At 34.0% G+C, this 117,113-nt stretch overlaps 10 protein-coding genes, 3 long non-coding RNA genes and 4 pseudogenes across 18 annotated transcripts; 14 read left to right on the top strand and 3 right to left on the bottom strand.

Annotated features, from left to right (window-relative positions):
• The first annotated feature begins 10,878 nt into the window (after positions 1 to 10,878).
• On the top strand, positions 10,879 to 12,120 carry LOC146913383 ((-)-isopiperitenol/(-)-carveol dehydrogenase, mitochondrial-like). The gene is made up of 2 exons (XM_085716552.1): positions 10,879 to 11,158; positions 11,410 to 12,120. Exons 1-2 carry the CDS (start codon positions 10,886 to 10,888, stop codon positions 11,947 to 11,949), a joined length of 813 nt encoding a protein of 270 aa, XP_085572678.1. The 5' UTR covers positions 10,879 to 10,885; the 3' UTR covers positions 11,950 to 12,120.
• A 4,762-nt stretch (positions 12,121 to 16,882) lies between these two features.
• LOC146913382 ((-)-isopiperitenol/(-)-carveol dehydrogenase, mitochondrial-like) lies at positions 16,883 to 18,497 on the top strand (annotated as a pseudogene). The gene is made up of 3 exons (XR_015013449.1): positions 16,883 to 17,162; positions 17,441 to 17,798; positions 18,210 to 18,497. The product of XR_015013449.1 is annotated as a (-)-isopiperitenol/(-)-carveol dehydrogenase, mitochondrial-like (transcript).
• Positions 18,498 to 23,578: 5,081 nt separating this feature from the next.
• On the top strand, positions 23,579 to 24,866 carry LOC146913381 ((-)-isopiperitenol/(-)-carveol dehydrogenase, mitochondrial-like; annotated as a pseudogene). Its single transcript, XR_015013448.1, has 2 exons — positions 23,579 to 23,884; positions 24,163 to 24,866. The product of XR_015013448.1 is annotated as a (-)-isopiperitenol/(-)-carveol dehydrogenase, mitochondrial-like (transcript).
• A 2,492-nt stretch (positions 24,867 to 27,358) lies between these two features.
• On the bottom strand, positions 27,359 to 30,680 carry LOC146913380 (uncharacterized). The gene is made up of 3 exons (XR_015013447.1): positions 29,741 to 30,680; positions 29,156 to 29,239; positions 27,359 to 28,930 (listed from the first exon to the last, which is right to left on the bottom strand). It is a non-coding gene; the product is annotated as an uncharacterized LOC146913380 (long non-coding RNA).
• A 263-nt stretch (positions 30,681 to 30,943) lies between these two features.
• On the top strand, positions 30,944 to 32,494 carry LOC146913379 ((+)-cis,trans-nepetalactol synthase NEPS2-like). Its single transcript, XM_085716551.1, has 2 exons — positions 30,944 to 31,476; positions 31,824 to 32,494. Exons 1-2 carry the CDS (start codon positions 31,204 to 31,206, stop codon positions 32,343 to 32,345), a joined length of 795 nt encoding a protein of 264 aa, XP_085572677.1. The 5' UTR covers positions 30,944 to 31,203; the 3' UTR covers positions 32,346 to 32,494.
• Positions 32,495 to 47,174: 14,680 nt separating this feature from the next.
• On the top strand, positions 47,175 to 50,053 carry LOC146913377 (hydroquinone glucosyltransferase pseudogene; annotated as a pseudogene). Its single transcript, XR_015013446.1, has one exon. The product of XR_015013446.1 is annotated as a hydroquinone glucosyltransferase pseudogene (transcript).
• Positions 49,353 to 50,053, top strand: LOC146913378 (uncharacterized; annotated as a pseudogene).
• A 2,831-nt stretch (positions 50,054 to 52,884) lies between these two features.
• Positions 52,885 to 53,951, top strand: LOC146913376 ((+)-cis,trans-nepetalactol synthase NEPS2-like). Its single transcript, XM_085716545.1, has 2 exons — positions 52,885 to 53,247; positions 53,372 to 53,951. Exons 1-2 carry the CDS (start codon positions 52,975 to 52,977, stop codon positions 53,894 to 53,896), a joined length of 798 nt encoding a protein of 265 aa, XP_085572671.1. The 5' UTR covers positions 52,885 to 52,974; the 3' UTR covers positions 53,897 to 53,951.
• A 3,020-nt stretch (positions 53,952 to 56,971) lies between these two features.
• Positions 56,972 to 57,950, bottom strand: LOC146913375 (uncharacterized). The gene is made up of 2 exons (XR_015013445.1): positions 57,657 to 57,950; positions 56,972 to 57,551 (listed from the first exon to the last, which is right to left on the bottom strand). It is a non-coding gene; the product is annotated as an uncharacterized LOC146913375 (long non-coding RNA).
• Positions 57,951 to 64,451: 6,501 nt separating this feature from the next.
• Positions 64,452 to 66,138, top strand: LOC146913374 ((-)-isopiperitenol/(-)-carveol dehydrogenase, mitochondrial-like). The gene is made up of 2 exons (XM_085716541.1): positions 64,452 to 64,746; positions 65,403 to 66,138. The coding sequence occupies exons 1-2, from the start codon at positions 64,474 to 64,476 to the stop codon at positions 65,937 to 65,939; spliced, it is 810 nt and encodes a 269-aa protein (XP_085572667.1). The 5' UTR covers positions 64,452 to 64,473; the 3' UTR covers positions 65,940 to 66,138.
• Positions 66,139 to 68,010: 1,872 nt separating this feature from the next.
• On the top strand, positions 68,011 to 80,105 carry LOC146913373 ((+)-cis,trans-nepetalactol synthase NEPS2-like). 2 transcript variants are annotated; one of them, XM_085716547.1, is made up of 3 exons: positions 68,019 to 68,341; positions 74,757 to 75,037; positions 79,816 to 80,105. In XM_085716547.1, exons 1-3 carry the CDS (start codon positions 68,069 to 68,071, stop codon positions 80,069 to 80,071), a joined length of 810 nt encoding a protein of 269 aa, XP_085572673.1. In that variant the 5' UTR covers positions 68,019 to 68,068; the 3' UTR covers positions 80,072 to 80,105. The 2 variants fall into 2 exon arrangements, with proteins under 2 accessions (XP_085572672.1, XP_085572673.1); XM_085716546.1 differs by lacking the exon at positions 79,816 to 80,105 and having other exon boundaries at positions 68,011 to 68,341; positions 74,757 to 75,608.
• LOC146913370 (uncharacterized protein At3g27210-like) lies at positions 78,480 to 90,776 on the bottom strand. 2 transcript variants are annotated; one of them, XM_085716549.1, is made up of 3 exons: positions 90,338 to 90,776; positions 88,901 to 88,981; positions 78,480 to 79,108 (listed from the first exon to the last, which is right to left on the bottom strand). In XM_085716549.1, exons 1-3 carry the CDS (start codon positions 90,525 to 90,527, stop codon positions 78,687 to 78,689), a joined length of 693 nt encoding a protein of 230 aa, XP_085572675.1. In that variant the 5' UTR covers positions 90,528 to 90,776; the 3' UTR covers positions 78,480 to 78,686. The 2 variants fall into 2 exon arrangements, with proteins under 2 accessions (XP_085572675.1, XP_085572676.1); XM_085716550.1 differs by lacking the exon at positions 78,480 to 79,108 and adding an exon at positions 87,643 to 88,271.
• LOC146913372 ((+)-cis,trans-nepetalactol synthase NEPS2-like) lies at positions 82,784 to 84,269 on the top strand. The gene is made up of 2 exons (XM_085716540.1): positions 82,784 to 83,183; positions 83,422 to 84,269. Exons 1-2 carry the CDS (start codon positions 82,911 to 82,913, stop codon positions 83,944 to 83,946), a joined length of 798 nt encoding a protein of 265 aa, XP_085572666.1. The 5' UTR covers positions 82,784 to 82,910; the 3' UTR covers positions 83,947 to 84,269.
• LOC146913371 ((-)-isopiperitenol/(-)-carveol dehydrogenase, mitochondrial-like) lies at positions 85,327 to 86,626 on the top strand. Its single transcript, XM_085719452.1, has 2 exons — positions 85,327 to 85,666; positions 85,935 to 86,626. Exons 1-2 carry the CDS (start codon positions 85,394 to 85,396, stop codon positions 86,457 to 86,459), a joined length of 798 nt encoding a protein of 265 aa, XP_085575578.1. The 5' UTR covers positions 85,327 to 85,393; the 3' UTR covers positions 86,460 to 86,626.
• A 1,617-nt stretch (positions 90,777 to 92,393) lies between the features above and the next one.
• On the top strand, positions 92,394 to 93,176 carry LOC146913369 (uncharacterized). The gene is made up of 2 exons (XR_015013444.1): positions 92,394 to 92,435; positions 92,853 to 93,176. It is a non-coding gene; the product is annotated as an uncharacterized LOC146913369 (long non-coding RNA).
• A 17,700-nt stretch (positions 93,177 to 110,876) lies between these two features.
• On the top strand, positions 110,877 to 112,316 carry LOC146913368 (uncharacterized). The gene has a single exon (XM_085720921.1). It carries the CDS (start codon positions 110,904 to 110,906, stop codon positions 112,314 to 112,316), a length of 1,413 nt encoding a protein of 470 aa, XP_085577047.1. The 5' UTR covers positions 110,877 to 110,903.
• Positions 112,317 to 113,744: 1,428 nt separating this feature from the next.
• Positions 113,745 to 116,877, top strand: LOC146913367 (uncharacterized). The gene is made up of 3 exons (XM_085720920.1): positions 113,745 to 116,110; positions 116,390 to 116,810; positions 116,869 to 116,877. The coding sequence occupies exons 1-3, from the start codon at positions 113,745 to 113,747 to the stop codon at positions 116,875 to 116,877; spliced, it is 2,796 nt and encodes a 931-aa protein (XP_085577046.1).
• The last annotated feature ends 236 nt before the right edge of the window (positions 116,878 to 117,113 follow it).

Here is a 117,113-nt window from a genome sequence, read left to right as displayed (position 1 = left end):
AGTTTTTCAAAGTCTTTCATTTCTGCTGTAAATGTATATGTACTACTACTATATGCAATAACCATAAAAATACTTACAAAACTGGGTGTGCCTCCCAGCAAGAGCTTGTTTTACGTCCTTAGCTTGACGCATTTTGAAGAAATCATGGCTCGATTAGTGAAATTGTCGTCAAACACCGATCAATTTCACCACCGAAGTAGGGCTTAAGCCTTTGCCCATTAACAATCCAGTTGGCTTTGGTGACTGGGTCCTCAAGTTCCACAGCTCCGTATGGTTTGACCTCTTTAACCATGAAAGGTCCGGACCACTTAGACTTCAATTTGCCCGGAAACAACCTCAGTCTTGAATTGAAAAGTAATACCATTTGTCCCGGCATGAATTGTCTCAGAGTGATCTTCTTGTCATGATACTTCTTGGTCCTTTCTTTGTAGAGCTTTGAAGATTCATAAGCTTGATTTCTCAATTCTTCAAGCTCATGCATTTGAACTTTTCTTCTTTCACCGGCTTTCTCTTGATCGAAGTTTAGGAACTTCAATGCCCAAAAGGCTTTATGTTCGAGCTCGACCGGTAAATGACAAGATTTGCCATAAACCATTTGGAAAGGAGTGAGGCCTATAGGAGACTTGTATGCAGTCCTATATGCCCACAAAGCTTCATCAAGTTTAGCCGACCAATCCTTCCGAGATGTAGAGACCGTCTTCTCAAGTATGCGTTTGACCTCCCGGTTAGAAACTTCGGCTTGTCCATTCGTTTGCGGATGATACGGTGATGCTACTTTGTGCTTGACTCCATAATGATCTAGGGCCTTGGCAAGTTGTGCGTTGCAAAAGTGTGATCCTCCATCACTAATAAGCACTCTTGGTGTACCAAACCGGGTGAAAATATTCTTCTTTAGGAACTTCACCACCGTCTTGCTATCGGCTTTAGGCGATGCTACGGCTTCCACCCACTTTGACACATAATCAACAGCGACCAAGATGTACTCATTTGAATATGATGAAGGGAAAGGGCCAACAAAATCTATACCCCAACAATCGAACACTTCCACTTCAAGGATGAGTTGTAGAGGCATCTCATTTCTTTTTGACATTGATCCGGTTCTTTGGCATTCATCACAATGCTTGCAATGTAAGTTGGCATCTTTGAATAAAGTTGGCCAATAGAACCCGGATTGAAGTACCTTTGCGGCTGTTCTCTCCCCGTTGAAGTGACCTCCATAGGGCGAATTATGACATTGCCATAGGATCTTCTTTGCCTCTTCATCATCCACACACCTACGCAAGAGATTGTCCGCTCCAATTTTGAACAAATAGGGCTCATCCCACACAAAGTGGTTAGCATCATGGAGGAACTTCTTGCGTTGTTGCCATTCAAAATCTTCCGGAATGAACCCGGTTGCTTTGTAGTTCACCATGTCGGCAAACCACGGTCTCACATTGATTGCTAGCAACCGTTCATCTGGAAATTCTTCACGAACCTCCGGTTCATTCTTGGTTACCTCATTGTTTGTCAACCTTGAAAGGTGATCAGCTACAAGATTCTCCGTGCCTTTCTTATCCTTGATCTCTAAGTCAAACTCTTGAAGCAACAACATCCACCGGATGAGTCTAGGCTTTGAGTCGGACTTAGTAAGGAGATACTTGATAGCTGCATGGTCAGTATAAACAACAATTTTGGAACCTACAAAGTAAGAACGAAATTTCTCCATTGCATAAACTATTGCAAGTAACTCTTTTTCAGTTGTGGCATAATTGATTTGTGCCTCATTTAAAACCTTACTTGCATAGTGAATAGCATGAAAAATTTTATCCTTACGTTGACCCAAGACCGCACCAACAGCATAATCACTTGCATCACACATTAATTCAAAATTTAAATCCCAATTAGGAGCAATGATTATTGGTGCGGTGGTCAACTTTTCTTTTAAAGATTCAAATGCATCAAGACATTCATTATCAAAAACAAAAGACTTATCTTTGTTGAGCAAGTTGCTCATAGGCTTTGCAATCTTTGAGAAGTCTTTGATGAATCTCCGGTAGAAACCGGCATGACCAAGAAAACTCCGAACACCTTTGACATTCACCGGTGGTGGAAGCTTTCCTATGACATCGACCTTTGCTTGGTCTACCTCAATACCCTTAGCAGAAATCTTATGACCAAGGACAATACCCTCGGTAACCATGAAGTGACATTTCTCCCAATTGAGCACCAAGCTAGTTTCAATACACCGCTTCAGCACGGTATCCAAGCTATTCAAACACGTATCAAATGACGAACCGAAAACTGAGAAATCATCCATGAACACCTCCATGCATTTTCCAATAAGTTTGGAGAAGATTGCTTGAACACACCGTTGAAAAGTTGCGGGTGCATTACACAAGCCAAATGGCATTCTTCGATAAGCAAAAATACCAAAGGGGCAAGTGAAAGCCGTCTTCTCGTGATCATCTGGGTTCATGGCGATTTGATTGTAACCGGAGTAACCATCTAGGAAGCAATAAAAGGATTGACCGGAGAGTCTTTCAAGCATTTGGTCCATGAAGGGCAAGGGAAAGTGATCCTTCCTTGTTGCTTGATTGAGTCTTCTATAATCTATACACATCCTCCATCCGGTGACGGTTCTAGTTGGGATCAACTCATCTTTATCATTAGTGATCACCGTCATTCCTCCTTTCTTGGGAACTACTTGAACCGGGCTTACCCAAGCACTATCCGAGATAGGATAGATCATGCCGGCTTCAAGCAACTTCACTACTTCCTTTCGCACCACCTCTTTCATGTTTGGATTCAAGCGGCGTTGCGGTTGTGCTACCGGTTTAAAGTTTTCTTCCATCATGATCTTGTGCATACAATAAGATGGACTTATCCCTTTCAAGTCGGATAGCTTCCACCCTATTGCTTCCTTGTTGGCCTTGAGAACCTCTACCAACTTTGTTTCTTCATCGATGGACAAGGAGCTACTAATGATCACCGGTTTTGTACCATCTTTCTCAAGAAAAACAAATTTCAAATTAGATGGTAAAACTTTTAATTCTACCTTGGTGTCATCAACTTTGGCTTCTTCCTTGGATTCTTCTTTCAAATCTTCAAGTATGGCTTGATTAGGAAGAACCTCCTTCAAGGAATCTAGCTCCTTCAAACACTCTTCAATGGCATTTGCTTCGTCTTCATCAATAGCATTGAGTGCGTCCACCAAAGCACTCTCAAGGGGTGTTCTATTGTGCATTTGCTTCCGAGTAGTCAAGATGACTTCTTCGGTTGCATCCATTTTGAAACATGCACCCTTGTCTTTCGAGTACTTCAAAGCTTCTCGGATGTTGAAGGTAACCTCTTCATCATTTACCTTGACCTTCATGATATTATCATCAAGATCAATCATCATCCGAGCCGTTTGCATGAAATTCCTTCCCATTAAGATAGGCACATCCTCATCTTCTTCGACATCCATAACCACAAAATCAGCCGGAAAAATAAATTTGTCCACTTTTACAAGAACATCTTCGGCCATACCTAGTGGTTTTGCAAAGGATTTGTCGGCCAATTGCAACATCATCCTAGTCCGCTTTATACAAAGGTCACCAACTCTTTTGGCAACGGACAAAGGCATGAGATTGATGCTTGATCCAAGATCAAGTAGTGCTTTACCTACATGTGTTGTGCCAATAGCTACCGGTAGAGTGACTCTTCCCGGATCTTGCTCTTTCTTTGGCAATGTTCTTTGAATAATAGCACTACAATTGGCATCGATTTGGATCGTCTCTTCATCGTTGATTCTTCTTTTCTTGGAAAGGATATCTTTCATGAACTTTGCATAGACCGGCATTTGCTCCAAGGCTTCCGAGAATGGTATATCAATTTGCAACTTCTTGAAGAGTTCAAGAAACCTTGCGTATTGCCGCTCTTTGTCTTTCTTCGATGGAGCATGTGGGTATGGTAAGCGTTGAGCCACCTCTTGCTTCTCAACTACTTGTTTCTTCCCTTTATCTCTCCCCACATCTTTATTCTTCCTCTCCATCTCCTCTTGTAACTCTAGATCTCTTTTTTGATTTTTTTCTTTTTCAACTAATGCTTCTTTATTCTTTATATACACTTCCTCCTCTATCTCTACACTATCCTCCTCGAACTCCTCTTTATTGACAACCTCATCATCCTTTTCCTCAACAACAATATCATCACCTACCCCTATACCTACTACTCTCCCACTTCTTGTAGCTATAGCTTTTGACTGCTATGCCTTGTTGTGCTCCTTAGGATTTGGTTGAGTGTTAGCGGTGAAAGCTCCACCTTGCGGAGGACCTTGAGCCATTTGTTGAGCTAACTGACCAACTTGCGTTTCAAGGCCTTTGATGGACGCGTCGGTGTTTTTCTGGTTAGCCATGGACACTTGCATGAATTGTTTCAAGACCTCCTCGGTGCTTTGGGAATTATTTGGTTGTTGGGGGTTATTTGGTGGTGGATTTTGGTATTGATTATTGAATGGTTGTTGGTAAGGTTGTTGGTAGTAGTTTGATGGTGGATATTGATAGTTATTATTGTACGGTGTTCTCCAAGGTCTTTGTTGGTTCTGGTTGGCCGGATACCTTCCTTGGAAGTTGGAAGTACCCGGATTTTGTTGTGAGGTTCCGGCTTGTTGTGATTGGTTAGGCCTTTGTTGGTTTCCCACATAGTTGACCTCTTCCCCTTCAAAAGAACCGGGCTCGGGACAATAGCCGGTGGGATGATCCCCCGTACATAGTCCACAAGTATAGACTTGAGCGGTTCCTCCTTCTTGCTTGAGAGATTCAAGAATTTGTTTAGGCATAGCTTTCATCTCCTTTTGCATAGCTTCTAATTGTTGAGTGAGAAGCTTATTTTGAGCTAAGACCGCATCATTTGCTTCAAGCTCAAGAATACCGGCTTTCCTTTGATTAGGATTCCGATTGTGAGAAGATTTTCTTGTGTTGAGCGCCATTTGGTTAATGATTCTGACAGCTTCAGCTGGGTTTTTCAAAGCAATAGAACCTCCAGCACTTGCATCTAGCATCGTCTTGGACATGTCTTGAAGCCCTTGACGAAAAAGATATAGTTGCATTTGGCTATCAAAACCATGCTTTGGACAATTCCTTAGCAATGATTTATAGCGCTCCCAAGCTTCACAAAGAGTCTCACTTTGGCCTTGAGCAAAAGTTGTAATTGAAGTTTTAGCCTCAAGATGCCTATCCTCCGGAAAGAACCGTTCTTGAAATGCTTTCTCTAGCTCACCCCAATTTTCCATCAAAGAAGTTGGTTGATCAAGATACCACTCCTTAGCCTTCCCGATCAAAGAATGAGGGAACAATTGCACAAACACACCCTCTTCCTCATCTTCTTTCATACCAAGTGTACCGGCGGTAACATAGAAGTTGGTAAGATGTCTATATGGATCCTCATGATCCATACCGGTAAACTGGTTATGAGTTATCAAGTTTATCAACCCAGACTTAAGCTCAAAAGATTTGGCATTACGGTTGCCAAGATTAGCTAGCCTCCTCGGACTAACCCACATAGGTAGAGCATTCTCATCTTCATTAGCCATGACTACTTCTGGATCACTCCTCGGAGATGAATGTGCAGAAGAATGTGATGAAGAATCACCTAGTGATATAGTATGCACCGAACCTGACGGAGAAGGAATAAAAAGTAAAGATTCCGGCTGAGCCAGCCTGGCTAATCTCCTAGCTTCCTTTGCTTGCTTTCTAAGTAACCTAGCAGTTTTCTCAATTTCAGGATCAAATTGTAGGTCTTCCTTATCAACGGTACCTCGCATAAACAAAGTTCACCAAGACTATACCAGGTGGTTAGCATAAAAAATAATGAATGACATAAGTGTATAAGTATATGCATGAAAGAATTTTGTGCAAAATTGACTTAACATGACAAAATTGTTTCAATACTTATGATAAAAATTTCCGTTACTCCCCGGCAACGGCGCCATTTTGATGTAAGATTTTTCCTACACGTCATATAACTATGTACACGTGAGTATATATAGGATCGTTTCCACAGGGAGTTACGTTAATCATAAGCATTTACACAATCGTTCACATTAAGGGTTTGGATATAAATTGTTTGTTTGTAACACTATATCCATATTTGACATTTAAGTAAAAACGAGAGGGGATCGAACTATTTCGCTTGCGGTATAAGATAACGAGCAAGCATAACAGCAGCAATCTCTCGATCGATTAACAGACTCTAGCTTTATAACCAATATTATTACAATCATTTCTACAATATCCTTCGTGTCCAAAGTGACATCGTTATTTCTAGGTTATCGTTTAAACATTCGTGTCCAAATTCCTTAAACGATAACAAAGTCGATCGGATGACTTAATCGACCGTGTCCAGCCTGATTAAGTATCCGAAAGCATTAAAAGCTTGATTAAAAGTAATTATCAAAGGTTTACAAACTTGTCAAGAATGATATAACATAAGATAGATTGTTATTCTAGGTCTAGATTCAAGGGTTTGTGTCCAAATCATCTTGAATCTCTTTGAAAGCATTAAAAGCAAGAATAACAACAATATTGAATCATTAAGCTAGAACCTTATATATTAAAAGATCAAAAGATTACATAATAGCTTGATAGTTACCTCAATACTACAAAGAAGGTTAGTTACATATAGACATGTAAACTAATGCAAGGAATGAAGGAAAGATGAAGATTCCATGCCAAGATCCTTGATGTCTCAATGAATCTAGGGTTGAATCTACTCCTTAATCACTTGCTTTGTGTTTCTCTCTATGAAATAGCTCTAACCTCTCTCTAGAAATGTGTCAAATGTTTTAATGGAATAGTGAATACCTAAAAGAGAGGTAAAAATGCTATTTAAATGGCCTGTGTTTTTGCACCTGCGCTAATAGCGCATCTCACGCTAATAGCGTGGTAAGGCGGCCTATAATTTGGCCAATGGGAGCCTGCCACGTTGTTCTTGCCCTGCTGCTACGCTCCAGCCACGCTAATAGCGTGGCTCTCTGGAGCATTTACGCTAATAGCGTGAAATACGCTAATAGCGTAGCTCTTCAAACCCAGCTTCTGCTTCCACGCTCCAGGTACGCATATAGCGTAGCTCTCTGGACATTGTACGCTAATAGCGCAGAATACGCTATTAGCGTACTCTTCAAGAGAGCTCCAGATCCACGCCCCAGGTGCGCTAATGGCGTATCCCTCTGGCCTTGGGTATTTCTTCATCACGCCAATAGCGTAGGACACGCTAATGGCGTAGCTTCATGAACTTTGACATTTCTTGCTCCTTGCTTGTAATTTCCTGCACAAAAAGGGTAGACTAAGGCTCAAAAGCATAAATGACATATTAACACAATATTTGGAGTTTTCCATAGAGAATCTTGCAAAACAAGTCACTAAAACGACTAAACTCCTATGCGAAATATATCACTTTTAAACACTTATCACGTATCTGGTACGACTGGCGGGACAGAAGATATATGAGTGGACTCAACATAATCAAAATAGGGAATAGGCAAAACCTGATCCAACTCAACCGAAGGAGCATTTGAATTGGCAAAGTATGGTATATCCTCAAAGAATGTAACATCTGCAGATGTGTAGAAGCGGTGTGTAGAAGGAGAGTAACATCGATAACCTTTTTGGACACGAGAGTAACCAAGGAAGACGCATTTGATAGCACGAGGAGACATTTTATCACGACCTGGAGATAAATTGTGAACAAAACAAGTACAACCGAAGATACGAGGGGAAACAACATACAAGGGATCTGTAGGGTACAACAAAGAATATGGAACCTGATTATTCAAAACAGAGGATTTCTAACTAGCTTTGGCCTGTTCAAGTATCATTCTATTGATTTTGCAACATTTACATCACTTTGTCCACTTGGGGATGGTACCCTTAACCTGTTTGGTATTTGATGAAGTTTTCTCCTACTTTGTTAGTGTTGAATGTCATTCTAACACAGTACAATGCTTCTTATTATTATTGCATATGATTCATTGTGTCAGATTGGTATTGTGCTACTTAGTGGAATTGATTGATTGTGAGGAAGATTTGTTTGTGGCTTTCTGGTTTTTGCTATTTGGACAATTGCATCCTCACATCTACCTAGCAATGTTTTGGTTATTCATGTTATATTTGCCTTGTTTTTGAATTCTGCCTCCTTACTGCAATTGAACAACCATTTGTTGTTCATGGAAATCTAATCGTATCTGCGTTGTAAGACAATGGATTGGTTGGGCTGTTAAATATGGTTGGATTTGGTTTGTTTTTCTTGGAGGATCTTATAAGCTTGCAGTTTATTTGTGAAAGGATCAAGTACAGAGGCTGAGTATCGAGCCATGGCTCATGCCACATGTGAACTTTTATGGTTGAAACATTTACTTCAGGAACTTCATTTTTGTGAGATTGGTCCAATGGAACTTGTGTGTGATAACCAATCAGCGTTGCACCTCTCGTCCAACCCAGTTTTTCACGAGAGGACAAAGCATATTGAAGTTGACTGTCACTTTCTTAGAGAGAAGATTATCACCGGAATCATCAGAACCTCCTTTATCAATTCCAAGGATCAACTCGCTGATATCTTTACTAAATCTCTACGAGGTCCTCGGATAACTTACATATGTGACAAGATGGATGCATATGATGTGTATGCACCACCTTGAGGGGGAGTGTTGAGATATTGAATAGTTGTGACTGTTTAGTTTTATCTTCCTTATTTATTGTATTGATTAATCTTCCCTATTGATTAATCTTCCCTATTGATTGGGGATTAACTAGGAGGCTCCTGCCTATATATAACTGTATATTCTGCCCACATAATATAATGAACATATTTTCAGTCTCAATAGAAACCATGCAAAAAAAAACCCAGTATGATCACAAATAAGATCACCAAAACCTCCCAAGTTAGACTCGAGTAACACACTAGCATCAACATTAAAAGCTACTAAATTCATACTAGATCGTTTCCAACTGACAATACGTGGAGGCTGCTGAACTATGTGAGAGGTAAGATAAGCAAAGGTTTTCAAGACATGATGCATAAATGATAACACTTGAGTACCAATTTCTTGAGCAGAATGCTTGATATCCTCAAAGATACATTTGTTGTGAGAACACTAAATCTTCCACATGATAATGGGTCCAATAGGTCAATATTTGATTTTTTTTTTCATCCAAGTACTCAAATTATCTCGATTCGAAGGAGTGACTGACTGGTGGAGACAGAAGGACCACACATCCTTGGCACGCAGGCAGGAAAACAAAGCATGTAACATATCTTCACTACCTTGATGACAAATAGGACATAAGTTAGAAGATATAAGATTATGAGACAATAAAATGGACCTGAAAGGAACAGAGTCGTGTCACAATTACCATGAGAAGAACTGAATATTTGAAGGAACACAAAGGCACAAAATTCAATTCCAACTTTATTCCCCGAGCAACGAAGTATGGGCTCCCATTAACCACCGATAGCCTTCTGAAACAGAGTATATGCCAGATGTGCAGTTGGTTGACATCCACACATCAAGAATGTCACACACAAGAAAAGGAAGAGCCAACTTAATCTTATTAATAATGTTGGTGCCAAGTATGGAATATAGGCGAGAAACTTTCCGATCTTTTCCATCAACAAGATCCTCGATACTCAAGTTCATATCATGGTATTAAGCATAGTGGTTTCTTATCTAGCCAAGGGCTTTACTAAAAACTGGAGTTACCTTCTCCCAATTTGAATTGAACCCCATCTTTAAAGAGCTCAATAATTTTGACAATAGAGTTCTAAGTAGAAGATCCCTTACGGATAGTAGCATTTAAGACCAATAATATCTTTAAACATCTTGACCAATAATTTATCTTCAGAGTTAAGAATATCCCATACCAACTTATCAAGGAGAGCCACATTATGAAATCTAGCAATGCTAATACCAAAGCCACCCAATTTTTTATGATATGAGTCACTTTATCCCAACTACCAAAATGAATCCCTTTGTCCTCTAATCCCTTCCTCACAAATCTACATGCAAATTTATCAAAATAATAACAAATAGATAGATTGAGGATGCCATTGGATTTGCATCCTATAAAAAAGATATTGAGTTAGTATCAACAGTATAAAGAATGAATTATACTCGGACTGATACATAATTTATAATTTATTGAATGATGTTAAATTTTTTTTTTTTTTTTTTTTTTATAATTGAGCCGAATGTAGTACTAATTTTTTATTTTTCTTTCTAAAGAGGAAGTAGTAATATTTTTTTTTTTTGAAGGAAAGAGGAAGTAGTAATATTGAAAACTATGAACATTTTAATGACATGTGACAGGTGTAATACCCACATAGACGGTCCTATTCTTTTCGACAACTCATTTCTAGTTACCTAAAAAAGAAAAAAAAAAACACAAAAAACTCTTCAATAGAAATTTGACACGTAATTTTGCACGTTTGTTTTTGGTTGGACGTCCTTTTGCACATTAAATCCAAGTTTATCCAAAATTAGTTTTCATACTTAAATGATCCAACCAACAATAATAGATTATTTGGTAAATTTTTTTGATAAAATTTACTAACAATTTTTCAAAATCAAGTTTTTTTTTTTTTGTGTACATAAGGAGTACATTTTATTTTTGTTTACTAGTATGTACCTACTACATTTAAATCATATATTGCGATTATGATTTTTGTTTCAATAAAAAATAAGATTTATAATTGAACATGTGATTCTTTAATTACACTTCCGTGATCAAACGGAAGTTTTGATTGATGAACCTAACCCTATCTACAATGATCAAGGAGTCTTATTCTAGACCACACGTCACCGGTAAAATCTAGTGCACCCCATTGATATAAAAGGCTAGCATGGTTCCACTTTTTACAGATAACAAAAATGGCAGAATCTTCACTCACTAACAGCAGTCTTAGGTTAGCAGGCAAAATAGCCATTGTCACCGGAGGTGCCAGCGGCATCGGCAAAGCGACGGCGCATGTCTTTGCCGAACAAGGTGCACGTATGGTGGTAATCGCCGACATCCAAGATGAGTTGGGCAATGAAGTGGCTGCATCTATTGGTGGCCATAGGTGCACCTATGTTCACTGTGACGTAGCAAATGAAGATCAAGTCAAAAATCTCGTTCAATCAACGGTCAAAACTTATGGACAGGTAAATTAATAACTAAGGTTAAATATGTTTTTTTTTTTTGTTACAACTTGTATTTTGAAATTTTCTTTTTTATCTTTATAAAAAAATAGTACTTTTAATTCTTTGAAATATCTTTGTTTAGACAAATGATTCATGGTATTTTTTAATAGTTATATATGTTTAAAACATTATAAAAAAGTTCATCCAAAGATAGATAATATGTTATGTGATTTTTTATTTAAAAGCAATCACTTATTTTTTTTCCACAACAGGTAGATATTATGTTTAGCAATGCTGGGATTGCAAGTCCATCTGATCAGACTGTGTTGGAATTCGACATTTCTCAAGCTGACCAGTTGTTCTCAGTTAACGTTCGAGGAATGGCATTGTGCGTAAAACATGCGGCACGTGCGATGGTGGACGGGTGCGTGAGGGGTAGCATTGTGTGCACTGCTAGCGTTGCCGGTAGCAACGGTAGCATGAAGTTAACAGATTACGTAATGTCGAAGCATGCAATAATAGGGTTGATGCGTTCAGCTAGTAAGCAACTTGCAAAGCATGGAATAAGGGTGAATTGTGTATCACCAAATGGATTAGCAACACCATTGACTATGAAATTGCTAGATGCAGGTGAAGAGACTGTTGATTTGATTTTTGGAGAATACAAGAGGTTGGAAGGAGTGGTTCTCAGCACTAAACATGTGGCAGATGCTGTGTTGTTCTTGGTATCCAATGAATCTGACTTTGTCACTGGCCTTGATCTTCGTGTGGATGGTAGCTTTCTTGATGGCAAATCTGAACTAGTATTTTAATTAAGAGTATCGAAAAGAAAGTGTCCCAAACATTCTTCTTTAATTAAAATTTGTATTGAATTTATTTGGAGGGTGAAAAATTCCTAACACTTCTTAGAGGTGTAAAGAGTGAGGTGCATGAAATAAATGTAATGATTAAATATAATAAATGCAATCTGTGCTTTCTTTGAAGAGTCATCCATGTTTGATTATTTTAAATATAAAAGTTCAGATTTGAAATCATTATAAATGTTAGATGTAATTTTTTATGTTAGGTCTCAATAACTGATAGTAAATTGAAATAAAAGTAAATTGTTTCTTCTAGTGCAGGTCAATTAAAACACAACCATATAAGCCATCATCATTGGCAACCATATATTATTACATGACCTCTTTTGTCATAATTGTAATTTTCTTTAGAGATTCCAAAATTAGAGGCTCTAAATCTGGAATTCTGAAATCAAGAAATAGCTTACATGAGATTGAGAACTCTAATTTAGGAGGCTTTAAATTAATGGACAATATCATACATATTTGGTAGAATTGTATTGAAGTGAGAAATATAATATTTAAAGTGGTGTTTATATAACTATTGAGTCTTGATTCGCTTCCTAGATGTAAGCAACGTGTTCTTAGTTTTACGTTATACTACCAAGATGTTAAAGAAAAAAACTATGTTAAAGAATTTGGTTTTTGGTTTTTGGATTTACAAAACTGTTGTATTTGAGTTTCTAAAATCTATTTTGAAAAAGAATTTTCATCTGTCGAAGTTATTACTGGTTGAGTCACGATCAGGTCACTCTCCGTTTTGTGACACTGTCCAAAACTATGCAAGACAAAATACCAACCACGCCGGAGCAATTTGATCAGTTCAATAACTCTTCTGAATAACATCAAAGTGAAACTAGCCTACAAAACTGAAGGAACAAAATAATTGGATAGGTGTGGAGGGCTTAGCCACCTTCAATCACACTTCCTTCCATTGTCGACCGCGTCTTTCGTGGCGGCGCTCCAAGAATCCAGGAGTAGGTTGCACGCGATTGGGGGGGGGGGGGTGGGGTGGGTGGGGGAGGCTAAGCGAGAGGCAATCGTGGCACCCTACATGGTTGTGCGTGATGCTCATGTTGAACATACAAGAACTAGGGTGAAGGAAGGGTCTGATGACATGAGCGATGATTATGACAGGAACACACTTAATGAAGTAGCAATTAACGTCGCAAGAAAGAAGGGGTTTGAATTGTGACCCTTTTTAAATTTAATCTTGAAACTTTAACAAGTTTATATACTCAAGAAATTTATTGGTAAAGGTTAAACAAATGCAAGATTATATATTTTTGATATAAATCAATTGTTATATCAATGACCAGAATATTATGGATTAAACAAAGTTTATAAGCGTCTTTTAACTAGGATCAGAGTGTTTTGGATTAAACAAATGTCAAGTATTTAAGCTGTTATAATAAGGACCAGAATGTTCTGGAGAATAATTATATAATATGAGCAGAATGATAAAACAATATTATAGATTAATTGGGTTTGAGATGTCTTGTATATTAAGCATTTGTTATATCAAGGACCATAATGTTATGGATGCAGTTATATGTTAAACTTAAATTAATTTAGAACCAAAGAATTCTGGATTAATTTGGTTGTGTTTAATTAAGACCAAAATGTTCTGGATAGATTAATAATAATAATTATTATTATCGTGATAGTGTGTGTGTGTGTGTGTGTGTGTGGTGTCATGCAAATAATAAGAGAAAGGGAAGAGAGAATAACACAAGAGATTTATCCTAGTTCACCAAAGGCGGCTACTTCTAGTTCCCACACTTCGTGTGAGATTGTCCACCATAGTATCCAGCTATCAGAAACTTCTGAATAACACTATATGTTCTTGATCACACCATATCAGTGTGTAACATTCTGTATTATCAACTTCAGCAGACTTCTACAATTCTTTGATGTTGAGTACCTTGAGATGGGTGATATGCTTATGAAGGTTGGAGTGCGTTGTTGCCTATGTATGAGAAATTTGGATGATCTGCCCAACCAAGATTATAAGTGTTGGAATAAAGATTTCTCTGCTGCCTAGTAAAGGTTCACATGTACTTTACTTGTTCTTTTGCCGAATGTTGAGCCACCTCCTTTGCATCCAACCTTTTTGCTAGAGTTTTTAGTTGAATGATAAGTGTTTAACATGTTTTTCATTATTTGTTGTCTCAGGTCAGCGGCGTAGCTAGCGATAATTCTATGAGGTGGCCACATATAATTTTTTTTTTAAACTAATCTAATGCAGTAGGCAAAAAAATTCACAATAACTATTACTTATATAAAATGTTCTTAATAAAATATACAATTGATTCAACAAGAACGGATTATACCAAAAAATGCGGCAATAAACTATTTTGTACCAAAAAAGCCACATTAGAATAGCGTATTGTACCAAAAAAGCTACAACAAAAGAAATAAAGACTAATAGTAGCTATTTATGAATATTGAACTCGACGGCCCTTCAAAGACTCAAATTCATCCATAATTGTATCATTTGTATCAATTCTTTTAAAGAAGTTGTCAATAGTTTTCATTTTACTCATACCTAAAATAATAGATCAAATAAACATAAGAATTTTTGTTGTTTAAATCAAATATCACAACAACAAAAAAAAAACATAAGAACCGGAAGTAAAATTATACAGTATAACACAAATTGTTTTAACCTAATTTGTTTTTCCTAACCTAAAACTAATTTTTTTTTTATAAATTTGCTAAACTAAAACATAAAAAGTTATAAAAAACTAACTATAGAAACATAGTAACCATAAAAACTAACTAAATTTTAGCGGTTTGTGTTGCTATCGCTAAATTCCAAAGCAAAACATAAAAAATTGATTTCAAACTAAATGAGATTATTGTGAAATGTGAATTGAGATCATACCTGGTAACCTGGGTGAATTGAGAATCTAATTAATGTTGCTTGTTGTTAACCTGTTACTTTTAGGTCACCATGGCACCGCACAGATTGTTTGTTTGTCTCTCTCGTGTGTACTGTGTAATTGTGTTGCGTGGGGATCCCGTGTTGTGTGTTGTGTTGTGATATGAAGAGTTAAAAAGCCACTTTACCTTGTTTTTTTTATTAATAATAATTGTGTGGTGGACTATGGGTACGTGTCCACTTTTGTATTATTTTACTGTTAGATAAACTATAAAGATTATTATTATTTATCTCTTTTGGGTGTTAATCTTCCGGTTCCTATACGACACGATTAAATAATTTGAAGTTCAACCGAAAGTTAAATAAAGATAGAAAAAAATTAGTTCACTTAAAATAAAACTTGGGGTAGCTAAATATATATTATTAGGGGTAGCTAAATATAAAAATATACCTACTCACTCAAAAAAAAAAAAAAAAATTGGGGTAGCAAGGGCTACCCCTCCCTTATACTACCATTCGCCCCTGTCTCAGGTTAATGTGTTATGTTCTCCATCGTTTGGTTTTCATTGTTAACATGTTTCTCGTTGATTTAATCAAGTGGTTGGATGTCCAAGTATGGTTTTAGTCGGTTATTTGTTCTTTTAAAGATGTTTAATTAATTTAGTTTTGACAAAAGAAACCTATCTCAACTAATAAATTATCATAATATTAAATGGAACACCTAATGAATTTGAACCTAAAATCTTAGGGTTATATATGTGTAAATTTCATCAACTGATTATCACTAAATATTGGCACCATTAAGAAACAAGGTCGAAGAATACATGAATCTACTACTACAAAGAAAAGAAGAAAAGCAAATGATACGTAATTGGCCATTTCTAGTAATAATAATACCAAAACAAGAGAAAAATGTCTGACATATCTTTGCCACGTAATTTTGCACGTTTGTTTTTTACTTTTGGACATGAAATCAGTGCACCCACGTAATGATTCAACCGACAATGATTAATGGTATCTTTGGTTTGGCTGTGGTCCTGTGGATGTGCCAGGCTGACATCTCAGTGAGGAACAGCCGTGAAAAAAACATAAGCTTTGTCGTTGTTACCGTATTTTGCTGTGATTTTTTTTTTACCAAAGGTTTAAACCTTATACCTTTAATATATTATGCATTATTCTTATCAACTGAGCTAATCTTACGAGAATTGTTGTGATTTTGTTAAACTCAATGTAATATCAAACATATATTAAATGTATGTTTGATTTCATTTTTGTAGGATTGAAAATCGATTCTGAAAATATTGAATCGATATTCTGGTTCGTTAGAGTATAATTGATTTTTTTCTCGAATTAATTTATTTGAAGTTATAAATGTTGAATTAATATTTCGGTTTCTCTAAAGTAGCTTTAACTTTAGAATCAATTTCCACATTTAATTTTTTTCTTGATACAAAAAATTATCGTTTAATTCACATTTATATGAAAGTATTCAAAATTTAAACATAAATAATTTTACCTTCAACTAAATTTTTATTATAATCAATTTTTTCGATGCAGAATCAAACATACTTTAAATATTTGATAATTTCGTCGTAAAATAATATTCTATAACTTCTTTTGACAGGTTCATAAGAATAAAATTTCTTATTTTCGGGGTATATACATGCATTTTGTTTTTGTTTGTACCTACATTTAAATCATATATTGCGATTATGATTTTTGTTTCAATCAAAAATAAGATTTCTATAAGGGAAAAATCAATTTTTATTTAAAAAACTCGATATCTAACTTAATGACCGGCTAAATTATTGTTTAATCCCAATAACGTGCTAGTTCCATTAATAAAATTTATAATATAAACATGTACTACTATTTTTTGCTTACATTTCCGTGTTCAAATCGAAGTTTTGATTGATGAACATAACCCTATCTACAATGATCAAGGAGTCTTATTTTAGACCACACGTCACCTATTAAATCTAGTGCACTTCATGAATAAAAAACGCTAGCATGGTTCCACTTTTTATACATTAACAAAAATGGCAGAAGCTTCATTCACTAACAACAATCTTAGGTTAGCAGGCAAAATAGCCATCGTCACAGGAGGTGCCAGCGGCATTGGCAAAGAGACGGTGCATGTCTTTGCTGAACAAGGTGCACGCATGGTAGTGATCGCCGACATCCAAGACGAGTTGGCAAATCAAGTTGCTGCATCAATAGGTGCACCTACATTCACTATGACGTAGCAAACGAAGATCAAGTCAAAAATCTCGTTCAATCGACGGTCAATACTTATGGACAAGTAAATATTAACTAATTTTAAATATTAGGTTAACGATGTTTTAAGATTTAATTTTTTCTTTTCATCTCTATACAAAAACAGAACTTTTTAATTTTTCGAAATATCTTTGTTTGCACAAATGATTCATGATATTAGGTCAACGATGTTTCAAGATTTAAATTTTTCAATGAATTTTTATAGTTATATATTATTTAAAACAAATCAAAAAGTTCACCAGATATAGATATGTTGTGTGATATTTTATTTAAAAACAATAACTTATTTCTTTTCCGCAACAGGTAGATATTATGTTTAGCAATGCTGGGATTGCAAGTCCATCTGATCAAACCGTGTTGGAATTCGACATTTCTCAAGCTGACCATTTGTTCTCAGTTAACGTTCGAGGAATGGCATTGTGCGTGAAACATGCGGCACGTGCGATGGTGGACAGGTGCGTGAGGGGTAGCATTGTGTGCACTGCTAGCGTCGCCGGTAGCAATGGTAGCATGAAGTTAACAGACTACGTAATGTCGAAGCACGCAATAATAGGGTTGATGCGTTCAGCTAGTAAACAACTTGCAAAGCATGGAATAAGGGTGAATTGTGTCTCACCAAATGGATTAGCAACACCATTGACTATGAAATTGCTAGATGCGGGTGAAGAGACAGTTGATTTGATTTTTGGAGAATACAAGAGGTTGGAAGGAGTGGTTCTCAACACTAAACATGTAGCAGATGTTGTGTTGTTCTTGGTATCTAATGAATCTGACTGTCACTGACATCGATCTTCGTGTGGATGGCAGCTATGTTTATAGTAAATATGAACTTTTATAAATAAATAAATAAATAAAAATGTTTGTACTTATATTGAATTTATTTGAAGGATAAAAAAATTCCTCACACTTCTAGGTGGACTGTTAGAGGTGTATGGAGTGAGGTATATAAAATAAATGTAATAAATAAATAAAAATTCAGCTAGTGTGCAACTTGCAAAGCATGGGATAAGGGTGAATTGTGTATCACCAAATGGATTAGCGACACCATTGACATGTAAATTGCTAGATGCAGGTGCAAAGACAGTTGATTTGATTTTTGGAGAATACAAGAGGTTGGAAGGAGTGGTTCTCAACACTAAACATGTGGCAGATGCTGTGTTGTTCTTGGTATCTAATGAATCTGACTTTGTCACTGGCCTTGATCTTCGTGTGGATGGTAGCCATCTTGATGGCAAATCTGAACTAGTATTTTAATTAAGAGTATTAAAAAGAAAATGTCGCTAACATTCCTCTTTAATTAAAATTTGTATTGAATTTATTTGAAGGGTGAAAAATTCCTAACACTTCTTAGAAGTGTAAACAGTGAGGTACATGGAATAAATGTAATAATTAAATATAATAAATGCAATCTGTGTTTTCTATGGAGAGTCATCATGTTTGATTATTTTAAATAGTAGTAGTATGGAAGTTCAGATTTGAGTTAATGTAATTTTTTATGTTAGGTTTCAATAACCGATAGTAAATTGAAATAAAAGTAAATTGAGGTCAATTAAAACACAACCATACAAGCAATCATTGGCAACCATATACCTATAAAACTCTATAAATTAATAATGTCAGGACCGGAGAAATTTATTAATTTTGAGAGTAATTAATTAATCGATAAATTAATAATTATTAATATAAAGAGTTTTTAAGTAATTATACTGTACATACCAAACAAAAAGGCAAATTATTCTATGCCTCTTAGAATTACGTTGCAGCGAACCTTGAGACTCAACGTAAATTAGTAACTACTGTGTTCATATGCATTGGAAATCAATAATGACTTTTGAAGTACAGTAAATGTAAACAAGAGGAACAAATGTGTTCAATGTATTCTTAATATATTTTTTTTTCAGTTTCTATGAATTATTAATTTATGATTTTCTTGGGACCGAAAATTATAAAGGGATCTCCAGAAAAATTATTATCTTATTATTTTATCGAGTTTTTCAATTTTTTACATTGGCCCAAGTCGGGACCGGAAAAATTTATTATTTTAGAGAGTTTATTAATTTACTGAGTATTAAATTAAAGAGTTTCTACTGTATTATTACATGACCTCTTTATCATAATTGTATTTTTCCTTAGAGATTCCAAAAGTAGAGGCTCTAAATCTGGAATTCTGAAATCAAGAAATAGCTTACATAGAGTGAGAACTCTAATTCCGGAGGCTCTAAATTAATGGACAATATCATACATATTTGGAACATAAAGTTCGCGGAACTATTTTGATAGACTTTGATTTCATGGTAGAATTGTATTGAAGTGAGAAGTATTAAGACAACTCAACAAAAGACTTGAATTAAAAAATTCAAAAAACAATTAGAGATTCACCTTAGAATTCTACCCAATTAAGGTTTAGTTACGGATAACTAAAGACAAATTACAAAAGAAATAAAATAAACTCCAAAGAGAAGAAGGTCGAGGAAAGATTCCTCCTTTCACGCTTCTACACTTGCCTTCCTCTTAAACCACTTTGTTTGGAATGAATCATTGTAAATGAGAGAGTTGTATTTATAGGGAATTCCCAATGGGTTTGGGCTGAAAAGTTGGGCTTTTCTCCCAAACCTGCAACTGACAAAAAAAAAAATGTTTCCCACACTTACGTTCGCATGCACACTGCGTGTGGAGGCATGCGCCTTGCGCATCAGTGCAAAAACAATGTTTTTCATCACTATTTTGCACACTACGATCATGCCAGGCAGCTTCTTCCAATGCCTTTTTTGCCTTTTTTTTCCGTGTTTTTTAGTGTTTTTTTCCTTGAAACTTGTCTTGGGACTTGAAATAGAATTTCTCCACTTTCTAATGTCTTGAGAGGCCTCTCGAATCTTCATCCATTGATTTCCCAATTTTTCATGAGGTTGTTTGTTTTGTCGTATTATATGATTTTATAGTGAATTACATCAAAAACACCTAAGAATTGTTTGGTTTCGGGGAAACTTGAATTACATGACTCAGTATGAAAACATTACAAAATATCTCATAAACCATAGATAATTGTTCGAGAACTCCTCCAGTTTGGGTCACATAACTAAAATGATTGAAAAGTATGCTGAAAATAATGTACGAGAACTTGTCATCACAACCCAAAAACTTAAATTGTTGCTTGTCCTCAACCTAAGAATTGTTTGGTTTCGGGGAAACTTGAATTACATGACTCAGTATGAAAACATTACAAAATATCTCATAAACCATAGATAATTGTTCGAGAACTCCTCCAGTTTGGGTCACATAACTAAAATGATTGAAAAGTATGCTGAAAATAATGTACGAGAACTTGTCATCACAACCCAAAAACTTAAATTGTTGCTTGTCCTCAAGTAAGAAAAAAAAAGCAAATTTTAAATTATGCATATTTTTCAAAGAAAACCCACCTTTCCGAAGAGGTTGCTTGGATCATCGCTTCGTCTCATTTCCAGACTTGACTAACTTACCACTTCCATGCATGCGGGACATGCTTAAAGAAGATAGTTCATGCTTTCAGCCACACTCTTTTCCAATATACACGTATGTGCCTCCTAAAGTCAGTAGGGCTGGTCACGACATTTTCTCACTCCAGTCGTCACGTGAATGTACATTGCTATGAATTTGAAACAATTCTAAACAGACATTCAAAATCACAACATTTACACGTTATTGAGGTCTTTCAGGGTTATAATGTGGCTTAGGTTAAGATGATTTTTTTTTTTTGAGAAAGTAGGCTATAAATTTATTTGGAGTTAGTGCAGACCTACAGATTCCAATTGAACATTGAAGTATTATCCATCTTCCTTCCTTAAACCAAAACAAAAGGAGTACTAGTAGAACTGTTTATTTAATTTTTTCTACTTATTTTTGAAGACCAATTTTTGTGGCTCTTTTTTTTTTTTTGCGTCGACCCATATTTTTCTAGTTCACCTATATTTTTTCAATTTTTTCGTTAAACAAGTTCTACTGACACCTCACCCCAAACTTGAAATGTTACTAATTCCAAAGAGCAACCCTAAACTTAATTTCAAATAATACTAAGTTATTAAAAAATTCTACCTAGCTCCAAGAGAAATCAAATAAATGACATTAAAATTCAAAACTTATGACATGACTCGTCACTTATCAACAACAAAAGAAATTATTGCATGGATGCTTGGGGGGGGGGGGGGGGGGGGGGGTGTTAGCTAATAATAATAATAATAATAATAATAATAATAATAAGTGTGGCTTGAAAAGCCTCAAGGTACCAACAAAAATAAATTGCCTCGTGCGAAATATAATATGACTGATAGTCTATAATGAGCAACTGCAAATTCGAGAAACAATAACATTCACATGGAACACTCAAAATAGAAATAGTTATAGTAGAAGAGTGGAATATATTTGGCTCAAAGTCTCACCAGTTATGCTATATAGAAAAGAGGTGGTGATTATGATGAGTATCTTCCATAACAAGCATCAATAGTTATCGTGCTCTTGAACTTCGGGGGTAAGCTAACCTCTACCGTAAATTTTCTGAAACAATTTTCTGATACTAAAACAATTTGATATCTTGAATGGAAAGGTTATATAGAATATGCAAACTTTAAAACTAAAAATAATAACGAGGAACAGCAACAATTTAAACAAGTATTTGTTTTTGAAGAAGTAAAGCAACAATTTAAACAAGTATTTGTTCCGATGTACTTTACTTGATTTTTTGCGGAATTTGCATCCAATCTTTTTGCTAGAGTTTCTAGTTGAATGCTAAGAGTATTTAACATGTTTTTAATCATTTGTTGTCTCATGTTAATGTGTTATGTTCTCTATCGTTTGGTTTTTATTGTCCACATGTTTCTCGATGATTTAATCAAGTGGTTGGCTATCCAAGTATGGTTCTAGTCGGTTATTTATTCTTTTAAAGATGTTTAATTTAGTTTTAAATTTCTTGTCTTTACTCATCTTGGTGGATTAAGCTTTGTATTTCTTTTTTAAAATGTTTCTAATTTGCTTTGAACATTTGTCTTCTTTTGTTCACAAAAGAAAAGTAGAAAATTAAGTGTTTATGACTCAATATATTAAGTAAAAAGAGTCACAATATTTTTTTTTTTTACAAAAAAAACCTATCTCAACTAATAAATTCTCATCTCATAATATTAAATGGAACACCTAATGAATTAGAACCTAAAATCTTAGGGTTGTATGTGTAAATTTCATCAACTGATTATCACTGAATATTGGCACCATTAAGAAACAAGGTCGAAGAATACATGAATCTACTACAAAGAGAAGAAGAAAAGCAAATGATACGTAATTGGCCATTTCTAGTAATAATACCAAAACAAGAGAAAAATGTCTGACATATCTTTGCCACGTAATTTTGCATGTTTGTTTTTTACTTTTGGACATGAAATCAGTGCACCCACGTAATGATTCAACCGACAATGATATGGTATCTTTGGTTTGGCTGTGGTCCTGTGGATGTGCCAGGCTGACATCTCAGTGAGGAACAGCCGTGAAAAAAACATAAGCTTTGTCGTTGTTACCGTATTTTGCTGTGATTTTTTTTTTTTACCAAAGGTTTAAACCTTATACCTTTAATACATTATGCATTGTTCTTATCAACTGAGCTAATCTCACGACAATTGTTGTGATTTTGTTAAACTCAATGTAATATCAAACATATATTAAATGTATGTTTGATTTCATTTTTGTAGGATTGAAAATCGATTCTAAAAATATTGAATCGATATTCTGGTTCGTTAGAGTATAATTGATTTTTTTTCTCGAATTAATTTATTTGAAGTTATAAATGTTGAATTAATATTTCGGTTTCTCTAAAGTAGCTTTAACTTTAGAATCAATTTTCACATTTAATTTTTTTCTTGATACAAAAAATTATCGTTTAATTCACATTTATATGAAAGTATTCAAAATTTAAACATAAATAATTTTACCTTCAACTAAATTTTAATTATAATCAATTTTTTCGATGCAGATTCAAACATACTTTAAATATTTGATAATTTCGTCGTAAAATAATATTCTATAACTTCTTTTGATAGGTTCATAAGAATAAAATTTCTTATTTTCGGGGTATATACATGCATTTTGTTTTTGTTTGTACCTACATTTAAATCATATATTGCGATTATGATTTTTGTTTCAATCAAAAATAAGATTTCTATAAGGGAAAAATCAATTTTTATTTAAAAAACTTGATATCTAACTTAAGGACCGGCTAAATTATTGTTTAATCCCAATAACGTGCTAGTTCCATTAATAAAATTTATAATATTAACATGTACTACTATTTTTTGCTTACATTTCCGTGTTCAAATCGAAGTTTTGATTGATGAACATAACCCTATCTACAATGATCAAGGAGTCTTATTTTAGACCACACGTCACCTATTAAATCTAGTGCACTTCATGAATATAAAAGGCTAGCATGGTACCACTTTTTATACATTAACAAAAATGGCAGAAGCTTCATTCACTAACAACAATCTTGGGTTAGCAGGCAAAATAGCCATCGTCACCGGAGGTGCCAGCGGCATTGGCAAAGAGACGGTGCATGTCTTTGCCGAACAAGGTGAACGCATGGTAGTGATCGCCGACATCCAAGACGAGTTGGGAAATCAAGTTGCTGCATCCATTGGAGGCCATAGATGCACCTACATTCACTGTGACGTAGCAAACGAAGATCAAATCAAAAATCTCGTTCAATCGACAGTCAATACTTATGGACAAGTAAATATTAACTAATTTTAAATATTAGGTTAACGATGTTTCAAGATTTAATTTTTTCTTTTCATCTCTATACAAAATTAGAACTTTTTAATTTTTCGAAATATCTTTGTTTGCACAAATGATTCATGATATTAGGTCAACGATGTTTCAAGATTTAAATTTTTCAATGAATTTTTATAGTTATATATTATTTAAAACAAATCAAAAAGTTCACCAGAGATAGATATGTTGTGCGATATTTTATTTAAAAACATTAAGTTATTTCTTTTCCGCAACAGGTAGATATTATGTTTAGCAATGCTGGGATTGCAAGTCCATCTGATCAAACTGTGTTGGAAACTCGACATTTCTCAAGCTGACCATTTGTTCTCAGTTAACATTCGAGGAATGGCATTGTGCGTGAAACATGTGGCACGTGCAATGGTGGACGGGTGCGTGAGGGGTAGCATTGTGTGCACGGCTAGCGTCGCCGGTAGCCATGGTGGCTTGAAGTTAACCGATTACATAATGTCGAAGCACGCAATAATAGGGTTGATGCGTTCGGCTAGTGTGCAACTTGCAAAGCATGGGATAAGGGTGAATTGTGTATCACCAAATGGATTAGCAACACCATTGACATGTAAATTGCTAGATGCAGGTTCAAAGACAGTTGATTTGATTTTTGGAGAATACAAGAGGTTGGAAGGAGTGGTTCTCAACACTAAACATGTGGCAGATGCTGTGTTGTTCTTGGTATCTAATGAATCTGACTCTGTCACTGGCCTTGATCTTCGTGTGGATGGTAGCTATGTTTCTGGGAAATCTGAATTAATATTTTAATTAAAATTTGTATTGCTTTAATAAATAATGTTTTGCTATTGAATTTATTTGTAGCATGAAAAATTCCTAACACTTCTAGTTGAAGTATTAGAGATGTACGGAGTGACATACAAGAAATAAATATAATTGGTAATAAATAGAATGAATACAATCTGTGCTTCCATGTTTGATTATTTTTTTATATTCTAAATTTGGAAGTTCAGATTTGAGTTCATTATGAATATCATATGTAATTTTTTATATAATAAATTTCAATAACAGATAGTAAATTGAAAATTTGAAATAAAAGTAAATCATTTTTTCTAGTGTAAGTCAAAACTCAGAATAAAACATAACCATATATGCAAAAATTTGTGAGGGGGCTAAATGTATAAAATATGCATATAATAATATATTGTAAATCATTTCAAAAATTAGTCTTCTGGTCCAGTGCTTTGCTGTAATTTTAACCTACATAAATTGAGTTCGAACCTGATCTTCACAATTTTTGTTTAAGAAAATGTAAAAATTTGTTTAAGAAAATGTAAAAAAAAAGGGATTTATGCCAAAGAAAGTATTAAAGTATTTATCTGGCTTTAAACCCTAAACTTCTAGGCAACAAAACAAAACTTACTGCTGCACCAATACGATTATATGGTAATGTATCGACGCCTTATGTTTATAAAATTTCATTTATACTACAATGTCAATATGTACATATATCTAGTAAGAATAAGAAAAAATTTAGGGTGGTCAAAGTCTAAATCTAAGATCCACCATTGTTTGATGTGCAGCACCGGCCTAAGGGTCAAGCAACCAAAGCAAGGGCTTTAGGCCTCAAAATTTTAGGCGAAAAAAAAAGCCACTAAAAAATTAATTTGGTTATAAATATATTATATGACATATAAATTACAAACATTTGCATAGTTTAACTTATTGCCAAAAAGGTATCGATTACTCTTGGTCATGAATTCAAATTTTGGTCTCCACAAAATTGATTTTATATAAATATTCTATTAAAAAAAATAATTTTAAAGGCCACATAATTTGTTTTGCTTTAGGTCTCTTCATCTGTTGGGCCGGTCCTGTGTATATGTTTGTTCCGTTAGTTTTATTCTTTGGAACCCTTCTCACTTCAAATAGTCATAAGATGACGATACTCTTGAGGATTACTCTTTAAACAAAAATATGTCTGAACTACAATTAATTACCGTTTAATAACGTCAAACGACAAATTATTAATTTTCGTTCAACGTATATGTTTTATGAGCATGTGAACAATTGTTATATGTCTAAAGATCAATCTTCAATACTCTTTACTTGAGCCTTTGAAGTTTGAAGTCTACCTCATCAAAACCCGATTGTTTTTCATCCATTTTAAAGAGGATTTGATAGAGTAATACACATTTTAAATATAATTTGAAATGAAATACCATATAATAAGGCTTCTGAGTTTTAAATTGTTTTATTTCACTTCTCGATGTTTGTTCTCTCTTCTTAAGTTCCATACCCACACTCAATGAGGGAAAATATTTACATGAACACAAACTTTTTGACATAATATTTAAAAACACGCATGCAAAAATATATATAATTTAATTATCTAAATATTATATAATAATTAATTCTATTTTCTTTCTATGTTTATTCTTTTTTTGAAAATACAAAAATCTTGTGTTTAAAGGTTGTGGCCACACCTTGTTCAAAAAAGAAAAGGTTGTGTTCGCACAACAACTTCTCCTCAATGAGATATATAGCCATTTTAGTCTTTGACTGTACGTGTTGCTTCCGATTAGTCTATGACCGAAGAAAATACACAAAAATCCTTGATTTCAAATAGTCATTGTCACTACAAGAAATGTTGCATTTTGCCAGGGGCAGAAGCCCTGGCAAAATGCTAAAAGCCTTGGCAACTGGACGTTTGCCAGAAGTTTTTCCAGGAGCAGAATCACCAGCAAATCTGCTCATCGCAAATGAACCTGCCAGGGCTTTAGCTCCTGGCAAATGCGCTCCTGGCACAGGCCCTGGCTCAACCCCTGGCAAATTGTGTCTGCAGGATTACAGACTTTTCTGACGCATTCTGGTCAATGCAAGCTTTTTACAGACATGCCAGGAACTTTGCCAGGGGTTAACCCCTGGCAAAACGTTGTACGAATTTTTTTAAAAAAAACGTTTTTAAATTGTTTAAAAAATCAAAATATTAAAATTTAATAATTAAAATAATTTTAAAAAATGTTTTAAAATTGTTTTTTAATTAGATAGATATTTCTTTTAGGGAATGATTATTAGATAGATAGTAGGCATTTTTATGGCCCAAGATTAATACAATACATTGATAAAAATTGATAAGAAACATATACATTCTCAACAATGAGATAATCTAGCCGTTCTCTTACACAACAATGAACTAGTTGCTAGCTTTATGACAATATGAAACTGAATTTACATTGTATACATGCAGTATAATTGTTCTAGAAAAATAACATGCATATATACCGAGTCAATTTATGCAACATCTCTGCAACAAATCTTAATGTATGTGCAAACAAAGAATTGAAGGAGTCTACAGCATACATGTCCAACTTCACGTTTTATGATTTAAGCTCTCAAATGGGGAAAGTGACATTTGTATAAGAAAATGATAACTTAACAATGACAAATGATACTGATCATATATTAGTTAGAACCAAATCAAATTTACTATTTCTCAATATTACACTAGAACATGACTATTAGCTTCAGGACCATATCCCAGCTTGGCTACTGAAAAACAATCATAATTGATGGCAAGAGAACAATCATAATCTTTATTTTGCAGATATTACAAACATCAATCTAATGAGTAATGTCATGAGCACATATAGCCATGCATCTGATAAATAACAACAAGTAGTTGTTACCTTTTACTCAGGGTTGACTATCTTGTGGAGAAGTTTCATCCCAACAGCCTTTGAAATTAACAAAGTCAAGAAAAACATTTAGTCACTTGTGTGTGCTTGCATCTAAGCAAGCTGAAGGAACTACCATAATAATTACATTAAATATATACACTCACTTTTTCATATAAGGCTATGACACGATCAAGGTCACCTGCTTGAAGCATCACTTCACATAAGGGTTCACGAGTAGGTCTTCTTCCCAAAAGCTCAAACCTATAACCATTAGGATCTTCAATAAAAGCTGTTACTGTAGAACCATCTTTGACAGGCTCCAGTTCTCTCATAACCTTTCCCCCTTTTCCTTTACAAGATTTACCATCTTGGCAACCTGAAAAATCACAGTATAAGAGCACAATAAACTTAATTGGATAGTCTTTCCTTTTTCAATCACAGTCATATGGAACAATTATGACAAATATGAAAATGGCTTAGTATTTGTGGGCTTTCCTTCATGTACTACTAATGAATTTCAAGTTCATTATATTATAATGAATTTTAGAAGAAACACTAGTAAGTCTCAAAATAATCAACAAATTATACAAAATAATCTTGAGTATTAGATGTCCGTATCAGTCCAAGCTTGAGAAGTTAAAGATGTGAAGATACCTAAATCATTCCATTAAAGACATAATGAATATCAAAGTATTCTAAGAATTCTACTACAAACTCACTTAGAAATTAACAAATTTAAAATACAAGTTGCAAGTAATCAAGTATCCAACACAAGCATCCTAACCTGAACAAAAAATCTAGCTTCATAAAGAAGTGTCGTGTATTTTCTGTCAATTGCATCAATGCCATATATTAAAGAGAGTTAGAGATATGAAAAACACTAAGCTCTTACTCTAGAATATTACCCCTATGCCTTCTGACATTAAACCTCAATATGCTATATAATTCAAAAATGTTACTAGTGAAAAAATAACTACATCTTTTACAACTATTCTAGAAGAACCAGAGTGCAGTAAACCATAAACACTGCAGATAGATAAAGAAATAGCAGATAGATAAACAATGCAGTGAAAAAATAACTACATCTTTTACAACTATTCTTCTACAATAGATCCACAACAAAGTGATTTCAAGATAGAAAATGATTCATTTTCAGTCCCCAAAAACACACACACAAGAAAAATATAGCTCCATTATGAAATGTCAAGGGCAAGATAAATGAAGGAAAATTAAAAAGAAAGAAACCAAGGAAAACAATTATGTATGTCGTTGAATCTTACTTGTATAGTAGCAAGTCTTCTCTTAAATCCTTTCCTCGACGCTTTTTCAATTCATTTTTCCTTATGTAGTTTCCCATCTGAAGATAAACATATCACGTATAAGAGTTTGAAAATTTAAGAGTTACAACTTTGCAGTTCTTCTAACAATACGATGATACTTGAATTTTCGTGACTCTGTTACTAACTACACCAAAGTTCCTCTCAACTCTGATGGTTCACGGATCCTTAGCTAAGTTCACAAATGACTAGACTAGCATCTAAATGTTCCAAGTGTTTGAAGAAAAGATATGAAACACAATTACCTATAACAAGTTTTGTTCTAAATTCACATTTCTCTACAATAGATGTCTTTCTTCTGGAAGTGATAACACCAATAATGCATCAACCTGGAAAACAATTAATTTTGTTCTTCATAAACAATTAAGAGATAAAGAAGCAATATGCAATAGCCAATCCAGAACTTAATTTGAAACTACTATTTATTTCCTTTCTTTTGATCAATATTGTGTCCAAAGTAAAATTAAGTCAGAGACTATTTTCAAAGAAAAACATGACATGTCCTGTTTCAAAACAACAGCTATCAGATTACACTGATCTAACACTAAACCACACTCTTAGAAGACTCATTCAAGCTTGGTGTACATTCGAGAGACTATAGTTTCAACATTACATCACTATAAACCTTGATTTCTAACATAAAATGAGACCAAATAAGATTCTAACAACAACTAAGTCTAATATATCCATTGAGACTTTATTAAAAAGATCAAAACCATCATTTCAACAAAAATAACATGTCTAGTTTAGTGCCTTTCACCAAAATCCGAAAATGAATATTAAAAACTTCTAAAAATTAATTTGGATACAAAGTAGAAAGTGGAACTCACCAAGAGGAAGGAAAAGAAATGAAATGGTTGCAGGTTGCATTTTCCAGCGCGGTGGACACGATTTCCGACACGGTTGCAGCGGTTTCCGGCACAGTGGTTGCCGTCGAAAGTTCTCCGATCCCAAAATAAATATAGGGGTTTAGTTGTAGACGTCATGGGGAAGAAGAAAATCATATTAGTTTTTCAAATGGAGATTTGTGGTGGTCGGAAAGTAAGAGACAAGGTGAAAATTGAGATTTTTAAATTTTATCAATCTAGAAAACAAATGGGTGCTTTTTGAAGAGTAAGAAGAGAGGGTCGTACTGGTGGTAATTTCGTCACCAATGGAGGTCGGAGCATGACGGCGGGTGGCCGTGAAGAAGAGTGACGGTGGGTGTTTTGGGAGAGGAGTTGGCTGGAGTTTGAACGTACAGAGAGAAAGAGAGTTCCAAGGTCTGTTAAGTTACTAGAGAAAAATAATAGGGAAAAGGGTAAAAAGTAAGTGGGCTCTTTCAATTTGCCAGGGGTTATGGTAGGTTGCTCCCGTCAAATGTAAACCAGGAGTAGTGTGGGCCCTGTTTGCAATTTGCCAGGGGTCTCCCTGGCAAGACTCCTGGTAAATTTGCTAGGGGTTCATGCTCCTGGCATAATTCCCTGGCTAATCGCAACATTTCTTGTAGTGTGTGGACTCTGACGTTAGTTTTGGACGTTAGGTCAATAGAAAAACTGAGTTAGCATTTCTTTAGGTGTCAAACCTATACAAATTGAGTCCGAACCCGATTAAGCAAACACAAAGATACCAGCTCAGCTTTTTTGTAGACTTAACGCCCAAAACTCACGTCATAAACCACAACGACAACTAAATTTTGAAGTCAATGTTTTTTTTTTTTGGTGTGTTTTCTTCCAAGACAAGGAACAGTCTCACAGCGAGGTAAACATCCATGATCAAAATTGTTGTTTTCCCTATGATAATGAGATATTGTGTCATATATAAGCACCTTAGTTAGCATTTTTCTTTTCGATTCACTTTTGACAACACGGCGTGCTATATTATATTCCACGCGTAGCACATGGAGAGCAAGAAAGCAACAAGAGATGTAATGTCCAAACACAAATTTCCAATGTTTTTAAATTCTTATGGCCCACTTTCCACCAACATTATTCATCACCATTCAGATATTAAAAGTTGGGCATATAGATACAACTTTTATTTTTTCAATGGGTATAAATTTTAGGATTTTGTTAACCAGTGCCTTCATGAATAAAAATATTGTCTTTGAAATATAAAATGTTACTTTTGATCAAACAATGATTACACAACTTTTTCACAAAAACTTGCATGTTTTATATGCTTAACCAATGCCCTTGGGACACTAGTTAGCATTCTCCTAAATTTTATAAACAGCACAAGCTTAAAATCCATAGTACGCACTCTCTCCACCTTCTAATAATATTTAGTTTCAACTATATATTTGCATCCAAACATGGCAGAAGCTCCATCTACAAACACCACTCTAAGATTATCCGGCAAAGTAGCCATAGTAACAGGAGGTGCTAGTGGCATAGGTGAAGCCACGGCGCGTGTCTTCGCCAACGAATGCACGCGTGTGGTTGTGATCGCCGACATCCAAGATGAACTTGGAAATCAAGTAGCTGCGTCCATAGGAAACCAAAGGTGCACCTACATCCATTGTGATGTGACCGACGAGGATCAAGTTAAAAATCTCGTTCAATCAACGGTCAAAACTTATGGACAGGTTCGTAATATTTTCAAAACTATTTATCACTCTCTCTTAACTTCAAAATAATCAATTGCACACTAATCACCGAGAATAATTAGTTAATTCATTTAATTGTTTTGGCGTAATATAAAAAATAATTACACTTTAAGTCAATTATCATTTTTTATTAAATATGGGAATCTCTACCAAATGAGAATATTAATCAAATGAAATTTTTAAAATGTTATTAAATTATCTACTATTGTTAATTGTGATCTCTACCAACCATGATGGTCTTTTTTGTTTCTATTGGAGTATATAGAGTAAGTAAATGAGAAAATAAATAGTATTTGAGAAATGAAATTTTGTTATTCTCACAACAGCTAGATATCATGTTCAGCAATGCTGGAATCATTAGTTCCAAAGCTCAAACAATAATGGAACTTGATATGTCCCAATTTGAACGTTTATTTGCGGTCAATGTTCGTGGAATGGCGTTGTGTGTGAAACACGCGGCACGTGCAATGGTGGAGGGTCGCGTAAGGGGGAGCATTGTGTGTACAGGGAGTGTTGGCGGTAGCCGAGGAGGCTCAAGGTCAACAGATTACACAATGTCAAAGCATACAGTATTGGGGCTAATGCGTGCAGCCAGCATACAACTGGCCGCACACGGGATAAGAGTGAACTCTATCTCGCCGAATGGGTTGGCAACACCTTTGACATGTAAGTTGTTGAGAATGAGCAATGAGGAAGCACAAGAGAATTATAAAAACTATGCAAGGCTTGAGGGAGTGGTGCTCACACCTAAACATGTGGCAGATGCTGTATTGTTTTTAGTTTCTAATGACGCTGAGTTTGTAACTGGTCTTGATCTTATTGTCGATGGTGGATTTGCCAAGGTATAAATAAATGTCTAAAAAAAAAAAACAACAACATTTAAAGAGAATACAATAGTTGTTGGTTTTATTTTAAGTATTAGGATTCTTTTCTATTAAGCACACAAAAAAAAAAGATCATTTTTCATATTTTGAATATCATCAATTATGTTTTTAAATATTGTGAGGGTACTCTGAATCAAATTGGCAAAACTATGGGTACCATGAATCAAATAATTTATCCTAGAGCAATATTCATTTAAACACTTGTACGTAGTATTAATTTTAAAACAAAATTTCGACATTTCTTGTATAAAAACTAGGATATCCTACTACCAACTCAAAGATTAGTCATATAAATTACCTTAGCGAAATGATCAATACTTTAGTTTTCAAATCATAAACATACTCAAGCTTTTTCCACTTCCTGTAAAGTCTTTTCCATTTCTTAAATGTACTTTTGATGCAATTTATGTTTTCCATCAATCTTTCAATTCAAACATATTATTTTTACAATCATTTACTTCTTCACAATTTAACTTCCAGGTCATTTACATTTCTGTTATTTCAAGTTATATATATTATCTTTTACATTCAAGTCATTTAATTTTAGAAGTTCCTGACCTTAAAACCTTTTTAGCCAATTTCGTCAAAATCAAATTCAATTAACTTGTACAGACACCCGCATGTACACTGATTAGATATTAATAATGTTTTGTCATCGTGAGCTTAGCTCAGTTGATTGGGACAATGCATAAAATATGCAAGGTCCGTGGTTCAAACCCCGGCCACTACCAAAAAAAGATATTAATAATGTTTTAATCTAATCTACTTTTTTGGTTTAATTACAATTTTAGTCACCCTATATTACCTTATTTTGCAATATTAGTCTCCCTATTTTTAAAGTCACTCAATTTTGGTCCATTTCTTAAATTTATGTACAACAAATTGATGATTTGTCATTTTTTTTTAATTGTATGGCACATCATATTTAATAACAAATTAATTACACTAAAATGTTTGATAATATTTTTTTTTGGGTGATAAAATATTGTTTGATAATATTTTTTTTTGGGTGATAAAATATTGTTAATTTTATGTTTCTTGTTAATTTTGTTTGTACAAACGCATGAATTTTTATCAATTTTTTTTCATTGAAATTTTTTGTTAAATTTTATAGTTATGAAATTTAAGCCAATTTTGAATTATATATATATATATATATATATATATATATATATATATATATATATATATATATATATATATATATATATATAGATTGGGTTAACAGTCATGCGATCTGACCATTAATACACTGGTCTAACCAGTGACCCAATACCTTGATTGGGTCTACCACATGTCTGAGTTTTATTTTTAATTACAAAGAGGGCTAAAAAGCAAAAAGCCCTCCGGTATGAGTTTTAAAACATTGGTTTTAGGATTTTTATGACCTTGGAATTATTTTAGATTGCATTACAATTTGTCACTTCTAATCAAACATTTATTGAGTTTAATTCTTGATTTAACTCTGTCATAGTGGTTGATCTATATAATCATTCTCACTAAGTTAGATGATGCTTGGTTGTGGCTGTTTATTGAAGTAAAGAATTTGCAAGCACATTTGTATACTTGTTTCCAGGTATCTTATTGACCAAGAAGCAGTCCATTATGCTTCATGATCACATTGGAAAAATTGACAATGCAGTGAAAGAGGAAACATTGGAAAATGTACATCAAGTTGCATTAGTAGTCTCTTTAGTTTTTTTTTATCATTAGAAGCACTAGACATTGGTCATATGATGTAGTAGTAAACTATTAGTTAAAAATGAAAATCTTTGGATCTTAGTGCATGTTTATTTTCCATTGGATGAATCTTGAACGTGTGATAAGGTCTAAACTTTAATTTGTTGCTTCCTTCCGTGAACTTTAATGTGTGTCCAAGATTTGAGATTTCAACATATGGTATCAAAACATGCAAACAAAAGGTCGATCAGTTAGTGTATGCTCTAAAGTTTTGTATGCTGGGTTTAGGTGTGTGTTGAAAGTTTTGTAGCTTCATGAAAGGTCAAGACACAAATATGCTTTGAAGCAGGAGGCTGATGAGATCATAAAGGTAATTTGACATGCAAATGTTGATCTTATTTTTTTAGTATATGTCAATATCGAAATTATACATTGAAGTTTCTATTAGAGATTTTTTGTTTGTAAGTTTCCGCCATGAAGTTACTTAGATTGCTATCAAATTGTCAAGCGTAAATTCATGGCAAAACCTAACAAACAAAAAAATATCTAAAAGGAACTTCAATGTTTTAATGTATAAATTCGATATTGACATATACTAAAAAAAAACAATATCAACATTTACATTGTCAAATTACCTTTATGATCTCATCAACATCCTGTTTCAAAGTTTCTATGTGTCTTAGACCTTTAATGATGCTACAAAAATTTCAACACACAAATAAACCCAACATACAAAACTTTCAAACATACACTAGCTAATCAACATTTTATTTACATGTATTGATAACAACATGTTGAAATATCAGATCATTGACACAGTTTACAGAAGGAAATTACAAATGAAAACTTTAGACCTTAACATACATTCAAGATTCATCCAATGTATAATAAACATGCACTAAGATCCAAAGATTTTCATGCTTAACTAATAGGTTAATACTACAACATATAACCATGTTTAATGCTTCTGATGATACAAAATAACTATAAGACTAGTAATTTTAGTGGGTGCACAATTTCCTAAGTTTCCTCTTTGTTTGCATTGACAATTTCTCCAATGTGATCACAAAGCATAATTGACTGCTTCTAAGTCGATAAGATACTGGACAACAAGAATAGAAATGTCCTTTCAAATTCTTTAATTCAATTAAACAACCACAACCAAGCATCATCCGACTTAGTGGGAATAAGTAATATATATCAATCAATGTCAACAAACTATATCAAGAACTAAAACTCAGTAAATAAATAGAAGAAAACAAAATCTATGTAGATACTCTATTTGATCAAAATAGACAAATTTTCATGCAATCTAAAATAATTCTAAGGTCATCCCAAAACCAAGAGGTTTGCCTAGAACACCTAAGGAAACAAATAAACGTAAATTGGGTGAAAAAAAGACAAACAAACATACTTGGTTGTCATTCTACGATGAAGTACTTGATTAGGAGATCAATAGTATTATGCAACCGCATGGTTGAAAGGACAATTCACCATATCATGTTGGTCTTATCATCTCTGATAGGCCGGAGAGGGGAAATGACATGGTGGTCTTATCATTATTGATAAACTTGGGAAAAAAAGTGGTGGTCGTATCATTATTTTGGTAAGACCGTGGAAACTTGAACTCATAGACACCTCCTTAATTCAAGACACTCAACAACAACAAGAATATCAAGAATTAAAAAAATATCAATTACTCAACCAAAATCACAATATCAATTTAGAAATAAAATAGCACACATTTCAACATATATTAAATCAATCAAGAACTTAATGAAGTTTATAATTCATTTTTTAATCTCACACTTCCAAATTTTCACATTAATTTAATTGTCTCTCGATGGGCTATTTCCGTCACAGCAAGCTCAAATGAAATGTGAAAAATACGGTTTTTCCATTCATTGCACTTGTTTTACACATAATTGAACTCTCTCACACCCCATACCTGGATAAAAGCTTTCACACAATAACACAAACTCAATGACAATAATGACTCCAAATGATTTTACATGCCCACTTCTCCTTTTCGTCCGCCTATCGATAATAACACAAAAAGGCTAAATAAAATTACATCAACCAAGCAATATAAATAAATAAATTATTAACATTTAGTGATATAGATAAAACATAAGTTAAGTTATATTTAAAATGAAATTAAACTTTTGAATATAATAATCCATATATGAAAGTATAATTTATTTATAATCACAAAACCAAATTTTAATAACAATCGGGAACATATTTCCAACTTGTAAAAGAATTTAATTCTCTTCATATATCGATGAATATTTCTACCTACAATAGATTTGTTATAACTAAATATAATCATGATACTATTGGGCTAAAAGCATGCATATTCAATATTATTTTCTCAAACGGAATATAATTTTATAAAACAGTTCTATTTTTTTTTACTCCTCTTCTAACTACTCACAACCAAAATATGATATTAAAAACTATAAAAGAAAAGACCCAGCATTATTACATATTTTTTTATGATTAAATGAAAATCAAGATAAAATACGGAAAATACTATAAAAGACAGGGTTAATATATGTTTGCCTCTGTAATATTAACGATTTCCGATTAATCTCTGATAAAATTTATTTAGATTCCAACTTTGTAATTTGAAGATTCTTTGATATCAAATTACAAAATTTAAGGAACATTAGCCCCTGTGATGTGAGAGGTTTACCCTCCTGTCATGTCATCGATTTTGTACATATCCAAATTCACGAAGGTCCAAAACCAAATCATCTTCAAGATTACAGGGTTAAAATCTAAACAATTTTTTTATAGGGAAAACCAAAAATCACTAATAATACATGAGTTAACATATATTAACCCTAAAATATATGACAGAAAACTCAAACAACGGTGACAAATGCGGTAGGTGTTTAAGAAGAACGAGAACTAACCGATAAAAATTAAAGATCTTGTAGAGAAGTAGAAAAATGTGTGATCAATTTACCAATCTGATGACATTAGCTCTTCAAATCAAGTGTGAGAGACGATCACACACAAAACGATGCTGCAAAATTTTAAGATCTGGTAGGGCTCTCTCTTTGACTGAATGGTATTTATATATACAAATGGGCTCTGGGCTATATTAGGTTAAATGTTGACTAAATGCTAATATTAAGTTAATAATAAGAATTAATAATTTTGATTAATATAAAGATCTTGGATTTATATAAAGATCATTTGTTACAACAGAGAGTATGAATTTCGTTACAAAACAACAACTTTGAATTCATACTTATTGTCAAACGGTTTTTCACAATTTAAACAAAATCAAGTTCAATTGTTTACTGCATTTCCTGGTTTCAACGTTTCAGCAAGTTTGTTTTTGGTATTATATTAATGGACAATACTACGCATTAATATGGTGACATAATTAGGGAACATAACGTTTTTTTTAATTCAATTTTGTTTAGTGTAATTGATGCATTAAACTGAGGGTTGATTTCTTTTTCTCATAGAAAAAAAATCGAATTAAATGGTATTAAAGGATATAGCAGAAGACATGTATAAAGTATGATACAAGCCTGCCCTAGTTTTTTAATAGTATCTGTAATGAAAAGGCCAGTTGTATTTTATTTCTTTAAAATTTATTTTAAGACAAAAACTACACAAGCAAAGGACAAGTTGTAATTTGACATCCTAGGACCGTTCCACAAGGGAGCCGGCCAGGTGAGATTTCTGATCGTAACTCTTGATTACTTTACTAAGTGGATCGCTTCTTTCGTTAGGAGTCTTAAGAAAGGAAGGGCGTGTTGGGTGGACCTGGAGATGAATCTGCTAAGTGTTGTTAGCATTCCATTTAACTTCATGATCCGCTCTTTGGTGGAGGGAGTCTCCTAAATCCAAAGACATTGGTACATTTGAAGCTTGTCCTAGGTTACAACTAGAGATTGTATCTCTAAAAATTAAGATAGAACGTCCAGAGACTAGAGTCTGAAACCTTGAGTACATAGTCTCAATGTCTTCATTCTCTTTCATCCTAAATAATTTATACTGATGAACCAGCATAGTAACTTTAGCTTCTTTGACTTTCTTGAGTTTTCTTTCTCTTTCACTCGTCGAGGAGGGGGTGGTTTTCGGTCATTTTTTGACCTAGAATCACCCCATCTGCATCTTTTTTCCCCTTTCTTTCAATTAAAATAAGTGATTTACACATATATCAAGTGTTTTCTTTTGTATATTTTTTTCATGATTTCATCGTCTTAGTGCGACGTTGTATTGTCCGTTGTCTTGTGCGGTGTTGTTTGATTTTGCGTCTTGTTGTGGTGTTCATTTGGTTCATACTGAAAGATCAGCTTTAGTCAATCACAAATTCAATCACTGCTTTGGACGTCAATGTTGCAGATCCCAGAAGCATGGGTATCCTGGTGATTTATATTTTATCATATTGTTTGTAGGCATTTTGCCGTTGTATACTATTAACTTGAGTGTTGTGAGTTTGTTTACAGTTTCACCCTTTACATTTTTAGCGATGTTGATTCTGATGTATTCTATCAATTTGAATGAATGAATATCGTTTTGTTTTTGTCAAAAAAAATGTATAAAGTATGATAATATGTTACAGGTTATGGGGTTGGTTTTTACGAAAGAAAGAAAGAAAAGAAACATTGTCAATTTCTTTCATTTTTCCGAGCAGTATCATAAGTAACTTCTGAAGGAAAATCGAATAGAAGAAAGGAGTAGAAGCAGCGGAAAAATTTTGATTTTCATTCCTTGGATCATTACGAAATTCAAACATGAATCAGTGATTCGATTGTTACCTCGAAGTGTGGAATCTGAAAACTGGAAACCGGAAACTGGAATCTCGATCACAGCCAAGCAAGCAGCAAGCAGCAAAGCCTCTAGCAAGTCCACACGAACAGTGCTCCTCCAAAACTCGGTGCTAGCCAAGGAATCAGAAGTGCAGAGAAGAAGGGTTGCTCCAAAACGTGTAACCAAAAACTTCAGCACTAGAGTTCTATTTATAGAACTTCTAGTGTGCTCTGTAAGTCAGAAGTCACTATTGGGCTTCAGTAAGCCCAACAACGAGTTTAGTAATTTTGCTAACTAATTAGCGTTATTTACTAAACGCACCCCTTATATAAGTCATACTTATATATTTCTCTTTTGACTGTTCTTTGTGTGTGACCCTATAGGTTCTAGTCACGTTGGCAATAATATTAAATCTAATATTTAATATTATAAACAATGAGCCGTATCTAGCAACACATCATTGCTACGTACCCAACTGACAAGAATGTCAAGTGATCTGACGAAACCTTTCCATGATAATACTCATGTGTACAATTACTTCTTTGTCTCGATATCTTTATTGATCCCAAGGCATAGATATTGTCACCCTTGTATGGATCAATCTTTATATTTCTTGATTCCAAAATATACTGAATAACGAATAAGTCCAATATCTTATATTAACTTAGTTCGGCATGGCCATGCAGTTTTACAGTCATATTTCATCAAGAGGCCTAAAGATATATCTCCCGTTTATGAGGAGGGACAAATCCCATCTAGGACACTCATGTTCCTCAGCATGCTTCATCAAGTACCCATCAACCAACGTTATGGTTATCCTTTTACAGACAACGTTAGATTGGCAACAAAGTACTTGAGTCCACATCTAGGGATCATAGTGGTTTCAGGTCTAAGAGCGATATACACTATTATCATTTTGAGAATATCTTATGACAATTGCATAACTTACTATGTAGTATTCTCACGGTGAGTCAATCCAGTATAAATATTACTCCTAATATTTATACATATGTATAGACTTAATATCTCATATCTATGACCCATGAGATGCGGTCATCAGTCAACATACATAATAGTCTCGACGCTTTATTATTATCCTTTATTCATATTAAAGCTTTGACTACGGATACATTTAAGAATAGCGTTCTTTATGATAATGTAATCTCATGATTAAGTCACACTTAATATATTATTACACGAACTGTCTATTCTAAGGACTTTATTAACATTACACAAATATAATAAAGAGTATCATATATTATTCAATAATAAAAGTCATGATACATAAGATAAAGTTTAACATAAACTATTGGCCTCTAGGGCTTACACCAACAACTTATAGGGTGTTGTTTTGGTGAGTTTTCTTTGTGAAAGAGAGTACTCATAGTTAAGATTTGGAGGGTTGTTTTATCACGGGGACGTCGAGGTTGGAAATAATGTTGCATCATTGAGACAAAGCCGCGAAACGTTTTAAATAAAGCGACTAGTCCGCGACTCAGTCCACGTATTTTATCTAACAAAGTTATTTTTTGTGTGTTCTTGTTTAATTTTTTGAAGAAATAATTTCAAGTGTTCTACAAATGAAGTAACAATTTAAAGTGTTGATGAAATATTGAGGGATTTTATGTTGAGGGGTTTTATTATTATTATTATTATTATTATTATTATTATTATTATTATTATTATTATTATTATTATTATTATTATTATTATTATTACACTCATTGTCGTTTGCGTCAATCAGCTCTCTAACCATCATGCCCTCCATCCCTATCGGTATGTTGCTTGTCGCATATGCACTCCCTTCATTACTAATCCAAGGACCACGCCATGCTTATGATTTGTGAACCGTCTCCCAATCTCCATCTAAGGCCTCCTATGACTATTACATGTGAAACATGGATACTAGCCCATACAGAACTCGGGTTGTGACCCCATGTTAAAATATATATTATTTCCTTTATTGTTTTTCTATTTTAATAGTTGTTTATTTTTCATTATGTCACTCGAGAGATTAAAAAGTTGATTAGTTGTATTCTCTGTTATAAAAGGAGCACCATTATCATTGAAATAAACTACTCTCAAGAAATAGAGTAATTTCTACACCCTAGTTTTGAATCCACAAAATTCCCTCTTGAAAAATATCTAGCTTTAAAAACTCTTGCAACTATAGTATCATGGTTGGTTTCTAACCTCCAACCTTGCTTCCCAAGCATTGCCAAATTGAACCCATACCTCTATATTTTATCCTCAACGTTAGCTTCTCCCACCTTAACAGTTGATACCTTTCCCGTTTTGTCTATTTGATCCCCACCAAAACAAATTCAACAATATTTGCATCTCCTCCCCTAAAGTTGTCGGAACTAGAAAGGAACTCATATAATAAGTTGGAATCAATTGAGTACCTCTCTTCCTGCAATGGATAAATGTTTTCTTGACCAACTTTGTATTCTCTCTTCCAAATGCGGTCTCGATGGTAAACCCAAATATTTTCCTGAGCCTATACTCTCTTAAACTTGTAAAATTCTCTTCACCATCTCCCTAGTCGTGTGATTCGAGTTCTTGGTAAAAAAATATTTCTGATTTCTGTAAATTTATTGTCTTCCCTGAGGCCCCTTCATATTTTATAACAACTTCTAATATAGTTTGTGCAAAATAGGAAACAGTTGTTTGCAAATTATAAGTGTGTCAGGAGTGGAGCTTCTCGAGACACTATGATACCGTGGATCCACCCCCCCCCCCCCCCCAAACCCAAAATTCTAATTTTTTTAGCATGACTGATTTGCCCTCAGCTCAATTAATTAAAAGATAAGGGGACAGCGGGTCCCCCTGTCGTAAGCCTCTACCAGGATCCATGTAAAGCAATACCATCACCATTTACAAGCACTTGATATTTCACATTAGTCATACAAATTCCCATTCATTTCACCCACTTCTCATCAAAAGCCATCTTTCTCATCGTACCTTGGACAAAACTCCAGTTTACTCGGTCATATGTTTCACTAATATCTATGTTCAGTGCTACTTCCCCTTTCTTCCCTTTGGGTTTGCATTTAATGTGATGTAAAATCTCGGATGCCACCAAAACATTATCCATAATTGATCTATTTTTTCTTCATATTTTTTAAACGATACACTTAGAGCACTTGTCACGTGACCCAACCAAAAAAATATAGATCCTGATCTATATCGTAATGGAGAGATTATTAGGGACTCCACTTTGGTGTCATAGCTTGTGTGCCATTGGTGCCATAGCTTGCATCTCCACCACACACACACATCCCCACACACATCCACACACATCAATGGCCAGGATTTCCCCAATGGCACCAATGGCACACAAGCTATGTCATGGAAGTATTTTCCGATTATTAGCAAGGACTCTAAATTTTCCTATAATTTTCAATAGATCCCTATACATAGATCCTGATTTATTTATTTTTTTGAGGGAATAGATCCCGACTTTTTTGGGTACAATATAGATCCTGATTTATATAAATGTTCCTATGTTTTATATGATTTTGTTATTAAATTATCTTTTATATGTTTTACTTACCACAAGCATCAAACCTTAAGCATTAGCCTTGTGTAATTATGTGAATTTTAGATGAGTTCTCGTCTGAATGGGTTTATGCTATTAAGATTATACTACAGTAATGGTTTTGATGGATATACCTGTTAGGAGACTATGCAGCTAAAACTGAAGCAACTTATTGTATCATTTCATTCTATAGTTATGTTATGTTCACTTATGGTCTATGTGTTTTGGGTATTGGAGAACCAAGTTCTACATAGATTAAAATAAGGTCTAACTAAAATTTATAAAGAGTGACACTCTTAATCAGCAGCGGCCAATGAGTCCCTGTATTCACGAAGTCGAATTTTTTTCTTTCGAAAAAACTATAAAACTGAGATTTGAAATGTGCATGGTCCAATATCGATCAAATGATCACCGATATAACCTATTGTATGAACGTTGGGACTTTGTGACTGAATGAAATCCATTCTCAAGTTCAAAGGGGCTTTTCTCTTTATCTTTCTCTCTATCACATCAGCAACATATCACATCGATCAGACTCTATATCTCTAGCTCAATGTGCAAATGGGTTTTGGGTGTCTACCAATTTTTTCTCTCTAAATTTTAGTAGTCCAAAGACAGACTAAATGAATAAATGTCAATATACATCAATGTCACGATATAATTTTTAACTTTTACATTACATTAAGTTCATATGACCGAACATTAGATAGTGTTTTTTCCTTCTAGAAAGAATAACATACGCAAGAGCTTACATCACTTGTCACAAAGTTCTTAAAATAATAGTACATTATAGTGCAGCTCAATTGTGTTCCATAAAATATTCATGAAAGGCATTGCATTGCTATGCTTTTAAACATTCTTGTCTTGTATAATTACTAGTGTAATGCCCCGTGCCAAGCACGGGATTCATTTTATTTTAAAAAATTTAATGGGTTTACACATAAATAGGTTTTTTAGATATTATTTGATTTTTTGAGTTTGACTTTATTTTATAATTTTGACATTATGTGGTATTTTATTCTCATTTAAAATTGAAACAATAAATCACCGTTTATTGGACCAAAAATGTTAAATTCTATAAAGATATACCTATTTTTGTGAGAATGATAAAATAGTGGACAATAGTACTACTATGCTTAAAATGTAAAAACACTATGAATAATTAATATATTCTTAAAAATATATCGAATTAATAAGAGTTCAAATTAACTTTGGTTTTTCAGTCATTCAATATATTAAACAGGTATGATTACCTCTGTTTTAACCTACCACTATGAATAAAATTATTATTTTTTATTTATTTAATCACAATACTATCTCGGATTTCAATTATAAAAAAATATCTAACTTCAAAAATTTACTTATATGCAATTAGTTTTCTTGATTTGATAAAAAAATAAAAAAATTATGAAAAGTAACATATATTGGAACTTGTTTCATGTGAATAAAAAATATTGAAAATAAAACTTACATGAATTAAAATATACTATATTAGGATAAATATCATTAAATAGAGTCAAAGTAAGTTATATTTGTTTAATTTAAGATAAAAAAAATGTAATTATTTATTTTTTATATTTAAGATTGGAGAGTCCCTAAAAAAAATATTGGAGAGAGAATTTCTCTCGAAAGCAAATTATCTCTAGTGAGAAAAAATTGAGAAAATAATTTTCTTTAATCTCCACCCTCATTTTTTTTAAAAATTGAGAAAACAATTTTTTTAATCTCCTCCATTTTTTTTAATTAGAGATATAGGGTAAAAAATTAAAACACTCCAACCTAATTTCGTTATACTTTACTATAATACTGATTGAAATTCATTGTTTCGTTATACTTTTCTTGCCTAACATCGTTTTCCAATCACTAAAGAAACAAATACAATGGTTCAAATAAATGAATAGATATGTACTTTACAATGATATTGAATAATCAAGTTGATAGTTATAAATACTTACCTAGGAACAACTTAACTTTTGCCAACAAAATTGTCAGAGTCGCCTTTTTAAATTCACCGAAAGATATAAAAAAGAGTACATTCAAATTGATATCTCTTCAAAATAAATTGAAAATAATTAAAATAATAATTAAATACCATAATGTATTATAGATTAAAAATAAAAAAATCAAAACAAATCAAGTTCACCCATTCAAATTCAATTCAATGTTTTTGTAATGTATCTTTGTATTCTCTTTCAATATTCACCATAGTTGGTTTAATTTCTTTCATTCTTCAAGGCTCACATAAGTATAATTTATTTTATTGAATCCTTATTATTTTTGGTGTGGAGGGAGTGTGGAAGTTAGAAAAGTCAATTGGGTTAAGTTGGATAGAGTGTGTCTTGGTCGATATAGTTGTTACTTGGGGGGTTCGTATAGTGCAAAATTTTGACTTATCTTTGTTAAGTGAATGGTTTTGGAGGCTAATATGGATCAATGAGTTTGCATTTTAAAGTTTTAGCTTCTTAGAATAGATTGGAGGGAGTTCATGTGAAGAGTGGGAACAGTTAGGCGTATGTGTGGTAGAAATACTTCCATGGTGTTAAAATAGGGGCTAAGATGGGGGTTAGAAATTGGTTTGATGACAACTTGATGATAATGGAGAGTAATGAGAAAAATACACTTTTTTGCCATGATTTATGGTTGTAAAGTGGTCCTTTGTGTAACATATTTAGAAGACTTTTTGAGTTATCTCAAAATAACTCTAGGACATTTAAGGAGATGCATAAGTTAGGGTTGGATGGATGGAGACGATGTTATAGATTTTTTTTGGAAAGAGAGGCCTATTACACTAATAATTATTAAAATGTAACCGATTTAGTATTTTATGAAAAAAAAAATATTCAATTGTAATTTATCCACATTATTCTTCTTTTTAAAGCTCTTGTAGAACTATTATAATCTAGCAATGTCATCGTGTCTTCTATTCGGGGCTCCAACTTCCCTTTTAGCCACCTTTTGCTAAAAATATAAACAAACCAAAAAAAAATACACATGATGATTTTACAGGTTTGATATTTCATAGTAAAACAATAACTCTATATGCCTAGGTGTTAAATAAATATTGTAAAGCACGTGAACCAAAAATATGAAGTGTGAAGCAAGAAATTAGTTTGCACATATTTAAAAATTAAATAATAATGATAATTAATTGTGTTTTGGTCTCTCTTTTATATCAATTTCACGACAATAGTATTTCGTTTTAAAAATAACGTCTAAAAATAAACTGTAACATTGTAAAATAAAACTATTTTCACAAAAAAATAATTAAATTATTGTGTTATTTTTGTAAACAAACAATAATATTTCTTCCAATTTACAGGAAGAAAATTATAGTCACATACCAACCAAGTAGCTGTTGTCGTAAGATTCATTGAAAACATCAAGTGCAGGTGTAAACGAATACACGTTTGTTGGGACCAAAACAACTTTAGATGGTTTAACTTTTGTGTTGATGTGTTGATTGTGAAATTCAGTTTGTATTTGTTGTGTGGTGGTCGATACGAACCACTATTGCAAGCAACATCAAATGAGGAAATCGTGAACACCATTCCCTCTTGGAGTTGCTCCTTGAACTTGTAGATCAATGTTCTTCATATAGACGCACCAATTCGATCACCCTAAATAACAAAGATTAAAACACTATACTTTAAACAAAAAAGTACAAAAAAACAAAACAGATATGAAAAAAGTACATTTCGATCCATTAGAACCAACTCCATGGAAAACGGTAGTTTTTTTTATTATTGTAGTCTTGAACAAACCAAGCACGAACAACCCTCACAACCAATGTCCACAATTGTTTTCTTGGCGAAACATCATAGATGAAGTCGTGTTTCGTAGACATTTTTCTTTCCAATAGAAAAAATTACATAAATAACTTAGAATATAGATATCAGAGAACCAAAGAATAAAAAAGAAGAATTATATTTTGTGATTGTTGTGTACTCGTACCCAAAAGCGCTACTATTTATATGGAAAAATAGTACCATAACGGTTAGTATCTATTAATTATTAATTTGACCGTTTTAAAATTAATATTATCAACGTCTATAATATTATAAAATGTGCATTAAACGATTAGATTATATTTCATGTAACCTACAAAAAATTAACTTCATAACATTTAAAATTTAATAATATCTTATTAATATTAAGTAATATAATTTTGTAACGAATAAAAATTAATTATATAACCTTAAAAAATAATTACTACAATTAAATTTTTAATTAGTAGGTTACTGTCATAGTGTAACGGACCAAAATTCAAAATATAATTTATTATAATTTTGTAACCTACCAAATTTTTAATGTACCGTATAAATGTTAATCGAATACTAATTATATTAATAATTATTTGATTGTAACGTACAAATTTTTAATGTGACATATAAATTTTAATCGAAACAATAATTATATTAATTAATAATTATTTGATTGTAACGTAGCAATTTTTTAATGTAACATATAAATTTTAATCAAAACAATAACTATACTAATAATTATTTGATTGTAATGTACCAATTTTTTATTGTAACATATAAATTTTAATCGAAACAATAATTATATTAATAATTATTTGATTGTAACCAACTATGTATTTTATGTATAATTTAATGTTAAATAAAAACGGTTTTTTAATAATAATTATAATTAATAAGCTTGTATTAAAAATTAGGAGGAACTTTTGGAACAAATGCCAAGTAGGATTATGATGATGTGGACATCTTTAGAGGAGAGGATTTTAGAATAGGCTAATTCTAAAAACTCTAAATTGTTAGTATAAAGATTACACTCCAATAGTTAATGAAAATCATTTAAAAACAAATTGTTTGGAAGTATTCGAGAGTTTGAATTCTGCTTGAAACAATTTTTAATCAGACTTCACTTATCTTTCAATCGAATTCCAAATCACCAGAATATCTTCCCCTACAAATAGAAGAGTTAAAAACAAAACAAAAATGTTATAAAAGCATCCTTAGGAGATATCCATCTTACAAAAATACCTTGTTTTTCATCATCCATCTCAAATTCAATTACATGCATGGAGAAAAAAACATGCATTGCTATGGTTCCTTCACCTGGACTGAGCCATTTGATTCCACTAGTTGAGTTTGCTAAACTATTACTCCAAAATCACAATGAATACCATATCGCATTCCTCATTCCCACACTTGGTCCACTAACTCCTTCCATGCAATCCATCTTGAACACTCTTCCACAAAACATGAACTTCACTGTTCTTCCCCAAGTCAACATTGAAGACCTTCCACATAATCTTGAACCTGCAACACAGATGAAACTCATAGTGAAACACTCTATTCCATTTCTTCATGAAGAAGTAAAATCACTTCTTTCAAAAACTCCCCTAGTTGCTTTAGTTTTCAGCATGTTTTCAACCGATGCACATGATGTTGCGAAACATTTCAACCTTTTATCATACCTTTTCTTTTCCTCAGGAGCTGTTTTATTCTCTTTATTTCTCACTATTCCAAACCTTGATGAAGCTGCATCAACTCAGTTCTTAGAATCAAGTTATGAAACAGTAAATGTTCCTGGTTTTTCTATTCCTCTCCATATCAAAGAGCTTCCCGACCCGTTTATCTGTGAAAGATCAAGTGATACCTACAAATCTATTCTTGATGTGTGTCAAAAATTATCATTGTTTGATGGTGTTATTATGAATACTTTCACTGATTTGGAACCGGAAGCCATAAGGGTTCTTCAAGATAGAGAGAAACCTAGTGTTTATCCGGTTGGACCTATCATTAGGAATGAGTCAAATAATGAAGCAAACATGTCAATGTGTTTAAGGTGGTTGGAAAATCAGCCACCATGTTCTGTTATTTTTGTCTCTTTTGGAAGTGGTGGAACACTCTCTCAAGATCAACTCAACGAGTTAGCTTTTGGTCTAGAATTGAGTGGTCACAAATTCTTGTGGGTTGTGAGAGCTCCAAGTAAACATTCTAGTTCTGCCTATTTTAGTGGACAAAACAATGATCCATTAGAGTATTTACCAAATGGTTTTTTGGAAAGAACAAAAGAAAATGGACTAGTGGTTGCATCATGGGCACCACAAGTTGAGATTCTTGGTCATGGATCAATTGGTGGGTTTTTAAGTCATTGTGGTTGGAGTTCAACTTTGGAGAGTGTGGTTAACGGCGTGCCGTTGATTGCATGGCCATTGTTTGCAGAGCAAAGGATGAATGCAAAATTACTCACTGATGTGCTCAAAGTGGCAGTGAGACCAAAAGTTGATGATGAAACTGGGATTATAAAACAAGAGGAAGTTGCAAAAGCTATAAAGAGAATCATGGAAGGAGATGAAAGCTTTGAAATTAGAAAGAAAATCAAAGAATTGAGTGTTGGTGCTGCTACTGTGGTAAGTGAGCATGGTTCTTCTAGGAAAGCACTTTCTTCTCTAGCATTGAAGTGGCAATAATATACATGTTGAGTGGCTTTAAGAAATTATTAATAATGTACTCATCTAAATTACATTTTTCTTATTGTTTCTTTTATCATTTAAATATATTATTTAAGGTATTTTGGCTCATAGTTAGGGAACAAACTATTTTGGCTCAAATTCAAAATCTAGTTCATTGGATAATGGTTGCCTCACTTATAACCATTATAATTTATATTGATCATCTCACCAGTCAATGTGAAATTTCCAACAAACCCCACACGTAATATTGGACATCTACGAGTGACCTAAAAACATCTACGACAGATTTGGATACCATCTTAAAATTTGAACTTGATTGGACGTAATATATTCAAGCTAAAAAGCTTGTTTTTTTAGGAGGATTCTCCCTACTTATAAGCACCGGACCATTTGACTAGTCACATCACCTATTTCAAGAGCAAATGAAAATGGAATAAGGCAAAAGAATCAAACTTTATCATATTTAAAGGGGAGTAAAGAGAAATAAACAAAGTGGTAAAAAACGATTTGGTAATAGAAATATGAATAAAGTAAAAAGAGGGTATTGAAGAATTTATTGAAGAATCAATGGGGAGGGGTTACGAAAACATTTGTTGCATACCACGGGGGCGATAATGAGGGGAGTCTTGTTGTTGTGGAGCAAAAGATAAAGAGGGGAGTTGAAAACCCTTGTGTAGTTACTGTGACACACTATTATGCTTATACTAAAAAAAGCTCTACTCGACGTCAAATAAAATATGATGTTGGGCTTTCGATAGTAGTAGATATTACAGTGGTAAACAATGATTTGGTAATTTCATGGAAGGGTGTCCTTCTGAACACCCTTCTTTGGCATTGCTTCAAATGTTTCAACAAGTATCAAGAACATGGACTTGGGCGTGGACGGCGTGTCCTCATTGTGCTGCTCAATCTCATATGGAACAATTTGAGACTGAATTTGACGATGAAGAAAGAAACTATCTTCAACGGCCTAGGCAAATTGGAGGAAATATTCTTGCCAATCAGGGCACAATTATGGGTAATAATAATGGTAATTTCTTTGTGAATAAACTTATCCTAAGAGGAAGATAACTATCTCTAAGGGACGAGGGGTACCTTTAATTTTTATGCCAATAATCTTGTTCAAAAAAAAAATTATGCCAATAATTTTTTATATTGATGTTTGCCAACTTCCTAAGATCTCCATAGTTTATGATTTTATAATATACAAATTAATATTTTCTGTTTTAAGTCTTCTATTTGTAACATATTATAAATTATAAAATATTTGATATAGACGAGTGTGAGTATGGCATATATTGGGAGAAATATTTCTACATTGTGATGATTCACTCATTATTTTTTTTATGACAAAAGCATAGACTAAAATTATTAAGATAGCTTAAATTTAAAAGATCTGCTTAGAGATAGCTGCCTCCTCTAAAGAAAAGTTTCTTCACATCTAAATTACCATTATGATTTCCTATAGTCACACCTTGATTTGAAAAACTATTTCCTCTGATTTGCTTAGACCGTTCCATTTCCTCTTGATTTGTTTTCAGCTTTATTTATATTGAAGAATGTTAATTCGGATCCAGCAGGTCCGTTGAAAACGAAATCTAAGCCCTTAATGAGACCATCTTCGTGATATGTTATCCATAAGTAGAGTATAACAACTGATTTACCATCTACGTAGTGTGACACTGTATATGCCTTCCCCTCTACTGAAACTGTGTGTTCAAGTTTGATGCTTACATTCGTTCCCACGCTCTTCTCTAGAGCTGGAAATGAGTCGAGCTGAGTCAAACTTGCTTCAGCTCGGCTCGACTTGATAAAATTTAGTTCGGCTCGAAACTCGACTTGAATTCGTTACGAACGAATTTTTCAGTTCAAACTCGACTCGATTAAAGCTTACGAACAACTCGGTTCAGCTCAATAGATTCAATTAAAAAATCAAATGAACAAAAAAAAAAAAACTATACTAGCAAGGTGTTTGCTAAAACCAAAGACCCTTGTATTGGGAAAACAAAATGACACAACTTTCTTGGTTGTTATTAAATATACTTCTCTCTGGTTTGCAAGGTTAGATTTATAAGGTAAAATTTTAATTAGAGTTAAAACTATTTGCACTGTCTCCTAAAAAATATATTTGCAAGTGTCATTCTTATTTTTCACCAAGATTATTTAATTATAATTATAAGAGCGTATCTAATTCTATTCATAAAAAAAATATGGCATCTAGTATTCTCGTTCGTATCTTTCTTATGTATGTTGTCTTTTTCTTTGGCTTCACCTCTTCATGTCTAATGTTTCTTGCTCTTTCAACTAAAATATGGCATCTTTATTATTTAAAAATTAAAACTAATTACTTCAGGGTTAATTTAGTAAATTTTATTATAAAATATTTGTTAATTTGTATCAATTTGTTAACTTAGACTCACTTTTATTATGAACATATTTATGTCACAGTTACAAACATTAAACAACCTAAAAAAAGGACAAAACGGTTTTGACAACCTTAAAAAAAAAAAAGAGACAAAACAGTTTTGACAAACAAACAGTTACAATTTTTTAAAATTACATAATTACCCTTCATTTAATAGTGCTTTATAACAGTAGTTGGTGGATACTTTTGTCCATATCCGCTAACTTGGACCTTCATGTTTTTTGTTGGTCTAAGTTAGCAAACTATATACAAGGTCCGGGGTTCGAATCCCGGCCACCACCTAAAAAAAAAGATTTTTAGACCAAATTTTTTTTTTAGCAAACTATATATATATATATATATATATATATATATATATATATATATATATATATTTCATTTTTGAAAACATAAATTATCACTCTACAATTAATTAAACATTCATTTAATTATTCATCTCTCTCATGATTTCGCGTTTGATTCTTTAGAATATTCGTATTCGAGAAAATTCTTTCAACAATTGTGTTGCCACATATAATATAAAAATATATCTAAAAGCAAATATATCAACGAATACACAATGAGTTTTTTCTCATCTCCACTAACTTTATAGATAGATTACTATGTATATATAGTAATATATTACTATGTATATGAAATATTATTCAAAATATCTATATTACTACGTTATATTATATTACAAAGATCATTTATTTGTCCTCGTGAACTTAACTCGGTTGGTATGGACAATACATAAGATATGCAAGGTCCGAGGTTCAAACTCCGGCCACCACAAAAAAAAAAAGATCATTTATTTATTTTTTCAAAGAAGCTAAATTAACTCACCTAAATTAGCATCGTGGAGAATTGAACCTAAGACATTGAGAAGGAGATCATTTATTTTTTAGTTAACAAATATTACAAATGGTATCAAATGTTTCCCTTACAAGATACTAAGGGCCTTGGCCCGCAGTGTCTATAACGTAGGGCCGTGCCTGGGACCAAGGCGCATCGTCTAAAGGAATGCACCAACATTAATGCACCTTACCTTACTTAAGCACGCCTCTGTGCTTCAGACATCATACCCGTGTACTTTAACTGCCTCCTGATCATGCGTCACATCTCACGGAAGCGGTTATTCTCACACACACACCTATATAAGGTTGACTTAACTTCACCCCCAAGGTACGATACACTTTTCCCACACTTTTTACACACTCCTTCTCATTTTCAATACTGACTTTGAGCATTGGAATGTTAACGTGCCTACAGACACCTTTCATTCCACTACGAAGACACGTCGCCACTGTATTGGAACACTTTTTGCCCTTGTCGTTTTTTCACCGGACAGATCAGTATCATATTATCAGCTGATCATGATGTTAAATAGGTTATGATTATCGACGTACATGAATAATTTTCCTTTTAAATACATGCACGCAGGTACTAGGAAGTTTCTCCTTCGACAACATGACATCGACAACATGACATGTCATATATGGAAAGAATCAAAGCCACACTAGGTCCAAACAAAAGTCTCCTAAGTTTTCAATCAAAGTTAGTAAACAAACAATATGGGACCACTATCCAATATCTTCAACAACCCACCAAAAATATTGATATAACAAATCAAATATAAGAAGACAAATTTTGCTTGTAACTTGGTACTTTATTTCATTTTTATAATAGATAAGATAAGATATCCCACAATAAAAAGTTGTGCACTAAACTATATTTGGATCCAAACATGGCAGAAGCTATGACCAGAAACTCTAGTCTAAGATTATCAGGCAAAATAGCCATCATCACGGGTGGTGCTAGTGGCATCGGTGAAGCCACGGCGCGTGTCTTTGCTAACGAAGGCGTCGGCCATGTTGTGATTGCTGACATCCAAGATGAACTTGGCATTCAAGTAGCTGCGTCCATCGGCAACCAAAGGTGCACCTACATCCACTGTGATGTGGCAGACGAAGATCAAGTCAAAAATCTCGTTCAATCAACGGTTAATACTTATGGACAGGTGCAAACATTTCCTATCTTAGCTTTCAAGGGTGTCTAACTTTTTCTATTTTCAAACATTTTTGCATCATTATGAAAAAATAAATACTATTAAGAGAAATGAGATTATGTTATTCTCACACCAGGTAGATATAATGTTCACCAATGCCGGAATCTTTAGTCCAACCGATCAAACTGTGTTGGAACTCGACATGTCCAACCTAGACCGTTTATTCACAATCAATGTTCGAGGAATGGCATTGTGTGTGAAACATGCAGCCCGTGCAATGGTGGAGGGGCGCGTTAGGGGGAGTATTGTGTGCACGGGGAGTGTTCACGGTAGTCATGGATTCTTGAGGTCAACGGATTACACGATGTCAAAGCACGCAGTATTGGGGCTAATGCGTGCAGCCAGCGTGCAACTGGCCGCACACGGAATAAGAGTGAACTGTGTCTCGCCGAATGGACTCGCGACACCTTTGACTTGTAAATTTTTAGGGGTGAGTGAGGAGAAGGCACAAGAGACTTATAAAGGATATGCAAGACTTGAAGGAGTGGTGCTCACACCTAAGCATGTGGCAGATGCTGTGTTATTTTTAGCTTCGAATGATGCTGAGTTTGTCACTGGCCTTGATCTTAGTGTCGACGGTGGATTTGTTTATGGAAAATAGTGTTTTATGCAACAAAAAAAACGAAGGAATTATGCAATTTTATTTCATCTGTTCATTTTTATGTCTAAAATTTTATTTATTTGTCGTTTTTTAATTTCAATGTTTAAAAGGAAAAAGCTTGATAGGGCCACAACACTACCAAGAAAAACAACAAATAAATAGGTATCTTGGATGTTTCATTGGATTACAATCTATTTTGTGTATTTTGAAAATATAATACCACTACCCCATGATTAGTGTGCTCGTTGTGCTATTATTTCTCGCACCATATAGCAATCCTCTTATTTAAACGAGTTTTTGTAAATTTTACCCTCATCATATCAATTATTTTTTCATTTACATTAATAAAATAAGAAAGATGCAGTAAACATGTGAATGATATAGAACAATAATAAATTTATTTTTTTATATTTTTTTTTTAAAAAGTTTGATGACAAATAATTTTTTTAGGGATAACTAATAATAGTTATAAATTTATTTATTCACCAAAAATAAAAGTTTTGTGTGAGATTGCGAGTGATGTCGATACACCACTCATCGTTGATCGTGCCACTCAACATTGACGCTTATTTTTGTGAAATTATAGAGTATTGTAAGGGAGAATTTGTGGTATAAAGTGTTGAACGCGAGGTAAGGAGAAAAAGGTGGGAGGTTATGTTTTGGAGGAAGTAACGGATCAACTTGGTGGCAGAATTTGAATCATATTAGAACAGGGATAGGTATGGTTGATGAGCGGTGGCTGTTAGATAATATCCTAAGAGTGGTGTGAGACAAGAGGACTACATTGTTTTGGATGGATCTGTGGTTTGATGGAACCTCTCTAGATCTTCGATTTAGCAGACTTTTTGATTTAGCTGAAAATAAATTAGTCACTGTGGCAGAGATGTATGGTTTAGGTTGGGGGTGGGGGGGTAGATGGTGATGCATGGAATTGGAGAAGGAGGTTGTTTGCGTGGGAGGAGGGATTGGTGAGGGAGTGTGTGGATTATTTATCTAACGTAATTTTGCAGGATGAGATGGTGGACCGGTGGGTTTGGAAGCTTCATTCCTCCCAACAATACACGGTCAAAAGTGCTTACAATTATTTGACGGCGGTTGAAGTTGTTGATAATTGGTAGTTAAAATCATGTTTTGTGGCTTAAAGTGGTCCCGCTGAAAGTCAATATTTTTGTGTGGAGGTTGATTCTGAATCGACTTGCAACTAAAGACAACATGCGCATAGTCGTCACATCATGGCAAATAGGGATATGCATCTGTTCGGTTCGGGCCTAAACCTCCAAACTGAGTCAACCCACGGGTTGAGAACAACAACCCTATTACACCTGAGTTTCAAATCGGGTATTTCGGATTTGAGTTGGTTCGATTCAGATCAATGGGTTAGAACACCATAAAAAAATCTAAAGTCCAAATTCAATTCCTTTCAAAACCATCAGAGATTCACGGAAAAAAACGTGAATGGAGAAGGGAGCTTCACAGATTCCTTTAAATGCTAGATCTAACCAATTTTATCACAAATTAAAAATAGGAATTTGCAGAGAAGCTATATCTAAATCATTTTATCACAAAACTCTCAGATCTGGAAAAAAAAAGAAGGGAGCTTCTGCAAGTTTATTCGTGAGCCAAGGAGAAAACAAAAGAATGGTTCGAGAAAAGAGATTATATGAGAAGAGATTGAGCTATGAAATCGGAGTTGAGCAGCTGATTGAGAAAAGTATGAATGGGTTATGATTCAATTTGTTATTAGTGTTATTAGTAGATGCATATGAGTTCTACTTCTCGGGAAAAGCAAAGCATATGGACAGACTTGTATCTGTGGTTATTAATGTGTATTGTTTTTGTTTCAAAAAAAAAAAAGAAACTCTTTGGAGTTTGGGCTGGATTTTTAGAGGCTTTTTTTATTGATATATTGGGTTGTATTAAAAAAAGCATATTAATAGGGTCGGTCGGGTTAGTTAGGGTTCCAACGGGCCTAAAACAACAAGCCGAACCGAATCGAATATACTCATATTAACTCGTAAAGTTTACCCAAACAACTTGTTACCCGTTTTAACCCGAACCGAATGTGCAAATTTGCATCGGGTTGGTCGGGTAATTTCGGGTTGACACGTATTTTCCCACCCCTAATGGCAAATACAGATCTTTTATGTTCAGTCGGGTGTGATAATGTGGAAGATCGGGATCACTTATTTTTTCTATGTAATTTCTATGGTCAACTTTGGTATTTAACTTTTGGATGGCTAGGTATCACTTTTTGTGTCGGCGGATGAATTAGAGGCTCATTTTATTCAGTTTGGTGGCTTAGGGGGATTCTCTAAAAAATCCCGTTCAACTTTTAATATTGTTTGAATTTCGGTACTCTTCATTATTTAGAAGGATCACAATGAGATGATTTTTTGCAACAAAACATCTTCTCTTTTAGCTTTATTAGAAAAGGTAAAAATCCAAGATTTCCGGTGGTTAAAATCAAACTTCATTTTGTTTGATTTTGATTACCCTATTTGGAGGTCGACACCTTTGACTTGTTTATAAACGGTGTCTTAAGTTTCTTCTAGCTACTTATACTTTGGAATATTTTTTATGCAATTCCTCGACTTTTAAGTCTCCTTTACTGCAACTTGTATTAGAGGGGCTTATTTTGTGTTTATAATAATTTACTTAGCCTTTTCAAAAAAAAAAAAAAAAGAGCACCACAAAAAAAAAACTTGTAATGAAATCCAAAAACATTGGCACGATTAATAAACAACGTCAAATAATACATGGTTGTATTTTTTTCTTAATAAAAACAACACAAAATATTGACAAAAAAACCCAAAATATAAATTATGAACCCACTAGTTGATTTGGTGGTGTTGACTTTCAAGGTTTCAAGTTCGATTCTCCTCGGTGTCAATTTCGATGAGTTAGTTTAGCTTCTTAAAAAACAAAATATAAATTCTGAGTGGTTGAGTTAGAATCAAGATGAACTTTTTTTCATAAATCAAAACAAAGGTATGCTGAAACCTCAAGAAAGGAATCAATGAAAATTTTCTTATGAAAATAACGGAATAATTATGAGAGAATTGAAAAATCATTGAGTACATAGAACAGCGAAATGGAAAATAATATTGAGTATGAAAGAATTGTTACATCAATTAAATGAGTACATTAAGGCTTATATAGCCAATTAGACCAACTAAACTCCTAACTAATGTAACTAACTTTTACAACTCTAAAATACTTCGCTCCATTCTTTCTCTTCTAAATTCCATCTTGGGCGCCGTTACTGGCATCTAGAGTCGTTGTCACCAGCTCCAAAACATGGTGATTTTGTGAGGAGACCGAACCAAACCAAAGTTTGTTTGACATGGATTTTGGTGAGTGATTGTGTTTGTTTTGAACCAAAAGCTTTGACTGTGATAATTTGAACATATTTTGCGAGTGTACAATTTTGAACCAATAAAAGGTTTTTAGGACTAAATAGCGATCCAAGTGGCGGAGTTGCTGCATTGGCCCTTACTTGTTCAATGGGTAAACGATCAAACCGGCAAAATCTAAGCAAAAGAGTAAATGCAGTAGAAAACACCTCATGAGGAGAGAGTTTTCCTCCGGTTGCGACAGTCCATGAAACATCACGAAAGCACATATGAATGAAAAGAAAATGGTGCTTTGTGTGTTCCTACAAACAAAGATAACAACATAAACTAAAAGAAAATTACAGACAAATTAAAGATGGTTTCCGGAGACTCCAAAAAAGCTAAAAAAAAAAAGTGTAGAAATGTACCTCCTCGATGTTTTACCGAATCCACCCATCCCTAAGGCTGTTCATCCACATAGTTGTGGCTGATCTTCGACTGTCATTGCATGCATATGAGACCCAAATAAACAAAAGTCCCTAAATGTCTTGAATCAGAGTTGTGGCTAGCTACTTGGAGCACGTTATGCAATCTTGTGTTCACATGGGAAATGTATAAATATAAGAGAATGAAGAAATTGGTTACAGCTCACCAAAGGACTAATGCTAGATGCATTAGAGTGTAGATAAACTATACTTTAATATTCTACCACAATTTTATTTGATTCCATGGCATCTAATTCTTTTTTTTTTTAAAAGGAATCTTTCTTTGCATGTGTGGTCCTGGCGGGTTGCTTTCATACATGTCTAGTGCCAGTCTTTTTCCATTAAGACAGCATAAATACAAGAATTTTTCTTTGAAGGAGATGTGGAAATGTAACACTAATTATCTTTGAGTGAAGTGTGAAAACTTTGAGAGAACACTTACCATATAAAATAGGTTTAATAGCAGTTTTAACCCCCTAACTTTTCCCAAAGTTGTGATTTTGGCCCGCTAAGGAAAAAAACAACAAAAGTGCCCCCTAAGTTTTGCACCTGAGGCAGTTTTGGCCCCCAAAGCCAATTTTGACTTGGTTTACGTTGTCGTGGCACCCTAAGTGAGGTGCCACGTGTTATGTTTTTTATTTTTATTTTTGGCCTTGGGGGGCCAAAACTGCTACAGTTGCAAAATTTAGAGGGCGGTTTTGTATTTTTTTTAGGGGCCAAAATCGCAACTTCGTGAAAGTTAGGGGGCGAAAACTGCTATTAAGCCTATAAACTAATAAAGAGTAAGGAGTATATATATAATATATCTACTCTTACTTATGTTATACTGTTGGATCTACAATTTAAACATAAGTTCTATTAAAACATTAAAACCAAACATACTAATACATCATCTAAGGGTCTGAAATTCAAATTCAACATATTCATGTTTGTTAGGTTGTCAAAATCGCGACTTTACTTCAGGTCGAAAGGGAATAGCAGAATCGGGACTCGTAAAATCGAAATCAAAATCGAAGGATTTTACTCTAGGACTTTTGTAGAATTGACATAGGAAATTGTAAAATCGCAATCAAAATCGATGGATTTTACTAAAAAAAATATAATACTAAATATATGTTATAAATGGTATATAATCATAAATGACTTAGTTTATAAGAAATCGTGAAATCGCAATCAAAATCCATGAATTTTGCTTATTTTAGGATTCTACTATGGATTTGAGACGTTGAAGGTGAAGAAAGTCGCAAAATCCTGGATTTTAGGATTTAAGTCGGGATTTTGACAACAATATTTGTTATAGACGTTAACTAGAGTTCTGTTTTGCATCTAAGGAACATGATTTAAAGACTCTTGCATCATTTTTACTGATTAAAAAACCATAACAAACAATACTCAAAATCAGAAGCCAATAAATCAGTGGAAGTTCATATGTAGTGTTAAAAAAGAATGTCACTACGGAGTCATGCAATTTTAATTTATAAGCTTTCAAATGAAAAGTTCACATCTCTTATAATACAATATAGATCACAAATATGAATCTGTCTTGTTATAGTTAAAGGACTATGAGCCACTATTCTATGCTTTTAATATTACATACACTAAAGAGAAGCAAACTTTGGTAGCTACAAAAATCGCGACTTAAGTCCCAAAATCCAAAATCCAGGATTTTGCGAATTTACCTAGCTTCAACGACTCAAATCCATAGCAAAATCCCAAAACATGGCAAAATCGCATAGAAGCATGAAATCCGTTCAAAATCGGAGGATTTTAAAGGATTTTGACGGATTTTGTCTATTTTTTTATACATGTCAATTTTTTACCCGGTTCGTCAAATGGTCCGATTTGTACCCATGACCCGCTTCTATAAATAACAAAAAGGCCAAGTTTTTTCATTCTTTCACTTCACACCACACTTCGTCATCACGGTTCATGTAGTTTGATTACTTGGCATCCAGGCTCTGAGCTATTTTTATATGTATTTTGTGGACTTTAAACATTGAGTCATTTATGATTACATGCAATTTATAACATATATTAGTATTATTTTTGTTTGGGTATAATCCTTGATTTTGATTACGATTTTATGATTTGTGATTTTACTATCCTATATCGATTTTACAAAAAGTCCTTGAGTAAAATCCTTCGATTTTGATTGCAATTTTACGATTTGCGATTTTGCTATTCCCTTTCAACCAGAAGCAAAATCCCGATTTTAACAACCTTGATAGCTAGCTTCGATATGCTACATTTTGCATTATAGAGATCCGAAGTTGAGACCTACTTTTGATGACATCATAGCGTCGTTGAAACAGAAGTCAAGAAGTGGTTCTCAAGCGCATAAAGCAGGTGCTCATGCTCATGCTCAATCATCACGACCCGGTGTAGCATATATGTTTAATGTAATAAGTGAAAACTGACATTTACCAAGTGAAAACAGAAGAACAAAATGTGTAGAAATGTACCTGCTCGATGTTTTACCAGCATTATGATTATTGATATTGTTACACATACATCAATGTGCTTTATATAGACTTTGTATGCTAGCTTGTTGGTCACCAGCATCGCCGTCTTGACATTCCAGATAATGCTCACTGTTTTACCGAATCCGCCCATCCCCAAGGATGTTGTTCCACATAGGTATGGCCGATCTTCAACTGTCATTGCACGCATTTGGGAGCCAAAGTCAATAACAGTTCTTAAATGTCTTGAATCCCACATCATCTATATTAACATAGAAGGAAGTCAAGGATATGAACATATGGGAAATCAAGAAATAAACAAGAAATCAAAATAGGGTTTTGTTTGTGAGGAAGTGATTTTGACAGAGGGACTAGAGCACTAATTAGTGATGGTGAATTGGTGATGATGCACATGAATGGGGAGGGAAGGAATCAGATTCTGGAAAGAAAAAAAAAAGACATTGCGGAACAATTGAATTTTACGGTTACTAGCTTTGTAAACTGGAATTAGATTTGAGAAAAATATTTTTCTGTGTCTGTGTGTGTTTCCTTCTAGTTGGTAGTGGTTGTTATCTTCTCACTAAGTCTTTATGACTTACCCCTTCATCTTACATTTTTTTTTTCCAGATTTACAGTCAGAGAGTGTAAGTTTCTAGAATATTAAAGATCCAGCAATGTCACTCTTGGGTAGACTGTTCCACATTGTAAAACTTTTTTTTTAAGAAGATAAATTAGTCCACCTAATGTGTGTTTCCTTCTAGTTGGTAGTGGTTGTTATCTTCTCACTAAGTCTTTATGACTTTTATGACTTACCCCTTCATCTTACTTATGACTTACCCCTTCATCTTACATTTTTTTTTCCAGATTTACAGTCAGAGAGTGTAAGTTTCTAGAATATTAAAGATCCAGCAATGTCACTCTTGGGTAGACTGTTCCACATTGTAAAACTTTTTTTAAGAAGATAAATTAGTCCACCTAAATTGACACCGATAGAATCGAACCTGAGACCTTGAGGAGGAGCACACTCCAGATCTCAAGCCAATACCACCAGGCCAATCCAATTGGGTTACATTGTATAACTCTTATCATTAGTACTTATTTGGACGACATCAAATAGTCATACTTTTTTTTTACTTTCAAAACCATGCTTTCGTAAACTTTTAATCAAAAAAAGCTATTCACCCACCCCCACCCCACCCCACCACACCTTCCTCTTGTTAAAATCATATCGGCAAAAAATGTTGGTTTGGAAAGCATGGAATAATGGTTTTATTATGTATGAAGTGCGTACATGTTATGTGTTATGGATTTGGTTTATACGACCAATTTGAAGCGTCTGGGGTTCTCGTCAGACTTGTGGCGGTTAAAAGTTCCTCCCAAGGTGAAGAACCTTATTTTGCGAATGTGAAGAAGCTTTTTCCAACACGTGTTTGTATTCATGACAAAGGAGTTTAGTGTCAAACGAACCGTGTTAGTTGTAATTCTAATTATGAAGATCTTGCTAATATTATTTTTGAGTGCCCTTTTGCAATGTGAGTGTCGCAAATGGCAGTTATTTATAGTGAGGTAAACTATGTTTTTCTTGTCACTAACTCAGCCATAGATGCTATTTTTTATTTGTTACAAAATCTGTCTCAGGAACATGTTCAATGTTTGGCAGCCATTTGTTGGAGTTTATGGAAGCACAATAACCTTAAACTATGGAAGAACGAGAATGAACTTTGTGCCAACGTAGTTGACAGAGCGTGTCACCACATTGAAGACTCGTAGGATGCTAATATCATTCATGATGCGAGTGACAACTACAGGTCATGATGTACATTGGCAATGTTGGCCCCTGGTCGTCTAAAATATTGATGCTTCCTTTTTCGCGGTTTATGAATCATACATGCATTGATATATGTGTGCGTGACCATGATAGAGTTTTTGTTCTAGCCAAAACCATGTGCGTCTCTCCTTTATGTTTTGTTCCCGTTGGTGAAGCTTTAGGTTTGTTTAATGCTATAGAGTGGTTACGTGAAATGCAGATGGACATTGTCGAATTTTTGGTGGATTCTAAAACAACCAATGCTTTTTCATTTACGGTTCACAAACTCTCGGGTGGAGTTCAACAAACGACAAGCAAATACGGTAGCTCATGCTTTAGCTTCTTAAAAAAAATATAAATTCTGACAAAAATTCACCACGTAATTTCTCACATTTGTTTGAGTTTTTTTTTTCTTCTTTAGATATAAGAGGGTCAATGCTTGGAAAGAGAGAAACTAACGATAAATAAAATTAACCTCAACAACATTAGCTAAATAAATAAAATTAACTTGAACAAGACATTACTCAATTAAAATCATAGTAAAACCATTATCACACTGCAAAATCGCGAAAGGATATACACAAACATTACTCGATATAACTGACAGATTTTAACCTCCCAATCCAACTTCAAAAATCTTCTAATATTTTGAACTCCACCAGGTAGATGACGCACATTTTGCAAAAGTAATTGTGTTAACCACCACTTGAGAATCAACATGAAGCTCTACCCTTATCTCCACTTCGCAATCCTCAACATCTTGAAGTATCATCTTCCTTAGATGCTCTATCCGTATTTAGCCAAATCCAGCCTAAGCTAGGTGGCTGCCACTGGATATTTTCAATCACCTTATTAACATGATGCACGACAGCATTTTCGGTTGTTGTTACATCATAAATTTCTACCCTATGCAACACTTTCAGCCATGGTCTTGTAAGCAACACACTACCACTATCATCATGACTCATATAATGTAAGAGTAAGATTGAGATAAAGTATATAATTTTCTCCTACCGTAAAAAACTCGTATAGCCAAAATGTATACGTGCCTCTTTATAATTAAAAAGTTGGCTCAAATTTTAATTGCATTCAAATTGAAAACTAACGTATACCAAACGTACGTCCCTGTAACTTAGTGTTGTGGGCTAATATTTAAGATCATTATGTCACAATAAGATGGATTAATAGGTATTTGATTTGATACTAAATAAATAAAATGTGGTAATATTATTGATTTGGTTCTATAAAATGTGGTAATATAGGCATATGTGTGTGTTTTACGATTTTTATTTTGAACAATGTTATTTTAAAAAAAAAAAAAAAAACAATATGATATTCATTCAATCAAGTTGATAGAGTACATCATTCAACATCGATAAGAACATAAATGATCAATCTGCGAACAAAATCACAACATTCAAGTTAATAACGTACAACGAAAAAATGTCCACAAATAATATGATAAAATTAAGTGATTAGAATACTCATGTCTCCGAATCTGCAATGTTGACGTCCAAATCATTGATTGAATAGCTGATCTTTCAATAGAAAATAAATGAACACTGCAACAAGACGAGAAATTAAACGTCGTACAAGACGACGAACAATGCAGAGCCGCACTCAGACGACGAAATCACGAAGAGTAAAAACCTAAATCTACGAGAAAATCACTTATTTAGATTAAAGTAGAGATAAAAAGATGAGTGATTTCAGATAAAAAAATTGAACCAAAGTCATCCCTCAATGAAGATAATGGAAGAGAGAACCTAGAACGAGAAAACTAAGCCGTCTTACTTAGACGGAGGAACATGACTCAATGTTATTTTAACATATGAAAATCAACAATATATTTAACATCGTATAAAAAATACCATTTAGCCTACAAATTCTGACTCAACCTGTTAAAATTGCTGAATTTGTTAAAATCAATATTGTGACCATGATTTGAACCCCAATTTCTCCATTTACATGTGTGAGACTTCAATAATTACCGTCACTTTATCCATCTAAAAAAGATACATTATTTATAACCAATAATATGTGTGTCAGAGAGAATCAATCAATAAAATCAAATAATACGTAATCCTTATAGTTATACAGTGTCGGACAACATTTTAGTCGTCACGCCAACTATTCATTACTCTTTTATTTATTGACAAAATTTACGATTTTATTTTGAAAAACTAATTTTGAATCTACAATTTTTTTTGTTGTGGTAAATTTATTTCAACCTACAACTTAAAGTTACAATGAAATGTTTATATTTATGTACTTGTAATCTATAATGAACATAATTTATCATCTAATTAATCTTCCGTGATGCAAACGAATGGTTGATTCATGAACCCTATCTCCTATTAAAAGGAACAAAACGTACACCCTATCAAAAATGTTAAAGTGGCCTTATTCTAAACCATCACGTCTCGTAGAAAATTTAATGCATCCCATGATTATAAAAGGCTAGCTATGGTTCCATTTTTTATACATTACGAAAATGGCAGAAGCTTCATCTACTAACAACGGTCTTAGGTTAGCCGGCAAAGTAGCCATCGTCACCGGAGGTGCCAGTGGCATTGGCAAAGAGACGGCGCATCTCTTTGCCGATCAAGGTGCACGCATGGTGGTGATTGCTGACATTCAAGACGAGTTGGGCAATCGAGTGGCTGCATCCATTGGCGGCAACAGGAGCACCTTCATCCATTGTGACATAGCAAATGAAGATCAAGTAAAAAATCTCATTCAATCAACGGTCAATGCTTATGGACAGGTAAAATAAAAATTAACTAGGGTTAAATATATGTTTTGTTCCTACGTGTATTATGAAATTTTGTCTTTAGTCTCTGTGAAAAAAATAGCACTTATGTTTGTGTTTATACAAATGTCTTGCGTTGTTATGTTAATGTTGTTTTAACATGTTTAAATTTTTCATTTCCCAAAAAACTTCAAATTCTTCAATGATTTTTTACCAACTATGTATATTTAGCCCATTATAACAAGTTCATTCACAAAAATTTACATTTTTTAACATGAGATGAATCAAATATAAATTATTTCAACTTCAAAAGTTTAAGATAAAAGTAACCATAATTTCTACATTATAATGTGCTAAACACAGATACAAATAAGCACTAAAAAATTTAAATAGACTTACCAGCAGAGACTGATTAAAGTTACTGATAGCATAATTTTGTATGAACTAAAAGTTGAAGAAAAAAATATAGAGAAAATAAAAAATTAAATTAATTTTTTTTTATAGGGTGTAAAAACACATCTAACCCCATTTACTATATAAGACTTTATTTATAGTTTACATTATCAAGATTTTTCTAATGTAAAACAATGTAAAGATAAATATATGATTAAAATCAATAACTTTTTCTTTCTTTCCCTAAAAAACAACTTTTTCTTTCTTTTCCACAACAGGTAGATATTATGTTTAGCAATGCTGGGATTGCAAGTCCATCTGATCAGACTATTTTGGAACTCGACATTTCTCAAGCCGACCATTTGTTTTCAGTTAACATTCGAGGAACGACATTGTGCGTGAAATACGCAGCGCGTGCAATGGTGGAGGGGCACGTGAGGGGTAGCATTGTGTGCACAGCGAGCGTCCTGGGTAGCGAAGGTGTCTTGAGGTTAACAGATTACACAATATCGAAGCATGCAATAATAGGGTTGATGCGCTCTGCGAGTGTGCAACTTGCAAAATACGGGATAAGGGTGAATTGTGTCTCGCCAAATGGATTAGCAACACCATTGACTATGAGATTGTTAGGGGCGAGTGCTAAGACAGTCGAGCTGATTTATGAACAAAACAAGAGGTTGGAAGGAGTGGTTCTTAACACTAAACATGTGGCAGATGCTGTGTTGTTCTTGGTATCTAGTGAATCTGACTTTGTCACTGGCCTTGATCTTCGTGTGGATGGCAGCTATGTTTATGGCAAATATGAACTATTATAAATAAATAAATAAAAATGTTTGTACTTATATTGAATTTATTTGAAGGATAAAAAAATTCCTCACACTTCTAGGTGGAGTGTTAGAGGTGTATGGAGTGAGGTATATAAAATAAATGTAATAAATAAATAAAAATTAAACTATATCATGGGCTTTGGACCCATTTATTTAATATAATTTTTTAAGTGGAGTTTGAGACTAAGTGAAAAGATATTGTTCTTTCATAGCTACTTTTTCTATAATCACCTGTATTTTTCACTCTACAATGAAGGTGTTTATATTACTTGATAGTACTAAGTAGAAGAAACAACCATCATCTAGATAGTTTTAAGACTGAATTAAAATTAAAATGTGTCGTGCATGTTGCCTTTGGTTCATTATAAGTATGAATTGATTTCAAATACAATAATTTATCTAAAATTGAATTGAATTTAAAGTTATTTATGTGATTTATGTATGTCATTTAAATTCACTCAATGTGAGTTTAATTGTTTATTTTTTAATTAAAAAAGTGAGATAAATGTACCAAAAAAAAAAGTGAGATAAATCTTGCATTATGCACACGGTTGTTTCTACTATTTGATAAATAAATATCATTTAAATTAAATAAATGTCAATTATGTTATGTGATGCACAAACGAGATAAATATTACATCTTACACAAACTAGTTTTCACCATTCGATCAATAAATCTCACGATTAAATTAATATGATGTGAGTTATTGATCTAGCGGTAAACAAGACACTTATGTATGGTGTGAGACCATTTTGTTTATGCATGTTAGACAAAGTCTTAAATGAAACAAGAAGATACTCGTTGATCTAATGGTGAAAAATTAATTTATGCATTCTGAAAAATTAAAAGATATAGTTTTTTTTAACATCAAATTTATTATTAAGAAGAGAAGTACAAATAGTATTAAACTCATAACTCAGAAAAAGTACAAGTAGTACTCGGCCTACTTTAAATAAACAAACACCATACACCAAGAAGTAAGACATATAAGAGGGTTCAAATATCATTCAAAATACAAACAAGACCCTCCTTTTTCTTAACAAGAAATCATCTCCATGAGATTTATTTTGACAATTTCCACAATCTCTTCCACCCAACCTCAACCCCACCCCCCCCCCCCCCCCCCCCCCCCCCCCCCCCAATAGATTTCGAAGAAAAAAATGACCTTACTTCACATTTCCTAAATTTTTTAGATTGTTGCATGTCAAATAAATATTAAGCTTTTCTGATACTTCTTGGTCAGAGAAGAGGGATAAAAAAATAATCTATGAGAGAAACCACATTTTTAGATATGATTAGCCTTGTTCAAACACACTTACAAATCCAATACTAAATCTTACCGACAAAACTACATCTACAATACAAGTGGTCCTCCTCTTTTATGGTCCCTAAACGTGAAACACATTCAAACTAGATCCAACCAACAACACTCCTCTTCTAAATAAAAGTCCCCCCAGATAGAAAGTCTACCAAGAATTAATGCCAAAAGAAAATTTGAACCCTTTGTAGAATCAAACTATTTCATTTTCCCTTTAGACCCCTTCTAGACGTCGTGTTCAAATCAAAGATAAGAATTAAAAGATATAGTAATGAAATTCAAAGAAAAAAATCACTTATTTAAAGAAAATAAGTTAAAGATAAATATAAAATGATGCAAAAATTATACAAACATGAAAATTCAAACTCATTTTGATAATTATGCAACCAAAAACAATCATGTTAAAATCACTTTTAATCCCAGTGATCATTAGTCTTCTTAATCTATATACTAACAGCAAAGACATGTCGTATTCGACATGTACCACGTGGAGAGAAACATAGCAACACGAGACAATAACTTGAAAAATAAATATCCAAACACAAATATCCAAAGTTTTCAAATTAAAATATGTCCCACTTTCCACTATCATCACATCACCTACCATAAATATTATCTTGGTCAACTAAAAAATATACTAAAACAATTGGTACTACATCAACCTCAAAAACATGTACGATTTATAAAGAAATTCGATATAAGAAGACAAATTTTGCTACATATTACATCTTTATAAACTAATCACATTTTAATAGGTTGTTGTACATTTAGATTCAACTATATTATTTGCACCAAAAAATGGCAGAAGCTCCATCCTCAAACACCAATCTAAGATTATCCGGCAAAATAGCCATTGTGACGGGAGGTGCTAGTGGCATCGGTGAAGCCACGGCACGTGTCTTTGCAAACGAAGGCGTGCGCGTGGTTGTGATCGCGGACATCCAAGATGAGCTTGGAAATCAAGTAGCTGCATCCATTGGCAGCCAAAGGTGCACTTACATCCATTGTGATGTGACCGAAGAAGATCAAGTCAAAAACCTCGTTCAATCAACGGTTGATACTTATGGACAGGTTCATAATATTCGCAATCATATTTATTACTCTCTCTTTTTTCTCTAATTATTTATTTATCTCTCTTGACTTCAAAATAATCAATTGAACACTAATTTACGAATTTTTTGATAAGTAATGTTAGTATATATGTTGGTATTTTTTGTTGGAACACTAGTTAATTCTAGTGAAGAAAATTGGAAAGAAAAACACTATGAAAAAACTAGTGTGTGGGTGTGACTTAAAAATGTCCCACATTGAAGGGTCACCCCAACTAGTAAGTGTTTATATATGGGAAAAGTGACCTCCAAGGGTGTGCCCTTGGGGTACCCAATTTTGTGAACGGGTGAACGCTTAAAAAAAAAATTTGATATATATTTTTTTTTTGTCACTTGAAAATGTTAAATTAATTAATTAATTAATTTAATCATTATCCGTAAGCGATACGCGTAACAAATAAATTTGTTACGATCCGACCCTATCCAAAAGCATATCCAGAAACTTCCGGATATATCCAATTAAGAAACAAAACGCGTTTGCTTAAGGATTAAGCAGACTTAATCCCCAAGTCACTCGTTTTTTGTTACAAACTCTCCCTATAAAAGGAGAGCTCGCCCCATTTGATTCTTTGCACCGAAAATTCACAGTCGATGCTTCCTGTGTTTTTTCCTCTCTTCTCCCTCCGACTTGTTTTTAACAAGTTTCTTCTGCTTCTACTCCTTTCTGTCCCTTCGGTATTAAGAGTGTTCTTAAGACCATAGTCCCTTGGTCTTAAGTTCATATTCCCTTCGATAATATATGATTCTTCGGAATATAGAGTACTATTAAGATCATATTAAAGAATGATCTTAACAGTATATATATTATTTTAATAATTTTAAGGAGAAATGGTGGTATCACCATATTTGAGTGGTCGTAGTGCCATATTCATGTTTTGGAGAAGTTAGAATGGTGGTAACACCATATTTGAGTGGTCTCAGCACCATAATAGAATGGTAATAATACCATATTAATTTGAACGGTTTCGAATAGAGCGGTTACGTACCGTATCGAGTGGCTTCGATCAAACGATTGAGCCATATTTTGAGGGTGTAATTCTCGAACGATTTTTCTACAGTGCAGTAGTTAATCGAACAGTTGTAGCTGGGCTTGTTTTATCCTGGAGGCGGCGTGGTTGATAGTCTACCTTGCACAACTTTGGGTAGTGCCACGAAACGTCTTAAAGAGAGCGACCTGGTCGTGACTCAACCTAGTAACAACTTCGGTAGATGATAGAATTTGGAAATTCAAATTTAACAATTTGGAAATCCAAAAACAACAATTTTAAGACGTTTCGATCTGCTATGTCTACCGAAGAAGTTACATATTGAGGTTGAGTTGTCCCTAAAAACATTAAGGATAAATCAAGCTATAGAAATACATCTTTTGACTGAAACGATGAAGTGTTTGTTTGTTATAACAACAACACTAAGAAATTCACTTATGCAACTTTGAATTTGTTTGAAATTTATTTTCAAAATCAAAACTGCACCGTGAATAAATAATTTTAATTTTTAAGAGAATAGAACCATCATGTGTTGTTGTAGCGTCCTTAATTTTCTACGTGACCCTTGACAATTGACAAAGATAAATAGCAAAGGATCAATCGAGTAGGATAATTGTCAAGTATTGGAAAAATTTTGTAGAATGTGACCCTTGAACGATGACAACCGTAAATGATGCAATGGTTCTAAATTTTAAGGATGAGTTTACCACTGAGATGGATCTTGTGCTTGCTTCGCTGTACCAACTTCCGTTCAAGCACAGGGACTAGTTTCTTTTGGTAAATTAAAGCACATGTATATCTTTGTGAATTTGAGCTCCAGTACCATTTTTTGGACTTATATAAACTTGAGCACTCAAATTATTTTAAGATTTTGATCTTATAAGAACAGGTCTATTGACTTGTACTTGTATTTTCATTGGAAAAGACTACCTTTTTTATGGTATATTAAGAATTAAAATTCTCCTTCTATTTTATTAGTTGTGTGATTTTAATATTTGACTCATGAACAAGCGATTAATTTTAAACTTGAGTAACTTGGACTTAATTCCAAGTTATATGGTTAGACAATTTTATTTATTGCAGTCAAGATATATGAACCAAAAGTTCATATAAATCAGAATTAGAGAATATGAATCTCTAAACATAATGATATGTGTTAATTTGATGACACATAAATTAGAAATGATAAAATGATATTTTTATCATATTTATTGATGACTGTGAACTTTGGAAAAATAAAATTGATATGCTTGAATGTTCATTTTTTTATAACGAAATTGAAATTTATAGAGTACCCAAGTCTAAGAACAAAAATTCCAATTAAGAAATTTTTGAAGAAAAGACAATCCAACTTGTCTTATTTTGAACTTGGGATTGTCTGGACTATATTTAGATCCTGGACCCCAAGAGAGTTGAACTCACTAGTAGAGCCTATGAATATGTATTCATCGGGTATGCGATAAATAACGAAGCATATAGGTTTTATGACCTAAATGTTAAAGTGATCATAGAATTTAAAAGATGTCGAATTCTATGTAAATATATACCCCTTTAACTAAAGAATAGTGGGGCCACTAGTGGGGGCTCTAATGGGAGCACGACATTAGTGGGGGTAAATTAAATTTCCCTTTTAAAAAATTAAGAACTAGTGGGGGCACTAAATCTGATCACATTCATGTTATCAGAAATAGTTATGAAACAATTATGAAAACATCGTACGAGATGTTATAGAACCTCAAGGAGGTAAGAAAGCTAAAATTGCTAAAGAGTATGAACTTGGTTTATACTTTGGAAGAAGATTCATTAAGCCTTAAAGAAGTTATATCCTCATTGGATGCTGAATTATGGCAAAAGCAATAAACGATGAAATGAATTTTCTAGAGTCTAACAAAACATGAAACTTGGTTGACTTGTCTCATAGTTGCAAAACCAATCGGTTGTATTTGGTTTTTTGGGAAAAAAAGAACTAAAACCTGATGGTACGGTTGATGAATACAAGGCTTTCCTTGTAGTCAAAGGTTTTAAACAAAGCGGAAAAAAAAAATAGACTTCTTCGACATTCATTCACCAGTCACGAAAATCATATCCATAAGAGTACTAGTCCCTTTAGCCGCCATTTATAACTCGATAGTACTCCAAATGGATGTGAAAGTTGCCTTTTTATGGTGAACTAGAAGAACAAGTCTATATGGAACAACCTGAAAATTTTTGCAATTCATGGACAAGAAAACAAGGTCTGTAAGTTAGATAATTATTTGAATGGTCTAAAATAAACTCCTGAGGAATGGCATGAAAAATTTGACATTCTAATGTTATCGAATGAGTATAAAGTGAATGAAAGTGACAAATAATATTTGCACGATCATATGTCTCTATGAAGACGACTTGCTCATATTTGATTTAAAGATTCATGTTATGAATTATGTGAAATCATTGTTTATCAACAACATTGATAAGAAAGACCTAAACAAAAAAAAATTGAAGTAATTCTTGGTTTCAAGATTACTAGATCAGAAAAGATAACTTTTTTGATAAATCTCACAAAGTTGAGAAGATCTTAAAGAAATGTAATTATTTCACCGTAAACTTGCAATCACATATTATAATCCAAGTGTAAGAACACTTGAGATGGAATTAGAAAAACAGAATATACGAGCATCATTGGCAGCACTTAGGTATGCCACTGAATGTATTAGATCCGACATTGTCGATGTCGTGAAACTCTTGTGCAAGTTTACTAGTAGACGGATGGAAAGCATTGCCATGCTATAGAAAGAGTCATGAGAAGACTATGACTCTAAGATTACTTCACTAGGAGTAACATATTGTACTTAAATGGTACAAGATATAAAATAGAACATCTTTAAGATGAATATTTAGCGACTATTGTTTGCACATTGAGCATCACTAGAGGAGTTGTTTGTTAAAACAAATGATATTGACTCAGTCCACTATGGAATGAATCTGAGAAGAGAACACTAGAGAAAACTAGTGAAGAAGCAAGTTGGCTAAGATTCTTGCTAGCTGAAATCCCTTCATGGGAAAAACCGTTACCTGCTGTGTTAATTCATTGTGATAGTACCGCGGCTATTGCAAAGATTAAGAATCGTTATTACAATGGTAAGAGAGGACAGATAAGGCGAAAACATAGCACGATTAGAGAGTGTATCTCTAAATGGAGCGGTTAGAGTTGATTTTGTACGTACGAATGAAAACTTAGCTGATCCTTTGACGAAAGGACTTAATAGAGAGAAAGTCCAAGAAACATCCAGTAGGATGGGACTAATGCCTATAGCCCACAAGTGATGGTAACCCGACCTAGATGACTGGAGATCCCAAGAAATAGGTTCAATGGGTAAAAACAAGTCATGAAGTGGTAGAACATGCTATGAGAGAAAGAATATAGAAAGCATGATCCTGCAGCGAAAGAAGGATGAGGTAATAGTAACTCTTAATGAGATCTATACTCTATGTTGAGTGGGGTACACAGCTACAGGAGTACCCTTGATAGACTCACCTATACGAATGTGGAACTTAGGCCAGTCCTATGGAATTTCAAGGCAGAATTCCTAGAGCACTCGTTAAAACCGGGATACACGTGCAGGGCCTTAAAACGCACGGGCTTTTAGAATACACCTATGAAAAGGTTTGTGTGTGGATTCTATGTCTGAGATAGAGTTCAATGCTGTAAGCAACTCTTGTTAAATCAGAATACCTTCCACTATGCTAAGGTTCAAGTTGTTGGCGACACCTTTGTATATTAGCAAATCTTATGGAAACGTTTTACGTTATTTCTCGAAACCATTTTGAAGTCAAGTGGGGGATTGTTGGAACACTAGTTAATTCTAGTGAAGAAAATTGGAAAGAAAAACACTATGAAAAAACTAGTGTGTGGGTGTGACTTAAAAATGTCCCACATTGAAGGGTCACCCCAACTAGTAAGTGTTTATATATGGGAAAAGTGACCTCCAAGGGTGTGCCCTTGGGGTACCCAATTTTGTGAACGGGTGAACGCTTAAAAAAAAAATTTGATATATATTTTTTTTTTGTCACTTGAAAATGTTAAATTAATTAATTAATTAATTTAATCATTATCCGTAAGCGCTACGCGTAACAAATAAATTTGTTACGATCCGACCCTATCCAAAAGCATATCCAGAAACTTCCGGATATATCCAATTAAGAAACAAAACGCGTTTGCTTAAGGATTAAGCAGACTTAATCCCCAAGTCACTCGTTTTTTGTTACAAACTCTCCCTATAAAAGGAGAGCTCGCCCCATTTGATTCTTTGCACCGAAAATTCACAGTCGATGCTTCCTGTGTTTTTTCCTCTCTTCTCCCTCCGACTTGTTTTTAACAAGTTTCTTCTGCTTCTACTCCTTTCTGTCCCTTCGGTATTAAGAGTGTTCTTAAGACCATAGTCCCTTGGTCTTAAGTTCATATTCCCTTCGATAATATATGATTCTTCGGAATATAGAGTACTATTAAGATCATATTAAAGAATGATCTTAACAGTATATATATTATTTTAATAATTTTAAGGAGAAATGGTGGTATCACCATATTTGAGTGGTCGTAGTGCCATATTCATGTTTTGGAGAAGTTAGAATGGTGGTAACACCATATTTGAGTGGTCTCAGCACCATAATAGAATGGTAATAATACCATATTAATTTGAACGGTTTCGAATAGAGCGGTTACGTACCGTATCGAGTGGCTTCGATCAAACGATTGAGCCATATTTTGAGGGTGTAATTCTCGAACGATTTTTCTACAGTGCAGTAGTTAATCGAACAGTTGTAGCTGGGCTTGTTTTATCCTGGAGGCGGCGTGGTTGATAGTCTACCTTGCACAACTTTGGGTAGTGCCACGAAACGTCTTAAAGAGAGCGACCTGGTCGTGACTCAACCTAGTAACAACTTCGGTAGATGATAGAATTTGGAAATTCAAATTTAACAATTTGGAAATCCAAAAACAACATTTTTTCTTCATCAGAGTTGAATCTAGATCTTAATTTAACTTGTTCATGAGAACGTTCTCATGAACAAGTTAAATTAAGATCTAGATTCAACTCTGATGAAGAAAAAATACCAACATATATACTAACATTACTTATCAAAAAATTCGTAAATTAGTGTTCAATTGATTATTTTGAAGTCAAGAGAGATAAATAAATAATTAGAGAAAAAAGAGAGAGTAATAAATATTAACATTCAAAATGTTAACATTTTGAATGTTAATATTAAAAACGGTCAAGTTGGTCAAATTTACTTATACTTTAGTTTATATTATCAAACATGACTGGTTTTTGTTTATATTTGAGTATAGGAAAAGTATGTGAGAAAATAAATATCATATGAAAAATGAAATTTTGTTATCATATGCAACAGGTAGATATAATGTTCAGCAATGCTGGTATCCTTAGTCCCACAGCTCAAACAGTAATGGAACTTGATATGTCCCAACTTGACCGTCTATTTGCCGTCAATGTTCGTGGGATGGCATTGTGTATGAAACACGCGGCGCGTGCAATGGTGGAGGGTCACGTGAGGGGGAGTATTGTGTGCACGGGAAGTGTTGGTGGTAGCGTGGGAAGCTCGAGGTCAACGGATTATACAATGTCAAAACATGCAGTGTTAGGGCTAATGCGTGCGGCCAGTGTACAACTGGCCGCACACGGAATAAGAGTGAACTCTGTCTCACCGAATGGACTGGCAACACCGTTGACTTGTAAGTTGTTGGGAATGTGCGAAGAGAAAGCAAAAGAGACTTACCAAAAATATGCAAGGCTTGAGGGAGTGGTGCTCACACCCAAACATGTGGCAGATGCTGTATTGTTTTTAGTTTCTGATCAAGCTGAGTTTATTACAGGCCTTGATCTTAGGGTTGATGGTGGATTTGCATATGGGAAATAGTGATTTGTGCACTAAGGTATAACAAACCAAATAACATTTCATTTCAAATATATCAAAATAACATAAAAGGGAATCAAATTTGTTATTGGATTGATTTTGAGAATGAAGTGTTTTTCATATTTATCAACATCATCAGTTGAGAATTTAAATTCTGCAAGTATGAGAAGTATGAATAAGAAGAGATTATAAAAGTATAGGTGTTTCAACTTGGCTGAGTTTAGCAGAAGACGTTAGACTCTCACATTACGATGAATCAATGTTTGAATTATGTTTTGGAATCTAGATTTATTGTCTGATATGTCTCGAATACGATTGTTTGAAACTCAACTTGACAATTAATTTGTTGAATTTTGTTTCATGAACCAAGTGAGTTGAGTTTCAGTTATGTATAGTTCGTACATTTTTCTTTCCAAAAGAAAAATCAAACATTTTTAATAATCTGACGTTATGATCGATTAGCAATGTAATAATCGGATCGGACAAAACCATCATATGTTGTATAACCATGGAATAGGACTCACCCATGAAGGGATGGAATAGAGGAGCAAACAATAGGTACAAGCTGTTATGCATATGTTGTATAACCATGTAATAGGACTCACCCATGAAGGGAAGGAATAGAGGAGCAAACAATAGGTACAAGCTGTTATGCTTGCTCAGTTTCTGGCTGTGGGGGGGTGTGCGTGAAGCATATGTGAGTGAGGAACCAAGGGTGATTATGAAAGGAAATAATTGATACAGAAATCTCAATTTTTTTTTTGTGGTGGCCAGGGTTCGAACTTCAAACCTTACATATTTTATGTTTTTATACATTATCCATACCAACTGAGCTAAGCTCACGAGGACATAGAAATCTCAATTATCACAACTTGATGGGTGAGCACTCCCACATTAATTTAACACCTTAACTAAATTACCCTATCATTCAAATCACAACTGTATAAAAATATTAAGCAACTAAAGCAATAATAAATCATGACAATACTATGTCTCTATACTAATGTTTTTCTTCAAATATTATTATCTATAAAGTCTCTCTTACTCATTATAATTTCAGTATAGAAAATTGACAATTGAACAAATTAAAATCCCCTGCTAAAAAAAAGCATAAAAAGAGAAATGCTAGAAATGCTTACCATACCACCATTGACACTATAGAAATCATCAAATTAAGTATGGACCAACAAATTAATCAGAATTAAGGGCTATCAGTTCAATTAAGTAGGAAGTTACATTTCAATCACTTTCATTTTAATGTCAACAGTAACATATGAACTGTAATCATTTAATAGACCCTCTGCATCTGGATATAAATCAATCTTCATTTTCATTTTCATGTATACAATAAAAGAAAAGAAAAAAAGTAGAATACAACATAAATTAAATTAGGGTAAAATATGCTTTTCGTCCCTGTAATTATAGGTCATTTGAATTTTCGTCCCTGAGCTTACTAATCCTCCCATTTCGTCCCTGTAAAAGTTAATCACTTGAAATTTCGTCCCTCGCCCCTTTTAATCACTGCCACGTCAGCAAATTACCAAAATGACATGGGAAATGACGAAAATACCCCTGACTTATTTTTTTTCCTTAAAAAAAAAATTCAAAATTTTGAAAATTCTTTTTTTAAATTAAAAAATTCTGAAAAAATAATTAAAAATCATAAAAAATTTCGGAAAAAAAATGTTAAAATTAAAACTGAAAAAACTGAAATTTTTTGGAGAAAAAATCGTAAAGCATGCAATGGAATAAGAGGCCCCAGGTCAACGGACTACACAATGTCAAAGCATGCAGTGTTGGGGCTAATGCGTGCGGCCAGTGTACAACTGGCAGCACATGGAATAAGAGTCAACTGTGTTTTGCGTAATGGACTGTCGACACCTTTGACTTGTAAGTTTTTGGGGATGAGCGAGGAGAAAACACAAGAGACTTACCAAAAATATGCAAGGCTTGAGGGAGTGGTGCTCACACCCAAACATGTTGCAGATGCTGTATTGTTTTTAGTTTCTGATCAGGCTGAGTTTATCACAGGCCTTGATCTTAGGGTTGATGGTGGATTTGCATATGGAAAATAGTGATTTCTGCACTAAGGTATAATAAACCAAATAACATATCATTCAAATATATCAAAACAACAACAACAATAAAGAGAATGAAATTTGTTATTGGATTGATTTTAAGAATCAAGTGTTTTTCATATTTATTAACATCATCAATTAAGAATTTAAGTTCTGCAAATGTGATAAGTATAAATAAAAAGAGATATAAAAGTATAAGTGTTCCAACTGGACTGAGTTTAGCAGAAGACGTTAGACTCTCACATTATGACGAATATGATTGTTTTCATCTTTAGCTGTCAATTAACTGGGTCAATTGGAAACATAGTTTGTCAAATATGTCTCATTGAATTTTGTTTCATGAACCAAGCAAGTTGAGCTTCAGTTATATATAGTTCGAATATTTTTTTTTTTCCAACAAGAAAAATCAAACATTTTTAATAATCTGACGTTATGATCGATTAGCAGTGTAATAATCAATCAGACAAAACCATCATATGTGGCAGAACCATGGAAAGACTGGAAGAAAAAAATTTGATCAAATCCAGTGGTTGAGGCAATTATACATGTTGGACCAAAACTGGGAAAAATTGATCAAATCCAATGGTTGAGCATGTGTGAGTGAGGAACTAAGGATGATATGCAAGGAAATAATTGATACAGAAATCTCAATTATCACAAATTGATGGGTGAGCACTCCCACATTAGTTTAACACCTTAACCAAATTGCCCTATCATTCAAATCACAACTGTATGAGAATATTAAGCAATGAAAGCAATAATAGGCCAAGTTCCATGAATGTGTACACAACATGTAACATGGATACTTCAAATTAAAAACATGTTATGTGTTTGACACGTGCTAGTATCTAACACCAACAGGAATCAACATATGCTACGTTCTGTCTCCTAAATTCGTATTTGTATTAGTGTTTCATAGCACAATAAAAACTAATGTAAAAATAAAAAACAAAATGCATTAGATATTATAAGGTATAAGCTATGCTGCACATACACTTCAAATTAAAAGTGTCTTGTCCGACATGCATGTGTCTATGTGCTACTATTGTGTCCATGTGTCTATGTGCTAGTATTGTGTCCGGTGTCTGTATCATTGATGCACTTATCCTTGAAGTTGGACTGCTGACAGAAAAAAATCTCACAACATTTATCATATTGATGATATAAAACATCTCTTCCGTTTATGTTTACATACTTTTCAAATTCATATAGCTTATGGTTCTTTACATAGGGATATTGATGTACACTATCATATTCATTTCAACCACTGAGTCTTTGTTCAAGGAAAAAACCAAACAAACAACATTGTTTCAACACATTGCAGTAGAACTCAAAGGTTTCCATCTACTGCAATTGCAGGACTTGTCTTCCTCCTCCTTTCTCTAAAGCTACGACACGAAGTCAAACTCGGAATGCAAAACAGCGACGATTTAGGCTCTCTAACAGATGTGTGATCCTCACTTGTGATTCTTTCACTGCTGCAAGCAGAGTTAGCGCCCGAGCGATAAGGAGTTGAGTTTGAGGATTTAGGTAAAACATCTTGGATGGTTGGTTTCACTTGTTTCTTTTCTTTACCATCATCATCTTGGTTGTCTTTTACACTGTCTTTGAAAAGCTCTAACAGTTTCTTTTTCTTATCTGGTGATGATTCGGATCGAGAAGGTGAAGTTCTGTTCTGAGAAGAGGCTTTGTTCAGACCAGGTGTCCCAAAAGCATGGTGAACTGGGGTGTTACCACGAGATGGTGTAAAGTCTGCAATACAAGAAATAAACAATATGATTAGAGTTTAATGCACATTCGGTGTATATCAGTTTTACAGTGTGATATTCAATAAGAGTCCTTCATTTCTTTCATTTCAGAACATCAATTTGAAAAAGCAGAGTTGCAAAAGAAATGTGTTGTGGCAAAACAGTAGATTTTCAATCAATGTCAGTGCGTTTAGCCGTTTATGCTGATTGTGTATATCCTTTAAATCCATATAATTAGAGTTTAATAAGCATATACTGACATTGTAAATTAGTTTTACACTGATACTCGATAGGATTCTTCCATTTTTCTATGTCATAATATCGATTTTCAAAGAGATTTTCATTGGAAGCCAGGGTAAACTTACTTTATACTGTCAAGTTATATCCTTTAAAAATAAAATAAAAAATTATAAACATACCGTGTCAAGTTTTGCACCTGCGCACGGTTATGTTTCCAACGTAGGGTGTTTTGTGAAGGTGTTTCACGAAACAATGTTATAATGTGTAAATACAGTAAAATATGATTGAACATCTGTGTAAAATACTTTACACTATCATTGTATAGTTATTATACTCGAAAAAATATATCTAATTTTTTTGAAAACGAGTACTGCCTTCTTCATAAATTGACGTTATGAAGAGGCTTGAGAATGATACAATGTCGGTACAGAAAACGGACAATATTATCTTTCCTGTACTATTGTTTTTCTTCAAATATGGGATAAGGGTGAATTGTGTCTCGCCAAATGGATTAGCAACACCATTGACTATGAGATTGTTAGGGGCGAGTGCTAAGACAGTGGAGCTGATTTATGAACAAAACAAAAGGTTGGAAGGAGTGGTTCTTAACACTAAACATGTGGCTGATGCTGTGTTGTTCTTGGTATCTAATGAATCTGACTTTGTCACTGGCATTGATCTTCGTGTGGATGGCAGCTATGTTTATGGCAAATATGAACTATTATAAATAAATAAATAAAAATGTTTGTACTGATATTAAATTTATTTGAAGGATAAAAAAATTCCTCACACTTCTAGGGCGAGTGTTAGAGGTGTATGGAGTGAAGTATATGAAATAAATGTAATAAATAAATAAAAATTAAACTATAGCATGGGCTTTGGACCCATTTATTTAATATAATTTTTTAAGTGGAGTTTGACACAAGTGAAAAGATATTGTGCTTTCATAGCTACTTTTTCTATAATCACCTGTATTTTTCACTCTACAATGAAGGTGTTTTTTTTCACTCTACAATGAAGGTGTTTATATTAGTTGATAGTACTAAGTAGAAGAAACAACCATCATCTAAATAGTTTTAAGACTGAATTAAAATTAAAATGTGTCGTGCATGTTGCCTTTGGTTCATTATAAGTATAAATTGATTTCAAATAAAATAATTTATCTAAAATTGAATTGAATTTAAAGTTATTTATGTGATTTATGTATGACATTTAAATTCACTCAATGTGAGTTTAATTGTTTACTTTTTAATTCAAAAGGTGAGATAAATCTTGCATTATGCACAAGGTTGTTTCTACTATTTGATAAATAAATATAACCATTAAATTAAATAAGGCTAAAATGCACTTTTGGCCCCCTATGTTTGCCATGGTAGCAATTTTGGCCCCCTATTAAAAAAAAACCACTTTCCAGCCCCCTAACTTCACCCCCTTTTGCAACTCATAGGCCCCCTTTGATTTTGACCGGGTCAAAGTTCAAGTGGCCACTCAATGGACGCCACGTGGCAATTTTTTGAATTAAAAATAAAAAAAATCCACATATTTTTTATTGAAATTAAATAATTAAAATAAATTAAAAAAATCCAAAAATTAAAAGAAAATAATAAGAAGAAAATTTCCACATGGCGTCCATTGAGTGGCTACTTGAACTTTGACCAGGTCAAAATCAAAGGGGGCCTATGAGTTGCAAAAGGGGGTGAAGTTAGGGGGCTGGAAAGTTTTTTTTTTTTTAATAGGGGGCCAAAATTGCTACCATGGCAAACATAGGGGACCAAAAGTGCATTTTAGTCAATTAAATAAATGTCAATTATGTTATGTGATGCACAAACGAGACAAATATTACATCTTACACAAACTAGTTTTCACCATTGGATCAATAAATCTCACGATTAAATTAATATGATGTGAGTTATTGATCTAGTGGTAAACAAGACACTTCTGTATGGTGTGAGACCATTTTTGTTTGCACATGTTAGACAAAGTCTTAAACGAAACAGGAAGATACTCATTGATCGAATGGTGAAAATTTAATTTATGCATTCTGAAAAATTAAAAGATATAGTTTTTTTTAACATCAAATTTATTATTAAGAAGAGAAGTACAAATAGTATTAAACTCATAACTCAGAAAAAGTACAAGTAGTACTCGGCCTAATTTAAATAAACAAACACCGTACACCAAGAAGTAAGACATATAAGAGGGTTCAAATATCATTCAAAATACAAACAAGACCCTCCTTTTTCTTAACAAGAAACCATCTCCATGAGGTTTATTTTGACAATTTCCACAGTCTCTTCTACCCAACCCCAACCCCACCCCCCCCCCCCCCCCCAATAGATTTCGAAGAAAAAAAATGACCTTACTTCACATTTCCTAAATTTTTTAGATTGTTGCATGTCAAATAAATGTTAAGCTTTTCTGATACTTCTTGGTCAGAGAAGAGGGATTAGCCTTGTTCAAACACACTTACAAATCGAATACTAAATCTTACCGACAAAACTACATCTACAATACAAGTGGTCCTCCTCCTTTATGGTCCCTAAACGTGAAACACATTCAAACTAGATCCAACCAACAACACTCCTCTTCTAAATAAAAGTCCCCCCAGATAGAAAGTCTACCAAGAATTAATGCCAAAAGAAAATTTGAACCCTTTGTAGAATCAAACTATTTCATTTTCCCTTTAGACCCCTTCTAGACGCCGTGATCAAATCAAAGATAAGAATTAAAAGATATAGTAATGAAATTCAAAGAAAAAAATCACTTATTTAAAGAAAATAAGTTAAAGATAAATATAAAATGATGCAAAAATTATACAAACATGAAAATTCAAACTCATTTTGATAATTATGTAACCAAAAACAATCATGTTAAAATCACTTTTAATCCCAGTGATCATTATGATTTGCTAAAAAATGAAGGACAGGACATAACAACTCTAGTTGTCCAGTGTTTGATTTGTAAAACAGTTTCAGGTACAGGACAAACTGGAGGCAAGGGACAGGACAAAAACTCATATTTTTGTCCCTCACCAAACCACAGCACAACTTTTTGTCCCACGTACAAGTTGTATAAAATACCAAAATAGCATTTTGTCCCCCAAAAATCGTATAAAACATAAAATTACTCATTGCCGTAAAAAATTTGTCCTGTGCTGTTCTGCCTTGTGTTGTGCTGTTCTGTCTTGTACTGTTATGTCCAGTACTTACTGTTTTGCAAACCAAACACACCCTTAATCTATATACTAACAGCAAAGACATGTCATATTCGACATGTACCACACGAGACAATAATTTGAAAAACAAATATCCAAACACAAATATCCAAAGTTTTCAAATTAAAATATGTCCCACTTTCCACTATCATCACATCACCTACCATAAATATTATCTTGGTCAACTAAAAAATATACTAAAACAATTGGTACTACATCAACCTCAAAAACATGTACGATTTATAAAGAAATTCGATATAAGAAGACAAATTTTGCTACATATTACATCTTTATAAACTAATCACATTTTAATCGGTAGTACATTTAGATTCAACTATATTTTCACCAAAAAATGGCAGAGGCTCCATCCTCAAATACCAATCTCAGATTATCCGGCAAAGTAGCCATAGTGACAGGAGGTGCTAGTGGCATCGGCGAAGCCACGGCACGTGTCTTTGCTAGCGAAGGCACGCGCGTGGTTGTGATCGCCGACATCCAAGATGAGCTTGGAAATCAAGTAGCTGCATCCATTGGCAGCCAAAGGTGCACTTACATCCATTGTGATGTGGCAGATGAAGATCAAGTCAAGAACCTCGTTCAATCAACGGTTGATACTTATGGACAGGTTGATAATATTTGCAATCCTATTTATTACTCTCTCTTGCATTAACTTCAAAATAACCAATTGAACGCTAATTTAAGAATTTTTTGATAAGAAATGTTAGTATATGTTATATATGTCGCTATTTTTTCTTCATCAGAGTTTGAATCTAGATCTTAATTTAACTACTTCAACTTTGTTAATCGTTAGCTCAAACCAATTGCTTTGTAATGTTGGTTAATTCTGTTATCGTATGCAACAGGTAGATCTAATGTTCAGCAATGCTGGTATCCTTAGTCCCACGGCTCAAACAGTAATGGAACTTGATATGTCCCAACTTGACCGTTTATTTGGCGTCAATGTTCGTGGGATGGCATTGTGTGTGAAACACGCGGCGCGTGCAATGGTTGAGGGTCACGTGAGGGGGAGTATAGTGTGCACGGGAAGTGTTGGTGGTAGCGTGGGAAGCTCGAGGTCAACGGATTATACAATGTCAAAACATGCAGTGTTAGGGCTAATGCGTGCGGCCAGTGTGCAACTGGCCGCACATGGAATAAGGGTCAACTGTGTTTCGCCGAATGGACTGGCGACACCTTTGACTTGTAAGTTGTTGGGGATGAGCGAGGAGAAAGCACAAGAGACTTACCAAAAATATGCAAGGCTTGAGGGAGTGGTGCTCACACCCAAACATGTTGCAGATGCTGTATTGTTTTTAGTTTCTGATCAAGCTGAGTTTATCACAGGCCTTGATCTTAGGGTTGATGGTGGATTTGCATATGGGAAATAGTGATTTGTGCACTAAGGTATAACAAACCAAATAACATTTCATTTCAAATATATCAAAACAACATAAAAGGGAATCAAATTTGTTATTGGATTGATTTTGAGAATGAAGTGTTTTTCATATCAACATCATCAGTTGAGAATTTAAATTCTGCAAGTATGAGAAGTATGAATAAAAAGAGATTATAAAAGTATAGGTGTTTCAACTGGGCTGTGTTTAGCAGAAGACGTTAGACTCTCACATTACGATGAATCAATGTTTGAATTATGTTTTGGAATCTAGATTTATTGTCTGATATGTCTCGAATACGATTGTTTGAAACTCAACTTGACAATTAATTTGTTGAATTTTGTTTCATGAACCAAGTGAGTTGAGTTTCAGTTATATATAGTTCGTACATTTTTCTTTCCAAAAGAAAAATCAAACATTTTTAATAATCTGACGTTATGATCGATTAGCAATGTAATAATCGGATCGGACAAAACCATCATATGTTGTATAACCATGGAATAGGACTCACCCATGAAGGGAAGGAATAGAGGAGCAAACAATAGGTACAAGCTGTTATGCATATGTTGTATAACCATGTAATAGGACTCACCCATGAAGGGAAGGAATAGAGGAGCAAGCTGTTATGCTTGCTCAGTTTCTGGCTGTGGGGTGTGAAGCATATGTGAGTGAGGAACTAAGGGTGATATGCAAGGAAATAATTGATACAGAAATCTCAATTATCACAACTTGATGGGTGAGCACTACCACATTAATTTAACACCTTAACTAAATTCCCTTATCATTCAAATCACAACTGTATAAAAATATTAAGCAATTAAAGCAATAATAAATCATGACTATACTATGTCTCTATACTAATGTTTTTCTTCAAATATTATTATCTATGAAGTCTCTCTTACTCATTATAATTTCAGTATAGAAAATTGACAATTGAACAAATTAAAATCCCCTGCTAATAAAAAGCATAAAAAGAGAAATGCCAGAAATGCTTACCACCATTGACACTATAGAAATCATCAAATTAAGTATGGACCAACAAATTAATCAGAATTAAGGCCTATCAGTTCAATTAAGTAGGAAGTTACATTTCAATCACTTTCATTTTAATGTCAACAGTAACATATGAACTGTAATAATTTAATAGACCATGCATCTGGATATAAAATCGATCTTCATTTTCATTTTCATGTATACAATAAAAGAAAAGAAAAAAAATTGAATACAACATAAATTAAATTATACTGTATAAATAAAAACCAAAAATAAATAAATAAATAAAAATAAAAAAATATATACTAAGACAATTGGTACTACATCAACCTCAAAAACTTGTACAATTTATAAAAAGACAAATTTTGCTACATATTACATCTTTATAAACTAATCACATTTTAATAGGCTGCACATTTAGATTCAACTATATTATTTGCACTAAAAAATGGCAGAAGCTTCATCCTCAACCACCAATCTAAGATTATCCGGCAAAATAGCCATTGTGACAGGAGGTGCTAGTGGCATCGGTGAAGCCACGGCACGTGTCTTTGCTAACGAAGGCGTGCGCGTGGTTGTGATCGCGGACATCCAAGATCAGCTTGGAAATCAAGTAGTTGCATCCATTGGAAGCCAAAGGTGCACTTACAACCACTGTGATGTGTCAGATGAAGATCAAGTCAAAAACCTAGTTCAATCAACGGTTGATACTTATGGACAGGTTGATAATATTCGTAATCTTATTTATTACTATCTCTTTTTTTTCTCTAATTATTTATTATTCTTTCTTGACTTCAAAATAATCAACTGAACACTAATTAATAAGAATCTTTTGATAAGAAATGTTAGTATATGTTATATATGTTTGTATTTTTCTCTTCATCGAAGTTTTGAATCTAGATCTTAATTTAAATCCTTCAACTTTGTTAATCCTTAGCTTAAACCAATTGTTTTATAATGTTGGTTAATTCTGTTATCCTATGCAACAGGTAGATATAGTGTTCAGCAATGCTGGAATCGCTAGTCCCACTGATCAAACAGTAATGGAACTTGACATGTCCCAATTTGACCGTTTATTTGCGGTCAATGTTCAAGGAATGACGTTGTGTGTGAAACATGCGGCACGTGCAATGGTGAAGGGTCGCATAAGGGGGAGTATCGTATGCACAGGGAGTGTTAGCTGTAGTCAAGGAGGCCCCAGGTCAACGGACTACACAATGTCAAAGCATGCAGTGTTGGGGCTAATGCGTGCGGCCAGTGTACAACTGGCCGCACATGGAATACGAGTCAACTGTGTTTCGCCGAATGGACTAGCGACACCTTTGACTTGTAAGTTTTTGGGGATGAGCGAGGAGAAAACACAAGAGACTTACCAAAAATATGCAAGGCTTGAAGGAGTGGTGCTCACACCCAAACATGTGGCAGATGCTGTATTGTTTTTAGTTTCTGATCAGGCTGAGTTTATCACAGGCCTTGATCTTAGGGTTGATGGTGGATTTGCATATGGAAAATAGTGATTTGTGCACTAAGGTATAATAAACCAAATAACATTTCATTTCAAATATATCAAAACAACAACAAAAACAATAAAGGGAATGAAATTTGTTATTGGATTGATTTTAAGAATCAAGTGTTTTTCATATTTATTAACATCATCAATTAAGAATTTAAATTCTGCAAATGTGATAAGTATAAATAAAAAAGAGATATAAAAGTATAGGTGTTCCAATTGGACTGAGTTTAGCAGAAGACATTAGACTCTCACATTATGACGAATCAATGTTTGAAATACGTTTGGGAATCTAGATTTATTGTTTGATATATCTCGAATATGATTGTTTTCATCTTTAGCTGTCAATTAACTGGGACAATTGGAAACATAGTTTGTCGAATATGTCTCATTGAATTTTGTTTCATGAACCAAGCAAGTTGAGCTTCAGTTATATAGTTCGAATATATTTTTTTGTCAACAAGAAAAATCAAACATTTTTAATAATATGACGTTATGATCGATTAGCAGTGTAATAATCAATCAGACAAAACCATCATATGTTGCAGAACCATGGAAAAACTGGAAGAAAAAAAAATTGATCAAATCCAGTGATTGAGGCAATTACACATGTTGGACCAAAACTGGGAAAAATTGATCAAATCCAGTGGTTGAGCATGTGTGAGTGAGGAACTAAGGATGATATGCAAGGAAATAATTGATTCAGAAATCTCAATTATCACAACTTGATGGGTGAGCACTCCCACATTAGTTTAACACCTTAACCAAATTGCCCTATCATTCAAATCACAACTGTATGAGAATATTAAGCAATGAAAGCAATAATAGGCCAAGTTCCATGAATGTGTACACAACATGTAACATGGACACTTCAAATTAAAAACATGTTATGTGTTTGACACGTGCTAGTATCTGACACCAACAGGAATCAACATATGCTACGTTCTGTCTCCTAATTTCGTATTTGTATTAGTGTTTCATAGCACAATAAAAACTAATATAAAAATAAAAAACAAAATGCATTAGATATTATAAGGTATAAGCTATGTTGCACATACACTTCAAATTAAAAGTGTCTTGTCCGACATGCATGTGTCTATGTGCTACTATTGTGTCCATGTGTCTATGTGCTAGTATTGTGTCCGGTGTCTGTATCATTGATGCATTTATCCTTGAAGTTGGACTGCTGACAGAAAAAAATCTCACAACATTTATCATATTGGTGATATAAAACATCTCTTCCGTTTATGTTTACATACTTTTCAAATTCATATAGCTTATGGTTCTTTACATAGGGATATTGATGTACACTATCATATTCATTTCAACCACTGAGTCTTTGTTCAAGGAAAAAACCAAACAAACAACATTGTTTCAACACATTGCAGTAGAACTCAAAGGTTTCCATCTACTGCAATTGCAGGACTTGTCTTCCTTCTCCTTTCTCTAAAGCTACGACACGAAGTCAAACTCGGAATGCAAAACAGCGACGATTTAGGCTCTCTAACAGATGTGTGATCCTCACTTGTGATTCTTTCACTGCTGCAAGCAGAGTTAGCGCCCGAGCGATAAGGAGTTGAGTTTGAGGATTTAGGTAAAACATCTTGGATGGTTGGTTTCACTTGTTTCTTTTCTTTACCATCATCATCTTGGTTGTCTTTTACACTGTCTTTGAAAAGCTCTAACAGTTTCTTTTTCTTATCTGGTGATGATTCAGATGGAGAAGGCGAAGTTTTGTTTGGAGAAGAGGCTTTGTTCACACCAGGTGTCCCAAAAGCATTGTGAATTGGGGTGTTACCCCGAGATGGTGTAAAATCTGCAATACAATAAATAAACAATATGATTTGAGTTTAATACAGTCTCATGCACTTTCGGTGTATATCAGTTTTAGTGTGATATTCAATAAGAGTCCTTCATTTCTTTCATTTCAGAACATTAATTTGAAAAGGTAGAGTTATGAATGATATGTGATGTGACTATGAAGCACGGATACGAACACCGGACACGACACAGACACTGACACGCCGAAACCGCAAATAATTTGAGAAAATCACATAGTACATTGTAATTATATGTGCCAGTGTTGTGTCGCTGTCGGATATGACACATGTCCGACACTAGGACACTAATCCGAGGAGTGTCCGTGCTTCATAGATGTGGCAAAAGAGTATATTCTCAATCAATGTCAGTGTGTTTATGCTGATTGTGTATATCCTCTAAATCGATATAATTAGAGTTTAATAAGCATACAGTGACATTTTTCAATAGGAGTCTTCCATTTTTCTGTCATAATATTGATTTTAGAAGACAGTTACAAAGGATATGTGATGCAGCTAAAGAAAAGATTTTCATTGAATGTCAGTGTAAACTTACTTTATACTGTAAATTTTAAAATCATCTGCCATAAAAAGCACAAAAGGAAAGAGAAATTCCAGAAATGCTTACCACCATTGACACTATAGAAATCATCTTCACAATCTGAGTCTATCCAAGCCTTGGAATCAAAAAATGCTTCCTCTTTGCTACCTATACAGAGAAAAAAAATTCATTAGGGGATAAAATTACTTGAATCAAAATCAGATTTCAAAACAAACAAAAGGACAAAATTATCTCAATTATTTGTTTATAAGTACAATCCAGCTAATTAATCAGAAATAAAGCTATAAGTACAGTACAACAAATTACTCAAAGTTAAAGCTGTCAGTATGGACCAACAAATTAATCAGAATTAAGGCCTATCAGTTCAATTAAGTTGGAAGTAACATTTCAATCACTTTCATTTTAATGTCAACAGTAACATATGAACTGTAATAATTGAATAGACCCTGCATCTGGATATAAATCAATCTTCACTTTCATATTCATATATACAAGAAAAGAAAAAGAAAAAGAAAAAAAGGTAAATTAATGAAGCACGGATACGGACACTGAACACGACACGGACACTGACACGCTGACACAACTAATAATTTGAAAAAATCACATAATTCAATGTAATTACAAGTGTTGGTGTCGTGTTGGTGTCGGACACGACACGTGTCCGACACGGGACACGCCTAATCTGGGACTGTCCGTGCTTTAAATACAACATAAATTCAATTAAATAAATAAAGAAAAACCAATCTTCATATTCACATGTGCAATTAATAATTGCAAATTATTAAAAACATGAAACTGGTGAACCAACTACATCATATCAGCAAAGACAGGTTCATGCCACATGATAAATTTCTACTTGTTTGGTATTATTGTCTTTTTTATTGACAAAGTATTATAACCTAATCATAGGTGAATTAACATAAAATAAATTAAATAAATAAATCAACCATGTTAATCCTAAAAAAAACAGGACCAACATAAAATATTCCTCACATAAAAGCAGAAACAGTACAATTTAACTGAGTGTTCTGGTTGAAGTGAGTTTGACAGAATCACGATGAGTTTAACTAAAACTAAACTTCATAACTTCCAACAAAACTACGGTGTCATCGTAATTTCATCAAATTCATCGTCAATCCAAATACGCACAAATAACATCACATATACTAATATAAACATCAATTTTCAAAAATAAATTAAAAATAAAAATACTAAAAAAGAATGAACTTCTTAAATTTTAATCAAGAGATTAATTAATAATTCCTCATATTAAGAGACCCCACAGGAACAACTTAGATCAAACATCAAATGAATTCTCCAAAAAACACAAATCATTTATTAAAAAAAAAACATTCTTTTATATAAAAACACCAATCAGAAAAAGTAAAACTCAAACTTAGATCCCAGAAAAAGAAAAAAACAACCTAAGAAAGTGTTACAACAAAAAAAAAAAAACAGAAAAACCTTAAAAGAACAAAACAACAACAAACGAAAGGACAATACCAAAATCATTGAAGTTGGTCGTTGACCTTGAAGGTGACAACTTCAAGTCACCATTTTTAGGTTGTTCCTTAATGGGTGATGGAGGAATCACAAGTTTCTCAGTTTTGGAACCAAAAAATGCAACTTTAAGCTTCATGTTATTGTTTTCTTTGTTGTTGGTTTTTCTTTGAACTGAAGAACAAGAACCCATTAATCAAAAAGATGATAACTTTATGATCATCACAGTCACTTTGCTCTGTTTTTTCTCTTACTTTAAAGAGATAGAAAGTGAATGTAGAGAGAGAAAAATGAAGAATGAGAAAAAGAGTGTGTGAGTTTTTGGAATTATGCAAAAGGGTTTGTGAGAAAATTGAGGAATTGGAGAGAGAAAGAAGGAAAGTTTTAAAGAGGATTGGTCTTGAAAAGGAAGCTATGTTATGTCAACAATGTTGTTTGTGATGAGGTGGTGACTATTGGATGCTAAATATATACTCTTATTGGGTATTGATTCTTTGAGTGATTAGGGATAATGAGTAGTTTGTTGGCATTATAGTTAAGGAGGGAGAGAGGTCATAAAATTTTCACCCAAAAAAGTGACAAATTGATGGTTTGATATTGGATTAACTTGAAAATACTTTTTCATAAAAAAAAAAAAAATCGATATCTAATTCAATAATCGACTAATTTAGAGATCAATTATATCATTTATTAGTGATGGTCCGTCCAATTGATATATGGTTCAATTTTATGATTTTTTGTAAAATGTCATGAGTTTATAGTTGAATGTAGTTCATTAGATAAAAAGAGAAAAATTGAGATCACGATGAAGTATTGATTTTGGTCGTTGATTTGAGATCGACGGTCAAATAACATAGTTAGTTTCACAAAATATCAAGAGTTGTGATGCAATTATAGCATGAAATCCTATTCTTAACTATTCTAAAAATTTGAGTCATTTTTAATCTATCATAAAATTGGTGGTAGAAGATTTAAGTTTGGTATGTCATAGAAATTGAAATTTAGCAAATTGAAATTTAGTTTGACCAAACCAAAAAAAAAATTGAAATTTGGACTAATACCTTTAAAAAAGATGATTAAGTTGTCAATTTTGTGATTAATCACACTTTGTCTTTACTGACTAATTGAAAATTTCTTTACTAATTTGGGCATACATGTCCTATTATGTGTTTACTATGTCATTTTTATTTTGTTTGTTGTGGAATTTTTATCCTTTTATATAACACAAAGAGAAGGGGGGCCATAGGTGCATGTAATGTGAATCATTTGGTTAGCACTTAGCATACTTTGCGTCCTTAATATGTTATCTTGAATTATAAATCATTAACATAAATTTCACCACTTTTTCATTAATAAAAATGTTATCTTGAATTATAAATCATTAACATAAATTTCACCACTTTTTCATTAATAAAAATTTGAATAACTTTTTATTAAAAAATCTTTTTTAATAAAATTATTTGTTAAAGGATAATATCTTTAGTAAATTTATAATAGCTTATACCCAATTACGAAAAGTTATTTAAGGTAACAAAAATCATGTAATAATTGATTGAAACCTCGAATGGTCAAAGTGTCCTTTGCAAATAAGAATAAGTGAGTAATTAAAAGGCAAATTTGTCAAATAAATCAAGCTTGATCATAATCATAAGTTGTTACCTAACTTTTGCTAGGGTCAGCCATTGCAATATAAGTTAAAAATATCTTTAGATTACTCCGTGTATTCATCGTGTAGAAATAGTGTTGCATAATTAATCATATTGACCAATAGTTAGTACTCCCTCCGTTTCAAAATGAGTGTCGCTTTAGCCAAAAAAATTTGTTTCAAAATGAATGTCGCTTTACATTTCCAATACAACTTTAATTTTTTTCTTCCAACTTTACCCTCAATAAATACTCCAACTTTTCTCTCACACAATTTCCAATGCAAATTTGTGTTTGTCTTTTTCTTATAAAGTAAAGGGCAGTTTAGTAAAAGTGTTATATCCAATGATTATTTCATCCCATTTCTTAATCTGTGTGCCAACACCTAAAACGACACTCATTTTGAAACGGAGGGAGTAATACTAAAAAAGTCTCAATTCCCATCTTGTAAACCAAGGTTCACACTGTACACACACCACTTTAAATCAAATTTTTTACTCTCTTTTTATGATTCCTTCTAAAAGTTTAATTTACTTTGCCACCGTAATATATTCCCCTCGTGTTAGCTATTCATATTTTTTTATTAATATGATAAAGTTTATGTGAGTTGGGTTTGAATTCATTATGGTTGAAGCATGCGTCAAGTTTTAAGAGTGTTTATATTAATTTATGGATCTGCCATCAAAAAGGTTTTTATGGCGACTCCCAAAGTTAAACTTAGGTTCATGCGAGAATGAGATATGTGTTCAACTATTTATCATTTGAACCAACTTTTATTCACATTAGTTTTTTTATTTATTTATTGACATTAGTTATTCATATTTTGTTTTATGTGCACTGTGCTAAATATTTTATGTGATTTTTATTACTAAAGCACCCTGGACCAGCAAATAATGGGAGTTTTATTATTGCAAGATTTGGTGTCTCATTTAACAATTGGATGGTTGGTATTTGCTTGGGACAAATCTCATCTACATAAGGAAAATAATGAAATTGTTGAAATGATAGAATTAAAATCAAAATTTCCCAAGGAATAATTCAAGCAATCATATTCTTCCACCTGTTATTAATATCTGGATGATTGGTATAAGACAATAGAGGTAAAGAATTGAAACGTGTGTAAACAAAAGAGAGATCACATGGGTATTATTTATTTTGTTATTCAACTTTTATATAAGATTTTTGATTTGATATTTAATGGTCCTCTAGTTTCATAATCGATATGGTATTTGATTTGATATTTAATGGTCCTCTAGTTTCATAATCGATCATACCGATTGTGAAGTAGATATTGAGCATTCCGTCCCCGTCAATATGGTTCAATCGGCGCAGGGACATGCATTATTTATTATACAGGGGTCGGGGTTCGAACCTCGGACACCTCATTTATTCATCTTAAAAAAAGGTGAATTTTAACCATTAGACTAATTGATAAAAAAAATGAAAAAAATATTGAGCATTCCATGCTTTTCTTTCGTATTTTTATTAATAATTTTCACAATTTTTTTACGGATTTCACAAATACATTTATTTAGGATAGTTAAATCTATAATATGGGAATAGTTAAACACAAAAATACACTACCTTATCAAAAAAAAATTAAATAAATCTCCTTAGTTCAATTTCTCTACTAATGGAACTACAATTAAGACTGTTTTCATCTCTACTTAATTCAATATATCTTGATCATTTTATTTCTTCACATAATTTCCATGCTCAAGTGAAAATTTATTGAACTGCAACAACATTAGAAAATAACATATTCTTTTATTTCAAGCTCTAGGTGCTTACTTCAAGCAATAAAGAGATTTCTTCAACCTGTACACCAATTCTTCCTTCCTTTTTATCTCAAAACCAGGAGGTTGAGATACATATACCTCTTCATCAAGAAGTCTATTTAGATTTGTTGATTTTACATCCATATGATTAGAGCTGTCAAAACAGGTCGGACCGTACGGGCCGGCCCGTTTAGCCCAATTAATTATAGGGCTTGGGCCTTAAATATTGAGCCCGGATTTTAATAGGGTTTTTTAGCCCGGCCCTAAAAAGCCCAGTACCCGTTAGGGCTAGCTCGAAAGGGTCGCGGGTAGGCCGTTAGCCCGCATAATAAAAAAAAACCTATAAATTATATATATTTTTCAAATAATTCTTTACTTAGTTGATTATCAAAGTAAAAAATAAAAGTGAAAATTCAATGAATTAACACAAATATAAATGTAATATAAAATTATATTTATTCGTTTCGTTATTTATAAATTTAAAGATAGAATATATAATTATCTATAACCATAACGTATCAAATTTATTTAAAAATTTTTTCCTCTCCGTTTTAGTTTACGAGGTTTGTACGAAAATGTTTACAATTTATTTTTGTGCTAGACATATTTAAACATATTAAAAATATTATTTATAAAAAAAATTTATAGGAGTATTTTATAGTACTTTTATTTTAAAAAAATGTAAATTTTAATACGGGCCGGCCCGTTTAGCCCGCGGCCCGTGTAGGGCCGGCCCTAAACGGGCCAGGGCCGCCCGTTTTGACAGCTGTACATATGATGCAATGACATACCTTAGTTTGCCATTACAACTACCAATCAAATGGTGGTCTCAATTCTAGATATTGTAGCAAACTAGACCAACTTTTTTAAGAAGTCTTTATCCCCTAATATTGTCTTGTACTTGGATATTGATCCAAAAAAATTAATTGATATTCTCTCAACAAGAATTGCTCCTTCTCGAAGAAACTTTCTAAAATACCCCTACTTGACTTAATTCACGTAGGGTTTATAACCAACGTGACTTAAGTTATGTTCGGTACATTGGTACATTCAACATGAGTTAAGTCATGTGTTATGTTATAAAAATAGAACATCAACTATTCTGACATAGGAATTTTCAAAACTCCAATTGTGATTTTGCTCTCTCTCAAGTGCGATTTTCACCAAGCCAATCAACACTGATTACAACCCTAAGATTAAGTAAGTTTTTATTGTGACTCCCTAAATCCCATAATAATTTGTTTAGTATTTCTAAACTTTTAAGTCACATCGCACTGTTAAAATTACAGATTTTCAAAAACTTTTTGAGACAATGACATCACAACTTATACATACAATTCATACTCAATTATTTGAAAAGTTAATAATAAGAAAATTAGGCTTTACGACTAACATCTAAAATTACAATCGTTTTACAAATTGAGCTTAAATCGAATAAATTAATCCAAATTCGATGTCACCTATCAGAGTGGACCATTTTCCTAAAATAAAATGTGAACACAAAACAAGTCTTCTTAAAAGGCATGTACTTCACTCTGGAACTCGTAACCTATAGAACTGCGATTTCGTAAACACAGGGTCAAGCCAGCAAACACAAACAACGAAGGGGTAAGTTTCGAAAACATGTTATAGTACAAAACAAATGAGAAGAATACGCAAGAAATTAAGTCAAAATCATATCACACGACAAATATATTATTCAAAACCTTAAGAATATAATATATCAGTTCAATTCACATTAGTCACAAAATCATTACAATATAAGAATCAAAATCTTCACACACATCATATCACAATTCATTCTGAAATAGTCTCAACAAAGATAGTCACAATTACCAATCAAAACAGTCAAGAACATAATCTCACGAGGTAATTCAAACTTTCATAATGGAACGGTCACAATTCAAACAATGATAAAATTAGTCACAAATAACATTCCAGACAATCCAGAACATAACTGCACGAGGTAATCAACATCATTCATGATAAAACAATCACAGTTCAAACAATGATATGCATGCTCTTAGACTCTAGACATCTCTTTCTTTGGTACCATTCTACTCTGAAGTACTTGGTAAGGAGGTCGATAGTACTATGCCACCACGTGGATGGACGGACAATTCAAAAATGGTCGAGTCCTCATGGACTATTCAAGGTTGACCGAGTCGGACTATTCAATGTTGGCCGAGTCCTTACGAACTATTTAAGATTTGCCGAGTCCAGACTATTCAATGTTGGTCGAGTCCTTACGGACTATTCAAAGTTGGATCTGCCCTCATAGACCCCCTCCTCAACCCCGAGACAATATGCCTCATTCCTTATTACTTCCCCAATCATTAGGTTTGTCAGACCCTACCTAATTGATGACCAAACACACCACTAGGTCCTATACCTTATCATTCAATCCATATTCATTTAATAATCACAATTCACAATGTATGTTTCACACTATTCAATAAAAAAATCCATATTTCAATCAAGTCTCAATAGTTCAAACATATATAATCATGATAACTAGTCAAATTCTACCGGTGACACCTTAAGAGATTTAACAAGTAGTACATTTAATAAACATAATTTCATACTAGTTAACACAAATCTGCACTCACACATCTACCACACAAAGTTAATTAACTTTTAAAACATGGTTTCACAAGGATCAAATTTTAAACAATCTTAACATAATATAATTCACAATAGCCTACATGTTTTTGAATCATATTTTAAATCCTTGTTATTACCATCAACATATTCTTAATCAATTATTATTCATGAATCAAACGCTCTCATACCCCTTACCTCTAATCTCTCCCCTCATTGGCCTAGAATACTCCTTAAGAGCAAACACAAGTCAAAATCATCTCTAACTCATGGTTTAAAGGTAATCAATAAAGGTGGTCAAAATATTTATTCGACTCAAATTAATCACATCAATGCGAATCCAGTAAGGTTAATCAAAAATATTCATTCATTTCAATTCATCATCTAAGTCATCAAACAATATTCACATATCATATTTTCAGCGACACATATTTATAGTTCAATAAATATCTGATATATATGTTGCATACTAAAGATTCATTTTAACGAGATTCAACATCACATTTATATATCGAACATTGAATAATTCATCAATCCAAATAATTGTAGCAGATCTATCGATCACAAACAATTCGTCAATCAAAATAATTGCAGTGGATCAAACATGAGCACAACATAAAATTTATTCACGACATCATTTACAAACACATTCAATATAATTTAAATCAATCAAGACCTTAATAATGTTTCTAATTCCTCTTTTAATCTCACACATCTAAATTTGCACATTAATTAATTATTCTCTCAAATGGCTACAACCATCGCAGCGAGCCCCGAATCAATTTGGGGAATTAAGGTTTTCCCATTCATTACAATTATTTTACACTCATGTACTACTCTTCTGTCTCACCCCATACCTTATACGGATGTTCCCATTCGGATGTTCCCACAAGCTAATCCTTGTCCGTGAGTGAAAAAGCTTCCGTTCCTATAATAACTCAAGAGTAGAGACATCTTACTGAAATCTGATCAAAATCAGAGAAAGTTTATAGCACAGTTGATTGAATGGAAGAGTGTTGCCGTCAGACTACTTCTGCATGCCTCTATTGTTTTGAACTTGAAACTGTAACACTCCTTTTCTCTCTCGTTCTATTTCTAATTTCCTACATATTAGACCATCTACAATGGAGAGTCCTTCCCCTATTTAGCACCATGCTAAGTAGGCACCCCCATTGTGACACCAATTAATATGGCGCTTATAGAGATGGGTGCTTTTATAGGCACCCTCTCTCCCCTATTACTCATGGGTCTCATATGTGCAATTAATTCTATTTTTTTTCTCTATTCAATTGTTGTAATATTTTAATATTAAAAAATAAATTATATATTAGTTGCAAGAGTTATATTTAATCGATCAACATTAAATATTTAATAACAACAAATAATTTACCCATCTGAATGGAAAAAAACAAAACAAACATACAGTGATTGGATTTAAGCAAAACAACAAATAATTTACCATCATTTTTTATATAGTTTTTTCAAGTTTTACCTTTTTTTATAATTTATAATTAAATTATTTCAATATTTTAAAATTATATAATTATGAATGAATATATAAATTATTGTTAAAATTTAATGATAAAAAGTTATTGCATAGACCCAATTAATAATTATTTTGAGATGCTGGGTTGGAGAGATTGGGTACTTATCAAATATTAATTATAAAACGAATGACATGTACAGTCGGGACCCATTTAAGCACCCAAATGAAGTGCGGCATTGTGGATGGTCGTAGGAGTTTCACATTCTTTTAATTTCATCATCAATTGCCAAAAGAAAAAACAATTAAATTATTGTTTTACTTTCCTATCACTCAGCTCAATTAATTAGACTTATTTTATGATCTACACCCCATTAATGAGTGAATCATCAACTTCGTCCCTTAATTTGCAAGCATCAGCCAAAATCGTCAAATTTTGCGAAATATCAATTTCATCCCTGAATTTCTCTCACGTCTATCAAAATGGTCCCTCCATCCAAAAGGTCCGTTAGTGATGCTGAGCTAGCTCCCTGCATGTTGTGTTGTTCTGTACACGTGTCAAAAAAGGAAGCCACGTGTACAAGGACTAAATTGATGGAAACGCAAAAAATTCAGTTATCACTTTTTTTTTTGAATTGGCAAATATTATTACCCAACAAGCCCGTGCAAGACGCACTAATAAGCTTGGGTGGAGAAAAAAAATATACATAAGGGGAAATCGGTTGCCATGAAAACAATGGCTCGAACAAAAACCCCTTTAAAAAACCACCCTAAAACAACATGGAACAAAGAGTAATGACGCAAGCATATACACATGACAAACCAAATGCATACACCTGCGTCAATACCAAAACCTACCAAGATACAAAGACTAGCGGCCTAAAGAGCAGCTAGAAACCCAACAAAAGCCTTCCAAGAAAACCAGAAACAGCCACCAACCGCTATAGTGCAGCAGCCAACCAAAACAACCAGAAGCCACGCCTACCACACCAAGCACTCCCAGGAAGACTACACCTAACCTGCCACTGCCGAACCTGCTATATACCTCAGTGGACAGCAAAGAAAAAACACCCTGACCGCAAAAGTGCAAAACGAAAGCAGCAGCTACGCAACCACCAGACAACTAATAAATTAAGGCCTTCTAAGACACCATTTGGGATTCCAGCACCACTCAAAAAATTGACAAACCGGAATACACAACTTATACATTGCCCTCCAAGCCATTACTTTCACCTTTTCAACAATAACATCCACGTCCACATTAACCTCACGGGTATTCCACAACACCCAAATGGTCGCAAGCCAGATAATCCCCTTACCCTTAGTAATCCACTTATCACTATCACCAACAAGCCAACACTCCCAATGGATAAAAAGATTAGGAGGCATGATAAACAAACAATCTAACCAACTCATTAATTTCAACCAAACCGCTCTAGATACATCACAATGGAGAAGGAGATGAAGAGCGGTTTCACCGGATCTATTGCACAAACCGCACAAAGGTTGCACATTCGGGGCAAGTACATTCCTAAACGCAAGATTGAGTTTAGTCGGAATGCGATTAAGGAAAGATCTCCAAGCAAAAGCTACCACCTTCGAAGGTGCCGGGCACTTCCACAAGAATTCAAAAACATCCTTATTATCCTCCGTCCACAAGACCTCCCTAAAGGTTAGCTCCTCCAATCTTTTGTAGGCCGAATTCACCGTATAGCTACCGGACGCATCTAACTTCCACCTCCACAAATCCACCTCCCTAAAGGGACTGTTTTCAAATGCAATTTTTTCTGCTTTTCCATTTTTACCCCTGTTTTATCCTTACTTTCCACCCTCAGATTTCAGTCATACCCATCAAAACAGTCCCTGACCTTTCTCGTTCCCTGGTCTTTTTTTTCGTTTTTAGTTTTGATGATTTCGTTTTTAGTTTTAATGATTTTGTTTTCATTTTTAATGATTTTGTTTTCAAGTTTTCAGTTTTTTTTGGTTGTATAGATTACTCATATTAGGGTTTTCGGTTTAAAAAACAGAAAGATGATTTTTGTTCTGGTTGGTTACTATATTTGGTAATGGTGGAAATGTAGAATATGTTGATGCTGGTAATGGTGAAAATGCAGAAAATGTTAATGCTGCAAATGGTGGAAATGTTGATGCTGCAAATGTTGTAAATGCTGCAAAGATCAAGTTGTGTTTTCTACGTTTTGTATTTTGTTCTGCAAAGCTTGCCTTTCAAGGACCAAACTGGTAGTTAATTATATAATTCAAGGACTGATTTGATGTTTTTTAACATAATCTAGGGATCGATTTGATGGATAGCCATCAAATTTAAGGACTAATCTGATGTAAATATTTTGACAGAAAGGTTACATGAAGATGAAGATTCACCTTCAACCTCTTTTCATTACAAAAAAAATCTATACTATATATAAAGAAAACAATCTCTTTCAGCTCTTTTGAGCTGGCTTTTTCTTTCCAAAAATGTCCTCAATTTTTAATATGAATATCACATATAACAAATATATAAGAATGAATTTAAATATTAAAATAAAAGTGTAACAAACGAGAATGTCCAGTTTTTCATTTATCATTTAAAAAGTGTAACAAACTAAATGAGTGTATCTATACTTACTTTTACATTATCCCAATTATACCCTTAAACAACGACTTTTTCTATTATAAAGAGTGTTGTTGGTGTGATTAAATAAAAGAAATTAGATTACATTTTTTTATTTCGTTGTTGGTGTCATCGGCATAGATAATTTATAATCATGGTTAGTTTGATTTGTTATAATTTGAAAGCAACAAACATTTATATTTTTAGTTTTAATCAAAATCAAAATTTTATAAAAAAACACCGTTCGTAATTTTCAAACATTAGCGCAATAAAAAGAGCGGAAAGACGGACACGTGAGCTTTTATCATTTCAGCACTTTTGGGCTGGCTTTTATTTTCTTCCAAAAATACCCTCAATTTTCAATACAAATAGATAAGAATAAATTTAAATATTAAAACAAATGTAACAAACACGATATGAATATATATTTTTTTTTCCTTTATCATTTAAAAAATGTAACAAACTAGATGAGTATATTTATACTTATTTTTTTTATCATTCCAATTATACCCTTAAACAACTTTTTCTATAATAAAATTGTTGTTGGTGTCGTTAAAAAAAAATTTAGATTGTATATTTTTTTTGTTATATTGTATTATTGTCGGCGTCGTTGAAATAAATAATCATGGTTAGTTTGATTTTTTATCTTGAAAGGAACAAACATTTATATTTTTTTTAGTTTTAATCAAAATCAAAATTTCATAAGAAAAACACCGTTCATAATTTTCAAACGTTAACGCAATAAAAAGAGCGGATTTTGCTAGTTATGATTATAAATTTAATCCATATTTAGAATAAATGGATATAATTTATTTTTTTATTTTAAATAAAAATATTTTGTTTCAAAGAATATAAATGTTTTCTTTCAACTTTGTCTTGTAATTTTTGGTGTGATCCAATATCTTCTTTGAGCAACAGCAAAAACTAATCGTTCGAGTGAGGTAGGAATGCGTTGGGTGCCAAGTATCTCCCTCAAGAGATTTAACAATATTGCGTTCTGAACGATGGATTCGAACACATGATCTCTGATAAAACTTAAAAAGAACCTTTACCATCTCATTCAAGTGTTATTTGGTCTTTGTCACGTAATTTATTGTTTCTTTGGTGGTGTCCGGGATATGAACCTTGGACCTTGCATATATTATGCATTGTCCTTACCAACTGAGGTAAGCTCGTGGGGACACGTAATTTATTGTTGACATTTTGGTTTATATTTACATATTTGTAATTAATAAAACAATTAAATAATATATTTTAATAAGTATATAGATAAAATATAAACATAATTTTGTACTAATTAAAGATATAACAAAAAATTTAAGCTTTGACCATATTAAAATTTCTACCAATTAAAAGATATGACCAAAAAATTTAAGATATGATCACATTCTTAGTATAGAGGATAAAATAAATAAAAATATAATATTTGATGACAAGATTCGTGATAACACGTATTCATTGTTTATTAATTTATTTTATATTTATGTAAAATATTAATTAAAACTTTTTATTTATTTAAAATTAGTCATTTTAAATTATCTTTTTGACCAAAATTACAAACTTTATTATTTTATTTTATTATACATAATACACAACTTCTTATCTATTGTGACACCTCACCAACATGTATTCCTTTCTCTATCATAAAAAGATAACTTTGAACTCGTTATAAATATATGAGTTCATTCTCATCTTTGACATCACTTATAATGACAAATCCAATTTCTTCAATGTAACATTCCAGACGACTTTAAGCATTGCCGACTGACCCTACAAACCAACACGAGTCTTTTCAGCGTGTTTTATCCTCACTCGCATGCTTACTGGGAAACTTCCCAGTAGGTCACCCATCCAAAGACATCCAAAGACTACTCCAAGTCAAGCACGCTTAACTGTGAAGTTTTTATGGAATGAGCTACCAAAAAGAAGATGCATCTTGTTGATATAGGTAGTAACAAACAATTCTTATAAGCCTCCCTTCAACCATGTAGTCCCATACCTACACGGCCTCAGGATCCCTCTCATTCCGATGTGATTCGGTTGCTCTATAAGCTGTCGGGAGCCGCTCATTGTCGTGCCTTGTGCACCGGCGATCACTCCCCTGCCCTCGTCAGCCGTGGGTGTTACATGCCCACCAGCTTCCGCTTGGTTCGTCCCCGAACCACACCGTACTGCGAGAGGTCTGCTCTGATACCATTTGTAACATCCCAGACGACTTTAAGCATTGCCGACTGACCCTACACACCAACACGAGTCTTTTTAGCGTGTTTTGTCCTCACTCGCACGCTTACCGGGAAACTTCCCGGTAGGTCACACATCCAAAGACTACTCCAAGTCAAACACGCTTAACTGTGAAGTTCTTATGGAATGGGCTACCAAAAAGAAGATGCATCTTATTGATATAGGTAGTACCAAACAATTCTTATAAGTCTCCCTTCAACCATGTAGTCTCATACCTACACGGCCTCAGGATCCCTCTCATTCCGATGTGATTCGGTTCCTCTATAAGCTGTCGGGAGCCGCTCATTGTCGTGCCTTATGCACCGGCGATCACTCCCCTGCCCTCATCAGCCGTGGGTGTTACATTCAAACCTTTGAATATTTATCTGTTTGCACAAATTTGATCTTGCAAAAAATTGTGAGATTGTTGCTTCACTAATTCCCTGTCATTTGTCTATGTCTTTATGTACATATAAAGCTTCTTTATTATCTATCATTCCTAATTTCAAACAATTTTTTTTTTTGTTTTTGTTTATTCTCTTAATCATCTAAAGCATTGCCATTTTTGTCGCCTTGGATCCATTGCCATGGGAGAAAAACTCCTGAATTTTTGCATCATTTCTATAGGGATGATACAATGGAAGTCATTAATGATGTCATATTTGTTCGTCTTCTTTGTTTTATTGGGTCTATTGTTCATTATGACAAAGATTAACAAAAATTTCAATACGAGTGTGATTTCTTTGATTAAATATGGGTTGTTAAAACTACTTATTATAAAATATGTAGTTGTAGTACTTGGGTTACCTCTTCCAACGACATCTCATTATTGTGTTGTTCCTCTCTCTTTTGTGATATTTCTTCATATATGATAGGGCATTGATGAATCAAGCATTGATAATAACTTCCGGTGTATTGGAGAAGAAATGCTATCAATGAATGCTTATTTAGAGCACAAAACAAGAGCTAAAAAGAAAGAAAGATAACCAAAATCATCTTGAAAGGATCCACAATGTACCACTTCATAACAAAAGCAAAAATGTACGTTGGATCTTCATTCCGTTTAACTATTTTCTTCTTGTATTTGTAACATCTTGGTAAATATTTCAAATGTCATATATTATAGTTGTAAATTGAGCATTAGTGTTGCTTTTAATGATAATTTTCTTGGTTAAATATGTTTTTATACCCTACAAAATATATCCCATTAAGTATGTTATGTATTTTTCTTAAATAATAGTATATTATGTATTTTATTTTTATTCTTTTTAGTCAACAAAAAAATTATAAAAAAATGTAAAAATGTATTAATTAATTATTTAACTCCATTCATGTTTAGAACATTATAAAAAAATTCAACACAAAAAACAAGCTTAAAATCTGATTTCTATGTTCTAATTTTGTTTACTTTTTATTGATAGTATTAAACATGAATAGTAGTTGTTTTTCATTTTTTTTGTGTACGCTTACTACGTTATACGATATTAAAGTTGCATCTTTAAAATTGTAGATAATTTCACTGATCTAGATGATAATTTTATAATTAGAAACTTCATTTTTTTCTGTAATTTTGCCGGCCTCTTTGTTTCTCCTATTAATAGTTTAAATTGGTGTAATTTTTGCAATTTTTTGTTGCTTTTTGCGGTCGTTTCATAGCATAGTATTGGATGTATAATCAATATGATATTTATATACGAAATTCTACAAAACCCGTGCATCGCACGGGTTAGAGTCTAGTTAATAACTAAACGTTCAAGCCGGGTAGGAATGCATTGGATGGAAAAGATCTCCCTTAAAATTTTTAACACCGAATTCAAATACATGATCTCTAATAAAGTTTGAAAAGAACTCTTACAATCTAATTCTATACTCTTGGATTGTTTTTTTTTGGTATGTAATTTATTGTTTACTTTTTGGTTTAAGTTTTTACATTCGTAATTAATAAAAAAACATAATTAATATATTTTCAATGGATATATAGAATAAAATATATTACATAAATTTAAGCTTTAACCATAGTAAATTTTTTATCAACCAAAGGCATGACCTAAAACTTTATGATTTGATCACATGCATAGCATAGCGGATAAAACAAATAAATTATAATCGTTGGTAACAATATTAATGAGAACATGTATTTATTGTTTATTGATTTTATTTTATATTTATGTACTATATTAATTGAAATAGTTTTTGTTAAAATTACTCATTTTAAATTCTCTTTTTGACTGATTTTTTTTTTTTGCTACGCGGGGAGAATGACAGACATCAGGAGACAACACCGACATCCCAACTAGGTTGGCACTCCGAGAAACCTCCGTCCTCTGCCCGCCAAACTCTAAAAATTTATTTATTTATTTATTTTTTAAACCAAAAGGAGGAGTAGAAAAGAGCTACATCCTCAAAATATTATATATGATAAAAGAGCGAAAACAAACAAGGAACAGAAGGGGGACATAGACCAAAACCTCCTAAACATTGGAAACCCTAAAGTTGGGCATCCCTAGCCTATCATGAACAAGCAAACAGGTGAGATAATCAGGCAAATCTAACCAAATAGTTACTCCTTGAAGATCCAAACCTTTAGCGGCCAAAATATCTGCACATCTGTTGCCCTCTCTATAAATATGGGTCACAACAAAATACATATCAGTGACCATTACTTTACAATTTATCCATCTATTTCTTAGGTTGCAAGGAATCATAGAGATTTTGTTAAAGGCCATTACTACCAAAGCTGAATCAGATTCAATCCATATGTTTCTCCATCCTCTTTGAAAAGCAATTTCAACCGCTCTCATTATAGCTGAGAGTTCAGCTTGAAAGGCATAGGGGGGACTAGGCCAAAACCCTCAAAGAAAAAACAAAAGGAAAAAGCTAATCAAACGACTACGGAAATCCATAGTTGGGCAAGCCAATTCTGTCTCGAAAGAAATCCGTATGCAACTCCACTGGAAGCGTTTCCAACCAAACATAACCCTGAACTCGGACATTCCAATATAACCGATTCATTGGGCAGTTGGAGGAGGACCACCCCTTGCACGGGTTGTATAATGCGGTTTTCTGAGGACTTGTTTTTTCCTAGCTTGCTGCTGCTTTTTTGTGAGTACTTGTATGAATCCTTCTTCAGCAATCCGTTGGTCGTATTCCCGGATTCTAGCCCATAATTCCAAACCACTCTGTATGTTTTTGCTAGTGTGTGTCTGCGCAATTGGAACCCTTAGATGTTTGTGATTGATCCTTCAAAATTTGCACCTCTGCGTCCTCATTGGAATTTACTTCGCCGTGTTCTAAATTAATACTATGGTGCGCTTCTGATTGGATTTGCTCCATATCTGAGGACTGAAAATTAGCAGCAGTACCTTGCAGGTCATCTTGCACAACAAAAATTGGTTGCGAAACATCCGCAAGTTGAATCTCGTGAACCTGAGATGCCAAATGCCTATGCTCCACTTCATGGGATTGCACGTCAACGTGCGCTTCATCAGATATCTTTTCCAGAACATGAATTGATGTACTAGGCAGCCGGTCATGGGGAGTTTTATCAACATCATTTTGGAACTCAATACTAAAAGTTACGACAGTAACATCCTTGTCAATAGGCTGAAAAGCAGCCAACTGTGCATTGTCCTCAATTTTTTCCTTGTGCTGACTTGGAGCAGCTGTGGCTCCTACCAAATCTTCCATATCATCATGTTGAGAATCTGCCAAACGTGAGGGTTCTACGCATGAAACATCTTGCTGAACGGGAACATCAGTAACATCATGTTAAGTGGACGCCACTACTGGAAAGGCCTTGGAGGAACCCATTCCCTCTGGATTATCCTTAGGTTGCCATCCTTGCTTTGGTTTTTGTGAGTGTACCGGATGCTTTCCCTTATCAATTGCTCGTGAGTATCCGCTCTTCGGGGGTGTAACCAACAACATGATGTAATATCGTGACCGATACTTTTACAGCGAGTGCAAAAGTCGGGGAGACCCTTATATTCAATAGCTAAGGGGAAAGCATAACCCTCCCGCTCGACCATCACCTCATAAAAAATAGTCTTTGAAAGATCCAAATCAACAAGTATCCGTTCATAGTGAACATACAATATATTCCTTGTTACGTTGTCAATCAATAACGGTGTCCCAACTGCTCCTGCGATTTCGTACAGTGTCCTCTTCATCCAATACTCTTGCGGTAATTCCCACAGCCGAATCCAAACTTGTGTGTGAGTTTGTCGTTGTGTATGGAGATTAAAGTCCTTAGTCCATTCAAACAGTTTAAAACTTTTTTGTCTTACTTTATTATACACTATGGATCCACATATACAAATAGCTTTGCAGAATGAGTGTATAAAACAACCAGTCTCAAAATATAAACATAACACAATTTTATTTCTTAATTATATGAAGATTATCAATTTAATCCATATTTTGAATAAATGGATATAATTTATTTTTTTATTTCAAATATAAATATTTTGTTTCAAAGAATATAAATGTTTTCTTTCAACTTTGTTTTGTAATTTTTTGGTTTGATCCAATATCTTCTTCGTGCAACGACAAAAACAAATCTTTCGAGTGAGGTAGGAATGCATATTGGGTGCCAAATATCTCCCTCAAGAGATTTAACATAAATTTTTTCTTTCAACTTTGTTTTGTAATTTTTTGGTTTGATCCAATATCTTCTTCGAGCAACGGCAAAAACTAATCGTTCGAGTGAGGTAGGAATGCATTGGGTGCCAAATATCTCCCTCAAGAGATTTAACAATATGCATTCTGAACGACGGATTCGAACACATGATCTCTAATAAAACATAGAAAGAACCTTTACCATCTCATTCAAGTGTTATTCGGTCTTTGTCACGTAATTTATTGTTGACTTTTTGGTTTAAGTTTACATATTGTAATTAATAAAACAATAAAATAATATATTTTAATAAGTATGTCATACCCCAATTTTTGACCCAAGATATTACAGACACGTGTCCTCGAACCCTGATCAGTCTTTGACTTTTCAGTGAAAATTTCGGCAGAGAGGTATTTTAAAATACCTCATATTTTGGTTCCGAGTCGGGCCCTCTTCCCTCAATTTTTAATTATTATTACTTTTAGTTATTTTATTATTATTATTATTATTATTATTATTTTTATTATTGTTATTATATTTATTATTATTATTATTATTATTATTATTATTATTATTATTATTATTATTATTATTATTATTATTATTATTATTATTATTATTATTATTATTATTAGTTAATTATTTTAAGTCCAAAATTGTCCAAAAATATCTAAATGGTCCGTAAAAGCTCAAACCAGCCTGTATTGTCCCCTGAACCCACACCAAAGCAGTTTATGTCACTGCCTTCACAGGCACCATGTCTCAATCCCTCTCTATAAATAGAACCACACCTGAAACCAACGGAGGACAAGAATTTTCCAGCAAAAATACACGAAAAAAAATCAAGGAAGAACAAAATTTCCAGCCAAAAATTCACACGCACAACACAGTTCCAAAACACACAATCTCCATTATAAAGAACCTGCAAACACATACAGGCAGGACAAACACCATTCACGTGATCATCACAGGACCATCACCCACACAGTCACGCATAAACCCGTTCAAAACCCTTTCCAGTACCGTACTCAACAACACAAACACACGTACACAAGAACCAACATCACACCAGACTCACATAACACCTCAAAACCGCAACAATAACATAATCCAGACCCAAATCATTCAAAAGAACAATAAAGGTAGTCTTTCTAAACTTTAGATCTAGGGCGTTTTAATTCTTGTTTGGAATTTTTAAGTGAAGAATCGAGTAGAGGAGAAGAAAATAGGGAGAATGAGCGAAAAAAATAAGAAAAAGGAGGCTTAACCGCGGCGGCGCCGCCGTCTATGACGGCTAACCGCCGCGTCGGACCACCGTCGGACCACCGCCGGCCACCCTCTTTCCTCATCGGAGAAGAAGAAGAAAGAAGAGAGAGATGAGAGTCTCTCTCTCTAGAATGAGAGAAGAGAGAGAAGGAAAGAAGAAAAATGAAAGAAAACCGGTCATATAACATTTATATACTCACTGAACCGGTTCGGTTCAGTTGAACCGAACTGGTCTGAACCCAATCCCTTAAGCCCAGCGCCTTTCCTGTCTCAAGGCCCAATTCCATTTTTTTTTTCATTTCTGCACCCCCTGTTTATTTATTGCACCCCCCTGCATTGTATTTTATTTTATTTGTGCATTTCAATTCCGTTTATCGTCTTATTTTTTCTTCTCATGCATTTTTAATACGTGTAAACTCTTCTATTTTCTTCTCATGCATTTTTAATTCGTCTAATCTCTTTTATTTTCTTCCAATGCATTTTTAATTCGTTCAATCTCTTTTATTTTCTTTCTCATGCATTTTTATTTTATTTTCGCATCACATTTTGTTATCTACTATTATCATATGCATATTTAAATTTTGTCATTAAACACACACCTCAATCCAGAGTGCTCTGGTCCTAAATCAACTATTAATATTATATTATTCTCCAGAACAATCTGGTCCGTGTTAATTAAATTAATCCAGAGTGCTCTGGTCCTAATTAACTGTTAATATTATATTTTTGTTTAATTTAATTATTCTCCAGAACGATCTGGTCCTTGTTTAATTAAATTAATCCAGAGCGCTCTGGTCCTGAATCAACTGTTATTTTCTTCTCATACATTTCTATTTATTTAACTTTTTTTTTGCTTATATAATCATTTTCCAGAGTATTCTGGTCCGTGTTAAAATAACCTTATATTTTCAGCTTAACATTATTTTTTTTTCTCATTCTGCTTATATAATTTTCATTCATCTTTCCAAAAATAACAAAAAAAAAACATGCAAATAATCAAAAAAAATCACAAAAAATATTTTTTATAAGCAAACCTTGATTTTTTTAAATCAAGTGATCGTCTTTTTTTATTTTATTTTCTTAAATCAAACATCAATCAATGTAATGCTACGTTGAGTCATTTTGCTTTCAATATAAAAAATATAAACAAATTCCAATTTGCCACTTGGCTTTGCATTTTAAAACCTTTTCAAAAACTATAAAAAAACACAAAACAAATCAAACGACAATTTCTACCCCGAACTATGAGGTTTTGATCCCTCACGGGTACGTAGGCAAAGGACATGCGTCCTTCCAAATCAATAAAAATGTAGATAATTTAGGTCTCTATTTTTCTTTTATCATTTCAAATTCCATTTTTTAAAGCAAGCAAGTTTATGGCACAAAAGTTAAATAAAATCAAGAGGTTCTCGTAGAGTACTACGAATATTTAGGGTGCTTAACACCTTCCCTAAATATAACCAACCCCCGAACCCTTAAATCCCTAAAAATGTGGTATTTGAACCTTTTCCCACTTTCTCTTGAAAAAAATTAAATGTTCAGTCGTGAAATCAAAAACGGGTCTTCGACCGTCCGAAAAATGACGCGACAGAAATGGCGACTTCACTGGGGATATTCAGTAAGAGGGTTAAGCCTAACTTGGCCTTATTTAAAATTTTTGCGATAAACTTGCTAAAAAATTTATATTACGTGTATATTTGTTCTCTTTTCTTCTTTATCATTTCTTAAACGTGAGCGGTGAGAAAGTAAGTCCTATACCCGGACTTGAGTGAAATATAAGATAGGATGGGGTAAAATCATAGTGACATACCAAGAGCATTCTTGGACCATGTTTACAAGTGATAACCCTACTCGGTGGAGGCCTCACGGAAAGTAGTAGTCTTGTTAACATGAGCATTCGTGTTGACGTTATTACTTTCAATGTGAGTGTCCGTCGAAGCCGTGGACCTTAGTAACCCTTAACCCATCTTTGCCTTTTTAGGACGTAGTGCGGTGGCTAAACCAAGAGCATTCTTGTCCTTAGTTGATACGCGATACTACACTCAAACTAGACTACCTTATGGATGTTATTGGAATAGGAGCATTCCTATACACCAATATATTCACAAGGGGGTTGAAATTTGGGAACTTGGTAGAACCCTTGTTACATGTGCAAATGAAAACCATAGTCCTTACCAAATGGCGTACACGCCCTTGACTCTATCATCATGGACCTTAAACCTCACCATGTTTTCACCGTTTGTGTCGCATAATCATGCATACATGCATTCATTCATAAACAAACTCTTTTTCTCATAAAAAAAAAATATATCGCAGGACTTAAACAAGTTTTTGTTGTAAACATTGTAGATATGGCTACTAGAAGTATTAAGAGGTATAGCTTCCAAAGCCAAAATTTGGAAAGCTTGAGGAGTTTAGGAAATGTCATTACTGATCCGACGGGTTTTCAGTCTCGCCGTGGGAAATTGCTTAAGATTCTCAATGCAAAGTTCGACGAAGGGATCCTCAAGACTTTGGTTCAATTCTACGATCCTTGCCTCCACTGCTTCACCTTCCCGGACTACCAGCTTGTCCCCACCCTTGAAGAGTATTCCTATTTGATTGGTCTACCCATACTTGATAGAGTACCTTTTAGTGGCCTCGAGGAAGACCCTAGGGCATCAGTCATCGCAACTGCCCTTCATCTCAAGATATCCGACATAACTGATAACCTCACTACCAAAGGGAAAGAGCAAATCTCAGGGCTAACTTCCAAGTTCCTAATCAACAAAGCCAACATCTTTGCCGCATCGAAAAATACCCCCGCTTTCGAGTCTATCCTAACCTTGCTCATCTATGGCCTTGTGCTTTTTCCCAACATTAGTGGTTTTGTTGATACTAATGCCATCCAAATTTTCCTCACCAATAACCCGGTCCCTACCCTCCTTGCTAATACTTACCACTCCATCCATCATAGGACAAAGAAAGGTGATGGAACCATCCTTTGCTGTGCACCTATACTATATAAGTGGTATGTTTTACACTTACCCCAATTCTACCTCTCCAAAGACAAAGACCCATACTCAGAAAAAATCATGTCCCTTGCCCCAGATAATGTAGTTTGGTATAACCCGGCTTACGACACTGGAACCATCATTGACAAATGTGGGGAATTCAGTAATGTACCCCTCCTCGGTATTCATGGAGGAATTAGCTATAACCCTATCCTTGCCAGGCGCCAGTTCGGGTATCCCCTTAAAGAAAAACCTCTTAACATTGCGATCGAAGGCATATTCTATCACAAACATGCCGACATCAAAGGTATGAGAGAACAATTTGTGAAAGCTTGGCATACCATCCATAAGAAAAATAGCAATCAATTGGGGGATAAATCAGACCTCACTTATGAAACCTACACTCAATGGGTCATTGCCAAAGCCGTTCAAAATAGGATGCCCTACACTCTACCGAGGTGCCTATCCTCAACCACTCCAACGATACATTCACCCCTACCACTTTGTACCCAAGAAAAGTACCAGAAGAAAGTGGCTGATTTAAGCCGTGTGTGTGCAGTTTGGAAAAGGAAGTACGAGGGAGCTATGTCCATAGTGGGGGATAAAGATGTGGAAATACTACAGACCAAGCATGAGCTCCTTAACAAAGAGCGACAATTGATCGAGAAAAACGCTCAGATTCAAGCTCAAAGTGCGATGCTTGCACAGTTTATCAGCAAGAGAGAATGCATGGATTTCTTCGCAGGGACAAACCCAGACTTTGGGGAGTAGTCTGCTTCAGGAGCTCAAGAGTTTCCCAGTTGTTTTGTCTTTTTTTATGCTTTCTGTTATATACTTTGGAGTCTATCCCTTAGCTCGGTTTGTTAAAAAGGGAATTATCTTGTTTCTATTTGTAAGTTTATCCCTTGGCTTTGTGTTTAGAAAGGGAATTATCTCGTAATACTTTAACTATTCAATAAAATTTTCAATTATGACGTTTACCAAAATTACTTTTATAAGTCCTTCGATAAATAAAAAAAAAAAATCATGTCTATGTTTGCATAAACATATCATGCATCATCTTGCATTTCATAATTTCCAAACTCGAGTCTCACTGAATTTTTCTTTTCCATACATAAAGGGTTAAACCGTCTCAACTGTGGCCCGACGCACTCGCTACCGGTCAACTATTATATACGGCACTCGAGCAAACTTCAAGAGTAAAATGGAACGTATCGAGCAAGATAATGCGACACTTCGTGATGAGGTGGCAGCCCTAAACACCAAATTGGATGAGTTGGCAGACATGAAAACGAAGATGGAAGAATTAACTGTTCTGGTAAAGGTATTGGCAGTTGCGCATACTCCGCCACCCCCTCCTCCTATCAGAGTTCGAACCGAAGCTACTACATCTGCTACTCCTGAATGGACTTTCTGTGCTGACACTCCAACATATTCTGCTCCACAACATTCCACACCATGGTTTCAGCCCATGACTGCGGGCGAGATACTCCGCCCCATTGCCTGTGAAACACAAACACCTCCTTTACAACATACAATTCATGTTCCTCAGCAAGTCCCGATGTTTCCTCCAGCTGTTGCGACCTACGCAGCACCTGCTGTTCATGCTACACCACAAGAAGAAGAGCCCATCTTCCATTCTGGGAGTGTGGGGCGCCTGACAGAGTCGACGATCTACAAGAAAAATATGAAGAAATGCATCGGGAAATTAGAGCCCTAAAAGGAAAAGAAGCTTACGGGAAATCTGCTTACGACCTCTGTTTGGTACCGGATGTCCGGATACCCCATAAATTCAAGGTACCTGACTTTGAAAAGTATAAGGGAGACTCCTGCCCTAAGGACCACCTGAGGATGTATGTAAGGAAAATGTCTGCTTATAATAAAGATGATAAGGTCCTCATCTACTTTTTTCAAGAAAGCCTGGCTAACCCCGCTTCAAAATGGTACATGAACATGGACAAAACAAGCATCCAAAGTTTCCAGGATTTATGTGACGCCTTTGTACAACAATATGACTACAATGTAGATCTGGCTCCAGATCGAGGTGACCTTCAGGCTCTAACTCAAGGGGACAGAGAAACGTTTAAAGGGTATGCCCATCGATGAAGGAATTTTGCCGCCCAGGTTAGCCCACGGGTGGAAGAGAATGAGATGACCAAGTTGTTTTTGAGAACTCTCAGTCCATTCTACTACGGAAAAATGGTAGGGAACACATCCAGGAGCTTCGCGGAGATGGTCGGCGTAGGTGTAAGTGTAGAGGAAGGTGTCCGAGAAGGACGAATAGTGAAAGATGGTGCGTCTACTAGTGGTACGAAGAAATATGGTAACAATTTTCCAAGGAGGAATGAACAAGAAGTCGGTATGATGACCAATGAAAGAACCCGACAACACTATCCAGCATATCAACATGTTGCTGCCATCACACCCACCACCAATGCAAATCAACAACAAAATCATCAACCACAAAGACCACATAATCCTCGACCATATTATCCACCACTATACCAACCAAATAATCAACCACAAAATCCTCAACCACTCTACCAACACCCATATCACCCTCCACCATATAATCCTCAACAACAAAATCATTTCCAAGCTCCACAACAACCTCGCCCTCCTAGAAACAATTTTCCTCCCATACCTATGTTGTACAAAGTCTTGCTGCCCTCTTTGCTTGCGAGAAACCTTGTACAAACTAAGCCTCGCCCCCAGGTACCAAATCCCTTACCTCGTTGGTACCGCCCTGAGCTCACATGTGATTTCCATCAAGGAGCACAAGGCCACGATGTGGAGCAATGTTACGCTCTCAAGGATGCAGTTCAGAAACTGATCCAAAACAAGGATTTATCTTTCACGAACCCTGACCCTGTTGCCCAAAACAACCCTTTACCACCGCATGGGCCTGCTATTAACATGATCCAAATATATCAAAAAGACAGCCCAGTCCTCAATTCTCGTGATATCAAGACTCCATTGGTCCCGATACACATAAAGATGTGTGAGATGATTCTTTTCAACCATGATCATGAAGCATGTGACATATGTTCTGTAAATCCTCGTGGCTGCATACAAGTCCAGAATGACGTGCAGGGTTTGCTAGACAGAAAAGAGCTAATTGTCACCAGGAAAAACAAGGATAAAGATGTTTGTGTCATCACGCCCGTATTCAGAACTCGGGAACCACTAGTGATAATGCTCAGCCAGGCAAAGCCAACCAGCACTCCTCTGGTAATTTGCTCTCCAGAACAGATACCGTACACTTCTCAAAGGACCATCCCATACAACTATGAGTATGCAATCATAGAAGATGGAAAGAAGATACCACTGGATCTGCCAATCCCTGTGGATAATATCGCTGAAAGTAGTCAAATTCTTAGAAGTGGACGTATTATCCCTTCTGCGGTTCAGAAGGAAGTTGGCGCTCCAGTAGAAGAACCAATGAAGGAGCAGAATGTGGGTAAAGGCAAAACCATGGGACAGTCTAGTGGAACCACATATGAGGATAACGATGAAATCTTGAAAATGATCAAGAGAAGCGAGTACAAGATTGTAGATCAACTGTTGCAAACTCCGGCAAAAATCTCCATCATGTCTCTGTTATCAAGCTCTGACGCCCACAGAGAGACTCTAATGAAAGTCTTGGACCAGGCTTATGTGGACGATGACGTAACGTTAAGTCAGTTTGGAAGTATTGTAGGAAATGTGACTGCCTGCAACAACTTAAGTTTCAGCAATGAAGACCTCCCACCGGAGGGAAGAAACCACAACTTGTCGTTACTTATCTCTGTCCTTTGCAAATCGGACTCTCTGTCAAATGTTCTAATAGACACTGGGTCTGCTCTCAATGTAATGCCAAAATCTACCCTGGATCAGCTGTCATGTTCGAAGGCTCTTGTGAAACCCAGCACAGTGACGGTGAGGGCATTTGATGGGACTAGAAGGTCTGTGTATGGGGAAATAGAATTGCCTATCTCGGTGGGCCCACATGAATTCAAGATTAATTTCCAAATTATGGAAATACAGGCCTCTTTCAGTTGCCTACTCGGCAGGCCTTGGATCCATAACGCTGGGGCAGTAACGTCCACACTTCATCAGAAGCTGAAGTTTGTCAGTCAAGGGAAACTCGTAACCGTGAACGGTGAGGTAGCATTGTTGGTTAGCCATTTGTCATCCTTCTCCTTTATTGGTGGTAACAGTACTGATGGATCATCATTTCAAGGACTCTCTTCCGAAGAGAATGTGGAGAAAGTTGAGACTTGTATGGCTTCTCTGAAGGATGCCAAGAGAGTAATACAAGAAGGTAAGACTGAAGGCTGGGGTCAGTTAGTGGAGCTAACTGAGAACAAACGCAAAGAAGGGATAGGTTTTCCCAACAGTAAGCCTGGGGTATTCAACCCTACTGGAAGTACTTTTCATAGTGCAGGATTCATTCATGCTCCATCAGAGATTAATGCACTGCTCGAGGATCAGTCCGAAGAAGCAACACCTGTCTTTGTGACGCCCGTAGGAACTTGCTGCAACTGGATCGCGGTGGACGTCCCTTCTGTGATGCCTTATTCTAAGTAATGTGTTTATCTTGTTTTTGTTTTTCTTAAAATTCCTTTCGTCCTGCCCCAGACGAAAGTGAAATCATGTAGGGCTTTGCTTCAAATACTTTTGTTATAAATAAAAATCGTCGTTTCTATCACGACCGTTACTTTATTTTATTTCGCATTTTCTGGAAAATGGTAACACATAAAACCAAAAAATCTTGTTTTTTTCTTATTTTGTTTTCTTCCTTTTAAAAATCAAATTCAAAGGTCTGCATTTGCTCATTAAAATCAATCATAAATCATGTGCAGACTAAACATAAATGAGCCCGTTGAGCATGGCAACCCTATGCTCCCTCCCAACTTTGAAGTCCCTGTTTACGAGGCTATGGTAGAAGAGGATGAAGAGATTCCTGATGAGATCAAATGGATGTTAGAACAAGAAAGAAAGGCTATTCAGCCTCATCAGGAAGAAATCGAGATTGTCAACCTGGGTACTGAGGAAGACATGAAAGAGATCAAGATCGGGGCATTGTTGGGTGCAACAGTTAAAGAAAGAGTAATTGAGCTTCTTAGGGAGTATGCCGACATATTTGCATGGTCATACAAAGACATGCCGGGGTTAGATACTGAAGTAGTGGAACATCGACTGCCTCTGAAGCCCGAATGCCCTCCGGTTAAACAGAAATTGAGAAGATCTCATCCTGATATGGCCCTCAAGATCAAAGAAGAAGTACGAAAGCAGATTGACGCTGGTTTTTTAATCACCTCTGAATATCCTCAATGGTTAGCCAACATAGTACCTGTCCCAAAGAAAGATGGCAAGGTCAGAATGTGTGTCGACTACCGAGATTTGAACAAAGCCAGCCCGAAGGATAATTTCCCTTTACCTCACATTGATGTATTGGTTGATAATACCGCTAAATGCAAAGTGTTCTCCTTCATGGATGGTTTTTCTGGGTATAACCAGATCAAGATGGCTCCCAAAGATAGAGAAAAGACATCTTTCATCACGCCCTGGGGCGCCTTCTGCTAC

This window comes from Medicago sativa, chromosome 6, assembly GCF_051527215.1.
Source record: "Medicago sativa cultivar Bolivia chromosome 6, Bolivia_mono, whole genome shotgun sequence".
Classification (NCBI taxonomy): domain Eukaryota; kingdom Viridiplantae; phylum Streptophyta; class Magnoliopsida; order Fabales; family Fabaceae; genus Medicago; species Medicago sativa.
The sequence above is the reverse complement of the archived record's forward strand: the minus strand, read 5'-3'. Positions and strand labels throughout refer to the sequence as shown.

Bases quoted from the DNA above. Each gene is read 5' to 3' on its own strand.
- LOC146913376 (XM_085716545.1), top strand. From the start codon at position 52,975: ATGGCAGAAGCTATGACCAGAAACTCTAGTCTAAGATTATCAGGCAAA. The intron at 53,248-53,371 runs GTGCAAACATTT...TTCTCACACCAG, and splicing joins CGGTTAATACTTATGGACAG to GTAGATATAATGTTCACCAA.
- LOC146913367 (XM_085720920.1), top strand. From the start codon at position 113,745: ATGGTAGGGAACACATCCAGGAGCTTCGCGGAGATGGTCGGCGTAGGT. The intron at 116,111-116,389 runs GTAATGTGTTTA...AATCATGTGCAG, and splicing joins TCTGTGATGCCTTATTCTAA to ACTAAACATAAATGAGCCCG.
- LOC146913383 (XM_085716552.1), top strand. From the start codon at position 10,886: ATGGCAGAATCTTCACTCACTAACAGCAGTCTTAGGTTAGCAGGCAAA. The intron at 11,159-11,409 runs GTAAATTAATAA...TTTCCACAACAG, and splicing joins CGGTCAAAACTTATGGACAG to GTAGATATTATGTTTAGCAA.
- LOC146913373 (XM_085716547.1), top strand. From the start codon at position 68,069: ATGGCAGAAGCTCCATCCTCAAACACCAATCTAAGATTATCCGGCAAA. The intron at 68,342-74,756 runs GTTCATAATATT...CATATGCAACAG, and splicing joins CGGTTGATACTTATGGACAG to GTAGATATAATGTTCAGCAA. The intron at 75,038-79,815 runs CGCACACGGAAT...ATTGTTTTTCTT, and splicing joins GCGGCCAGTGTACAACTGGC to CAAATATGGGATAAGGGTGA.
- LOC146913379 (XM_085716551.1), top strand. From the start codon at position 31,204: ATGGCAGAAGCTCCATCTACAAACACCACTCTAAGATTATCCGGCAAA. The intron at 31,477-31,823 runs GTTCGTAATATT...TTCTCACAACAG, and splicing joins CGGTCAAAACTTATGGACAG to CTAGATATCATGTTCAGCAA.
- LOC146913374 (XM_085716541.1), top strand. From the start codon at position 64,474: ATGGCAGAAGCTTCATCTACTAACAACGGTCTTAGGTTAGCCGGCAAA. The intron at 64,747-65,402 runs GTAAAATAAAAA...TTTCCACAACAG, and splicing joins CGGTCAATGCTTATGGACAG to GTAGATATTATGTTTAGCAA.
- LOC146913372 (XM_085716540.1), top strand. From the start codon at position 82,911: ATGGCAGAGGCTCCATCCTCAAATACCAATCTCAGATTATCCGGCAAA. The intron at 83,184-83,421 runs GTTGATAATATT...CGTATGCAACAG, and splicing joins CGGTTGATACTTATGGACAG to GTAGATCTAATGTTCAGCAA.
- LOC146913371 (XM_085719452.1), top strand. From the start codon at position 85,394: ATGGCAGAAGCTTCATCCTCAACCACCAATCTAAGATTATCCGGCAAA. The intron at 85,667-85,934 runs GTTGATAATATT...CCTATGCAACAG, and splicing joins CGGTTGATACTTATGGACAG to GTAGATATAGTGTTCAGCAA.
- LOC146913368 (XM_085720921.1), top strand. From the start codon at position 110,904: ATGGCTACTAGAAGTATTAAGAGGTATAGCTTCCAAAGCCAAAATTTG.
- LOC146913370 (XM_085716549.1), bottom strand. From the start codon at position 90,527: ATGGGTTCTTGTTCTTCAGTTCAAAGAAAAACCAACAACAAAGAAAAC. The intron at 88,982-90,337 runs GTATTGTCCTTT...TTCTCTGTATAG, and splicing joins GACCAACTTCAATGATTTTG to GTAGCAAAGAGGAAGCATTT. The intron at 79,109-88,900 runs GTAAGCATTTCT...CTTGTATTGCAG, and splicing joins TTTCTATAGTGTCAATGGTG to ACTTTACACCATCTCGTGGT.